Source organism: Xenopus laevis, chromosome 2S (assembly GCF_017654675.1).
Source record: "Xenopus laevis strain J_2021 chromosome 2S, Xenopus_laevis_v10.1, whole genome shotgun sequence".
In the NCBI taxonomy this organism is placed as follows: Eukaryota; Metazoa; Chordata; class Amphibia; order Anura; family Pipidae; genus Xenopus; species Xenopus laevis.
Genome location: NC_054374.1, coordinates 132157263 through 132301441, shown reverse-complemented (window position 1 = coordinate 132301441; position 144179 = coordinate 132157263). Strand labels below are relative to the sequence as shown.

The following is a 144179-nucleotide window of genomic DNA, read 5'->3' as shown; positions in this document are numbered from 1 at the left end:
TGAAATTTAGTTAATAGGAACAGTTTTTTTATTTTACCTTAACAAAACCAGCCAGGATAAAGCCGACACAGGATAGGAGTCCAATACACAATATGAGTCTATTATAGACGTGTCTGACTTTGGGTCTGTACAGCTTGATAAATTTATAGTTCAGGAGCTTTACAGCAACATCTGAAAATAAAAATACATTTTATTAGCTTATGGGTTAATTAGCAAACTATTTGACTTTTTTTTACACATTGTCTAATAATATATTAAATGTTGTTAGTGTCACTTACCTATAATGCTGGAAATTGTTCCTGTTATCCTACTAACAGCCATCTCTGGTAGTTTCTTTCCTAAGTCGCTATAAGATAAATAGAAATCATGTTATTAGTTGGTTTGCTGGCTGCTATCCAGCCCAAGTATATTCCATATAGATAAAGAACATAGAATTACCTTATAAATGGCACCAAGTGTATGTGTCCCTGAATCAGAGCTACAGTATAAGCCACTAGCAGGCCAATGGTAGTCCAAACCACCAAAATTATTGGTATTAAGGCTAATCCCGTTATGCAGTTTTTCTTCATATTCAAATTAATATTAAAAAGATAAAAATGATGAATAAATGATAAATAGAAGTAAATTGAAATAAAAACAGTGACAGAGAATTGAAGCCAAAGCTATCATTCGCCGCACTGTTTCAGATGTGATTCTGTTTGTCAGTACCTTGATTCTTGTCATTGTGATGTCACAGAGATACATCATGTGACTAATCTGAGTGGGTGATGTCATTACATTGTGATGTCACAAACGTATGTCATGTGACTGTGATCTGAGTGGGCAGCATCTTGACATTATGATGTCACTAGCTGAGAGCAGGCAATTACCAGCTACAAGCTGACTTTATAATCATAATATTATTATACACAATAATCATCATTTATTCTGATAATAAAATAATTACAGCATTGAAATCTGTAGTGGCGCCATAGATACCTTCCTACAGAATCCTGGGAGTGATGCATTATATTACAAAATGATAATTACAGGGCCTGTTGCAGTTCATGTGTATTTTGTTTTATCATTCGCTGTATCTTTTCTGCAGTTGGGTGGGATTAAATCCAACAATATGTTTCCTACAATATGACACATTTTGTGAGTTAACACGGAGCAAATGGATTCATTTTAAATTTGCAGTTGTATCTTTTTCTGCCATCTTGTTTTTTCGCACAACAAAATCTTGTATTGGGGATAATATCCCTTACCCATTGGTAACCCTTGATGTACCACCAACCTTTTGTGTGGGGGAACCCTTGAGGGAAACACACCAGGCAGAGAGTTGCAGTTCAAACACGTTCTCTTTATTTTCATGGCCTTCAGTTAAGCAGCAGCACTTTCACAGGGATCAATCTCCCAGCTTTGCACATATGATACTTTCAGTAACTGCACACGGCCTAGTGGCCAACCTAAACATCTGTATTAACCATTACTTAAGCATTTATATTAAACAATTAACATTTTACCCTATTACATCTCACCCTCCTGAAAACCAGACATGTCCTTGTGTCTGCCACTTAAACTATTGCTCTACATCTTCACAATCTTGCCACCTAAAACTTGCTGAGATTTTTCTTTTTGAAACCTTGAGATCAAATAAATGAATCGTAATATGGACAAAAATGCTGCACTTAATGACCTTATCCGTTACAATTACTCACATCTCCTTTCACTTAAAGGGGTGGTTCACCTTCAAGTTTATTTTTAGTATGTCATAGAATGGCCAGTTCTCACCAACTTTTTGATTATGAATTTTTTTTTAAATTATTTTTCTTCATCTTTGCTTTTTAACCCAAGTCTTTCAAAGTAACATCAGATAACTCCTTAATTTGTATGCTCCAAGTACATTCCAAAAAAAAAGGAAAAAGATTTAACCACCTACATATGTGGTGTGGATGAACCAGATAGAACAGATAAGACAAAAGGAATAGCAAACTGATACATTAAGGGGCATATTTATCAAGGGTTGAATTTTGAATTGAAAAAACTTAGAAATTCAAAAAGACCAACCGAAATGAATTTTTTGATTGAATAGGTCCGTATTCAGCCGAATTCGAATCGTACGAATCGAAGAAATAGCGCATTCGATCGAATTAGATATTTCAAAGTCCACCAATTGATCCAAATAGGTCAAAGGAGGTCCCCCATAGGCTAAAACAGCAATTCGGCAGGTTATAGATGGCGAATGGTCGAAGTTGAATTTTTAAAGTGAAGGTACATGATAAATTTCGATATTCTAATTTTTTAATTTTTTTCAAATTCAAATCGAATTTGGACTATTACCTAGTCGGAGTTAGGGATGCACCGAATCCACTATTTGGGATTCGGCCGAATCCCCGAATCCTTGGTGAAAGATTCGGCCGAATACCGAATTTGCATATGTAAATTAGGGGCAGGAAAGGAAAAAGTGGAAAAAATTCTTCTTTTGTGTTGAAAAGTCACGTGATTTGTCTACCCACCCCCTAATTTACATATGCAAATTAGGATTCGGTTCGCCACGCACAAGGATTCGGACCAATCCTGCTGAAAAAGGCAGAATCCCGAACCGAATCCTGGATTCGATGTATCCCTAGTCAAAGTACATAAAAAATAGCTTGAAATTTTAATATTTTTTTTATTCTAAAATTTTCCTCGACCCTTAATAAATCTGCCCCTAAATGGCAATAGTCTTAGGGCACCTTTGATCAAATATCGAGTCACTTCACTACTCTCCATTACCCACCCAGCTGTCTCCTCATGTATATTCAGTGTAAACATCTAAAATTCTTATCTTTTTTGTATTTGACATAGATTGTACTTTTTATTGCCCCCTACCTACAATTTATTTCCATGCAAATACTTAGGGGCATATTTATCAAGGGACGAATTTCGTATTGAAAAAACTTCAAAATTCGAATTCAAAAAGACCAACCGAAATTAAGTCGAAGGTTTTTTTTGGTTGAATAGGTCAGTTTTTGATCGAATAGGTCCATATTCGGCGGAATTCTAATCGTACGAACCGAAGGAATAGCGAATTTGATCGAATTTGTTTCAAAGTTTTTCCCAAAAAAAACTTTGATTTTTCAAAGTCCACCAATTGACTCCAAATAGGTTCTCGGAGGTAACCCATAGGCTAAAACAGCAATTCGGCAGGTTTTAGATGGCGAATGATCAACGTTGAATTTTTAAAGAGACAGTACATAATACATGTTGATATTCAAATTTTTTCATTTATTTCAAATTCAAATCGAATTTGGACTATTCCCTAGTCGAAGTACGGAAAAAAATATCTTGAAATTCGAATTTTTTTTCATTCGAAAACTCACCTCGACCTTTGATAAATCTGCCCCTTAGACTAACATTCTCTACTTGATGTTATAAAGTGATTAACTTTGGCCTATGGATTTTTGCACATGACAATCAAGGATTCCATAGTTTGTAATGAATTTTTACATTCATATTTTATAGTTTTTAAATAGATGTTTCATGGAATTATTTTATGCACTATTTATGTATTTTTACATAGTTCTATTTAGTAAATAGAATTGGTAGACTGAATAGCCACAGTTAGAAGACATGGTTTATTTAAATAAATGGAATTATTAAAAACTGAGCACCGCCCCTTTTTTATAGCGTAAGCGTACTCAGGTTGGAGTTAGGGCTGGTTGCTAGCAGTCCTTAGCAACACAGGGTTTTCTATCTTACTGTATTATTCCACTTTTCTCTCTATTTATGTTGCCTTCTTCTAATAAATCCATGTTATGGACAAGGTCATACAGTCTCAAGGTGAAAAGCGAGTTTGGAAAGTCGCTGGGGGGAAGGCTAAATCTCAGCTTGCCAGCGCTTGCATCATCAGCCCTATGACTCACGCTCAACTCGTGATTTCCAACAAAACACTTCCGCAACACGCCCTGTCACTGTAAACAGCTTAGTCCGCCTCTAGGCTTCTGGCTCACATTCCCCTGCGTTTCACGCCTCGTTATGTCTTTTCAACTACATGACTGATTGGTTCCAGAAACCAACAGAGGGCTGGCAATGGAAGTTCTTCCCAGAACGTCTTGCTGGAGGCGAATGAAGGAGAAGTGTCACGTGCATCAAGCTGGGGATCAGCAATTTGATTGGCTGTGCGGGGAAATATATAAAGCCGGCTCCTCTTTATCATCCTCAGTCGTTTTGCTGAAGACGCAGACGATGTTTAACATGAGCCCAAGGTCTGTTAGCGTGCAACCACAAACCAGCCCGCGCTGTCGCTTCATTCGCCAAAAGAGAACAGACCCTACGTGGAGAAAGGTGATTGTTATGTTGTTGTTGGGGTTTTGCCCATAGCTTTTGGCATCTCCTACAGGTCCCCGTAACCTGCAGCTGGGAAAGCCTTCAGTGACAGCGGCCTTTAGCTTCTGTCTAGTGGGTTAGTACTAGGCTGCTATGTGATTCTGAAGTGCTAGGAGTTTTGAAATGATTTTTCCTGTGGGTGGGGCAGGTAAATGAAAGGATGAAGTGTTTATAGTTGTGGTACCCAAAGCATCCCAGGCACCTCAGCCTCATCACTCAACAGAGGCAGGAGCAGCCAAATCATTCAAATGCAGCTCCCCCCCCCTTCCTCTTCTCCCTCCACTGGTGTCTGACAGGCACGCACATCCGCAGTTAGAGGCAAAGTTAAAGGAGACATTTTGTGAAAAAAAAAGTAGTGTTTCAGGCTGACTTTTTGAATATTTCTGCAAAAACCCTAATTATCCCTCCCTTCCACTTCCTGCTCCCTGAATTCACAGACTGTGCAGGGGAGCCGGCGGCTCTCAGCTCACTACACTGTAGGACAGGAACCAATCAGCAGCTAGCAGGACCTAATAGGGAACTGAAGCCTGTCTGTGCTTGTGTGGCTGCAGGGCTGTGATTGGTAGTCCCCCCTCCTATTGTGCTTCTGGCGGGGACCGTTAGGAGACACTCACCCCTCATTTGAAACACAGACAGGGACCAGAGAACATATAGAGAGTAAAAGCAACACCATATTTTAGTTTAATTATTTGCTGCCTTCTTCTGACATTTTAACTTTCAAATGGGGTCACTGACCCCATCTAAAATGCTCTGTAAGACTACAAATGTATTATGTTTTATTTACGATCTTTCTAGTCAAGCCCTTTCCTACTCATTATCCAGTCACTTATACAAAGCAATGCATGGTTGCTAGGGGAATTTGAACCCTAGCAACTACATTACTGAAATTGCAAACTGGGGAGCTGCTGAATAAAAATCTATATACCTTTAAAAACCACAAATATAAAATGTAAACAGCTGCTATATACCATATACCATATTTTAGTTTAATTATTTGCCTTCTTCTTCTTCTGACATTTTAACTTTCAAATGGGGTCACTGACCCCATCTAAAATGCTCTGTAAGACTACAAATGTATTATGTTTTATTTCCGATCTTTCTAGTCAAGCCCTTTCCTACTCATTATCCATTCACTTATACAAAGCATGCATGGTTGCTAGGGGAATTTGAACCCTAGCAACTACATTGCTGAAATTGCAAACTGGGGAGCTGCTGAATAAAAAAGCTATATACCTTTAAAAACCACAAATATAAAATGCAAACAGCTGCAATTTGTCTCAGAATATTACTCTCTACATTATGCTTAAAAGTTGATTGAGAGGTGAACAACCCCTTTAATCACAAATGCAGTGCATGCTCTGGGCATTGAAACCTTGCCACCCAGTTTTGCTGCTGCTGGTAGTAAAGAAGTAGCCACAACACAAAAACAGGACATCATGGGGGTAATCAAAAAAAAAAAACTGCCACATGTAGAATTGCACCCAAACAGAAAAAAACAATGTACTCCTGAATATCATCCACTTAGTTTTTTATCTTAAATCATTGTATAAAAGGCCCTTTTATTCAGCAGACACTCTCTAATTTCAGAATATCCTTGTTTGGTCCAAGGAAAAGGCAGGAGCCTACAGGCTCATCATTAATCCTTTCCCAAGGGTCGGTCTTTTAATTACATATTTTTTCTGGTGTCCCATTAGCAGGATCTAAACCAAATTGCACCTGCCCAAGTCATTTAGGGATAGAAACAGAGACAATCTAGGTGCAATTTTATACTGTTAAGGGTGTCTGGAGAAAAACTAAAATGCGTAATTGCTGAAAGTATCAAAAGCAAGAAATTCAGGCTGAAACTGACATTTAAATTTTGCTAATGGCAGAGTCTCTCACAGGAAACTGGTTGTGGTTACGAATGCCAGTTGGCATAAGGGAAGATGAATTCAGGATAGGGACCGTAATATTAGGATTGCAGGAGGAATTTATAAAGAGAATGGGAATATGGCAATTGCGTAGGTACAAAACTTGGCACTGTTTTGTCAGGCCTGCAATAGCTGACCTTTACTCATTTCTCTTACAGATGTGGTTCACCAGTCTGTTTATCATCAGGCATTTGTTTATATTTTTGGTTGATGAGAAGAACCGTTAAATGAATTTAAAGTGCCAATTTTTAGGGTTTCCAAAGGGGAAAGGTAAAAATTCTTGGGTCTGAGAGGAGCAATATGGAATAATGTTTAGTATCCTGATTACATTACTTTTGGGGTATACCTGATATCACAAATTAATTTGGGGGGGGAACAACTTGGGCAAAAATGTTATTTGTAGAATTGATTAGGCTAATTAGAAGGGACTTTCCCTGACATACATGTACATACCTACAACAATATTGATCTGGTCAGAAAGGAGATCCTGCTAAACCGACCATAGTTTGAAACCATTGGATAGATCCAGGCAGAAGTCGCTGCAGCTATAGTGGTATGAGCATTTGTGTTATTGGCAGAGGGATTTAGAAGTGGAAGGAAATTGCTTCCATAGGCAGGACCAAATTCATCCCAGTGACTTGTTATTTCACACAAATAAACAATGGCATGGAGGGAAGATCAATTTTATGTTGAACAATAAAATTAACTTCCAGTTGGGAGCAGGCAGAGCTTGTGACAAATAAGAATAGCTTATTAGTGATGAGCAAAATTTTATAGACTTAAATGGGTGAAGAAATTTGTTGCCGTTTTGCAAATTTTTTACAAAACTAGTCAAAATTCACCCATCATTACTTACTATCCCTTATGGGGAATGGGTATGGCTAATTATCCCTTACCCAGCCAAGCCTCTAGGGAGGTTATAACTGAAACTAATGCTGACATAGACCCAGCCAAGATCATAAAATGAGCCCTGCTGTTATACATTTATTTTAACTCTGCTTTTTTTCTGCACAAATGATCTTTTGATTGAAGTTTGTAACAATGTACAAGACCTAAAGAGGGGTATTCGGGCTTTTTGAAAACCAAATAATCACATTATCCTTTTTTTTTTTTTAATAGTGTTGGAAAAGAAAGAACATCTTTATACATCACCATACCTGAGGTAAGCTTTTTACATCTAAACTGAAGACTTTGGTAGACTGTTCTTATTGTGAGTATGTACAACCTAGTTGCTATGATAAAGGACTGATGGAATTCTGCCTGTTATCATAACCAACCCCATAAGTAGTGTTCCTATATTTCTAAACCACTGAATTATTGGATTTCTTCCATAAAATGTCACTTTAGTGTTTTGTTTTGTGGAACCCTATGCCATCCACACGTTTTTTCAATTCTTTTTTTGGGGGGGGGATCTAAAGATCCATGTGGACGAGCTATTGATCGAAGAAGTCGTCGTGTGGCATTGTCTGCATTTCTACATGTTTGACTTACTTTCCCTTTTACAGAAGTCTCGTGAGCAAGATTGCCATACAAAATGATGGCAGAATCTCTGCCGTTCTGTGGCCCCATGGGCACTTTGTCTGGATGGGAGCTGGAAGCTTGGTATGAAGATCTTCAAGATATCTTGTGGGCTGACACAAAGGAAGCTGGAAATTTGCTCCCTGTTGTTCCCGAAGAGCAGGTGGGGTTTTTTTTGATTGCTTCTTGTTTGGTGACTGGCTAACTAGCATTATAATCAGGATAAAATATCTGTGTGTTTGTTAAGCCAAGTTTTCCTCTGACTTGCTTCTCATCATTTTCTGTTCATTAAACACCCATAGATTCTTCCTAGATTGTTTAAAGGGTTTGTTCACCTTCCAAACACTTCCAATTCACCTTTCAATCTCTAAACTTTTTTCGGAAATCGTAAAAAATAAATGTTCACGTCTCTAGCGTTTGTCTGTCAGCTCAGTGATCCATAAGCAGATTCTGAATTGTTACAATTTGCTACATTTAGTTTATTTCTCAGCAGCATTTGTGGAGTATTAGCAACTATTGTATCAATTCTAAAAAGCTGCCTTTAAGGGTGAACTCCACAAAAACATAACTTAAGCTTTTTGAAAAGTAAACATAATTTTAAGCAACTTTGCAATATACATCAATTAAAAAATGTGCAGACTTTTTATGATGGTTTCTGTCCGTTCCCTGAGCCTAGCCCCCTGCACTTCTGCTGATCTGTCTGACTACTTTGCTGAGCTGGCTGACTACTGTTACTTTGTATCAACAGCCAGCTGTCCTCAGCCTGCATCCTCCAAACACCACAATTCCCTGCACACGTGATTTCAATAAGGAATGGAACATCACAGTGCAATGCATTGTGGGTTATGTAGTTCCTGGATGCTGTCTGTAAGCTGTGGAGAAGTTGTTACAATTTATAACATCCGTGTTTAGTCCCTCCTTCCCTGCCAGGATTTCAAATGATGCTGAAAGAGAAGAACTGTTAAACAGCTGGATTTCAGCATAGAAAATGTTATTTATTCATACTTTTTGAAGAAACTGGTAACTGTGATGGGTATATTAGGGGTTTCTGTGTTATGTGGGCCTCTTTATCAAATTTTAGTTTGAAAGCCGGAGTTCCCCTTTAATGAAACTCTGGATTCTGCAGGGACAAAGATAACAAATGTATCCACTAAATATATCCATTTAGAACAGTTAGAGTTGGTGACCCCCCCCCCCTTAAGCTGCTTTAGAAGGTGAAAAATGAAACTAAACTTTAATATTAGAAAACCGGTCACAAATGGAAAGTGATTGGGGGGGGAAAGCCTATTTCTGGTGAAAAATCAGAAACCAACTGAACTGAAAGCGTTAAAAGGGTTGTTGATCTTTAAACTTTGCCCTATAATTAGGCTTACTTTTGAACTGGTTGCTAGGGTCTGTCATTGGCTTTAAAGATTCATTCTGCCCTCAATAAATCTCTTGCCTGCCTATTGGGCTATCCCAATAGTGATATATGTTGGCAGAACATATGGGGCTAAGTATGTATAGGCTAAGAATCTTCCTATTGAGGACCTCTTTAGCCTCAACACTTGCTTTTGATAAGGGGATTCTAACACAGTAAAGCCAAGGTAAGTGTTCAAGGAACAGTAACACCAAAACATGAGTGTTTCAAAGGAACGACAATCAAATGTACTGTTGCCCTGCACTGGTAAAACCGGTGTGTTTGCTGTCCCCATGGCTACACAGCAGCTTGTTTATATAAACTAAAGTAGTCTTTCTGAAGCAAATACACCAGTTTTACCAGTGCAGCACAACCGTTTAAATTTTTTTTGGGGTCACTGTTCCTTTAAGGCTTAGAATCCAGCGGCAGCATATTGGCATGGCCACCATATTGTTCCAGGCACAATCTAGGAGCCGTTGCCCTTTAAAAGATATTTTTTCAAATGTTATTCCTTGAAAATCAACCTCTGTCCCTTGTTATTCTAATTGATGCTGAGGCAGACTATTGAAATGAAACATGTGGGGGGAAAAAAGCATACAAAGCATTGTGGGAAATCTTGACTAGAGGAATGCTATCTTGCTGCTTGTTGTTTCTGAATTAGAACTAGCAGTGCAGATCCGTTTTACTTCCAATTACATTTACAAGCAACTCTCAATTCATGTAATGTATATCGGGAAGCCGATTTTAATTTTTGGGTTTGTCGGCTTTAAAAGTCGAGAGAATAGTGGCCCTTTGCCCCCTCCCCCCCAAACACAGCAGTTTGGGCAGGTAGAGACTACTTAATTCTTCTGAACAGTGTAAACATCGGAATGTTTGTTCAGTATTTTCTTGTGTATTATAACTATTTTTAAACTTATATATATTTTTTTTTTTTTTAGGAGTTGCTGCAAATAGAATCTGTGGGCCATTCTCCTTACATCTGGTCTGCAGAGTCTCCTTTACTCATGGACATAAGCAATGAGGATACTGATGTACAACTGCTGCCTTCTACTATTTTGGAAGTAATAAACTCAGATCTAGAAGACAGATGTAACGTCTCTGGTTCCCCAAAGAGTGAGGATACACGGCAGTCAGAAGTGCCAGAGCTTGATTACTGCAGCAGCTCTTCAGTAAACACCCACACGGAGGATGAGGAACCTTGTGTCAGCCAGCGAGCGTCAAAAAGAAAGAGAAGCCGTCAATCACAAGGAGGAAAAGTACGTGTGAGAGAGAGGGAAGAGGAGAACGAAAAGAAAGTGGCCCATTTGTTATCCGAAAATGAACGACTTAAGTGGGAGATTGAACGCCTAAGTAAGGAAGTGGAACACACCAGGAAGGCTTTGATAGAGCGGATGGTGAACCTTAAAAAGGACTGATTTGTTGAGAAAAAAAAACCTGTTAAACTGCAGTCATGAGACTTTGCATTATGGAGCCACTTGCTCTGCTATTAGAGGAACTACTTGCAATGAGAACTGTTATTGTAGGAAGGTGAACTTTGTAGAACTGCTGTGGCTTTCAGCAAGTACTGTAAATACTGATGTGAGGAATCACAGGTTAGTCCTTTATCTCGTCTGAAACGTATTGCACTCTATATATAAAGCATAGCTAACCTGCACATTGTCTGTTTCCAAAACAATTTAGTAATCGACTGATATATTAATCCAGTATCTGAATAAAACCTAATTGCATGTATTTTGGTTTTTATATACATTTAATATCTGCTCCTTATTGACAATACTGATCTGCTTCTATTTGCAACCCTGCGGTCTCCAGTGCAGCTGCACATGTGCATACCTTTATGTCTCACAATATCTCTGGCTGTAAGGTTAGAATCGATGGTGACAATATTGTAGAGCTAAATTCACTACGTATGTGGGGGTTTTTTTTTTTTTCCCCCCTGCAAAGTAGCAACCGCTATATATGGCTACGGTCATTCTCTAACTTCCTTGTAGAGCACAACAATGCTAGACATGATTTCTGATCTAAAATTGATTGTTTGCTGCTGAATCATTAAATATTGTCCATTTTACCTTGAGCCAGTGTGTGCTCACATAGTGTAAATAAAACCGCTCTGCTCATGCATTAGCTGACATAAAGTGTGTGTATGGCCTTGATTTGGCTGTAAGTTGTGTAGAGACCCGCAACCAGATTGCAAAAATTGCAAAGTAACAAGCTGCTGAATAAACAGTTAAAGGAGAAGGAAAGGTCAATTTCATTCACTACCTCCCTCTATAGTACTCACATTGTTGTCCTAAATCGCTATAATTTCTCCTCACCAATGCGCATACAAAAGCAGAAAATGATGGTTTATCTTCTGCTCTGCTGTAGAACGCAGCAGCCATTTTACTAAAGGATTTTAGACAGTAATGCACATGCGCAAAAAAAAACAAAAAAAAAAAACTTACCCTGAGCGCCTCACATGTGACATAGCATTCATTAGCAATAGCAGCAAGAGAGCGCAATAACTGTTAGCATAGCTAAATTTGCATGCGCGTCACCTGGGGAGAAAGATTGCGCCTCTGAGACATGCGCATTAAACTTTTTGATCCCAACGCGCCTCAAGCAGCAGGGAGGAAGCTGCATTGAAAATTAGTGATGTCGCCAGAGTCTACTGCTAGATTCTCTGCAGAGCGATGTTCCTTCTTCTAGACACCACAGAGAAAGCATTAACTACACTTTGTAAGTTTGAGTGCTCCAGTCTTATGATAGAAATCTACTTAAGTTTAACCTTTCCTTCTCCTTTAACTCAAACCACAAATAATAAAAAATGAAAACCAATTGGAAATTTTCTGACTCCCTTGCTACGCCATACAAAACGTTAAAAGGAACTCTCTCGAAAAATGAAAGATTCCTCATTCTGAAGTAAGAAACGTATACAATACATTAAAAAATCTGTAATGTTTCTGAAATAATCAAGTTCATCTTCACTATTCCTCTCTCCGCATCTGTTTCTCTTCATTCTCTCTTCATGCAGGAGTTGGGTGTCAGATCAATATCTTAAAGGGGCAGGGGCTCCTTTCCTAGCAGATGAATTAGAGCTCACTCAAATAACTGATTCCAGTACAAACAAAATCTAATCTCTGCATGTAGAGAGGCATGATTTCTGTTGATTTTAAGAGAGTGAGCTCTAATTCATCTTCTAGGCAAAAGAAACCCCCTATAAGATATATTGGATCATTCATCTGACACCGAATTGCTGCATGAAGACAAAATGAGGGGAAACAGATGCTGAGAGAGGAACAGTGAAGATAAACGTGATTATATCCAAAACGGTACACTTTTTTTTTTTTTTTTTTTTTGATTGTATTTAGAAAGTTTCGTATTTCAGCGTACGGAAGCGTATATATTTTTGCGATAGTTCAACCCCATTAAAATGTGTGTGGGGGGGGGGGGGAAGTTGGGGGCGCAACGCAAGCATGCAAAAATTCCCGGGGGTGCCGAATATAGCCTGTGTGGTTATTGGTAGCTCATACGTGGACTGGATGCTCTGTTTGACAGTGCACATGGCTTTTATGCAACTAAAGCTTACTTTCAAGCCTGGATTTCAAAAATAAGCAGCCACTTTGTTCACCTTTTAGTTTAACTTTTTAATATTTTATACAATGGCTCAGTTGGTCATTTATTTTTTATAGTTTGAATTATATGCCTCCTTCATCTGACTCTTCCCAGCTTTCAAATGGGGGTCACTGACCCCTTCCAAAAACAAATGATCTGCAAGGTTACAAATGTATTTTCATTACTACTTTTAATGACCTCTTTCTATTCAGGCCATCACCTATTTATATTCCAGTCTCTTATTCATCCGAATACATGGTTGGTAGGGTAATTTCGACTCTAGCAACCAGACTGCTGAATAACTCAAAAAGCACAAAATAATACAATAAAAATGCATTGCAGAAAATAACTTGACATCATACTAAAAGTTAACTCAAAGCATGGCACTGCCCCCCAGTACAAAGGTTCTGGAGGGAGGTGTAGTACCGAATTTTGGATATTTCACAGTAAGCCCCATACACACAATGTGCTAATAGATATCTGCCTTTCCATCAATGGCAACTGTGAAGGTACAAGCCTGGACAACAGACATCCTGCCATAAAACAATCTTTGCAGCTACAGTAATGGCCATTTCAAAGAGATGCAAATAACTGGACACACTGCTGTGGCTGCAGGAGTTCCCAAGGGAATGACACTCTGCTGGATCAACAATGGGATACCTTGAGCATTGGATTTTGGGATTTTTTTTCACAATGCATCCTAACTTGATTTCACTCCCTTGTCTGTCTAAGAAGAGATGAACCATCTTCAAGAACAGCTAACATTGACCTGATTGGCTGGGACTGTCTTTTAGGGTGTGGCTGTCCTGGGAAAGGGTAGTATGCTTGTTTGCATGGTCTTCCTTATGTGTATATATATATATATATATATAAAGAGCATTGTAAATACTTTATTAGTTAGGCACTTTCTACTTCCTTCCATTGCATCTTTCCCTATTCCTTTCTTCCTCCCTCCATATAAGTGAGTTCCCTTTTTATTTTATACATTTTAATTCCTTTGTAAATAAATACCACATATTAAAAGATTAGACTGTTTCAAGTCATTAGCCTGGCACTCCAAAATAGAGCAGATCCAACAGGAGGTGATGCAATATTTGGCTGACAATCTACCACTTCCCCCAGAAACCTGTATACTGGGTCTAGTGGGGGACCTTGTGCCCCTGAATAAAACCAGAACACTTGTGCCTGTCACACTGTATTATGCAAAAACAACTGGTGATAATGAACTAGATGGGTACAAACAACCCCAACTGATGCCCAATGGGTTAATTACTAAAACTCTTCCCTCCATTAAACTCGCTAGAGGGCGTCTGGATAGATTTGAGAGAATATGGAGCCCGTGGCTGGATGTTAGAGATTCCTGATGTATGATACACATAACAATGGCTCAATTTGATGATGTGATTGGACAGGATGTCACATATAATATTATAGGAATATACGGTGCTATATAATACAATGTATTTATGGACCTCCCGGGTGGCTCCTCCTGTGAAGGCAACTGGAGACATCACATTTCTTTCCTTAATTTCTTCGCAGTTTGTGTTGGTTGTATATCTCCCTTTCCCTGTATTAAAATAAAGTCAACTCAAAAGTGAACAACCCCTTTAACCGCCTAATGTAATAAATATAAAACTCTGCCCAGGGTTGGGAATAATAACAACGGTGTATCTCCAGTTCTAATAACCTATAAGTCAAGTTTGCAGCCTGACAAGCACAGAAATTGAAAATGTAGAGACAGACGCTGAAATCACAAGGGGAAATGAAGAATGTGTAACAATACAAGGGATACACACGGTGATGGTAAAAGTACTGAGGGTTCAGATGTTTCCCTAGTTACACAACACACTGAGGTTCTGTGCCATCCTGTGCAATACATTACAGTGCTTGCTATAAAGCCAGCCAGATAAAACGTACGGCCATGGACAACTCAATAAAGAACACTAAGCAAAGAATGACCAAAATATTTAATTTAAAAGAGTGTTCCCTTGTTTCACTTTCTCCCTGATGTGATGTGTCTACACAAAGTATCACTGGCCCATCCATTGCTGACCAGCTCATAAAATACAAGATGCACAAACAAACAAACAAAAAGTCTATTTCTTTTTCTTGCCCTTCTGAGTGGGAGGATCCGGTGACTTGCCTTCTGCGAGCTCCAGTTCTTTCTTTAATGCTAAAAGCTTTTGCACCTCAGGGTCAATGACAGATTTTTCGGCTTTTTTCCCTTTTAGCTCCCGCACATGGTTACCCTAGAATTTAAGGGGGGAAAAATGCAAAGTAATCAAGCAGAGTTCCAAGCAGAAAGAAATGGGGGAGGGGGCAGGAAATACTGTGTATAACAACGTTCCTATGTCACAATACAATTTATACACACTGACGGGAAAGCAGAGTTGAAGTTGTACAGTTTGCTACAACCAATCATGTGCTGCCTGACCTGTTTTTCCAGCTCCTGCATCAGCTCCTTCACTCTTTCTGGCCCAGAGGCTTTAGGTGCTTGCTGCTCAGGAGCTTCCTGGGATGGAGACACTTTTGACTCTGTTTTTACCTGAAGACAAAAATGGAAACATAAGATCCCTTGAAGAAAATTGGTTATGCAAAGGTTTTTTCCATTGTATGGTTTATGGGCAGAAAAGTGAGGGCCAAGCTGCAGCTCCTGCAGGTCTGATCTTTTGGGCCACTGTCCAACCGAATGTTGCCATCCATGTCTATGGCCAGTCCTACAGAATCAGTCTGGATACCACAAAGGGTCAACCATTGCATTGCTACCTGTAGCTTTTCCTGGTCTGATGAAGAACAACCTACTATTCTATTTTAATCAAATATTTTAATTAAACTTATATATAGACCAGCACACCAATACTTTGTGGTTGACTTTTATTATATGCATTTGTGCTTCCCTATACAATAAAACTGAAGTGAACCACAAAGTATTGGTGTGCTGGTCTATATGAACAGTAAGTGTGCGATTTAAGACAATAAACAGTATATGGGACCCGTTTTCCAGACTGCTTGGGACCTGGGGTTTTCCGGGTAACGGATATTTCCGTAATTTGGATCTTCATACCTTAAGTTTTTTAGAAATTCATCTAAACATTAAATAAACCCAATAGTAGGGATGCACCGAATCCAGGAATCGATTCGGGATTCTGCCTTTTTCAGCAGGATTCGGCCGAATCCTTCTGCCCGGCTGAACCGAATCCTAATTTGCATATTCAAATTAGGGGTGGGGAGGGAAATCGCGTGACTTTTTTTACATATGCTAATTAGGGTTCGGATTCAGTTCGGTATTCGGCAGAATCTTTCACAAAGGATTAGGGGGTTCGGCCGAATCCAAAATAGCGGATTCGGTGCATCTCTACCGAATAGGCTGGTTTTGCTTCCAATAAGAATTAATTGTATCTTAATTTGGATCAATTACAATATACGGTTTTATTACTACAGAGAAAAAGCAAATAATCTTTCAAAATTTGGATTATTTGAATAAAATGGAGTCTATGGGAGACGGGCATTACGGGCTTTCTGTATAACAAATCCCATACCTGTATATTATATATATCTTCAGCCTAAATCCCAAGTTTGTGAAAAATATATATATCTTCAGCCTAGATCCCAAGTTTGTGTATAATTATATACAGTATATCTTTAGCCTAAATCCCAAGTTTGTGTATAATATATATATATCTTTAGCCTAAATCCCAAGTTTGTGTATAATATATATATATATATATCTTTAGCCTAAATCCCAAGTTTGTGTATAATATATATATATCTTTAGCCTAAATCCCAAGTTTGTGTATAATATACCGGTATATATATCTTTAGCCTAAATCCCAAGTTTGTGTATAATATATATATATCTTTAGCCTAAATCCCAAGTTTGTGTATAATATATATATATATCTTTAGCCTAAATCCCAAGTTTGTGTATAATATATATATATCTTTAGCCTAAATCCCAAGTTTGTGTATAATATATATATATATCTTTAGCCTAAATCCCAAGTTTGTGTATGATATATATCTTTAGCCTAAATCCCGAGCCAAAGCAGGACAAGGATGTATATTGTGGAGTGTGTGTTGATAGAGTGCCAGCTGGGGGTTGTATATGCAGAGATGAGGAAAATCAGACAGTTTAGCATTATTGTGTCCCTGTGTGCGCCTCCCGTATCAGTGACATCAGCAAGGCAATGCTATTTTTAGGAATGAGCGTTCTCTAAGGAAATGGCCTCATAACATCACAACTCTGCAGCAATCCTCGCTGAACATTGCCAACCGGGCTGTGACTGTGGAGCTTGTGCTTTATAGCGGCCTAATATTAACAGGCAGCAACCATAAACAACGCACTTAGGAGCAAATTTACTATTGGGGCGAAGTGACCTACATGTGTGAAAAATTAGTCATTTCAGTACTTCACCTATTTACTAGCAGTCACTGGCGTAAATTCACTAGCGAAGGAGATAGTCTCTAGCGGTACTTCGCTCCCTAACGCCAAGCGAATTTGCTCTCTTGACTTAACTACGCAAATTCACTAAGATGCAGATTTGCGCCAGACTTGCCTTCGCCACCTCAGACCAGGCGAAGTGCAATAGAGTAGATAGGACTTCCATAAAAAAAACGCTAGCGTCTTTTCCTTTTTCAGGGTTAGGCTGAAAAATAGCGTACATTTTTTTGGGGTAACAACATATGGCACATAAACGATACACTGGGCTCATGTGTAGGGCAATATAACAACTTTATTTTATTAAGGTTTCCTGGGCTTGTGTAATGTAATGTATTTGCTGCAACATATACGTCCATTCAACTTTAACTTGCCGCCATATGCAAATTAGGCAACGCTAGCCTAACTTCACTTCGTTTGGTGCAGTAACATTAGCGCAACTCCGCCAGTGTTCGACGCTCTGGACGCAACTTCTGATTTTAGTGAATTAGCATTGTCCTGTCGAATCTACGCCTGGCGAAGTGTTGCGCTGTGAGCGAAGCCGTCGCTGGCGAATTTTCGGAGGTTAGTGAATTTGCCCCTTAGAGCAGTTCAATAATACACATGGAATTCTTGGGTCTTTGTAACTTTGCATCCTAACAAAGGTCCCTTTTTTGCTAGTGTGTAAGAAAAGAAATTCCTCCCAAATGTCAGAACTGAAGAAATGGAAACAGAATTTGAATTTCAAAATCTAGTGATGCACAAAACAGGAAGCAGAAAAGGAGCCACACACATTTCCATTATCCATATAGAAAAAGCACAGCCAGGTAAGCAGAAAAGCAGCCTCATATTGCATGAGCCAAAAACAAAAGACAAGTCTAACTAAAGCTGGACATTCCCAGGCCTAAAACACAAAAGCTGCTGCACTTTATTAGGGCCCTGGTCGAATATATGGCTAAAATAAATAAATAAAGACATACAGTAAAACCGCCATTTTACATTTTTTCGGGGAGACCAGAAAAAGTGGTGTAAAACCCAGTAAAATATAAACAAGGGAAATGTGTTATGCGTTATATATTGGCGGGGCCACAAAAACAAAGAGTAAAATGAAGGAAAACTTAAAGGGGTTGTTCACCTTCCAAACACTTTTTTGAATTCAGTTGTTTTTAGGTTGTTCCCCAGAAATAAAGATTTTTTTTCATTTACTTTCCATTATTTATTTTTTTACTGTTTTTCCAAAATCTAAGTTTAAAGTTTAATGTCGGTGTCTCTGGTGTTTGAGTCTGGCAGCTCAATAATTCAGGGGCAGACTCTAAACTGTCACAAGTTTGCAACATTTCTCAGCAGCATCTGTGGAGTATCAGCAACTATTGTATCAAGTCTAACAGCTGCCTGTAATGAAACCCAGAGATTCTGCTCAGCAGGGACAAAGACAAGAAATGTTTTAACTAAATGTATCAATTTAGAACAATTTACAGGGTCAGCGACCCTCCCCCTCTCAGAGCTGCTTCAGATGGTGAAAAATGACACTTTACACTTCAATATTAGAAAAAGTCACATATAAAAATAGAAAGTCATTGGAAAAAGTCCTTATTTCGGGTGATCTATCTGAAAACAACTAGTTATTTGAAGGTGAACCACACCTTTAAAATAATGGGAAGTAAAATAGAGGCTTCACTTAAAATCTTAAAATCCACATCGGCACATGTGATCCCTGTAGGCCAATGGTATGATCCGACTGGATCAGCCTGATTTGGCCTTACATGTGGGTGTCCAAATTATGCAAACTCCCACTTGTTTGGTAAATGCCACTAAGTGGCTTTTAATTTCTATGGACAGTTTGAAGGGGATCTAAACCCTAAATGAGTCGGTATTAACGCCTAAGCACTTTTAACATTTACATTTATCGTCTGTTTAACGTGGTTTTCGTTAATGGTTACTGATATTTGCAGTTTTATACTGCTAGACAGGCTTGGCTCAATGCACTTCCTGGATTCAGTTAACCCTAGAGTTGCTGACTCCCAGTTGAATCAAAAGCCTGCTATTAGCAATCTAAGGGGCCTATTCACTAAAGGTCGAAAAAGTAAGTGTTATTTATAGCACACAGTGCTACGCAATATGTTGGCGCTATATAAATACATGTTAATAATAATAATGCCTTAACATTTTTATCACTTCTTATATTTTTAGAAATAACGATCGATTCACTTAATGTTTACTTGTCTAACTTAAGAAGTGATATTTTTAGGTTCATTTTAGTTTAATTGTGTGCGGTATTTGATAGCATGCGTTATTTTGTGCGTTATTTTATAGCATGCGTTATTTTGTTCGATATTTTAGGGCATTTGATATTGTCACACGTTATTAATACAATCTATAGCACCTAAGACATTTGGGATGCCACTGGCAGAGTAGAAGTCTCGATTTTACAGTATTCTAGTCATTCCTTTCCCCAATGACACAGAACGTAGTGGATTCTGTATCTGCCCAAGGGATCATGAAAATGGGTTAGTGGCTGTAGGTAAGTCTCCAGTTCCTCATAAAGGTCTTTAATTGTTGCCCTACAGCTCCTCACTACATCTTCCTATATTAATCCATCTGATGATGAATCGTTCCTTAACTAACGCACAAAACTGTGCATTAAGGAATATCGACCTTTAGTGAATCAGGCCCTAAATATGCTAGTATCTTAGAAACAGTCAGGGTAAAGATGTGGTGGCCAGCCCTACAGAAATCTACCCTAAGCTAGTGCACTACTTTCTAGTTTGTTAGAAAAAAAAATAACACACCCCACTTAGTAATACTGTGATTATTTATAAATAGGCATAATACTCAGTAGCCAAATAATAGAACATTTAAATATGGGTTCCCCAAAAGTTTTGCAGAGGACATGTTTTGTGTGCACTATTTTATCTGAATGGACAATTGACACAACCCGTGGATCAATTTTATGGGCCTTGTTAAAGAAATATGAAATAAATGTGATTTAATGTTTCATGCAAATAGAGAAATGTCGCATGCAGTTATCACATTACCTGTCGCTCGGTGCTGTCACCGTTTAGCTGACAAGAAAAGGGACAGACCAAGAGGAATAAAGAGAAGACTCGCAATTATGCAGCTGACATCCAATTCACTAAGTACACTGTTTTATTGCACCCCCCACCCAAGACATAGCCATAATAAGCCGGGGGCCATATTCTGAATTTGGCAGGTTCATGGGTGCTTACGGACTTGTATAGTATAGCTCATTTTTGGAAACACATTGGCAATGCAGCACATGTAAAATGTTTTTTTCCTAGAGAAATTTATATATGTGCCCCATAACCTCCCCAGGTTCCAATCAAATCCAAGACACCAATACTTCAAGGCAGCAGTTGTCTTTTTACTTACCAATAGCCTGTTCTCGGATAATACATTTACCATTTTTTCTCATATTATTTCATTAATATCAAATGAAACTAGCTGAATGACACAGCCTTCCTTTATTGGCTTTAAATCTTTCAGAAATCAATAATTTTTTTAGTTTGTAACAGATGACTCTCCTATACGTTATGTCCCTGATGTGCTCAAAGAAAATAAAATCACTTTCTACTCTCTTGTAATATGTATTTAATCTCCTTAGGCCCATCCTTAAAAGATCATATCATACCCAACAAGCAGGCCCAGAAGTACAGTATAGAGAGAATGGAAGGTTGCTTCCACAATTTCTATAAGCATGTCCATTTCTATAACATATGACTACACAAACGTGTCTTTCGTTGGGTTTAATAACTTACGTTACCCTAAGCCTTAAAGGGGTAGTTCACCTTTACATTAACTTTTAGTATGTAATAAAATGGATAATTCTAAGCAACTTGTCAACTGGCCTCCGATTTTTCTTTTTGCCAGTTTCTGAATTATTTGCCCTTTACTTCTGACTCTTTCCAGCTTTCAAAAGGGAGGGGAGGGCGTCACTGGCCCCATCTAAAAAAACAAATGCCCTGTAAGGCTACACATGTGTGGCTTTTGCTACTTTTATTACTTACTCAGGACCTCTTCTATTCAAATCAGTGCAGCGTTGCTATGGTAACCTGGACCCTAGCAACCAGATTGCTGAAATTGCAAACTTGAGAGCTGCTGAATAAAAAGCTAAATAACTCAAAACCCACCAATAATAATTGAAACCTTACTGCAAATTGGTTAAACTAAAATTAGTTTAAAGGTGAACAACCCCTTTAAATACTTTTAATCTTTCTTCTCTCTTTAGCTTACCTTGCACAATGCACTGGCGGATAGAAAGAAAGAAAAGAATGTTTCTGCTCTTCGCTCCTCTTGATTATAATTCAACCTGTCTCTATTTTGTGTATTTATAATAGTCAATAAATTAAAGAATTCTTAGGAAACCACGAGAGCCTTCCCTTGCAAACATTATTCTATTCTGCAGTATAGTGTGCATGCAAAACCACACTTCTCACCTGCCCTCCTCCAAAGCGTTTGCGCAAGGATTCTATCTGGTCGTTCTCCAACTTCTGGAACAGTGGACTCACCTAAGGAACGCCATATTGATGCATTAGAAAATGTTAACTTTGCTGGATCCAACCATCATCAGACATTAGTCTTAAACATAGACTAATGGTCAAATATTTTCCCTTATGGTAAAGAATGTGAGACACTGACTGATAGATATAGAGCAGAGAACGCCTGTCCCATAATCCTGAGACTAAAAATGACACCAATAATTTTATAGAATTGCTCACATTTCCAATTTGGTGGCCACTTTGCAGACAACAGCAGAAGTCGGTGGTTAACACTTTAGATTCTTGTGGCATTAGCAGCTGCTCCTGGATAACACTGCTGATTGTTGGCATGTATGGATGCAACATAATGGAGAGAAGAGCGGCCATGTTTACAGCCACTCCAGTCACTGTGCCTGCTCTCTTCCTGCAAAACCACAGAGAAATTAATTAAGGAAATCACACTGCAGAAATCTGGATATTTTAGAATAAATGAGACTTACACGTTTCTCATATCAGTTTGCTTCTGGAGTAAAAGCTCAAAGTCAGGATGGTAAGTAACATCAAGTTCAACCTTTTGACTCTATTTTAACCTGCCTAACTGCCAGTTGATCCAGAGGAAGGGAAAAAAAACCCATTTGAAGCCTCTCCAATTTGCCTCAGAGGGGGAAAAAATCCTTCCTGACTCCAAGATGGAGACCTCCAAGATGGAGACCAGACCATTTCCTGAATCAACTTGTACTATGAGCTATCTCCCATAACCCTGTATTCCCTTCACTTGCTAAAAAGCCATCCAACCCCTTCTTAAAGCTATCTAATGTATCAGCCTGTACAACTGATTCAGGGAGAGAATTCCACATCTTCACAGCTCTCACTGTAAAAAACCCCTTCTGAATATTTAGGTGGAATCTCTTTCTAATCAGAATGGGAGACTGCGTCAGCAGGAAGGACCTACTGGTAAATAAAGCATTAGAGACATTATTATAAGATCCCCTTATATATTTATACATAGTTATCATATCACGCCTAAAAGGTGATGTATGGTCAAAATTTTGAATCTCCCTTTGGCTTTGGGGAGTGTATATAAGGGTTTTTCAAATTGCAAATAATTTTTTTTTTTTTTGCGTTTTTTAAATTTCTTGAAGCGCGAAACCTTCACGGCCCGAGTCAGTCTCTTTTGGGCCGGCCTGCCTCTTCTGCTAGTCCCGCCCACCTACCGATGAAAAACGAGCAGGCAGTGACTGTGGGAGTGGCGGTGAGACACATTGAGCAAACAAGACTGCCTACATGTTTTTCATTGGTAGGCGGCCGGGACTAGCAGAAAAGGCAGACGGGCCAAGAAGAAGATAAGGCCAGGGGCCATGAAGGTTTTGCGTTCTGCTGAAGCATGAGTAGCTATGTGGGGGATATGATTGTGCTGCAAGAAACTAAAAAACTGCAAAAAAAAAAAAAAAAAAATTTATATTTGCAATTTGAAAAATCCTTATATACACTCCCCAAAGCCAAAGGGGATTCAAATTTTTGACCATACATCCCTTTTAAGCTCCTCTTCTCCAGCGTGAACATCCCCAATTTGGCCAGTCCTTCCTCATAGATGAGATTTTCCTTACCTTTTACCAACTTAGTTGCCCTTCTCTAGACCCTCTCTAATTCAATGATGTCTTGTTTGACCACGGGAGACCAAAACTTTACGGCATATTCTAGATGGGTGCTCTAAACAGTGGAAGAAAGTAGAACCTCTGGGAAAACTTACTGCTCTTGTTGGTTTCCTTTGATGCACTTCCATGGTTCGTTAACTTGGATGTACTGATTGCCATGACGTGAAATGTTCAGAATACATCGAAGAGCATCTCGGATGCTGAAAAGAAGAATTAACCGGGACTTATTAGAAGCAGAGTTGTAACTTTAATATACCATTTTGCTTTCTCTAGAAGCCCAGAGTAAAACTTTTTTTTAGTTAATTTACAGAAGCAAAAATGCATAAATTATATTGTTTGGTTTTTCCATCCTTGAATAACATACCGAACTTTCTCCAGAAGCAGGTTGTACTGCTGCAGTTCTGCTGCAACTTGGGCCAGAAGCCTCTTATCTTCTGAAAGCAGCTCCATTTCAGGAACACAGCCATTGAAAAATTTCTGCACAAACATACCAGCCCTGCATAAAGGAGCATGAACACAGATTTAATCCTGCTACCAACACACATTTATAAGCATCAACAAACTTAAAATGTATTTACAGCAAAGTCTTTCATCTAGGACCTTCAGAGCATAATCATTGCTTCCCACTCTGTCAGGTCTGTACATGTTGGGCTCTCCCTAGCACTGAGAAACTTGAATTGTCTCTTGGTATTTGTGGTGCTAAACATGTGGCTGATGACTACACTTGCTGGCTCTGTGTTATGGATATCAACGGACCAGACCCTGGCCTTCACTACAACTATAAAACACCACATTCTGCAACCTGTTCTACAACAATGATCAATTACTGACCAATTACTGCCCTGATCTTGGCCTGTTCTAACTACAAACCCAGTTTATTGGCTTTCCTACCACTCTTCCAACTTACAATAGATGATTTGACCCATAATTCTTAGAAATATGTATGAAATGATAATTAGTGCCAATATGCAATCTATTTCAGCTACAAATGTATGCATTACAAGAAATGTAATAGTTTTAGATCTCTTACTTTACTCACAAATCCTACCAGAAGCCTACCTGTTGACAAAATTGCCAAGGTTGTTGAGGAGCTCAGAGTTGTTTTTGAGCATGAGATCACTCCAGCTGAAAGCACTGTCTTGTCCTTCTGGTCTCACATAAAGTAGGTAGAATCTCCATATATCCGCAGGGATACCAGTGTCCTTTGCCATATCTCCAAATACCCCAACTCCTCGACTCTTGGAGAATTTACCATCCTCATAATTTAAATATTCTGTTCAGATAAAGGTACACATTTAGTGACAGGATGCATCATATTCTTTATTTACATGCTTTCATCATATACACTGTAGAATCATCCATGCAACACCTACACTTCACCTAGTCAAATACATGTTCCATCCAGGGCCGCCATCAGGGGGGCACAGGGGGTACAAGTGTACCGGGCCCGGGCCTGAAGGGGGGCCCGGAAGTGCTGCACTTTTCAAAAGAGCCGGGCCCCCCTTCCGAGTTACCTAATCAGAAGGAAGCAGTAAGTGTGGGAACACTAACTTGCAAGATTTATTCGCAGGCTGCCACTTTATGTCTGGCATTGTTCTGTGGGTGAGGTCTGCGCCCAAAGACAATTCTGTCACTTCACACACCCTGCAGCAACTCCTCAAAACTACACACTGCGCGCAACGTTCTCGCGCAAACTTCATCACGGAACGCTACAAGTGGTTTCCATAGTAACAAGATGCGGCCCTGGGACTGAACACGGCCTCCGGCAGCTGGAAGTGGAGCGTTGGCGTGGCTTGAATTCCAGCACCAGGGTTTGGTGAAGGCTGTTAGTTTGTGTGTCAGCCCTACATTGGTAGGATGTGGGGGCTGTCCCGCTGCCTGAGTGGTCCCCGGGGATGGCTGCTTCTTCCTGCTGGTGAGAGACACTCTGGGTCCTAAAGTTGTCAGGCAGATTTGTGTAAAGATGACAGCGATGTGCAGGGGCTATATGGGGTGTGCAGGGCTGCCAGGGGGTGCAAGGTGCAAAAAAAAAAACCTTTATGGGGGCCCCTGGCGCCAATTATTTTTTTTAACTTGTAGGGGGCCCCAAAAATTTTGTTGTGCGGGGCCCCGTAATTTCTAATGGCGGCCCTGGTTCCATCACAACTACTCAGTATCCATTTACAGCCAACAGCTCCTATAATAGGTCTTGGCAGGTTTCCTGAATATGCACAAACAAGCAACTTCAGGTGAGCACTCACCAAGGACCATTCAGCATCTCAAATGCAAAGTAACTCACAGATCTTTAGCATATTGCTCACTGCTAATGAGCACAGGTAGTCAAAATGCTACTGTGTTAATGTTATATCAATGAACAAACAAGATCAAGAAAATGCACATGATTTTCTTCTTCATAGGATGCTCTCTTGCCATAGCATCACCCATTCATAGTACAAGATTCATCAAAGATAAAAGTTTATAAGTAATTTTCCTTTCCAAAGATGGGGCAGGAAAACAATTCCCCCATAAGGCAGAGGCTATTAAAGTTATTTGACTCCCCTCACAATCATGTAATCTTACATACCCGAATTAATAATCTTTTTAATTTCTCCATGGCACCCCATGAACCCTTAATTGTTGGGTAAAGCATAAGGTTTTCCCAACCCTTACTATATGAAAATGTGGCCACCAGAAAAGGATCTCTCTTGTTTAAAGTTTCTGTTAATTTCCTTTTTAAATTAAAGCAAAAACAATGGTACCCTATGTCATAGGTCAATGGTCCTCGGGCTACTAAAGCCCAGCTTTAGTGATGCTGTTGCCTGTTGATTCAAATGTCCCAAACAAGGTATTAACTTACTTTCTGATCATTTCAATGAAGCAGAGACTCTCAGAGACACAAAGGAACAATGCAAATCTTCCACAAACCCTACCTGTAGCTACAAGGTGGTTGACCAATGTGTAGTTATCTTCTGCACCCAAAAGGCAGGAAGGGAAGACAACACTGTGGAAAGGAACATTGTCCTTTGCCATAAAATTATAAAGCTGGACCTAAAGGTAAAAAGACACACTCATTAGAAGTAACAGAGAATACGGAATATATATTAGATCTATACAAAGAGATTTGCCAAGGCTCAACTAAAAATGTAAAAACATGGAAGTTCGCATTAAAAAATAAAATCTCGCATTGGGCTGTAAAAGACTTGGGAAATACACGTGAGAATAAACATGCCAATCAAGTCAGAATCTGCCTTGCCCTGGTCCTTTGTACTAACCTGAAGACCATTCCTTTAAAGGAGAAGGAAAGGTTAAAACTAAGTAAGCTTTATCAGAAAGGTCTATATAAATACACTAGAAAACCATCAAAGTAACACTGATCTGAATACTCTGAATTACTGCATTTCTTTCCTTCTATTGTGTACACATGGGCTTCTGTATCAGGCTTCCTGTTTTCAGCATAAACCTAAAGGGCTAGGGCTTGAGCATGCTCAGTTTGTTCCTCCCCTCCCTCCTGTAATCTGAGCCCAGAGTTATGAGCCAGCAGGGAGAGACTCAGGCAGGAAGTGATGTCACACCAAGATAGGCAGCTGCTATCCTAAACAAACAGACAGCTTCTAGAGCGGTTTACTCGGGTATGGTAAAGCATTCTACAGAATAAATATAGTGTTATAGTTTGCACCATTGTGGCTAATCTATTAGCAATAAAATGTCTCTGTAGCTTTCCTTCTTCTTTAAGACTGTAGACATGAGCTAAACCATGTTTCCAATGCTTTTTACATTTATTTGTACTATTATTCATGTACAATATTATTAATTAATGTGCATGTTAATTGGCCCAAAGATCTACTCTAACCCATAATTACACAGATTGATTAAGTTACCTGTTGAGGACTCTTCCACCACTTTTCCCACTGATCTGTATAGTTGGCTGTAATAGAAATATAGCCAATGGGAGCATCAAACCAGACATAGAACACCTGTAATAATATAGAGGCATATTTAAGTGAAACAATGTTCATGTATAAATCCATAAGTGTGTATCAAGAGTCTGTGTCACCTTGTCTCTGAAACCATCCAGTGGCACAGGTGTGCCCCATTTCAGATCTCGTGTGATACAACGAGGCTTCAGTCCATCACGTATCCATGAGCGAGTTATGAAACGGGCATTTGATGTCCAGTCACCGGTAGAGAAGGACTGTTCCAACCATTGTTCCAAACGTTTCTCCAGCTACAAGAAATAACCAAGGTCTAGATATAAACACATTTTATTATACTAAGATTCATGAATAAATCTCTGCAGTGCTCCAAAAATAGTCATACTTGCATGCTCAGCTCATATGTTCCAGCCATACATCTGCTCTCACTATTGCACAGTTCCACTAAGGACATAATTCATGAACGGGGCATGTTTCTATGCCAGGATCAGAATAAAACCCACTACAGCTAGTATAGCCTTCAATTACGTACAGTGTCTTACTGACACCATGCAGCAACATATTTGAAATGGTGAGTTTGCTATGCAGTGTATGCTCTTTGGTACCTTGATTAATGCAGGAGCCAGGTAGTATTCTTTTAATCCACTCCTCATTATTAAAACAAGAAGCTGTAGGTCCTAACTGCACATCACGTTAAAAAGAAGAATAAAATGAAGTAGAAATACTGGCAGATGCTATATTGGTTTGCTAAATTTTTAACATTATGGTAACAAATAGGAAAAGTAATGTGATGCTTATGAGTAATAGTCTTTTTTGGTGAAACCTAAAGTCACATGATTTACCTCAACCTAACATTTCTCTTGCAGAAAAAACTTAGACTAGGAGTCCTGGACCCATAGTAGAGGAAAATGGGTTTTAAGTATAAAGTAGGCAGTCCTATTGTGACACAATTTGCAAGTGGTCTTTTTTTATTTTTTAGTGTTGTTCAGCAGCCCTCCAGTATGGAATTTTAGCAGCTGGGTGCTATGGTACCAGTTAATCTACCAACCAGACTGTTAATGGAGACACTGGAGGATGAATATGAGAGGGTCTAAATCGTTACTAGAAAAAAAGGAAAAACAGAAATAAAAATGTAGCCTCACTGAAGAATTAGCTGATGTGGTCAGTGACCCCCCCCATTCGGAAGCTGGAAAGAGTCAGAAGAGGAAGGCGAATAATTAAAAAATGAAGACTGACAGGTTTTGGGTTAGGGTCTATAACCTTATCTTCTCGGTTTTACACTTGAATTTGCCGAAGGCCCCCCAGGTAGCCTTGCTTGGGGTACCTCCTAAAGGGGACCCCAAAGATTAAACTGAAACTACTAAACCACATATTCTTGGCTGCCAGACAATCTACTGCCAAAGCTTGGAAATCTCCTGCTATTAATTTTTCTCAGTTTAAGAATAAAATAGACTGGATTTACATGAATGAAAGGCTAACTGGTCTAGCTTCCGAGAATTCCCAAAGGACCTTGAAAATTTGGCAACCATGGGTATTATATAGATTTAGTGGGTCCCTCCCACCTATCCCGCTGTAGACGTAACACCTAAGGTCCCTCCTCTATCCCTCAACATGTAGAGATGTCTTACTGAGTCAATTACCAGATGTGACACCCACTGTTAGTACCTCACGTATGTTTGACCACTCTTTATTCTTTGTTTTTTTTTATTTTCATTTTATTTGTATTGTTATTTCCCTGCTTAGTTTAACACTTTATTCTGAATTTTTGAATTACTGTTTATGTAAACAATACTAATCTGTCTAACAGCATTTTTGTTCTGGGGACTACTTATGTGTCGGTTGTTACGTGATTAACATTTACAGTCTCCTTGGGTACGTACTTGGTGTCAGTTCCCCTAGCTCCTACTGTACCTTGACACTTACTTTGGCAAGCTATGGGGTACCCCTGGCTCTCACAGAACACTAGTTTGAATGATAGTTCTATTGGCACTATGGAACTACTTTTTTTTACAACTGGGACACCCCCAGTCTTGTGATATTGTTCTACTTGTTACCTATATTGACCTCATAGCTGTGATATGTCTTTTTTGAGCTATGTACACTATAACGTTTCTATGCTTGTTTACATTCTGCTGTATGACAAAATTCCATAAATAAAAATATTTAAAAAAAAAAAAATGAAGACTGACTAAAGGTTACTAAGCATAGGACATTGTTTAGCATACTAATAGTTAACTAAAAAGTAAACTATCCCTTTAGCATAGGGCCATGTACCAATTAGTGATTAATAGCAGCACTGTTAGTTACTTGGATACTATGACCAGATTGTTTGCAGCACAAAACGTACCTGACTAATATGTCCTCTCATAATCGTTATATATAATAAACTCTTTTATTATTATTTATAGAACATGAATTGACTCACCTTTGGCAAGTCCAAGAAGAGATGCTTGGAGGATTTAATGACAGGGGACTGCTTACAAATTTTGCACTGTGGTTTCTGTAAATTGAAGCACAGAACATTACATTTAGCATGTAGTCCTGCCTCTGACTCCATCTGCACAGCATCACAGCTGATTGCAAGAAGCAAATCAAGCAAACTAATTTCACATACACTTGTTCACTCATTATACAGTATTAAGTCACTTAACCAGCAGACAATTACTATGAAATAGATTTCAGCCTCATCAATCAGTGGCTGGCAAGAGAAGCTAGAATTCCTTTCTCATGATAATAAATTGTTCCTAAAGTGCAAAGCAGATGCTAGCACTGTCCATGTTTGGGACACGGATTGAGGAAGAGGAACAGGAAAAAAAATTGTGAGTTCCTCCAAAAATGTTCAAGCAGCAAGTAAAAAAAAAATACAAAAAGTTTATTAGAACATGGCCTGACGCATTTCGTGCCTGTTGGGGCACTTACTCATAGGCTGTAAGTAAGTGCCCCAACAGGCACGAAATGCGTCAGGCCATGTCCTAATGAAGTTTTTGTATTTTTTTTTTTTTACTTGCTGCTTGATCATTTTGTTTCTTTTCCCATGTGCATGCACCCTTGGACTGGGGTGAACTGTGAGTATGTCCTCCTATTTCATACTCTATATTTTGAAATTGCATTGACTTCAGCAGTGCTTTTATAGGCTGGATGCACCATCTTTTTTTGTTGAGGAAGAGGAAACCCGGTGAGGCAGTTATTCATGCCATTGTGTGAGGTACAGCTGCCATAGCAGATGAGTGCACAGTTAAAAAATTAACCCAGAAAAGAAATAGAATGAAGCCATTTTTACCCGTTTGACAGATGACAATGCAATACGAGGCAGGACCAAGCAAGAGGAAGAAGATTTCTTTGATGTGCCTAGTAATGCATATAAATGTCCAAACACTAGGTTTTGTAATTCATAAAAATGTGTACTTCACATTTCTACAGTAGCTTTTTACGAGACTTGTTTACGAGCCCACAAATGGGAGACATGTATAGAAAATTGAACATAAAGATTTCTAAACAGCCTGCTATTTATATCAAGATTAGATTAGATCAGATTGCTTAGAATACCTTTAACTCTACAGCATTTATGAGCTTCCCACATTTGTCACATTGGTCCCCTCTCGCCTCTTCGTAGTTACAGAAAGGACATATTCCTTCCACAAAGCGATCAGCCAAGAACCTCTGGCATTTCTCACAGCGAAGCTGTTCCACTGTGTCTGTCAGTAAAAATTCCCTCTCGAAAAGTCGATGAAAGATATCTTGGGAAATACTAAAGAACAATATAATGATTCGTTATTGGCATTATAATATTTAGGAATTTGTGGAACGCCCAGGATCCCCAGGCTTAAAACTTTGGTTGACAAAAGCAGAATGTTTAGAGATCCCTGCTGTATGGAACAACAACACTGAGGGTAAAGATGCTTGCGGATTTCAAATATAAATTACATAGATGGCTGTACAAGCTATTGCATAATGTGTTAGCAGATATAAAGAAAGACAACAAGAAGAATGATTGATCACATACGTGGTTTGGTGTTGAGTTGTTGTCCGTCCAAAATAGTCAAAAGAGATGTTAAACCACTGATATATCGCAGTGTGGATAGCATTGTACTTGTCACAGATCTGTTGGGGTGTCAACCCTTCCTCCATAGCTTTGGTTTCTGTTGCTGTGCCATATTCATCCGTTCCACATATGTAGAGTGTGTTCCAGTTCCGCAGCCTGCAGTACCTGGAAAGGCAAATATGAATTTAAGTGTCTGACAGGTGTGAGAAAGGGGGTCTTTTATGTTTGCCTGAGAATATAATTAGGTCATTCTTTTAGTATTTGTGAAAATAAAATACAAAGTGGGAGCACAGTACAGTTGCTAAGAACACTCCATGCTACGGTGTTGTATACATAATGGCCTTTAGACAGAACGAATCAGAGATAGTTAAGACTCCACTGGTGCTTAGGAGCTGTCTGGTGTAGGGGTATTTGCATTACTAGGAAGGATGGGTTGGCTGGATGTCATGACAAGGTAACGGAGGTGCCCATCAAAAGGATCATGAAGCATGATATTACCTCGGACACTAACTATATATATCTTTATGCTAGATTTGTTCTTCATAATACAGCTGCCCCTTTAGTTGGATGACTACCATTTTCTGTGCCATTAAGTCCATACACAATTTCAGCACAACAATACTTATGATGTGCAACATAGCACTTGTGAGGGTGTAACAATTGCAGCAGGTGCAAGGACAGTAATTACAGACAGCGTTTTAAAAATGGAGACACTCATGGGACTTAAGTGGCATCAAAAGTGTTTCCATGGTAGCTTTCAGCCATGTAAAGTGGTTGCACTAATGGTAAACAAAACAAAAATATATAGGCAGACACAGAAGGCCCCTTATACAATACAAGTACGGTACTGCTATACCATTAAAGGGTAACCATTGAGAAAATTAAAATTGAATACAAATGTCAACTTTTGAGTGTCATTGCCATCTTGAGTGTTCATTTTTTGTGATAGTTCCTTAAATTTCTCAGGAATTGTAATATATAGCACACCCTGTACCAAAAAAGGAGTTAGAATTTGTGTTTTTTCCTTTCCCATTACTTTCTTATATCCACTTTAGATGTCCTAGAAATGCCATAACTATTGTTGTTACTGCTACTGAAAAATGCCTTACCCTTTAAACAAAACAGGGATTGTTTGTCCATATATTGCAATATATTTAAGCTGGCCAACTACGTCAAAGTCATCCCATATCTGGCCAGTCCTATGCTCAATTTTCATCTGATTCATTAAGAATTCTATTGCTTCATTATACATTTTACAAAGGGACTAGGTTTTACCTGCAACTTACTAGCTGCTTTCAAAGTAAACCTCCATACTTGGCTGCCCTTTTATTAGACACCAGTGGGATCACCTGATTATAGTTGGAGAGGGTGGGAGCTACAACATGGAGCTGGTCACTGCTCTTGTAGAACTATAACAAACAAGGGAAAGTTGTGCTCACCACTAGTTTTTAAAAATCATTAGGCGGGGGTGCAATGAGGGTGTGACCACAAAATACATATAGACAAATACAAGATTCCTCTGCACTCAACCCATTATCAATATATTTAAGACAGAGACATTTTGTGCATACTGCTACTGAAAAATGCCTTACCCTTTAAACAAAACAGGGATTGTTTGTCCATATATTGCAATATATTTAAGCTGGCCAACTACGTCAAAGTCATCCCATATCTGGCCAGTCCTACGCTTAATTTTCATCTGATTCATTAAGAATTCTATTGCTTCATTATACATTTTACAAAGGGACTAGGTTTTACCTGCAACTTACTAGCTGCTTTCAAAGTAAACCTCCATACTTGGCTGCCCTTTTATTAGACACCAGTGGGATCACCTGATTATAGTTGGAGAGGGTGGGAGCTACAACATGGAGCTGGTCACTGCTCTTGTAGAACTATAACAAACAAGGGAAAGTTGTGCTCACCACTAGTTTTTAAAAATCATTAGGCGGGGGTGCAATGAGGGTGTGACCACAAAATACATATAGACAAATACAAGATTCCTCTGCACTCAACCCATTATCAATATATTTAAGACAGAGACATTTTGTGCATACTGCCCTTTGTAAAATGTATAATGAAGCAATAGAATTCTTAATGAATCAGATGAAAATTAAGCGTAGGACTGGCCAGATATGGGATGACTTTGACGTAGTTGGCCAGCTTAAATATATTGCAATATATGGACAAACAATCCCTGTTTTGTTTAAAGGGTAAGGCATTTTTCAGTAGCAGTATGCACAAAATGTCTCTGTCTTAAATATATTGATAATGGGTTGAGTGCAGAGGAATCTTGTATTTGTCTATAACTATTGTTGTTAGCTTGTGTAATGCAGCTGTTTGGGGCCAAGATTTCCTTTGTCTTGGGAGAAGTCCATATCATCTCAGATGACCAGAACGGATCAGATTTAATGCCAAACATACTAAAGAATGTAATAGCACAAAACAACCCTTAGAGAGACTTATGTTTGAAAACCTTTTATATGTTTGAAAACCTTTTATATCATTTTTTCAGTATCAAATGCAATATCATCAATTTAGGAATACATACCACCCAATGTACAAAAAGTTGAAAAGAAAGCTCAGCAACACTTGGTGTTTGAGAAAACGTTCTTTCACAGCAGTGTCTTTTATCACAGATTTTATTTCATTACATTTTCCACCAGGAATCACAGAGTTAAACCAGCTAATGATTTAACCCCAGATGCAGATAAAATAGAGGCTACTGGTCTATTTACAGGACTCAAATATTATTTTTAAAAAAAACCTGCACCAATGAAAACAACCAGCATTTTATAATGCTTCTGCAGGACACCAAGAAACATAGTTTAAGGCTAGACTTAGCCTGCATAATAGACAGAGGCTATGCCCTGTTCATGATACCATCTTCTACTATACACTATGATAAAGTCGTTGCCCCTTCCCAGATGAGATAAAACTGTGGGGCATGATATGGTCACCCAGGAATGTCCCTCCACCTTCACCTCCAAGATAGATTTCAGAAGTACCAGTTTACAAGCACAGATGATAAAATGCTGTCTATAGGTCTTGGCATAGGATACTCCAAACAGAACTTGAAACCCAAACTGATGTAGCCAAAAGGAAAAAAAGGTCTTCTTTGTTCAACTTACCTAGCAAAAACATCTGCGCTGAGCACAGAACCAATGATATTTCCAAGGTGCGGAACGTTATTGACATAGGGCAAAGCACTGGTGATGAGAACGTTTTTTTCTCCTTCCACTGGCAGGCTGTAACATGACATGGAAGAAAGAACTATATTTAGTCTTCTACTTTGGATTATATATTTTGTCTATCCACTGGCACTTTGGGAGATGTACTTCTATCAACACATGTTTCCCTCCTATACAGAACTGTTGAGTATGAGGGCATTCTATAGAACTACATGGGTGCTTAGACATACTTACATTGGGTGTGGTCTCTGCTTTGGCTTTGAAGCACCAGTGAGACCTTTAGCCCAAGCTTCAGCAGCAGCTTGTATATCCTCCTCAGACAGAGACGGCATGTCCTCTCCCTGAAAAGGTGGGAAATATTTGAAATGGTCGGCTAAACATCTGCTCAGAAATCTACTCTACCACACATTTCATTATATGTAGAAATTCACTTTTTGACATAAAGGGGCAGATTTATCGAATCAAATTTAAAATTAGAATTTAAAATTTTCTATTTTTTTTATGGTCAAATCTATCAAATTCAAAATAAAAAATTAGTATTACGAGATTTATCATACTCTGGCCATTTAAGAACTCAAATTCAACTATTCACCACCTAAAACCTGGCGAATTGCTGTTTAAGTCAATAGGAGAGGTCGAGGGATTCATTTGGAGTTGTTTGCAGCCTTCCTGACACTGTGCCTCTGGGTTCATACAATCAGGTCACTGCAGTAAGTAAACAATTTATACATTTGCTTTAGTTTCCCTACAAAGCTTATTTACATTATTAAAAATATTATGTGACAAAAAATGAATCATTCTTCTGTACACCTGACCCAACAAGGCAAAATAGTTTTACTGAACTTTTATATAAAGAGGAACTAGGCTCAAGGTAAAAAGGCAATACTTTACCTCTTGCTCCTTACAAACGGACTTGCCAGGTGGGGTTATGGGTGCAGGCTGCTTCTGGAGGAAAGGCTTGAAGACTGAGCTCCCCTTATCTTTCAACAGCGATGACGCAGCTTTTTGGCACTGTTCTAGCTGACTTACATTTTGAAACCAGCGCTTAAGTGATGCCATCTCTTCTACACATAAAAAATACAGATTTAGTTAAATATGATTGCGTATGATTGAGGACTGGTTCATGAATGGGCTCCAAACTTGCATATGTACATAAAAATATGGCTATACGATCATTGCTGGCAGGTTAACAATAAGAACATTTTTAACAATAGGGAAAGTGCTTTATTCTACTTCAAATTAAAATGCATGGTTTCTATTGATTTTTAGTAAATGTTTAATGCAATTTAACAGCATTAAACACACACACAATTATTTTAAATAATAGGAATTGTGTTGTCTATTTCCTTCTGCCATTCTGGATTAACAGTACTCCCCATTAGCAGATAAAGTCTAGCACAGCAGAAAGTCATGTAGCTTTGGAAGATATAGACAAAGGTAATTAAAAAACATTGAGGAACATGCCTATTTTTAGACAAATGTTACCTGGAAGATTAGATGCATCCACAATTAGAGGATAGATAGAGCCCCACACAACAATATCCACAACAGTGAGTGCATCCTAAAGGAAGAGAAGTTTAAAATAAAGCACAGATATGGCTTGTGAAAAAACACATGGCTACACAGGGTTGAACCAGGAATAAACCCAAAGAACAGCAGATGTAAGCTAATGACAAATTTGCGTACTCACCATTAAATCTTTTCTCCTCTCCATATCAGAGAAAAAGATATTGGGTAAATCAGCAATCCTTATCAACAACCTTAATTGTTTATTGTTCCCCAGACATTACGATTGTAAGCTCTTGCTCTAATCCCCCTTAATGTGTCGTAAGCCCATATGTTATATCATAGGATATTAAGAGCTACATAATATGATAAATCTATATAAATAAATGGTGATGACGGTGGGGAAAGCTCTTATCTTAAAGCTGGATGAAAACTAAAGGCTTGTAGGTTCGCTGTTGTCTTTTATCTTCAATGAAGAAGTCAGACCTTCTGAAGTCAAACTTTCCTTCAGTGCAGCCTTAGGCCTGACACATGGCGTATAGGGGGGTTGAACCTCTGAAGAAACCCTCCATCCATCATGCTCCTTTATGACATTACCTGTGCAAAACCTGTATCACCTTACTTGGCAAGATATTGGCTGAGGATCCCAAGATTTTTTTTTTGCCATGTTTAATGATGGTGTTCCTCCAGAAACCACTTGGTTACTAAATAGGTTCTTAATAAAAGCAACAATTTTACCACATATAAACAGCACAATAACAAAACCCGACTTCTGGGTTAGTATGTTAAAAATGGTCATTATAGTGCTTGTGTCCTTTTAGACTAACCTCATTGCAGCTCTGAGCAGCACATATTTCTAGAAGACACAGAAGGGTCAGAGGTTTTAAATTTAGGTTCTAGAATCTGGATCAGGGTTGTCAAAACAAACTGGAGATTTTCAAAATTGCACTTGACAGCAGTAGTTTTAAGCCTGTGCAGTTGTACTGTTCTGCTTGTTCTCCCAAAGAAACCTAGTCTATAATTCCAGTGTGTTTGTAATACAGGTATGTGATCCGTTATCCAGAAACCCATTATCCTGAAAGCTCCGATTTACAGAAAGGCCGTCTGCCATAGACTTCATTTTATCGAAATAATTAAAATTAATTTCCTTTGTCCTCTGAAATAATAAAACAGTACCTTGTACTTCATCCAAACTAAGATATAATTTATCCTTATTGGAAGCAGGACCAGCCTATTAGGTTTATTTAATGTTTACATGGATTTCTAGTAGACTTAGGGGCCGATTCACTAAGCTCGAGTGAAGGATTCGAATGAAAAAAATTCGAATTTCGAAGTATTTTTTGGGTACTTCGACCATCGAATTGTTTAAATTCGTTCGAATACGAACGAAATCGAACGAAAAATCGTTCGACTATTCGACCATTCGATAGTCGAAGTACTTTCCCTTTAAAAAAAACTTCGACCCCCTACTTCGGCAGATAAAACCTACCGAAGTCAATGTTAGCCTATGGGGAAGGTCCCCATAGGCTTGCTAAACTTTTTTTGATCGAAGGATTTTCCTTCGATCGTTGGATTAAAATCCTTCGAATCCTTCGAATCGTTTAATCGATCGAACGAACGTTTAGCGCTAAATCCTTCGACTTCGAATATTCGAGGGTCGAATTTCGAAGTATTTTTAACTTCGAAATTCGACCCTTAGTGAATCTGCTCCCAAAAGTATGAATATCACTATGTTAAATAAATGGACAGAGACCAGAGAAAAATGTAATTTAAAAATGAAATCATGAAGAATAATACTCACCTTGATAAGGTATGGACTGGATTTTCCTGCAAGGCTTTGATCCAAATGCTTAAGGGATGCACTAATGGTTGCCATGACATCTTCCTTTTTTTTCCCCTGAACAACATGTGCATATAACGCAGCAGAGAGTGCTGGCTAAAGTAAATAAAAGTAATATGTTTATTATGTTCCATATAAATGCCAGAAATGCAGCAACTATTACTTAATTCACTGGAAGTGGCACTACTGTATTAGATGCAAATCAAAAATCATGTTCCTGGTCAGACATCCTACCTGAAGCTCGGCTGCTTCCCATTCCAACCATTGATTGCTTAGATCGCACATATCATGACCAGATGACAAGTAGAAGTACCTAAAGGGTGAGGGGGAAAATCACTTTTTATGTAAGAAACACTCCATTTATAATATTATATTAACCTAAAACAAAACAAAAATCTCTGTCTGATAAATCTTTCCAATTAAACACAGTTAATTGCTTTAAAGGAGATGGAAAGGTAAAATCACTGGGATTTGCTAAAATGTTAAGCTCCCCTAGTCCCCTCAGCTATTTTATCCGCTTACCTGTTACCCAGGGCTGGTTCTCCTCCCCCACAGGCTGGAGGTAATGCTTGCACATATGAATGGGATACACTACAGTCAACACATTGTCATGTTCAGTACACAGGGGTAGTTTGGTTAAGATGGCCAATCCGCCTACACATAGCCAGCTTTACAAAAATGCTACCGTTAAGGGCAGAGACACATGGTCAGATTCGGGGAGATTAGTTGCCAGGCGACAAATCCCCTCTTGTTCGGGGCGACTAATCTCCCCAAACTGCCTTCCCGCCGGCTAGAATGTAAATCGCCGGTGGGATGGCACTAGGAGCGCTTCATTTCCGAAGTCGCCCGAAGTTGCCTCATGAGGAAACTTCGGGCAACTTTGGAAAACGAAGCGCTCAGAGTTCCATCCCGCCGCTGATTTACACTCTAGCCGGCGGGAAGGCAGGGGAAGATCGGGGAGATTTGAAAAAGAGGAGATTTGTTCTTGGACGACTAATCTTCCCGAATCTGACCGTGTGTCTCTGCCCTAAGAGCAGTGGCCGACAGGGAGATATGCCCATAAAAAAATCAACGTCTGCAAGCAACAAATATCCAGAAAATGCCTCTCCATTGAAAACAACTAATCACAGGCGACAAATCTCCTCGTCGGTCACTGCCCTTAGATACAAATATGTAGAGTTACATGAAAGCAACAAGCCAAAGAGCAACCAAATCAGGAAATCTAGAGTTAGACTGGATGTTGTATGTGACACCATATATCTAGCTAAAAAGCCTGGTACAACAACCTGTGGGAACTCGCAACCCTGAACATTATCTTCTAGTGTCCCATGCTACTTTGTGTGCCTTTGATGACTACCTTGTTTTGTGTAAAATACTGTAATGCACTTTCAGCTGCACACATCACATGTAAGAGTGTATTTTGATAACATATAAACCGTCCCTTACCTGCAGATTGCATTAGATAAGAAGAGATAATTTCCATTTTCCAAGTCCAGCACTGGTAGTCTTGGTTGTGACATAAAAGGAACAATCTTTTCTGAGGAGACAGAGGCAAAAATATGAAGCAAAACATTAATAACAGCCCAAGTTTTTACTCTGTCCTTAGAAAAGGCCCTATAACGGATAAATCCATTAAAGCTGGCCATACACGCATGATACTGCCTGCCAACTCACTCTTGATGGAGTCGGTGGCTTATTAGACTTTGTTTGGGGCCAAAGCAAATACAGTCCCAATCAATATCTGGTAAAAGCTTTGCTAGATGTTGATTGGGTTGCCTGGATAATTTAGTCAACATGTTATCCAGTTGTCCAATTATATTGTAAATGACTGATCAGCTACTTACTATTATTAACTACAATAAATCCATCAACAAATTGTATAGGTGTTCTGCCTGCACCAAAAATGAGAACATATGGGATTATTCTATGATCTGGGACTGCTATACAGAGATCGCTACGCAGGTTGACCTGTCAGCTACTCAGAAACTCAGCACCATTAGAATATGATGCCCCTTTCATTTTAAATGTGTTACTAGGCCCATAAAATGAATTTCTTAGCAGCCCTGTTGGAATATCCTGCCTTCCTTAGTAAAGCTACTATAAAACACAGCAGAAGTTGCATCCAGTTGAAAAACAAGTTGCAATGGGTACTAAGAGAATTTGTTTCCTTCTTTCTCAAGAGAAACAATCACTCATTTTTCTCATACGCGTATATAAATGATTACAAAAAAAAGGGATAATAAAGAGAAGGGAAAAACAACCTTGTTGGGCAACACATGAACATGTAACATAAACAAGCGCCAACCTGGTTGCTTGGAGAGCCCATTATGCAGAATGGCAGATTATACCACACCCCTAACGGACAGTTGGCCATTTGCCACTAATCACAAGTAATAATAGCATAATCTTCCTGGGTGTCTTTCTGGTTACCCCACTCAATACAATATTGCACAAGTATTGGAACATGTAGGAATCAGGTGCTTTCATGCACAAGTAATTATTTAAACACAGAGTTTGCCAGGGGCTTATTTGTCCCAGGATCTATGTCAGTTACCCTGCCCCAGGCTACCTTGCAGTCATAAATGATCAGAACAGCAGCAATACTAACACGAATGAGCAACCACCACTGTTTTTGTGTTCCTGTCATGCAATAATGATCAGTTTTGCACTTGATTGAACTAGACCTCCTCTGAGCATATAGCTGTGGCAAGCATAAGCCATGGGGAAGAAAAGCAGGATTCAGCAAATGTTAGAAAAAAAGCAGTTTGGCAGAGACATTTACATTACAGGACCTTAGTTCTCCTTTAGTTAGCAGAAGCAGCTTTGCATATACAGAAACTCGTGTGGCCACTGGAAATTTTTTAAAAAATGTCGAGCAATCCTAGTGACAATGAAACCATTCCATAAAACAGTTGCAAAACTTTTCAAGTGTGGGTTTCCCTGTCTTAAATGAGAAGTCATATGTAAGGGTGTCTGTTTATACTACTACTTCTTGTGTAAATTTCTTCTGAATTCTTTAGACCATTTCAAAGGTGGGACCAACAAACTGAACTGGTACAGCAGAGACTTAAATATTTACTTAATCATAAAAATACGTTCCCAGTGCTCGAGTCCTGCTGGACGATTAGGTGAGGCGATGCATGCCAACGTTTGGGTGGCACTATACTTAGCTACACACAGCAGGGAACGGTGAAGTAGAGCTCCCTTGCTTTATCATTTTTTACCTGCAGAGCCCTGGCCAGGAGTGATATTTTATTGATAAAAGTATGTTTTTTAGTACTGTATAAAACTGCAAAGCAAAGGCTTTAAAAGGGGAGCTCTGAGAAAGCATTGACCCTCTATAAAAAGTGTTTATGCCACTAAGTTCTATGTGCAGGAAATTCACATTATAAAAGATGTGTTTATTTTTTCCAGATAATCTTAAGGGTCAGGGCACACTTGATAAGGTATGGCACACACAGGCAGATTCAAGGAGATTAGTCGCCCGGCGACAAATCTCCTCTTCTTTGGGGCGACTAATCTCCCCGAAATACCTCCCCTGTCTTCCTGCCGGCTAAAATGTAAATCGCAGGGGGATGGCACTCGGCGCGATTAATTTCCCGAAGTCGCCTGAAGTTTCCTGCCTCAGTGGAAACCAAGAGAGCTGCAAAGCAGGAAGTAGTGTTCTGGCTATTATGTTACACATCCAGTCACTCCAGCCTTCATACATTTTTGGCTAACTAACCATATAAGAAACCTTTTTATTTTGCACAGCCTATTTATTTACCCAGTTTGTATTTTCATACTGAACAACCCCTGTTGCCCCTTAAATCCACTTCTACCAGTTCAAATCTCCTGTCTTCAAGTAGTGCTGAGGGTCATTTATAAACACTGGGCAAATTTGCCCATGGGCAGTAACCCCTGGCAACCAATCAAATTGCTGCATTCATTGTTCTACTTGCAGCTGGCTTTAAAAAGCTTATCACTGATTGGTTGCTATAGGTAACTGCCCATGGGCACATTTGCCCTGTGTTGATAAATGAGCCCCACTTGTGCTGGTAGCAGTCCATGGGTGTTTCTGTGACACTGGACCCACAACACAAAGTCAGCCAGACAGATAATCACTAGCAGTAGAGAATAATAGTCTGTACTAGCAGCACTACCAGCTGCCCTGTCACCAAGATCCAGAGCATCCCCTAAAATCTCTCCTATGATTAACATGTGTATTAATGACACCTACCGTCCCCCTCTTACCTTCCTGCTGTAGCCTGTCGATCTGTACATGTTGAGCCCAGAGAGCGGCGGCAGCCAGAACCTTCACCCCCTGAGGGTTCCCCTCACCCACAAACAACTTCATGGTCAGCGATCAGACACTTCCCTAGCGGCAAACAGTTCAACAGGCACAGCTGATGCAACTCACATGAAAACCGGCCACACGTGTGTCGCAACGTGCATTGGGAACTAGAGTCCCGCACGACGTTCTACCATCGTTGAAGTCGGAGCACTAACCCTGTGCCGGACTACAACATCCAGTGTGCAGCGCGAGGAGGAGGCTCTTCCGTGTGCGGAATCGGGATGTAGCTATGCAATTTCCTGTTGGAAATCCTGTCAGTTGCTCTGTGGCGCTGACTGGTGCATTGAAACGTTAATAAATTGGAATCATGTTTATTCTTTACAGCACCCATATATATTACTTAGTGCTTAGCAGTGTTTAGACATTAGTCTCTGTTCTCTACCCCGTGAAGCTTACAATCTAATTTTACACAGACTTTACCACAGGTTTATAATAAATAGTCACATTAACTAAATTTTTTCATCAGCCAGTTCACTTGAGGGTATGTTTATGTGGTGTGCGTAGCCACAGAAATGTCACCCAGGCCATACCTCCCAACTGTCCCTTTTTCGGAGGGACAGTCCCTATTTTGACAGCTCAACTTGAGGTCCCTCATTTGTACTGGAAAGTCCCTCTTTTCTATGCACTGAACAGCCAGAAAAAGAAACAAAGTTTCTCACTTAATTGGCTTTTAGCAGAGAGCCCAGAACACCTAACAGGTGCAAATAAGATACTTTGTAACAACTTTGAGACACAAAAACACAGTTTAGATAAGGAGAAATATTTTCAAAATTTCATAACCTGCCAAATATTTTTCCAATACGCTTTTGAAACCATTTCAGTTTGTAAAGTGGTGAGATAACAATTTTATGCACATTCTATTTAAAGTTAAAGGGAAACTTTTTTCACTAAAATAATTATCTGTAACTAGATTACTAAAACAAGGTTTTGTAACTGTAATTACAAATTATCAAATTATTTTTTCAGCATTCACCTTAGTGCCCTCTATGCTTCTCTCAGTAGCCCACCTTGGAACTTCAAGGGGGGTTATTTACTAAACTCCGAATGCAAAAATCACAAAAAATTTGTGATTTTTTTTTTAAAAAAAAAAATCAGACTTTTAAAAAAATCACAAATTTTTCGGAATTTATTAAACCCAGAGGATGGAAAAGTCAGAATCTGAAAATATGGCATCTCAGACCTGTCGAGGTTGCATATAAGTCAATGGGAGAAGTCCCAATGATTTTTTTATGTGTGCTGGGTTTTTGGCAATACCCCGAAGTTTTCGGGTAAAATTCAGAGTTTTCGGGTGAAAAACTAATCAAAGATCCGAAAAATTGTGGAAAACGGATTTTTCATGATTTTTTCGGATTCTGTTCCCTCAAACAAAATTTTCGGGAATGTGTATTAATAAATAAGCCCAAAAAAACGGTGCGGATTTGGTCTGAGTTTTTTTTCAGAAAATATTGAGATAAATTCTGACTTTTATAAATAACCCCCCAAGAGTCAGTTTCTGCAGGACAGGGGTTGCCTTTTAGACTACTTCTCACCTATTGTACTTGACTTTCCCCCACCATCATTTCAAACAGTTAATCCTTATGATTTAAAGTGCAAGTGCTGCTGTCTTAAACGCGCTCCTGCTCTTGCCCCCATTGGCACTGGTGACAGTTAGGGGGTTATTTATTAAAGTCCGAATGCCAAAAACTAAAAAAAAATTAGTTTTTTAAAATAAAATACAATATTTTTGTGAAAAAAACCCAAAAATATTTCGAGATCTATTATACCCAAAGGATGGAAAAAATCAGAATCTGAAAACATGGCATCTCAGACCTATCGAGTTTGTATAAAAGTCAATGGGAGAGGTCCCTATCCTATTTGGAAGTTTCTGTGGTCTGCGCTGGAATTTGCCATAAAATCCTAAAAATTGAGTGATTTGGGAAAAAACTCTGAAAAAAATCATACGATTCAGATTTCAGCAACTACAATTTATTTTTATAAATCCTGAATGGTGACCACATATAGCACATGTCAAAAATTACCCATAAAATAAAATGGTGGGCAAAATTATGCTAATCCAATCATTTGGCTTGCTTTTTTCTGGAGAAGTTGGAGGGATATTGAAATTGTTGTCAATGTAGGTGCTATAGCAGTAAGATGTTAAGCCAAGTGAGGGAAGTTCCTCATCCTCGTGACCTGTAGGCATGACCTGTAATGAGCTAATTTAACTTGAATTATTTTTATGATTTTAGTGATTAACAAAATGTAATTATTTACAGGAGCTATAGGGGGCACTAAAGTGAAACATGCCTGAAAATATTTAATTAGAGGGAAGTGTTTTTTTATTATAGGCACCCTTTAAAAAAGATGGAATGTGAGGCAATAACCCATAGTAGCTAGGAAAAAAAACTGGGTAGGCTAGAGATTTTTGTCTTTTTCTTTAGAGCACAAGGCATATTGTATTTACAGATGACAAACTGGCCCCTGCTTTTATATTATTGTTTGCCCAAGGAGACACAAACTGGTACCTATTCTCATATGGATTCATATTTGTTTAAACATTGTTTAAATAAGAAATCCATTTGCAAATGCAGTTTTTGTGCTTTGAGTAGCATTTTAATCATAAGCTAGTAAGTTTAATAGTTGTATCTTACTGCATCAGCAGAATCTGTGGCAGCCCACATAAGGGCAGAGTTGCAGCTAGCTAGCCCTGAACAATGGGAAATTTTTATGTTCGCTGTTAACAAGATTGAGGTGAAACCAGCAAGCAGACTCATCTCCTGTGTAACCTGATTTGACCTAATTATTGTTCAAACAATCCAAAGTGCTTATTTGTAATATGTGACTACTTTTACTTTCTAAGCTCCATAGCCAGAAAGCAACCCATGTGGAGTGCCATAATGAGGGCTAAGCAAAAGGGTGGATTTGGGGAACACCAGTCAGTAAGGCCCCTCCTCGCTTAGCTGGTGACATAGTGAATGGTATTTAGAAAAAATATTTGAACTGTAGAGGGGGCTAATGTATTCAAAATATCTCTTATACCTATAGAAGTAAAGGGGACCCGTCGCCCAAACCAAATTATTCCAAATCCTATTTTATCATGTTAGTCAAGCAAAATGAACTTTAATTACACTGTATACATTATTTGAATATTGTTTCCATCAGTCTTGGAACTCATAATTATAGCAAGCAGGCAGGAGCCATTTTGTGGACATTGTTATTAAGACAAGCCTTGTATCATCTCAGAATCTTGTTTCTGCACCAGGGGACAGGGACCCAATGTCCATCCCCATGCACTGGTTACACAATTAAATCGTTAAGAGTGCTGGGGGAATGCAGGGAGAGCAGTGACATCTAGGAAGTGCTGAATGGAAAGTGAAAGTAATTGTCTGCCCCGCCTCTATGCCACTGGCATAGAGGAGGGGCAGACAATATTTGATTGACAGCTGATATTTTTAAATGAGTTTACAACAGCTATGAATGCTTTAATAAAGAAAAGAAATTGGATTTCATATTTAATTTAAAAAGGAATTTTATTATACAGATTTTTATGTCTGGGTGACGGGTCCACTTAAGGGGCGGCATTTGACAGATTTCCATCAACAGTGATTTTCATTTTCCTAAAATAGAAGGAAAAATGGATGATGCAAAATACAGGTAATATAATGCAAAATAACATGTTTCAGTATGTTGAAACTGCACCATGGAAATAAGTTCATCTATAAGCTAGACAATTATTCCAAACACAATGTCAAAGTAGCTTTGGAGTGGCTGGGATAAAAAGGCAAGTGTCCTGCATTGACCTAGTCAAACCCCTTCAATTCAGCAGAGAATCTGTGTCAGTATTTAATAAGTGTCATCATGAAGAAAATCTGTTTGGAAGAATGGGGCAAATCACTACCCAGAAGTATGCAAAGCTGTAACCTGTTTACCCTGAAAGCTGAAGACTGAAAGCTGTTATTAGTATAGTATTTGTAATTCTGTTAAATAAGAGAACTGGTCAAGGTGCTGTATATTTGGCATCTCTGTTTGTTTGTTTTTTGGCAGATGGCAGCGTTAGGCTCAAAATGACAAATAGAAACCCTGGTAAACCCTTTGGATATAATATTTCATTTCTAAACGTGTCCTCTTTTGGAAGTGTACATCTTGCTTAAAATGATATATTGACCTACATTCTTGATTACATCCTCATTGGTCCTCATTTCATTTGTTTGCTGATTGATATCTAAGCAGGAGAGAGGAACTTATAATTGCTTTTAGATATTTTACTGCTTTGGAAAGGATGGAGCTCATTATTATTTGTCCAGAAGTGATATTTGTCTGGCTGTAAACTTTATTCAGGATTGCTCGAGATAGCTCAAAGGAAACTGAAAATAAAGTGATTCCTCCTCCAAAGCATGAGTGATTTGTAGAAAATGTGTTCTGCAGAAGGGAAAAATGAGTAAACTTTATGGCAAACCTTCACTGCAAAGTTTTGTTGTTTGTTTCTGTAATGACTGGACAAAATTAGTTAAAAATATACTAATTTTATATAAAGCATGATAATTATAATCACCAACCTGCCCAATACATAATCTTGCACCCAATTTGCAAAGCCGAGACATCCTATAGATATAATTGATCATATTTTTCCAGCTACAGCTAGATTTTGGTTTAATGGTATCATAAAAGATACTTCACTTCTTAGTAAACATCTGAGCTCTATCTGCTGAACCGATTGTGATACAATATTCTGAAAAATACAGTAAATAACTTTATCTTTGGATGAAATTAAACTTTTATAAAAGCTGTTTCAGACAATCGCAAGCTTTAAGTGCTGAGCAAATTTTTTTTTATCTTTGATTAGTAGGCCCTAAAGTGTATATTTTCTTTACGACTAAAGGAACGTTGTGCTTTCCTAAAATGTAAAACAAGCAAATATATGTTGGTAGATTATTTAATTAACCTATAAGTAGGTTTGTAGTCCCATGGGTCAGCTTGTGCAATTTAAAATTCTAATATATCTGAACAAAAGTTGGCACATATGACTGATCACATTGGAGCAGAAATGTTCAGAATAATGCATTGTATACTTTTCTTGGCACAGTGTTATGCCATTGCTTGTCCTACTGTATATCAACCAGGTCAGGAGAAAAATAGCTATTTCCACATAAAGGTGTGGATATGACAGACGTGTTTCCCGACAGGATACCTGTGGATTGTTCCTCCAGTCCGGGAATTGGGGACTTTTCATCCAAGGTCTAACTGCTTGCGGGTGTTCCGCAGGTACCTGACTCAGTGCAGGTCTCAGTCATCGATTGCTTAACGAATCTTCGTGCTGGTTTCATACCGGGTAATTCATTTATTAAGAAATAATACTTTTAATTTAATTAGCACGTGTAACCAGAGTTTTTTCTTATGTAAAGGCACCACAGTCCCCATGGGGAAATAAGGCTGCATGCTGGCTTTGCACTAAATGTGGTTTAGTAATGAATGTGGTTTAGTAATGACCCTACCCATCTACCGACCTGAGAACTGCAAAACCGGAAGTGTAGTCACCATCGCTCTGGAGGAAGATCAACAAGGTCAGGGGAAAAGAATACATACCATACAGACCATACTTAACACGGGTTCTCTGGCAGGTTGCATGCGGACTGCCTACATGGTCAGGGAATTGGGAACTTTCCACCCAAAAAAACAGTGCTGGGCTTGAGTGTATAGACGTGCCAGAGAGCCATGTGGGGACAGACCTACAGCAGCTATGATAACAAGATTGATACTATTCAAAGTTGCATAGAATGGGATACTAGAAACCATTATCCAGAAAGTTCAGAATTACAGAACTCCTGTAGAGTCAATTTTAAGCAAATCGTTTTAATTTTTAAAAATGATTTCCTTTTTTCCTTGTAATAATAAAACAGTACATTGTACCATCTAAGTAAGTGGCATGAATACATATTGAAATCATATTGGGCTTATTTATAATTATTTTTAGCAGCTTAAAAGTATTGTGATCCAAATTATGCTCTGGGCATGGGGATTATATGGAAAAATACCCAGGTCCAGAGCATTTGAGTAGAAGGACAGAGGACTGTAGATGGGGAAGACGTTTTTCTTTAAATATTAAACTAATAGTAAATCATTAATACATAAAAACAGCTATACTCACCAACAGTCCACTATAATGTATATCATTCATCAAAATAATTCTCCTTGATTCTTAAACCAGTGCCAATCAATTCTACAATATTTGTGTTTTTTTGGTGGCTATTATAATAATAAATAATCATGGTGGGCCTCAGTGTTAGACAGATAGGTGACAGTGAATGACCTGTTCTACAGAGGACAGCGCATATGATATCTATGACAAGCTGTAAAGGGCCCAATTAAAGTAAGCTGAGAATGTGGTTGAAGCTGAAAGCACAAACAACCAAAGACACAGCAACATTAACTGACAGGAAGTGGTGATGATTGTCACTATAAGGAGCCCTATCGGGTTCATACAGAGTGGGTGCTTTCCTTTCAGTGCCTGGCGATGAGAGCTACAGTACAGCAAGAACGACGGAGAGACACTTAACAAATGTTTCCTCTGTTGTTGTAGGTAACTGGAATCAGCTATGAAGGGCATCTGTGGTGGGAAGGTTTAATGTTTCCACACTGCTCGATTGTTCTTGGTAAGTGACAAGCCTATTGTAAATCTCTAATAAAAAGCAAGACAAAGGGGTAAGTCACCAACAGCTACACAGGGCATTGCTTTGCTTGTGGTACATCAGTATTTGGTACATCTTATAATTCTGTTCTACATTAATTTGTGTTATCATGTGATCGTTGTAACCACTAAAATGAACAATACTCTTGAGTTCTCTACTACTGTGTACGCTATCACTACAGCATCCAGGGCCCAGTAAACTATTAGACACACAACTGGGTTCTTGCTTTGCAAACTGTTACATATTGCTGTATTTTAGATTTCTTCACAGAGCAATTGTTAACGGCTTTGTGTTGTCTGCCAGCAAACTCTTTATGACTGCCAATCTTCTTTTTGTTATTTTTATGATATGTCGATAATACAATCTTTATTTCTTTACAATTAACTTCCTCTAAACATTTATAACATTTTTACTATGTGGACACCCATATTGTCATAACTGACAAGTTTAGAAGTCAGTGGGGAAATGTAATAAAATTCGCAAAGAGAACACATTTGCAAATAAAAATTAGCATGTTGCGATGCAATATTCTTTATTAGGCTTTTATTGCATTGTGAATCTCAATTGCGAACCATAGTACCTGCTTGATGGTGGCATAAACTTTTGGAGCAAACGTAATAACTTTTTCATTAAGAAGTTTTATTAAATACACTGCACACTATTGCAGACTATAAAAATTCACAATTTCTATCCTACTGTCATGTGAAAGGCAAAGGCAATAAAGTGCACTTTGCGAATATTTATTTGCATTGCGAATGAATGGCGAAGGCCAACAATAATTAATTCCCCCAAATGTCCTTAAATTAAATGGTGCATTTATTTATATTAGACTATGGTTTACATATATATATATTGTGAGATTAAGGGTAGCCGGGAACCATAGCCATGGCACAGTTTAAGCACTAAAATGGAGTCTGACGCCAAAAGGCAGCCAAATTCAATGCAGCTTGGCTGCCTTTTATTATGAACAAAACAAACAGTTTCAGCACACTTGTTTGTACATGGGATTAGCAGTCCCACTTTAACACCCACATTGATGCATACAGAAACAAAATATATCCAGCATTTACAGCCTTAGAAGTAATAAATCCCAGAGTCCTCTGTCAGCATATAGTCTTTTAGGAGGGGTTTGTTTACTCTCTCCAGTCACTTGATGCTCACAATTATTGCATTATTGTGTTCACAATTATTGTGAACCTGCACAAGAAGGTCTGCAGGGGCCTCACACCCTGCTCAAGATGGTCTCTAGGGGACCTCACACACTCCATCTGCACAAGAAGGTCTGCAGGGGCCTCACACCCTCCTCTATCACAAGATGGTCTCTAGGGGACCTCACACATTCCTCCTGCACAAAGAGGTCTCCAGGGGGCCTCACACCCTCCTCAGGCACAGAGAGATTGAATATCTCTTTCCTAAATCATTTACATATGCACGTAAAAGGATTTAATTGCCTAGAATCCTTTTTTTATTAGAAGGGATATGTTACAGATATCTTTTCAAACAATTTATTTTCCATGCTGAAGCGCCTTCTGTCCTTCCCTTTGCCATCAAAGAAAATTGATACATAGTGGTGGGACCAAGTACAATAGGGATCATATATTTAGGTAGTGCAAAAAAGTGCACATTGGCTTTTTTACCACAATGCAGCTATCAGGCACAAAAATACCATAGGTTGAAATACTGTAATTGCACCTACTAGCTGTCTAACAGCTGGAGTCATATAAAAATATTGGAATTAACCACCCAAGTAAGATTGCTGCCTGACCAGCAGCAACTGTGCTCCCCACAAAGACGATATGACAAATACAAAAGTGACATTTAACATTTATTTATCAGTGAATAAGAAACTGAAAATAAATTGTCAGGTTTAGTGAAGATAGTGAAGATAAACTTGATTATTTCAGAAATATTTAATTGATTATATTTAGAGAGCTTCTTATTTCAGTATGCTGAAGCTAATATAACATTTTCATTTTGAAGATAGTTCCCCTTTTAATGACATCACTAACCACTATAAGGATATTGTTTACAGGATATTATTAGCTACGTAGTTCACTATAAATCATATCAATCATATTAAATAAATAAATGCAGTACTGATAAAACAAAATTAATTTCTCCCAAATTCATTTGAATGCCCCCCCAACATAATTTCAATAGTACTGACCATTAGCACCCTTTTAACACTGCTCACCAAAAGTACATTCTATCGTGTTCCTGTTGAGCCATAAAACTTGTAAAAAATATTTTTTTTTAAAAAAAACACATTTTTTTTAGATTGTTTGCTTTTTATGTTTTGAAGCTCCCAGGGCTCAGGCTTGTAAATTGAACTGCTACCTGGTTGTTAGGAATTAAAACTAGCCTAGCAACCAAGAAATAGTTAGGAAGTCAGAATGAAATATAGTTGTTATGATTAATGATAATTATTATTACAGTTACTTCAACTAATATTGCAAGCCTGAGCAAATCCGTCTGCTTGCTGAGACATGGTTCCACAAAGTGTCAACAGTATTTATTCTTCCTCAGGTTGTTAGGTTGCCTGAGATGTTCTCTGAATCTTGGAAGCTGGATGGCCGCAACTGGAAAAGATCTTCCTTGCAAAAGAAACCTGTCGTTCTTAGAATTCAAAATAGCTACGTGTTCAAGGCCCCTGGTGGCAGCACCATCAGCTTGAACGAAGGGGAAATTCTTGTAGTGCTGAAAAAGTCTGATAAAGATTGGTGGCAAGTTAGAAAAATTGAGGATAGTGAAAAAAACAAGCCTTTTCATGCACCCTCCTCATATATCAGCCAACTGATCTTGGAGAAGAGCAAAGAACATAGAAGCAAAGACAAGGAAGGTAAATATGTATATCGTTAATGTGCACATTTTACATCAATGCAGTAGCTAGGCCCATACACTTCTCTTTCCTAATTTTTGTCTTTGCTTAAAACAATTGCCCTACATATTTTCAACAGTTTACAAATGTGTAGAGTGATACATGAATTACCCCTCATGTCCTCTCTTCCCTTAAGGGGGAATGTAAGTTGCCAATGTTTTTTTTTAACTGCGCCTTTGCCAATGATTAGCACTGCTCTCAATGTAAAATGAGTCGCTGGCGAATAATACATTGCGCATTTTCGCTAAGCAAAGGTTTAGCATTAACACCTGCCCTGGAGTTTAGTTAACCATTTTGTCACTGAAAAAGACTTTGCGTTTGTGAAAATTAATCACATACGATGTGAATGTTCTCAAAAGCCATTTGTTCGGAAACTTTGGGATGAAGTCGTCGAGGTCTTTAATCAGGACACAAACATGGTTGCTAATGTTCACAAGCATCTGTGTGCAGGTTTTTTTGCGATAGCGAAACATATTGCATTCCCCCTTAGCCTCTATACTTTATATTGCACACCACACATTTGATCACTAAGTCAAGTAGTGACAACCAAAACCCCACTGTGTGTCACTTAGGGGCAGATTTATCAAGGGTCGAGGTGAATTTTCGAATTCAAAAAATTTGAATTTTGAGCTATTTTTTGTGTACTTCGACTAGGGAATACTATGAATCAATAAAACGAAAGATCCGACCGCTCCAGCTCCCCGATACTCCCCTCGTCCAGGTGCTCAGTCGACAGTGTCCCCACTGTAAGTATAACAAAAACTCTGCAGACAGACGGCACTTCTGGATAGATTTATTGGGAAAAGGCTGCTGTATACCGCCTAACGCGTTTCGGGATTGTATCCCTTAATCATAGGCCTATGATTAAGGGATACAATCCTGGAACGCAATCCTACAGCAGCCTTTTCCCAATAAATCTATCCAGAAGTGCCACCTGTCTGCGGAGTTTTTGTTCGACTGTTTTTTTGATGCACGCCGCCATACAAGTCTATGGGCATCATTTTTACGGCGAAACAAGGTGAAAAAATTGCCCATCCCTAGCTATTAATTAGATTCATACGATTCAAATTCGGCTGATTATGGACCTATTCGATCGAAAATGGACCGATTCGGCCAAAAAAACCCTTTTTTTTCCTTTTTGAATTCGAATTTCGAAATTTTTCAAATTTGAAATTCAACCCTGGATAAATATGCCCCTTAGAGTAGTCCACTTGTAGGGAATACTGAAATGTTCACAGTACCAAAGATTATAAATTCATAAATAATTTCATATCGATTTTAGCAACCCTTTCACAATGCTATTTTTGCTTACTATCAGGTTGATTATTTTGCTAAGATGTGCAATAAATATTCTGTACCGTGTTAGCCAGTAAAAATGTTACAGGGCAACCCTTTTGAAATAAAAAATTAACAAAAGTGGTATAAAGGTGAAATATTTATTGGCTAACTGATATAATCATAGCAAGCTTTCAGAAAATCTGATTTTCACGAATTTTTCCGACTTTTTCATCCTCCGATTTTCTTTTTTTTTCACCCGAAAACTCATGAAACTTCGGGGTATTGTCCGAAACCCAGCGCACCTCAAAAAATCATTGGGACTTCTCCCATTGACTTATATGCAACCACGACAGGTCTGAGATGCTGGATTTTCAGATAAAGACGTTTCCATCCACTGGGTTTAATAAATTCCAAAGAATTCGTTATTTTTTAAAAGTCTGATTTTATATAAAAAAAATCAAGAATTTTTCGTGATTTTTGCATTCGGAGTTTAGTAAATAAGGAAAAAATCCAATATTGCAAAAATGGTGAGTGGTAAGGTACACTTACCAATACTAACAGGGTGCTCAAGCCCCGACCTTCAGCTTGGGGAGGTAGTATCAGACATGTAAAATTCAGTGGTAAGCTGTCACAGAATCTGAATGAGAGACTGAATGAAAAGGTAACAACTACACGTTGCTTTCTGCGTCCATTTCCGACAGCTGTGTCTCATCGGATGTAATGTAGAATCTTGATGCCTGCGTCACCATCCGACTTGTTGAATGAACGAAAAACGCTTGTGGAGTTCTATCCTAAAATTCGCACTTTAGTGAATGTGCGGAGTAACGATTGTTCATCTGAGCGAAAATTCGCCTTGCGATAGGGCGCGAAACTGTTCTAGTGACGGTTTCTTTCGCTAGCGAATTGTCATCTGCGCCTGTTAGTAAATTTGCGATGTCCCTGCGGATGAGATTTCTGGTGAATTTTCACTAGCGACGGCCACTTTGCCCTTTAGTAAATCTGCCCCATGGACTTCTTATAGTAAAGTAAAGTGTTTACTGACATCCGAACATAGGTCTGAAGTAATTATTAGTTGTACAGATATGGGATTCCTTATCCCAAAAGCTCCAAATTATGGAAAGGCCATCTCCCATGGACTCCATTCTATCCAAATATTCCAAATTTTAAAAAATGATTTCCTTTTTATGTATAATAAAAAGAAAATCGTTATATCAACAGAACCTTGTAATTGATTCCAGGACTAGTCCCTGGATCAACTTGTACTATGAGCTATCTCCCATAACCCTGTATTCCTTCACTTGCTAAAAAGCCATCCAACCCCTTCTTAAAGCTATCTAATGTATCAGCCTGTACAACTGATTCAGGGAGAGAATTCCACATTTTCACAGCTCTCACTGTAAAAAACCCCTTCCGAATATTTAGGCAGGACCTCTTTTCTTCTAATCTGAATGGGTGACTTCATGTCAGCTGGAAAGACCTACTGGTAAATAAAGCATTAGAGAGATTATTATATGATCCCCTTATATATTTATACATAGTTATCATATCACCCATATTCAGAGTAATTCCTGTATAATTTTCACATGCAGAAGTCTCACTTTCTGATATCAATAAGTATACTTATTAGTAATACAGAGCTGGTCAAACGTGAAATAAAATTGGAATGATGTTCAGCAAATGTGTGTTGTGCATGAGATCCTGACTTATATAATACCATGAACGTTTGTTGTCATAAAGCTTGTTTTCTATAAAAGTACGGTTAGCTTAAATGGATACTGTCATGGAAAAAAATTTTTTTTTCAAAATGAATCCGTTAATAGTGCTGCTCCAGCAGAATTCTGCACTGAAATCCATTTTTCAAAAGAGCAAACAGATTTTTTCATATTCAATTTTGAAATCTGACATGGGGCTAGACATATCGTAAATTTCCCAGCTGCCCCAAGTCATGTGACTTGTGCTCTGATAAACTTCAATCACTCTTTACTGCTGTACTGCAAGTTTGAGTGATATCACCTCCTCCCTCTCCCCCCGGCAGCCAAACAAAAGAACAATGGGAAAGTAACCAGATAACAGCTCCCTAACACAAGATAACAGCTGCCTGGTAGATCTAAGAACAACACTCAGTAGTAAAAACCCATGTCTCACTGATACACATTCAGTTACATTGAGAAGGAAAAACAGCAGCCTGCCAGAAAGCATTTCTCTCCTAAAGTGCAGGCACAAATCACATGACCAGGGGCAGCTGGGAAATTGACAAAATGTCTAGCCCCATGTCAGATTTCAAAATTGAATATAAAAAAATCTGTTTGCTCTTTTGAGAAATGGATTTCAGTGCAGAATTCTGCTGGAGCAGCACTATTAACTGATTCATTTTGAGAAAAAAAATGTTTTTCCCATGACAGTATCCCTTTACCTGGCATAAAACATGTTCACTGGGTTTCACAAAAATTACTCAGCTATTTATTCTGAAATTATTGATTTCAAATGGATAGCATGTATTGGAATGTTAAAATGGGTCATTTATTATGAGCAGGGCGCATAAGATAGCTAAAGGCCTCTGGGCTGCAAACCAGAGCTCAGAGACCTGCGTTTACCCCGATGAATATAACACCTTCTGTGTTTGGCATTGCTGTATTCATGAGGGTGGGCAGGAGAGCTTGCACTCTGCATCTGCATTTTTTATGTGGCACAAGGTACAGAGTGCAGCCAAGCTTCAGCTCTTTGAATAAACACTAAAGGACACTATTATCCAGGATCTACAGTACATAAATGACCGATACATTTTTTTATTACTCATTGTAGACTAAGCAAATCCTTCATTTGTTTATTATTTGATGTTTCATATATTTTAACTAAAGAGCGGTGGTTCTGACATTCAACAAATACGTTTTCTTTAAAACTTCACAGGCAAACGTTTTACCAGATCACAAGAGAACTTGCTGTTTTTCAGTTCTGTTCCTTCTACAATGGATGACCAGTCTTACCTTAAGTTTCACTCAGGCGAGTCTTTTGTAGCAGCGAATCCTACATCTACCAAGCATAAGAAATCTGCCAGCTTCTCCCTTAGTTCCTCTTGGCATGGTCACTTTCCTAAAAGTGAGAAGGAGAAATCCCCAGTTTACAAAAGTGTATCTGAGAAGGTGAGTTTCAGTATTAAAAGAAAAATTCACTGTAATTTGACAGTTACTGGTTTTATGTTGGATTCTATCCCTAGATTTTCATATTGTATTCTATCCCCTCCATTTTTATGTTGTATTCTATCCCCTCCATGTTGGCATGATGATATATCCCCCTCTCCCCTTACCACTCTTCAGCCTTCATCAGCTTGTCAGATAAACTGACTTATTTCTAATGCCACTAACAATGCCTATATAATGTTCATGGATGTTGTATATAGGTCACTCATATTGATTCACAAGTTCTTTCAATTTACTATAAGTAAATACAACTTCTAAGCAAAATATTACTGTTAAAAAAAACATATTTCCATAAATCTGTAATCAATGGGCTCTGTACTGAGTGTTATGTAAAGGCTCAAATTATTAAAGAATGCAATCCAGTACTAAGAAATGAAGCTATACCTGTATGAGACCTGTTATCTAGAATGCTCGGGACCTGGGGTTTCCTGGATAATGGATCTTTTCGTGATTTGGATCTTTGTACCTTAAGTCTACTAGAAAATCATGTAAACATCAAATAAACCCAATAGCCTGGTTTTGTTTTCAATAAAGATTAATAATATCTTAGTTTGGATCAAGTACAAGCTACTGTCTTGATATTACAGAGAAATATCAATAAATAAAATTCTGGATTATTTAGATAAAATGAAGTCTATGGGAGACAAATTTCACTAGAAATGGAATTGCAGCAAATTCTGCATTTGACCATCTGCAAATATTATCATGAAACCATGGCAAAATGTCACTGTGAATTTTTTCGCCATGACAAAATACCTATTGACCCCTGATGTATTTTGCACAGAAGTCATAACAAAAAAACAGGACATTTGTTCATCACTACTTTGTACTGAGTAACACTGGTAAAGTTGTTTTTGAAGGCAGACAGGCATAAGAGGATCCAAATTCTAAAACAGATCTTTTGTTAGAAGAAAAAAGTTTTTGATTGACCTGCCTGTTAGCTGTTGTTCATATACAATATGCTGAAAGCAGTGATAGGTTAATAGGGGCATTTTGACGGCTGCTCTTTTTTTTGCGTGCTCGCTTACATTATGCCTATATTAAGGGCATTATTCTTTATATGAATTTCGAAGTACAAAAAACTTCTAAATTCGACCATCGAATTAAAAAACTTCGAATTCGAATATCGAATTCTGAGATTTTTCAGCAAATTTGGCAATCCTCTGGTCGAATTAAATCCTTCTACTCGAACGATTCGAAGGATTTCAGCGATCGATCAAAGGATTTTTATTCGATGTGTAAAGACTTAGAAAATGGTTGTAGAAGGTCCCCATAGGTTTAATTTGGCAATGTATTGAAGTCTAAGTTTTTTTTAAAGAAACAGTACTTCGATTATCGAATGGTTGAATATTCGAACGATTTTTACTTCGAATTGAAGTCGAAGTAAATTCGAAGTCGTAGTATCCTATTCGATGGTTGAAGTATCCAAAAAATTACTTTGAATTTCGAATTTTCTAACTTCGAAAATTCCCTCGAATTCACCCAATTATTGTACAGCTAAATGCGAAAGTGTGAAATATGTTGGGTCTTTATAAATACACGTTACTAATAAAGTGTTAATAATACACCAGTAGAGTCAGACTGTAAATGATTGTTTGCAGCAGGGAAAAGGGTTGGGAAAATACCCAATAAATATATAATTTTCTATAGAATAGTTAATAAAAATGATAAAGACTATTTGCAAGCAGTGTTTATTAGTCATTTTAATAAAGTATGGCTGATATAATGACAGTTCCCTTTTTGGGTTTCTTAAAAAATAACGAGTAGGTGTCTCCTTAACCCACTTCTGACCAGAGTGGTATTGATGGTGGTGGTGGCACGGCTTGTTCTGCGTTTAGCTCAGAATGTCTAATTATCTTTTAATTCACTCAGTTTTCTAAATTATTCCTTAACAAAGTTAATGTGCTTTATGATTCATCATAGTAAACATGGTCTGAGGTGGTACGAAGGCAAGTCTGGTGCAAGAGGTAATGTTCAGTAAAATCCGCATCTTAGTGAATTTGCATAGTTACGTCCATTCGCCAGGGTGCAAATTCGCCTGCTGTTAGGGAGCGAAGTACCGCTAGAGTCTATCTCCTTCGCTAGCGAAGTTACGTCAGCGACCGTTAGTAAATCGGCGAAGTTCCAAAATTCACCAGCGTTAGTCACTTCACCCTTTAGTAAATTTGCCCCTTAGTGTTTTGCCTGCAAATACTCTGTTTTTTGCAGGCAAACAGCCTGCAAAACAGCCTCTAGACGCCTCCTATAGCCTTTGATGAGTGTCTGGATTCTGGATGGCGGTATTTTTGACCTTTCGTCCATACAAAATCTCTCCAGTTCAGTTAAATTTGATGGCTGCCGAGCATGAACAGCCTGCTTCAAATAATCCCATAGATTTCCGATGATATTCAAGTAGGGGGACTGTGATGGCCATTCCAGAATATTGTACTTCTCCCTCTGCATCAATGCCTTTGAAGATTTCCAAGTGTGTTTAGGGTCATTATCTTGTTGGAATATCCAACTCCTGCGTAACTTCAACTTTGTGACTGATGCTTGAACATTATCCTGAAGAATTTGTTGATATTGGGTTGAATTCATACGACTCTAAACCATGATACTGAACAATCTTTGTTTTCAGATCTTTTGAGAGTTGCTTTGAGGATCCCATGCTGTCACTATTCAGAGGAGAGTCAAACAGAAGCACAACTTGCAATTGACCACCTTAAATGCCTTTCTCATGATTGGGCACACCTACCTATGAAGTTCAAGGCTTAACAAGCTTTTCCAATCAATTTGGTGTTGCCAGTAATCAGTATTGAGCAGTTGCATTCATATTAGCAAAAGTACAATGGTACCCAAATTTTTGCACAGCCAGTTTTTCACATTTGATTTAATTCCATACAACTGAACACTGCTTCACTAAAAATCTTTGTTCAGAAAACACCCCAGTACTCAGATGTTCCTGGGAAATTAAAGACATACCACTGTTATCTTTTTCATTGAAAGTTGCGTAAATTATTATGCAGGGTAAAACGTCACCTGATGCCTGAAAAGTGGTTTGCTTTACATTCTGCTTATAAGCAATTATGTGCCGTTTACTCAACTTGGCATAACCATTTCTATCTGTGACCAACATACAGTATTTATTAAACGCAGGGTACACGTAGCTTTACGCACATTTACCAGAACTATGCTTATAGAGGCCCATTTATAAAAGGTCGAATTTCGAATTCATGTAAATTTTTTCAATTCGAATATACTCACAATTGAATATCTAATATTCGATCAAATGGTTCTGACACGAAAATTTTAATCGTATTAGATTCGTATTCGATTCAACAAATCGAGTTTTTCTGCCAAAAAAAAATCGAATGTCAGGAAGGCTAGTAACATCTCCAAATGGCTCAACGAAACTCTGCCATTGACATGTACATAAACTCGGCAGGTTTTAGGTAGCGAATATTCTAATTAGGACTGTTTCCTGAGTCGAGATATGATACATCTCACATTCAAATTTACATTTGAATAGAGGGAATAAAATTCAAATGTGTGAATTTTAAAATTCGAATTTACTATTCGACTCATGATAAATCTGCCCCATAGTATAAAATAAATACAAAGTACAGTAGGATGTGACTTTAAAAACATTTTCTTGCAAAAGATTACAAGGCCGGGTTCCTCTTTTTAGTGTGGAAACAGGATATAGAAAAGCAGTGATAGGCAAGTGGTAGAAAGGGGATTGTGTGGAGGATACGCTGCTGAAAGGCAGAATGGAGTTTGTAGCGTCCTAATCCTGAGGAGGATTGTACTGTTTGATTGGAGTTCTCAGGTAAAGTCTTTTAACCTTGCATGTAGTGGTGTGTCCAGTATTTCTTAAAAAAAGGGAAGCATTGAAATATTCTAATATATCTAGGCATAGAATTCCTCAATACTGTATGAAAACTGTATTTCTTTACTATCTCTGAGCATACCCATTCTCTGCTGTTTTCGTAGCGTACATACTCCAGAGGCTCCTATTTTGTTGATGGTGGTTCTTTGGGTTCTGGATTACACCCTTGGGCATTATGCTTATGGAGGATGCTGGAATATCTAGCTAGAAATAGATATAGATATCTCTATATAGATTTCTAAAGCCCTTTCTATACAGAACCACATTTATTTCATGTGTATTAAAAATGAGGACTGCAGTTAAATGATAACAAGAAGCTGGCATCTGTATTTCTTTTGTTTGCAAACATATGCATGGTTATACAGTTACGTATGTGCCAGAATTGTGTTTATTGTCATTGTTTTATTTAATTTCTCTGGATTCAGTAAATTGCCATGATCATTTCACTAATAACTTCTCACTGCCCAAACTGTGATTCATATCAACTCATGTAAATTGTCATAAGAGATTGATACTGTGATAAGTACAAGATTGCAATGTATGGGATTATAGTAAAATAAATATAATGTTGGAGCTAACAGTGTAGCATATAGACTGTGTCCCTTGGTATTAAGTGCACAAACTGTAATTTGAATTGCCACCCCACAATAGTAGTTGCTTGTTCCTATGCCATGTATAAACAACATTGGACATGTTTAAGTGTGTGTAATATACACATCCTGCTTCCTATCTAATATTGCTTATTAATTATGCAAAGGTGAGCTTAGCAAACCCAATGCAGGACAATCCAGTGTATTGTAACCTAGAGGAGATGAAGATGGGGAAAGGTATCCCTCCCAGCCCCATCCATCCCCCTGTCCACATGATTGACAACTGGGAGTGCCACTTTGACCCGCTCTCAGGCAGAAACTTCTACATCAATATAGAAACCAAAGAAAAAACATGGAAGCCCCCAAGGAAAACAAGAGACAGGACCCCTGGACGGGTATGTACTATCTGTTCTATGCTGGGACTTATCATCTTGTGATTAAAGGCACACTAACATCAAAAAATTTAAGTTATTTAAAATAATCAAAATATAGTGTCCTGTTGCCCTGTACTGGTAAATTGGTGTGTTTGCTTCAGAAACTTTACAATATTTTACATGAACAAGCTGCTGTGTAGCCATGGGCTCAGTCATTCAAAGCTGAAAAAGGAGAAAAGGCACATGATACACAGCAGATAACAGATAAGCTTTATAATGTATACAATGGGATTCTTCAGAACTTATCTGTTATCTAACGTGTATCATGTGCTTCAATGGTTGCCGCCATGGCTATGCAGCTGCTTGTTTATATAAACTATAGTTACGTTTTTGAACAAACCCACCTGTTTTACCAGTGCAGGGCAACAGTACAGTATTGTGATTCATTTAAAATACCTTGGTGTTACTGTTCCTTTAATTAAGTTATGTATATGTATAAAGCTATGGGAAATGTAAAAAAAAAGATATGGAAATGTAATAAAATTCACAAAGAAAACAAATTTGCGAATAAAAATGTGCATGTCAGGGGGGTAACTACAGAGGAAGCAGACCCTGCAGGGGGGGCCAGGAGGTATAGGGGGCCCCATGAGACCCTAATTAATGAGCAATTTCAACATTTATTGGTAAAAAAGGACAACCTCTGGATATGTTGGGGGCTCTAAAATGAATATGCTGTGGGGAACATTAACATTTAGTTACGTCACTGGTCACAATGTAATATTCATTACACTGTTATTACATTGCAAATCTTCATTGCGCAAACCTTTAACACCTGCCATTGCGGTAACATATAGCTTTTGCAGACCCGGAAACTGTTAAGCAACCAGTTCTGACAGTGGAAGAGAGATTGTACATTTTATAGTTTAATTATGTGTCGTTTTCAAGAAGAGACTAAAGAAAATATTCACTTTATAGATAAACCACACACACCATATGTGAAAATATTCAGCTTTGCTAGGTGTATGTGGTTAGTGGTGTGCAGCTACATGTCCAGTAATAGAAGTGTCTGAAGAAGGTAGTCACATATACCCAAATCCGTACTAGTAGTCATGTTTGCAAAATGAATTTACCGGATCGTTAGAAACATTGCCTAGATCAGTGATCCCCAACCAGTAGCTTGTGAGCAACATGTTGCTCTCCAACCCCTTGGATGTTGCTCTCAGTGGCCTCAAAGCAGGTGCTTATTTTTGAATTCCAGGCTTGGCAAGTTTTAGATGTATAAAAACCAGATGTGCTGCCAAATAGAGCCTCAATGTAGTTTGACAATCCACATAGGGACTACTAAATGACAAAATCACAGTCCTTATTTGGGACCACAGGAATATTTTTTATGCTTGTGTTGCTCCCCAACTCCTTTTACTTCTGAATGTTGCTCACAGTTTCTAAAGGCTGGGGATCCCTTGCCTAGATCGTCACAAACTATTCAGTGCTGCAGCAACTTCTGTGTTTTTATTCTATATGCCAGCTAAGCAGAAATTCTTTTCCACTACCTACATGGTAGTTATTTTTATATAAAAGATAGTAAAGGAAGCCTCATTTAAAATGCATTAAAAATCCATAGGATTAGAGCCCACAACAGAAATATTCATGCCTGGATTTGTGGCAAGGTTATAAAACCCCGGGCCTAGGGTGGCAAGATTTTAGTGGCGGCATGCAACCCAGAGCATTCCAATTTTGTCAGAAGCACTGGGCACACTCGGCTGTTTAAATTGCCTGTGCACCTTATCCCCAGTGCTCTGGAGGAAGCACACGTGCAAGTGGCTGCTAAGAGAGGGGACATGCTCGCGAGGTCGGTCATGCTCATAGGATGGGGGACAGGTGGGACACCCTCTGGTCTAGGGATTGGCCCAAATAGAAATCCAGGTCTGCAAATATTCACCCACTATCAATTCATTCCTGTGGAATTTTTAGAAGTGGGAATTTTACTGTGACAAGCTCCAATCTTTTTGAGAAGTCTGCCACTTATCTTACTTCTTTTGGGTTGCCCCTTTACAACTACAAATACCCTGCTGCATATATATATATACATATATAGTAACTGATGTGTTAGCTGGGCCTGGACATGTATTTGAAAGTTAGGTGCACTTGTTTAATTTTCTAGTTATCCATTGACTTTATCTATCTATTAGTCTGTTTGTCTGTCTCTTTCTCCCTCTCTCTCTCTCTGTCTGTCTATAGCAGTGATCCCCAACCAGTAGCTCGTGAGCAACATGTTGCTCTCCAAACCCTTGGATGTTGCTCTCAGTGTCCACAAAGCAGGTGCTTATTTTTGAATTCCAGGCTTGGAAGCAAGTTTTAATTGCATAAAAATGAAGTATAGTGCCAAGTAGAGAGTCCTCTAGGCTGCCAGTTCACCTACGGGCTACCAAATAGCCAATCATAGCCCTTATTTGGCACCCAAAGGGACTTTTTTAATGCTTGTGTTGCTCCCCAACTCTTTTTACATCTAAATGTGGCTCACGGGTAAAAAAGGTTGGGCACCCCTGGTCTATAGTATATACGGTTTTATGTTATTAAAAATATATGCAGCACAGTTGTTAAAGGTACATAAACTCAACCCTAATGAGAGTAAATATAAGTAACTTTCCAAGAGACAATAGATTAATTGAAAAATTATGCAGTTTTAAAGCAAATGTAATTGTAGCTGAAAGCAGTTTCCACTCTCAAAACAATACAGTAAAAGTCAGTTCTTCTCAAAGTCTTGTAAAAACTGGATTCTCTCACATTGTTTCTGGAATCAGAATCAGTAGTGCAGGCTTCAGTGTTCATAATCAATGATTATAATAAACGATTATAACGAGAAAGTAATTCAAGTGCAAATTCATCCGCCCATATTTATTTTTTTTTAAAAAAAAAGCATTTTGAATACTATGGAAACTTTAATGCACATTTAGCAATCATTTTCAACCATGTGTGCATATAATCAATCATAATGGACAAAATAGTCATTTGGCAAATCAGGATTTCCTGAACAAATTAGCCCCCCCCAGTTAAAAGACATAAAAGTTGAATTTTTCCCGCTGCCTGACTTACACACATTTAACTCCCTTCTTTTTCTCTTATATACTATATTAGGTTTCACTTTTTGTTTAGTGAACAGAAAATCAAGGGGCAGATTTATCAAGGGTCAAAGTGAATTCAAGGGAATTTACGAAGTGAAAAAATTCGAAATTCGAAGAAATGTTTCGGATACTTCGACCATCGAATAGGCTACTACGACTTCGAATTTCGATTCAAAGTAAAAATACTTTGATTATTCGACCATTCAATAGTCGAAGTACTGTCTCTTTAAAAAACTTTGACTTCAATACTTTGCCAAATTAAACCTGCCGAAGTGCTATGTTAGCCTATGGTGACCTTCTAGAGCATTTTTCTACCTTTTTTGAAGTCGAAGAAAAATCATTTGATCGATGGATGAATGATTTTACTTTGACTGTAAATGGCCAAATTCGATGTAAAAAAACTTCGACTTCGATATTCAAAGTCGAAGTATGCCAATTCGATGGTCGAATTTCGAAGCTTTTTCAACTTCGAAATTTGACCCTTGATAAATCTGCCCATTGTATTCATTCTAAAAGTTTTTCCTTTCTGACAAATTTTGTTCTTCTTATTCACCCTTGCTCATGTCCCTTTTGCTATCACATTGTGTTCTATGTACAGTTGCAGATTCTATCTCTCTCGCTCTTATTTTCTGTTAGCTATTATCTTTTGGAACTAATGGACTCAATTACACTTTAACTTGGGTGATGGTGAGAACTATATATTGGGTTGTTGTGCAGCCAGTTTGTTTATAATATGGATATGCATTTGGATATGCATTTGTAAATTTTGATTTGGATATGTCCTTTATTGCACATGCAAATTGTGTGTACAGTTTTGCCATATTCAATAGGTACCCGGGTACTTAATAACATAAATGTTGCCTAGTTTTGCATTGAGACCTGACCTATTATAGAGTTCATTATGGGGCAGTTTTATTAAGGGTTGAAATGAAAATTTGAATTCAAATGTTCTAATTTTTTTATGGTCAAAACTGTAAAATTTGACTGGGGAATTATCAAAATCGATTTGTTTTTTAAAAAAATCCGAATTCTATTTCTTGAGATTTATCATACTCTGGTCCTTTAAGAATTTGAATTAGACTATTCACCACCTAAAACCTGTATAAGTCAATGGGAGAGGTCCAGTGACCAATTTGGAGATGTTTGTAGCCTTCCTGACATCAATCAACATCGAATTTTGAGTAAAATCTAATTCATCTAATTCGACCCTTGAGAAATGTGCCTCTATGTGTATGGTGTGTGGCACATTTTAATGTATGTGGTTGTTTTTACAAATTTTTTTCAACTCGCTTACAATAAAGGCATTTTGATATACAGTGGGGAAAATAAGTATTGAACATGTCAACGTTATTCTCAATAAATATATTTCTAATGGGACTATTGACTTGAAATGTTGGTATTGAGATGTTGGTAATAACCCAAGTAATACACACATACAAATAACTCAACACAAATAAATCCATAAGTTAAGTTATGTGTAGTAAAGTAGACACAGGGAACAAGCTTACTGAAATGTATTTAATACTAGTTGCATGCATTGTTCAGGTGTGATTTTGGCTCATTATTCTACACAAATGATCTTCTATCGTTGACGTGTTCAATACTATGTTTCCCTGCTGTATATTTTCAGTACCTTGCCCAGGTGTAGCTCCTTATACTGTATATAGGGGCTTGTTTCTCTTTTCTTCTTCTTGTTTAGGACATGAGGCAATGGGTATCTTTGACTGCAAAACCTCAGCTTTTCAAATCTTCTAGAAATTAATTTATCAAATGGTGAACCCTAACTTTCACCCACTGATAAATACACTTTTTTAAAAATCCCATACGAATGAATAGAAAGTAGGTGAGTGAGGTAAACTCTAATCTTACATTTTGATAAATCTGCCCCTTATTTTCAATATCAAGTGAATATGGCACATTGTAGCCCTTGTATTTCAACAAGTAGTTTCTTACAGTGGTAGAAAACATTATTATACTTGCAGTTTATTACATTGTAGGTTTGTGCTGATGTCAGTTATATTACCATCGGGATCATTTTGTTACTGTCTGGAAAGTGTTGATAAATGGAAAAAATCTGTAAACTGTTGGGAATCTTTTGATTTTCAATCTATCGCTACCTCTTAGCCTTTTACAAAATTGATGCTCAGAAACAGGTCCTGTAGTTGGAGGCCGAGACATACAGAAGACATAAGCTTTCAATGTTTTATAAAATTCAGGGACTATTTATTCATTTTAAAGATTATATAAATTGCTGGTTTTGTTGTCAACATACAAATCTTGCCACTTAAAGCCTGCCAAAGTGCATCACCCCCAGAAGTGTTAGAATTTGTGGAGATTAACTGCATTTGAACTGTTACATGTTTTATCTTTTTTTGTACAGGCTGATACACCTACTAAAGATGTGGAATCATCTGGGGATTATGAGAATTATCAAATCCCTAAAATACAGTTGATGCAAATGAAGGGGGAGCAGGTAAAATATCTTTTTTAAAGAACCTATATCAGCCAGGACCATAAGTATTCTGAATTGTCAATAACAATTATCACCTCCTGACATAAGTTGTGTATCTTTATCTTTAATGTAAAGTCAGTGCTACGCAATATGTTGGCGCTATATAAATACATGTTAATAATAAAAGTCTGTGTGCCACTTAACATGCATTTTTAGGGTCATGCAGCTTATTCTTTTACATTTGCTTTGAAAGGAGTAGGTTTGTTTATGCATTGTATCCACATTACGCGCCAAGTCAAGGCCCCTCATTTAACACGAGTCCTACACTGCCTATTAACATACTAATGGGGCGGAATGTAAAAGCAAAAAGTTATGCCTTTTCGAGAAAAATTTTCCCATGGATGAATTAAATATAGCTTTTGCGAACCAGGAAATTGTTTAGCGAACCTCTTCTGCATCATTGTGTTGTGTATGGCCAGTGTTCAGTTTAACCCATACTGTGGAGTTGACCAGCTGCTGGAAACGACAAAAAGCCATTATTTGTACACAAAAAGAAAGAGAAAGAATACCAGCATACAGTTTGCCTTTAACAATAATTATCCCTTTAGATCCACAAACCAGTTGTAGTTTGACAATTGCACGCCATAAGGGAGTCAATTATGTAGTGGTGGGTAAGCAGCAGCCTTCCACATGTTGAAATACAATTCCTAGCAGCATTCTGCTTTGTTGTAATTCACCAATAGTTGGAGAAATCCGTGCATGAACAAATACCTTATGCTTAATCCACAGAGCTAAAGAGATTCTAACATATGATCAGTGACATAGCTCAGACCTACTAGATATATAGCCATTGCCCTTATAGAGTCATCTCATCTAGAACAGAGCCAATTCATGGAATGAACTAGGAATTGAAGACTGTAGAGTTTGGCTCCCCACTCAATAATAATTGGCTATAACATTACCCTATAACCTATAACATAATAGGGGGAGTGATTCCATGGGGCACAAGTGCTAAGGGCCAAAAAAGCCTAAGGGGCTATGTAATATGTTCTGAAAGTTACCGACCACCGTCCTTTTTTACTGATGAAAGACCTCAACGACTTCAATGTAATATTCGATAGTGACTGGTTTTACATTGCGAGCAGTGCTAAATATTCACAAAGGCATGATTTTACTGTATATAATTGTTTTTAAATTACATTCCCCCTTATGTGTCTTCCCAACTCCGTCCCTCACTAATACAATACTGAGTTATGCAGTCAGCACTGTATATATCAGGGTTTTAATGGAGGGGTTGTTTATACAGAGCTGATTATGTCTTGATCACCATTTTCAACTTATTACAGGGGAATTAGTAAGTGTGAAAGCAAAGCAATTCTCCTTTAATATGTTATAAGTAAAACAGTAAGAAAATATCAAGATGATTTTTAGACCTACATCAAGTAGTGAACAATCCTAAAATAAAGTATCTATCATTAACTTTTTATTTAACTTCTAGTAACTATAAACCCTCAAAACAAAATAGTATGAAGTATGAAGCACTTTTTCAATTTAGATTCTTTCTTTTTTTTAATTTTCAATAATATTTTAGTCAGGATGTAAATTCCCCAGGAAAAACAAGTCAATCAAACTATCAAAAGATTAAACAAAAAAAAAGTTGTTCAGTCTGCATAAAATCCATATTTGCTCCATGTTATTAAATAGTCCTTTGTTATTGGCAAAACTATTTCCCCCCATCTGATGGTACATATAATACTCCAAAAAGATATTTTATGATATATGGTACAAAACATGATTCACTGCTGAATGGCAAAACTCCTTTCTTTGTGTGGGTGTATAAAGAAATTTCCTTTGATATAAGTATTACACTTGTTCTTGTGACCACAATAAAGGCACACTAAAGAGGTGTTGCAGCATACAGAATATATCTTAAGTGTTGCAAAACTGATGGGATATATTTACTGTTTTTAGCTGCACCAAGGCAATCTAGAATGCAACTCTATATCATTATATTTGTTGAAATCACCTCTTTTGTCTTTGATTTGATATAATATTTTCTTTATTACTTTGGGCCTTGTGGGATTGTTGTTGTTTTGAAGTACTGACTGTTTTTGATCTTACTGGTGAATTAACCTACAGTCTTGAGTACGTGGAGAAGCTCTACTTGCTGACACAAAATTGATGATAGAGGTAGAACTCCTATAGAGTTTTACCACCAACTATTTAACCTCAAAAAGAAAACTATAGATTTTTTATATTGATTTTCTTACCACCATCATAAATGGATCCAAAGGGGCAAATTTACTAAAGCGCGAAGTGGCTAACGTTAGCGCAAATTCGCCAGCGTGATGTCATTTCGTTACTTCGTCGATTTACTAACGGGTGCTGGTGTAAATTCGCTAGCGAAGTGGACCTACTCTAGCGCTACTTCGCACCCTTACGCCAGGCGAAGTTGCGCTATGGCGAAGGGACGTAACTTCGCTAATTCACTAACTTGCGGATTTTCATGAACGTTAACTCTTGCGCCAGACTTGCCTTCGCCAACTGAGACCAGGCGAAGTGCAATAGAGTAGATAGGGCTTGCTTTTCCTTTTTTAAGGGTGATAGGCTGAAAAAGACCGTAATTTTTTTTGGGGGTACCCTCCTTCCCCCCCTTCATTTCCTAACATATGGCACCTAAACTATACAGTGGGCACATGTATAGGCTAAAATAACAACTCTATTTTATTTTATGAAGCTTTCCCAGCTTTTATAGTGTAATGTATTTGCTGCTACACATACGTCCATTGTACTTTAACTTGGCACCGTATGCAAATTAGGCATCGCTAGCATAACTTCGCTTTGCTTGACGCATTAACGCTAGCGCAACTTCGCTATCTTTCACCTCCCTGAGCGCAACTTCGCATTTTAGTGAATTTGCGTAGTGCTGGTGAAAACTACGCCTGGCAAAGTGCGGAGGAGTGTGGCGAAGCTATCGCCGGCGCAACTTCGGATCTTAGTGAATTTGCCCCATAGGGTTTTCTGCATATAAAAAATCTCCACTCTGTGTAGAAACCACTCACTTCCTGAGTAAGTGGTGTAAAAGTCTTTGGATCTTAACTGAAGGGTGGGGAAAGAACTGACTAATTTTAGGACTGTAATCAATATGAATGGGTCCGACCACATCTTTATTCTGTCACAGGATAAAGCTCTTAAAGGGGTTGTTCACCTTTGAGTTTAATTTTTAGTATGATACAAAGAGTGATATTCTGAGACAATTTGCAATTGGCTTTCATTTTCTATTATTTGTGGTTTTTGAATTATTATCTTTTTATTCAACAACTTTCCAGTTTGCAGTTTCAGCAATCTGGTTGCTAGGGTGCAAATTACCCCAGCAACCTTGCATTGATTTGAATAAAAGACTGAACTAGGAATAGGAGAGGCATGAATAGAAAGATGAGTAATAAAATGTAGCAAATGTAGCCTTACAGAGCATTTGTTTTTAGATAGGGACCTCATTTGAAAGCTGGAAAGAGTCAGACGAAGAAGGCAAATAAGTAACTATAAAAAATAAATCATGACGAGCAATTGAAAAGCTGCTAGGAATGGGTGAATTTGCAACATTTTAAAAGTTAACCAAAAGGTAAACCACCCCTTTTATTGGCACAGAAGACTTTAAGAAAAATCTAAGACGCACAGGTAGGGATTCATGGTTTTTAAAGAGGGAAAATTGGTCACTGTAGACTTTTTGCAGAGACAAAGGGTTTATGGGTGGCTTCATGGACTTTGTGAAACTATGTTGCCCTACAGTTTTAGGTACTGGACCTCTAGACAATCCAGGGTCCTGACCACTATTGACAGCTATAGTAGCTATTGTATAGCTGTGGAAGCTGTAATAAAAGCCAATGCTACAGGACTGATAATGAATGAATTCTAATTTAGAATACACTGGTTTGTATACTGTTATGTTAGAAGGATCTGATATAATTAGTTGTGTAACTCGTTATTATGTCAGTGCTTAACCGTAAATAACTGACAGCAGCCCAGAGCATGTGAATGAGGAAATACTGGGGGCATATTCGGAGGCACAGATCTTCATTGCTAAAGGGCTGTGGTGGCCTAAGACTGGTAAAGAAGTCCAAAACATAAAAGTGTTGCATTTCTAGCCTACTATTTTTGCTAAGGTTTTTTTTAAGGCTCCCTCAAAAGAGAACAATTGCATTAAGCATGTAAAACTCCTTGAGGATATAAGTCCCTCCAGACTGTAAACTGGTCGTTCACATTTGGTCCACAATCTGGGCCTTATAGCTATCAAGGTTTTCTGGAGATATAAAGTGACATATGAGGTCACTGGGTTACTCATGTATTAAACATGGTCATACCACAGCAGTAATGCCAACTTTACTTGCGCAATGTTTAAGGTGTTGTAATCTTCTGGAGCAAATATGAAAACTTTTTCAGTAAGAAGTTTTATTACAAACACAACGCACTGGCACAAACTATAAAATACCTTCTTTCACGGTCAGAAGTAGTCACTAAACAGTTTCCGGGTTCCTTAAAGCTATATTAAATTTGCGCAAAGGAAAATTTGTTTGCATAACTTTTCACATTGCGAATATTTTTTCTGTTACCGACTTTTATTACATTCCCCCAAAAGAGTTGTGACTTTAATGCTCTGGACAACTGAACTTGAAAATCACTTATTCACAGATGTAAATGTTGATTGTATTTTACTCAAATGTTATGGAGGATTCAGTATTGGGTGGAATTCATTATTTGTGCATCTACCCCTTGTGTGTATGATTGTCATCCCCGTTTCTGAAGTTCAAAGTTCTTGACCCAAATACCAGAGCACTATGGGGTGCAAAATCTTACCCCTTTCTGGGTAACAAAGAACTGCATCTGTGGTGCAAAATGCAGGGCAGGGTGAAAGCCTGCAAAAAATACTAGCTTTAAAGGTTCTAACATTAATAATGGGAATGTACAGTACATGCATTTCAGTGGCTGCATTTTTGTCTGTTGTGTATCATTAATGGGCACACAGTAATTAAGTTACCTGTCAAAGGATTTTATTTTCTTTAGTTCTATTTCCTCTAAGCTTTGTTTAGATTGACTTCTTCTGTTTGTTTTAAATAAGAAATACCGGTTTTACAACAAGTCAGTTGTGTAATGCTATTTAACCATAATTCATAGCGTATCACCATACTGTATTACATTAGGAGTGCACAAATATCAGGCTATTAATACCGTTGGTACAAGCGGCTCATTCATTGTTTTGTTTATGCATAGTGTACAAAAGAAGGGTACTCTTCTCTTTGACTACCCTCTTCATCTTACAAGCATAAAGCAGGTGGAAACTCAGTTATCTGCTCCATCTTCAAAGGTAGTTGTGCAGGAAGGAAGCTGCTGTGAGCCAGAAACAAAAGTAACTGGAAACACCCCAAATGCCTGTAGATATAATATCTACTTAGCCTGCACCCCTTACAAATGCATTTATCCTTTTTAGAAAGTGTCATTTCCCTTTTTGGACCCAGGTATGAGAATAATGAGGCCCTGTAAAAGTAATTCCTTTTGGGACCCCTGCGGCAAACAGTATTCAATTTTAGGGAACATCGGTGCCACTGAAACTAGGAACCCATTAAATCAATATTTAATGGATGTGTATAGATATCTGTGTATTACATAGCTGGCATTTTTGATTGGATAGATTACTTACAGTTGCAGTGTGTTTTCTTGACGCAGCACTGATAACAGCCATGGAGAAAATGTTATAATAGATTTCCTTTTCCATTTGTCTGCCAAACGCATTGATTGTTTGATATGATAGGCAATAGCTTAAAGCATACCTCCCAACATTTTGGAAATAGAAATCTGGACAAAAAGATTTACCACACCTATTTTTGTGGCCACCCCCCCCAATTACCTTGCTCATTTTACAAAATTTGGCATTTTATGAAAGTTATTTCTGTGGTTTTCATGTTTTATTACACTTTTGCTAATGAAGCGAAAGTTACAGTTTCCCCAAGAGACCTGCTTATCTTAAATTGTTACAATTGCTTATCTTAAATTGTTACAAAAGTATCCATGTGCACCCGTTGAGTGTTCTAGGCTCTCTGCCAAAAGCCAATTAAGTTTTGGAAACTTTGTATCTTTTTCTGGCTGTCCAGTGCAGGAGATCAAAAGAAAGTCGGGACATTTCAGTAACAATCCGGGACTGCGGGTTGAGCTGTCAAAATCGGAAGGTATGCTTAAAGTGCCTGCAATGTAGAATTTGATGGCACTTTCAATGATTCACTTGACTGGCAGCTAAAGTTGCTTCTGAAGCACATTCTCCTGTTGCACAACCCCATATGGAACCAGTAGAGGGAACTGTGTGATTGTGCCTGCGAACCAATCATCCCAGAAGTGGACATGTGACAACAGTTGCAGTTGCCTACATTACATTTCCTAACAGCTTCCAGGGCTGTACCCTAAACATTGGTGCCCTCTTGCCAGTGCCAGGGGTCCTCTTGTAGTCATCTACATAACATACACTACACACGTTTTACCAATTTTGTATTTTGGCACATACTGTATACATTTATACTCAGACAGCTTTAGCTGCAGACACTTACTAAAAAACATTTGTTTGCATAATAAAAGAAAATGTTCGTTAAAAAGCAGCTGATTTACAACCCCTCATTTGAAAAATTGAATGTTATGCTGTATGTGTATTTATTTGTCTATATGGATAGATATTGATGGTTTTGTTCAAGTCAGGAAGATATCTATCTATCTATCTATCTATCTATATTTCTATTGCATTTCTCTAAAGTTTGGCCATTAAAGGGTCACTTAGTTATGCAAGGAGCTAGATTCCATTTCCTGGGTCAAAGCATGACCCATAATTATGCCAAATTAAGCCACTAGGTGGAACCTAGACAAGGTCAGGTCTAGTCAGTGGTTGGCCAACTCACTCTCATAGATTACTCTAGGGGGTATATTTATCAAAGAGTGAAGTTAGATATCACCACAGTCCACTAGTGTGGAATTCCGTCACTTTCCATTCATTTGTATAGGATTTTTAAAAGAGTAGTTATCAATGGGTGAAAGTTCACCCTTTGATGAATATGCCTGAAAAAAATCCTATAGAAATGAATGGAGAGTGGCGTAATTATACACTAGAGGACTGTGGTGATCTCTAACTTCACTCTTTGATAAATATAACCCTAGGAGTGATATATAGTTTGGCTAATTTATCCAAGCAGCTGAGGCTCCACAGAGGAGTGTTGAGGGGGATTATGATCCCGGGTACTAATTGCCCAGAAGTAGGGACCATTTATTGTGCATTTTATACAGTTAAAGTTGCACAACACTGTTGCAAGTGCTCATCCTATGAGGATTAAGGGTCTCATCTGGAGCTATCAGTTTGAGTAATGGTGCAGTTCTATTTTACTATTACCGTACAGCTATATTTTTCTAAACTCACATTTGAGCAGCATACACAAGTAATATATGGGGGTTGGTTCACTTCAAATGCACCTGCAGGCAATCAGCTTCTCACAATACATGACAGATAATGGGCCAGATTCAATTCATTTAGAAAAAGGTTTTCATCACGGGAAAAGTCATGGACAAGATTCAATTTGAGATGCAATTCAATTCAGAAAAACGGGTTATCACGTGAAAACTCTGTGGGAAAAGTCTATGGAAAAAAATTGGAACTGAATTTGGAGAAAAGTTTTCTCTCCTCTAATTAAGTCTGGTTCATGGGTTTTCATGTGATAAACCATTAGATAACTTTTTCTCACTGAACTGAACCTGGCCCTGTGTTAGACCATCCATATTTGGACTGACAATTTCTGACAACACCTTTATTTGTATTAAAAAAAACCCCACATATATAGCGGATATTTGAACACTATGGCAGCTGGTAACCGCAAAAAAGATAATGTTAGAATTCCAACCATGATTTTTGCCCTGCAAAGCCTTTGGCCCCCTAAATCCAAGCAGATTGTTCTTTTCTTTATTGCCTGTTATTTCAGTTCTCTGACACCTTTGCATTTTCTTTCTTCCTTCCTCATTCTACACTGAGCAGTTACAGCCCTCGCCCCCTCCTCTTAGTTCATTGCAGAGCCTGTACTTTAGTTACCGCACAACTTCCTTGTTGCTCAGCTAGAGAATGGATCAAGTAGAATATCCACCGGGACCCCAGCAGGGACACAAAGATGGCAGCCTCCTGTTCTTTCTCTGTTCAGAACCTGGATTTGTAAGTCTGCCCATAGCAACCTCTTGCTGCACTGCTCGTTATCAAGGATGTGGTAGGGGTTTTATATGTAGTCTTACCACAGATCTACGTTCAGGAGGTCATAATGATCACAGAGATATAGACTTACTCTGCAATGCATGTAATTGCTCAGGCTCAGTCTGAATTAGTGCATCAAATCTATATTTTTAAGAGGGTTATTGCCCCCAATGTATGTTAGCATATAGCATGGAGATGGTTACAGTTGTCTTTTTTGGATTCTGTGAGTATTAGTGCATGTAAGTGGTGATGGCAAAATCCCATGAATGTAAATATGCTTTAGCACAGATTTACAGACACATATTTCAACTATTTCCTAATTTTTTGTTGTTATATATTTATGAAATGCAGTTGGTACTGGTTCAAATATCTGGTTGCTCCTCTGTCTTAAAGGGGTGGTTCACCTTTAAGTTAACTTTTAGGGGCCGATTCACTAACTTCGAGTGAAGGATTCAAAGTAAAAAAACTTAGAATTTTTGGGCTACTTCGACCATCGAATGGGCAACTTCGACCTTCGACTACGACTACGACTACGACTTTGAATCGAAGGATTCGTAGCAAAAATCGTTCGACTATTCGACCATTCGATAGTCGAAGTACTGTCTCTTTAAAAAAAACTTCGACCCCCTAGTTCGGCATCTAAAAGCTACCGAAGTCAATGTTAGCCTATGGGGAAGGTCCCCATAGGCTTGCCTAACTTTTTTTGATCGAAGGATATTCCTTCGATCGTTGGATTTAAATCCTTCGAATCATTCGATTCGAAGGATTTAATCGTTCGATCGAAGGAATTATCGTTAGATCGAACTATCTGCGCTAAATCCTTCGACTTCGATATTCGAAGTCGAAGGATTTCAATTCCTAGTCGAATATCGAGGGTTAATTAACCCTCGATATTCAACCCTTAGTGAATCAGCCCCTCAGTATGTTATAGAATGGCCAATTCTAAGCAACTTTTTAATTGGTCTTCATTATTTTTTTTTAATTATTTATCTAAAAACAAATGCTCTGTAAGGCTACGCATTTATTGTTATGGCTACTTTTTATTACTCTTCTTTCTATTCGGGCCTTTCCTATTCATATTCCAGTCTCTTCTGTGAATCCATGCATGGTTGCTAGGGTAATTAGGACCCTAACAACCAGATTGGTGAAATTGCTGGAGCTGCTGAATAAAAAACGATATAACTCGAAAAACCACAAATAATACAAAATGAAAACCAATTGCAAATTGTCTCAGAATATCACCATACTAAAAGGTAATTTGAAGGTGAATATGATTTTTGGATCTTCACCTTTACTTAATACAGTGGTATGTTTATAACTAATATTGCACCCTTTCATTTCTACATGTACACATTTGCTAATTTACATGTACACATATTGTAATTTCCAGTGGACTGTGTATATATTGGCTAAAGTGTTTGACAGTCTGTTGCCATGACTGATGCAACCCTGAACCCTGGAATTAATGACAGGTCCTTGCTGACAGTTGCTGGTCATAATTACAGGGTTCCCTTGTAGCAGTGTTTGCATGTTTGCCTTTTTATGCCCGTAAATTCTTGTCATAGGTTCCCAAGCTTATACAACTCTGTGATTTCCTTGTTCAGGGTTCTGACTATTTTTGAGTTCAGAATCCACGGAGCTCATTTTAAATAAACTCTATCTTGTCACCTCAAGTGGTCTCTGGTTCTTGTTCCACAACACTATCCTGGGTATTTGGCTGTTGTTTATTATACATTTATAATATATGGTTTTGGAATTCCTTGGTGACCACCTCTAATATCCTTATATTTTACAATAGGGGTAAATTAGTCTCTATATAATTTACAACTTTGGGCCCTGTAAAAGTAGCCAGAAGTGCTTAGGAACCAGAACCATTTTCCAAAAAAAAAAAATGAATGGCCGCAGATTTTTTCAACTGTCATATGAACCTTTCACTATAATTTTCCAAACTGAGAATATTATCAGATTCCAATTCTTACAAGCTCATGTCATTTTGTCACGTAATGTGCGACATTTTAGTTTGCAGACACTCTCCTGTAGGTTTACTAACACTGCACATTTCTTCCTGAGCAGAAATAAAAAATGTCTGATCCAAAAGTAACTTTCTTTGGTAAACTGTACTGGTGTTTATCTGCACTGACTGTAATGACTGCTTTACTGACTTGATTTAAATGTACGCAGACCTCATACCTCAAAGATAAAAGCCTAATATAGGTGCTTCTTCCTTAATGATTTATACCGAATGGGAGATTGGCACTAGGAATTCCTAAACCAAGGGTAAGGGTGAAACACATACAGTAAGGAAAAGATTATCCTTTAATGGGGCAAACATTGGGGAACACTGACAGTTCTAGAGTAGAACCCAGAGTGAAACTGGTACCTTCAATGAGGGTATCTTTTTGCCACATTCAGAAAAATATTGCCTGAAGAGTTTTTTCGCCACATTAATTCACCTTTAAGAGAGCTTAAACTGTTATAAAATGGTCCATTGTAAGCAACTTTGAAAAGACCAGTAACATCAAAAAATTTTATTTAACAATTCGTTAGAATACATTGAAAAAAAAACCCACTAAGGCAAATTAAACTTTAAAATCGCAAAGTCTTTATTAAGTTTCCGAATCTGCACTTGCGCTCCTTTTCAGAAAACGCGACACAGCGGCGATCCATCATACGGCGGTTGATTTCTCCTCCCTGGCTATCTCCTATAAGGAAGGCAGGGAGGAGAAATCGAGTGCCGCACGATGGATTGCCCAATCGCTTTCTGAAGAGGAGCACAAGCGGAGTTTCGGTAAGTCATTTCTTAATAAAGACTTTGTGATTTTTTTTAAAAAAATGGTGATGTTACTGGTCCTTTAAGTTTTTATATTTTTACAGTTTTTGTTCTCCCATTGGAGTGTAATGGGTGTAATTTTCATGGTGAAACTTGGCGAAAAATGATCATTACTATTAACATCTTCAAATAGTTCAAGGGACCTCTGCCATTGAATTCTACATAAACTTGGCTGGTTTTAGGTGGCGAATATTCAAATTTGAATTTTTGAAGGATCTGACTGTAATTAATCTCACATTCTAATTTAAATTCGATTTGGTGGTTTAATGTTAGAAATTGTGAGTTTTGACTAAAAATTATTTAAAAATTCGAATTTACCATTCGTACCTGTGTAAATCTGCCCCTAAATGTTAAAATGAAGGTGAACTATCCCTTTACAGACAGAAATGTCCCTGGGATTTCCCAATCTTATTTGTAAAAAAAAATAAAAGTAGAATAAACTATACTTCATACTGCACTTTTAAAGGTAAGCTCAGTAGGATGGTAAAAAAAAGGCTTACATTATTCTTTTTATGGTCTTCCTGCTTTTCTGTCTTATCACCTGGTAGCTCTGTCATGTCACACAAATTACTGACAGCTCACAATATACAAAAGTTCAATAAAAGTCTGTTTATAGGTATATCATTAAAGAAATAGACAATACAATAACAGAGTTTTCTTATCAAAGATAGTAATAAGCAACTGACACTAAAGTTTTATGGTAGCACAGTGCATAATGCAAGTTCAGTAGTAGAATGAGAAATACATCTGAACACATCATACAGAAAAACTTTTTTAAATGGAACTTGCAGAGGGAAGGTGGTTAACTAATAAATAAAAAACCCCTCTCAGCCTGCATAATAATTGACTCCACTTTTAACAAAAAAGATCACAGTGGTATGTTTTCATTTCCCTACTGAGTACTGAGGTGTTTTCTGAACAAAGATTTTTAGTGAAGCAGTATTCAGTTGTATGGAATTAAATCAAATGTGAAAAACTGGCTGTGCAAAAATGTGGGTACCCTTGTAATTTTGCTAATTTGAATGCATGTAACTGCTCAATACTGATTACTGGCAACATCAAATTGGTTGAATTAGCTTGTTAAGCCTTGAACTTCATAGGCAGGTGTGTTCAATCATGAGAAAAGGTATTTAAGGTGACCAATTGCAAGTTGTGCTTCTGTTTGACTCTCCTCTGAAGAGTGACAGCATGGGATCCTCAAAGCAACTCTCAAAAGATCTGAAAACAAAGATTGTTCAGTATCATGGCTTAGGGGAAGGCTACAAAAAGCTATCTCAGTGGTTTAAACTGTCAGTTTCAACTGTAAGGAATCAGGAAATGGAAGGCCACAGGCACAGTTGCTGTAAAACCCAGGTCTGGCAGGCCAAGAAAAATACAGGAGCGGCATATGCGGAGGATTGTGAGAATGGTTACAGACAACCCAAAGATCACCTCCAAAGACCTACAAGAACATCTTGCTGCAGATGGTGTATCTGTACAACGTTCTACAATTCAGCAAAATTTGCAAAATCTGTATGGCAGGGTCAGGGCCGCCATTAGAAATCACGGGGCCCCGTACAACAAAATTTTTGGGGCCCCCTGGGCCCCGCCCACACTGACGACCAAGCTCCGCCCCATATCCCGCCCACATCGCAGTTAAAAGACCACACAGACATCAGCGCTAAAAAAGTAACCCCCCCCCCCACACAAGTTGTAAAAAGCTATTGATGGTCAGGGCCCCCTTATAAAAAAAAATTGGGGCCCCAACAAAAAAAAATGTAAAAAAAACTAAAAAATAAACAAACATTGGTGGCAGGGGCCCCCTTCTAAGTTAAAAACAAATTGGGGCCCCAAAAAAAAATTTGAAAAAAAATTAATTTTTTTTTGAAAAAAAAAAAAAACATTGGCGGCAGGGGCCCCCTTATAAGTTAAAAACAAATTGGGGCCCCAAAAAAAAATTTGAAAAAAAATTAATTTTTTTTTGAAAAAAAAAAAAAACATTGGCGGCAGGGGCCCCCTTATAAGTTAAAAACAAATTGGGGCCCCAAAAAAAATTTAAAAAAAAAATAATTTTTTTTGAAAAAAAAAAAAAAACTGGTGGCAGGGGCCCCCTTACAAGTTAAAAAAATTTGGGGCCACCAAAAAGAAAATAAATTTTTTTTTTAAAAAAAAAAACCCAAAAAAAACAATGGTGGCAAGGGGCCCCTTACGAGTTAAAAAAAAAATTGGGGCCCCAAAAACAAAAGTTTTAAAAAAAAGATTGGTGGCAGGGGCCTATAGAATATTAAAATAATACATTGGTGGCCAGGGGATTAAAAAAAAAAAAAACACAAACTGTACTTCAGTACTTCAACTTCGCCTCCTTTCGTGACTTCGGGTCTTTTCACCGCTTCAGGACTTCGGCTTCGGCTGTTTTCGTGACTTCGGGTCTTTGCGCTGCTTCAGGACTTCGGCTTCGGCTGTTTTCGTGACTTCGGGTCTTTTCGGCGCTTCGTGACTTCGGGACTTCGGCTTTTTCCGTGACTTCGGGTCTTTTCGTCGCATCGGCTTCGGCTTTTCGGCACTTCCGCATTCGGCACTGAAGAGGCAAGACGTACGGCTCGGGCGCTCGTAAGGGGGGCCCGGATCTTCAAAAAAATGCAGCGCTGCCGGGCCCCCCTTCATGCCCGGGCCCGGTACGCTTGTCCCCCCTGTCCCCCCCTGATGGCGGCCCTGGGCAGGGTGATGAGAAAGAAGCCCTTTCTGCAATCACGTCACAAACAGAGTCGCTTATTGTATACAAAAGCTCATTTAGACAAGCCACAGTCATTTTGGAACAAAGTGCTTTGTACTGATGAGACAAAAATTTTGTAATTTGGTCATAACAAAAAGCACTTTGCATGAAGGAAAAAAAACACCGAAACCCAAGAAAAACACCTGCTACCGACTGTCAAATTTGGTGGAGGTTCCATCATGCTGTGGGCTGTGTGGCTAGTTCAGGGACTGGGGCCCTAGTTAAAATCGAGGGTCAGATTAATACAACCCAATATCAACAAATTCTTCAGGATAATGTTCAAGCATCAGTCACAAAGTTGAAGTTATGCAGGGGTTGGATATTTCAACAAGACAATGACCCTAAACACATTTGGAAATCTACAAAGACATTTATGCAGAGAGAGAAGTACAATATTCTGGAATGGCCATCACAGTCCCCCGACTTGAATATCATGGAAAATCTATGGGATTATTTGAAGCAGGCTGTCCATGCTCAACAGCCATCAAATTTAACTGAACTGGAGAGATTTTGTAAGGACGAATGATCAAAAATACCGCCATCCAGAATCCAGACACTAATCAAAGGCTATAGGAGACGTCTAGAGGCTGTTATATTGCAAAAGGCTCAACTAAGTATGTAATATCTCTGTTGAGGTGCCCAAATGTATGCACTTTTAAATAAATTTTGTTATGATGCATATTGCATATTTTCTGTTAATCCAATAAACTTTATCTCACTGCTGAAATACTACTGTTTCCATAAGGCGTGTTTTATATTAAAAGGAAGTTGCTACTTTGAAAGCTCAGCCAATGATAAACAAAACTCCAAAGAATTAAAAGGGGTTCCTAAACTTTTTCATATTACTGTATGCGTCCACAGCTTGTGTTTTACTGTTTAATACAAACTTGTGAGCCTGGCTGGGTTTCAGTTGTTAGATTTGATTCTGGATTCCTGGTGTAACTATCATATAAAGCCCTAATGCAAGAGGGCTTCCTTGCTAGATATAATGGATAGTGCTGTTGTCCTTATTTCCATGAATAGTAGATAAAGATAGATAGTAGATAAAGATATGGCCCAACTAATTTTACTTTTGCGTCTGTCTCTGAGCTTGGAGTCATGGTAACTTATTTTGTAGTGTCAGTTACCCTTAAAGCTTTGTATTTATGTTAAAAGGATTCTGGAATGCATCTTTTTAGAAGATGTATTATTATACTCTACTGTAGGCGTACAATATTTTCATAAACATATATAAGCGGTCAGGCCCCACTGGGTCCCATATATCCTTATATAGGTATGGGACCTGTTATCGAGAATGCTCAGGACCTGGGGTTTTCTGGATAATGGCTGTATCTTAAGTCTACTAGAAAATCATGTAAACATTAAGCAGCAGATTTACTAAGGTTCGAATAATAAATTTGAATTTTCAAATTTTTTTGGAAAAAAAACATTCTAATTTAAAAACAATTTATAATTTAAACCGCCAACTCAAATTTTAATTCGAATGTGAGATATATCACATATCAACCCTGGAAACAGTTTTAATTCGATACCTCACCACCTAAAACCTGCCGAATTCATGTAGAAGTCAATGGGAAAGGTCAGTTGAACCATTTAAAGATGCTGGCCTTCCTGACTGATTCGAATTCGATTCTGATTTTGGTTCGTTCTTATTAGATCGAATGTTAAATGATCGAGTTTTTTCCTTAAATAACCTCCCATTCCAGTTGTGAGTACATTCTCATTTATTCAAGTTAAAAAATTCACATAACTTCAAAATTTGACCTTTGATAAATAACCCCCAAAAAAAAACAAATAGGCTGATTTTGCTTAACTAATTAATTATATCTCAGTTTGGATCAAGGTACTATTTTGTTATTACAGAGAAAAAGGAAATAATTTTAAAAAATTTGAATTATTTTATTATAATCTAGCCTATGGGAGATGGCCTTTCCGTATTTCTGAGCTGTCTGGATAACGGATTCCATACCTGTATCCATATATCCTTGGCCCCCCAGCCTGCCAAAGCTATAGATGTATGAGGGTTTTTTATGTTAGATTATCTTATTTAGTGGGTTATTTTCTAAACTCCGATTTAGGGGCAACATAAAAGTTTGTCCCTATTCTGGCTTTATTATAAGCTACACCTTTAGTTGTTGGTTCTTTGTACTATGTGTAGTAAAGGAAGCAGTAAAACACACAACTCCACCAAACAGCAGTATGTAATTAAAAATGCTGTATCAGAAATATTGAAACATAATTCTCCCCGTGATTTTTTGTTTTTAGATCAGTGACCTCCCCTTGGAGCAGAACAGCATGAGCCCAATAAGCAGCTCACCGTCTTTTAACAACCTCCACAGCATAAGTAATGATGGACAAATGGACAGGGAGGAGCCTCTGCTACCAAAACTCACCTACACCAAGTCTATGATCCTCTCTGATTCAAGAGCTGCAAGGGTAAAAGAGCATTATTGTATAAGTATTGACAGATGAAGTGTGAGATTTTAGCCTGCAATGAATATATTACAAAAAACAACCCTATCAAGCGTGTGTCCTCAAATGAGAGCTGGTGAGCATTAGCAACAATTTGTTAGCAAAAGTTGTGGCAGTTGTTAAGCAAGAGCTGGAAGACTGCATTTACCCGCGGTTCGGGCAGGTTCGGGCCAACCTCGCATCCCCCCTTTCCGGGTCGCCGGAGGGTGCTGGTTGAGCTCTTCTGACTGCTCTGCCCACCTGCGACCTTACAAATGGCTGTTTCCGACTTCTGTTTTTTTTTATAGACGTGCGCCTGCTCACACAGCCCTTTTTGTGACGTCATGGGCAGGCCGGGTCGGTGCGGGTCTATAAACACAGAAGTTGGGCTCAGGCAGGCGCGGGTGGAGGGAGGGCGGGTTTCGGGCGGGTGTGGGTCAGGAAAAACCTGAACCACACATCATTACTTCCTACCTGTTGCATTTGGGAACAACTAGGAACAGGCAATTATCTGGCAATTTAGCTACAAAGCTTTTCTGAAGAAAGGTTTTGGTGGCAAGACAGTGATCAATGTCACAACATGCTTTCAATTATAATAACTCATCACTGTTCCCTCTAAGTGTGTGCTTTGTGCGTGCACACACAAATTTTGAGGCCAGCGTACACAACAAATTGTGAACTTTGTGTGAAAACACAAAGGGAACATTGCTTGCATGCCACCCAGATGTATCCCTAAGGTGCTTGAAAGTTCTCTCACTCATAGCTGGTGCTAGGTGGGGGGGGCGTGTGCGCCAGAAAAGCCTGGCACGGGGACCATGCGGCCATGGGGCGCCACTACCCTAAATCCGGCCTGAACACACTTTGATGGATAAATTGCTGGTACAAACAGTACCATGTTGGTACTAGCAGCCAATCGTGTGATAGTCTTTACATGGCATGATTGCTCTTTATGGTTGTAAAGAAGATTATTTTGCATTATCTTTTATTACATATTCGATATTCCAAAATAACCCATATATTTTACCTTTAAATTCAAGACTACAATATACTTAAACACCTTCTAGGAGCTGCCAAAGCTTTAAACATCTAAACATTATTGCCTTTTTATGGGAGAGCATCCTTCATGTCTTGTAAAACAGGAATTATTTTTGTTGAAAGACTAGTGTAATATCCAACACACAGTTCAGAACTTGCACGACCACATTCCAAGAAGTAATCAAGATGGACTGAAACTTGTTCTGTACACAAATGTTGGTTCTACTCGTTAATAGGTATTTGTTATGAATACATTGTTAGATGTTTCTGTTATTTTTTCTGCTTCTGTATATGTATTTGCATTGCACTGTGATTTGCTCTTCTGTTCACATTGACTATGGCTAAAAGTTTTCTCACCATATAAATGTAATTTCCTCTGCAGTCAAACCACAGGAGGAACCTCTCACAAACTAATGTTGACAATTATAGTCATACAACGTCAGAACTGCAAAGGGTCCCAGTGGTGACTGTCCTGGATGTTCCCCATGTAAGCCTAATTATATAGATATAAAAGTACCCTAGAATAGTTTAACTGCACATACTGCCGAGGACATTCTAGGTGCTGTAAATGAACCTAAAAGCTACAAGCTAATAACACTGCAGCACACAGTGTTGTTCATGCTATGTATAGTGATGGGCGAATTTGTCCCAAAATTCATGAAAACTGCAAAAAATTCACAAAATGTGAATTTTGATGCTGGCATGAATTCGCTGGTGCCAAAATCGATGCACGCCTATTTTGTCCAATTTTATTGAAGTCATTGGGCATGCGATAAATTGTCTATGGAGTCAAAATAGTCACCGGTGTCAAAAATAATTTCGCACATCAGGAAATCATCATTCATGCATTAACTCAGCAGGTCTGAGTTGGAGTATATTTTTATTTGGACTTTTAACAACATCAGAGTTTTATAAATCTTGAAAAATTTTGTTTTTTGCCTTTAAAAGTCTGATCAGAAAAAAATCAAACTTTAATAAATAACCCCCTGATTGTAAGTAGTCATTTATTTTCCCTTAGACCAACAAAAAAGTATTGGGTCATGTAAAAAAAAAAGTTTTCAAAATGTTTTCAATTTTGTAGTTACATTTTTTCTTGTATTGATAAATAAGGGGAAATTACCCATGCGGATTTGGTTGGAGTATATTTCCTAAAATATTGAGATAATTTCAGATTTTGATAAATAACCCCCAAATTGTCAAAGTTCTTTTGCCATATACCAAACCGCTATAGGGCTGAAATATCTGCAGTTCAGCTCAGAGTGTATATTTCAATACATTATGGCACCAACTCCCAAAAACCAGATAACCTTAATCAAAAACTCTCTCTTTTTGTGTTTATATAATGAGCAGATAGGACTCACAGGAAAATAAACAGATGGTCTTAAAAAAGATACAATTTTCAATAAATTAAAAGTTCAGAAATATTTTCTGTTTTTTTCAGATCTGATTTATTGATCTTATAGGTCTTTATAGAACAAGATTATAGCTATAGAATTCTTTGCGATCATATAGCTATATCTTTATTTTTCAGGAGGTGGAAAAGGCAAGCCAGTTAAACAAGACAAAGATTGCTGAAGGTGGAAGGAAGCTGAAGTAAGTATTTGACATTACTAACAACATTATTTATCTAATTTCCAAACTAAAACAGGCAGCAAGTGAGAGGCAATGTTATGGGATCTCTTATATAAAATGATTGGGACCTGGTGTTTCCTAGAAAAAGGATCTCCCTATAATATGGAACACCATGCCTTAAATCACTTAGACTGGTTAACTTTTAGTATGTTTTAGACAGAAGTAATAGAAATATGTGTTTTATGTTTTTTGATATCTTATTTCTGAATTATTTTCAGGGTCAGGTTTTAAAGTAGGAATAGAAGAACAAAGTGGTTTTAGAAGTGTAAGATAAATGATAATCAAGAAAACAGGCAAAATCCAACAACAGCAAAAAAATATCTTGGGGCAAGCCAGTTACTGGTTTGTAGGGGCTGCGACTCTGTTTAGGAACAAAAATAGACAAGTTCTTGTATCTGATTACATTTTTTTTCCTCCAAGAAAAAACTGGACTACATCTTGGGTAGTTTTGACAGGAAACAGCCTTATGTTTTACAAGGATCCAAAAGTGCTGGTACCTTCTGGTTGGGTAAGGACTGTAATACTTGCACTATTATTGTGAGATCAATGCTAAGATTTTCTTTCCTTGAATGATGGCTTATTTTGAAGAATTTAGTGCATATATTTTACACTGTGTGCTAAACTGCCTACAGAGATTGCAGTCATGAGTAACATTCAGGGACACCTTTACAAAAATTAAAATTGATGACCTTAAAGAATCCCTACAAGTTCATATTTTGTCATAGTTATTAAAAACATTACTGGAAAGTAGATGCCGGAATGTGTTCAACTGATTTGAGCAGTCAAACTCCATTATTCTATGTGGGGTGTTAGAGCACAGCATCAGCACTGATCTTTAACACCAGTCCAGATGGTTAATTCCCGATGCAAATTAAGGGGAGGTATAAATGATTCTGATAAACTTTTTTCAACTTTAAACATTGCAGCAGGCAAAAGGCCATCTGAACTAATTGGTATTTTGCTTTTTAAATTGAAATTACTGCTTGATAAATACCCACAGATCATAAATCTATCCCTTGCTGTTTCAAAAAGTACAAAGATTAGTAGTAATTGCTAAACCTAAAATGTTATAAATTTTCTCAGTAGCATCAGTTGCCATTGAGCATGATCCCTGACTTTAAAGGGGTGGTTCACCTTTAAGGTAACTTTTATTATGTTGTAGAACGACCAATTCTAAGCAACTCTTCAATTGTTTTTCATTATTTATTTTTATAGTTTTATAGTTATTTGCCTTTTTCTTCTGACTCTTTGCAGCTTTCAAATGGGCGTCGCTGACCCCTTCTAAAAAGCAAATTCTCTGTAACGCTACAAATGTTTAGTTATTGTTACTTTTTATAACAGATCCTTCTATTCAGGCCTCTCCTATTCATATTCTTGTCTCTTATTCAAATCAATGCATGGTTGCTAGGGTAATTTGGACCCTAGTTACCAGTTTGGTTCAGATGCAAATTGAAGAGCTGCTGAATAAAAAGCTAAATAACTCAAAAACCTTCAATAATAAAAAATTAAAACCAATTGCAAATTGCGAATTTTATTATCATTTTAGGATAGTGGTCATTATTTTTGGTGTACTATTTAAAAATAAATGATGAAAGTAAACTGCTCCTTTAAGCTCCAATCCTTTAAATTCAGTTAATTCAATTCAATTGTGTTAAACTATATTATTTATATGTTATATTTCACAAATATGTTTTTTTTCATTTGGTTTTAGAAACCATCCAATAGCAAGCCTGAAAGCAGCGTGGACCTCAGAGGTGCAACAACTGACTGGACTCAGGAGATGTCAAGCAAGAAAAATGTAATCCATGTAAGTCAAGATAAACTACTGAATTATTAAATATTGAACATATATCATAGTGTATGGATAGTATCAGAATAGCTATGGGCTCATAGCATAAAACAGCCAGGGTATGCTGAATAAATTAAACTCTTTCTATGGCTTACTGTGCAACAAGATATATAAATATGGTATGGGATCCGTTATCCCAAAACCCATTATCTAGAAAGATCTGTATTATGGAAAGGCCGTCTCCTATAGACTTCGTTAGACTCAATTCAAATTTCAGAAGATATTTCATTTTTCTCTGTAATAATAAAACAGTAACTTGTACTTGATCCAAACTAAGATATAATTAATCCTTCTTGGGCTCAAAACTTTTCTGTTGGGTTTATTTATTGTTTACATGATTTTCTAGGTGACTTAGGGTGGCCATAGACGCAAAGATCCGCTCGTTTGGCGACATCGCCGAACGAGTGGATTTTTCCCCGATATGCCATTAACGAGCATGGCTATACTGGGGGTAATCTGAATGTACGGCCGTACGATCCGATTACGATGCGCAATGGGCTCCGGTGGGATGGGTCGGGTCAAAATCAAACCTGTGCGATCGACCACATGACCGATCTCTGACGGACGAAAGATGTCGGCACTTACCACACACGATCTGAAAATCGTACAAATCCTCGATTCGTACGATAGGATCTGTGCGTCTATGGCCACCTTTACGGTATGAAGCTCCCAAGTAAGATCCATTTTCTGGAAAACCCCAGTTCCAGAGCATTCCGGGTAATATGTCCCATACCTGTATGACTTGAAATACCCAAAGACATTGTTAACATATAAAAAAACGATATACCTGTATTAGAAATACATACATATTATATTTTATTATACGCATGAAATTTGGAAATCCCCATGCCTTCAGAATGCTATAGTAAGTCTTTAAAGTACTGTTTGCTATAAAGTATTTAAAGTAACCACCAATGTGAAAAAGAACAATAACTCTATACTACTGAAAACCTTTCAGTTATAAATATATTGGTAACAGAGAAACATCTAGTGAGTCTTTAACTGATAAATCAAAACCTGACATAAACATACGAAGGCGAGGTTAAGTGATTAGAAAGGAAACAAACACAGTGTATGTATATTAAACAAGCTTGAAATAATTATATAAAGGATTCCTTCAACATGGATTCTAGCTCACTGTAACTTTATTCTGAGCTCAAAAAATGTAAGAGGTGGCAACTGTACTGATTCTTTTATCTTTTATCTGCACACTGTACAGCTTCGCATGGTGACAGGGAATGAGTACCTTCTGCAGTCTGACAAAGAACTCTTAATCCAGGAGTGGTATGATGCCCTACAAAGAGTCATTGAGAGGCTGGTAGGTGACTTCTTTAAAGAACACATTTTTCAGTACAGTATAATTGTTAAATGTATGCGCTAGGTTGATCTATCTTAACAAGCCTACTGCCCGCCACGATGTACTTCCTCTTCCTCCGGTGCTGTGGGTTCCTAAGGCGCGAGCGGTGCACCTCTGCTTCCTTTATAGGCGCATTCGTGCTGGCGTGGTTACGTCAGCACGCAATGGCGCGAACTTCAAAGGGTATAAAAGGCGCATTTGGGCTGTAGATCATTGCCCATTATAGGTTTCTTCTTGCAAATTCCTGGGTGCGCTACCTGTCTGTTATCTGATTACCTGTTGTGACGCCTGACATCCTGACTTCTGTAATCCTGACCCTGCCTGGTAACTGACTCTTCTGTATCCATATCCCTTCTGATCTCCGGGTTTGACCCTTGCCTGTCTGACTCCGCTTGTACTCTGCCTGCCCCAATCCGGCCTGATTCTGCCTACGCCTTGTACTGTAACCTTTTGCCCAAAATACTTTGCTTTACCATCATGCCCCTTTGCTTGTCCAGAACCCTTAGCTTGGCACCTCTCTTATTAAGACCTGGTGGCATCCGATTAGCCGAGGTGAAAGGTGGCTGTTAAAGACAGAAGCAATAACCGTGAACAGGGTGCTTAGCATTGGTTCTGGATTTAGGGTGCCGACCGTGACAAAAACTCGGCGTAACTTGTTGGCACTATATGAATAAATGATGATGATGAAAACAAGCAATGAATTATTTTTAAATAAAATATATATTTTTTCACTAACGAACTTGTCTATTATTAAATCAAATCAGGACAGAGAAAACCCACTGGATGACATCATTTTAAGAAGAGCAGGCAGTGTGGAGGTCCTGGATGGGAGTGGTGGGGAGGAAGAAAGTCCACTAAAAACCAACCGGAAATTCACCTGTATGTATTAGAATGTTGGCTGAAGGCTACTTTTTATGGACAAGCCAATATTTTTCAGTATGATAAAATATTTGCCAAAAACAAAACAGACAAACACGGCTCAATATATAGAAACAGACTGAGTGAAGGCAACACAGCCTAGTGATCTGTTTTATGTGTCCTATTCCTAGTATCTTGGGTGAGTTCGAATCCAGCAGGCTTAGACAAAAAGAAAGTGAAAACAAGGCTAAAGCAACTGTTGGTAAGGAGACCTCCACTGCAGACTCTTCAGGAAAAAGGCCTTATTAAAGGTAATAACCATTTGCTTTTGAATCTGGCCTGCATGCTAAGGATCAAAAGCTAATTAAACAGTAATATTCCTTGTTGTCCCCTTAAAGTCAACGGATTAAATGTAAGAGAGGTGTAAAGCAGGAGTTGGGTTTTGGCTTTTATATTAGACACCTATGGGCAAATTCACTAAGATTCGTAGTTGCGCCAGGCGTAACTTCGCCGCACTTCGCCACACTTCGCCAGGCGTAGTTTCTCCAGCGCTTCGCAAATTCACTAAAATCCGAAGTTGCGCTCAGGGGTAGCGTAAGGTTGCGAAGTTGCGCTAGCGTTGATTCGCTAAGTAAAGCGAAGTTACGCTAGCGAAGGCTAATTTGCATACGGCGCGAAATTCAAATTTCAATGGAGGAATACGTATCAGCACTACAAATGGCTAGAAAACCTTCAAATCATCAAATAAAAATTTTATTTTGCCCTACACATGTGCCCACTGTCTAGGTAAGTTGCCATGAGTCAGGAAATGTAGGGGGGAAGGAGGGGAGCCCCAAAAATTTTTTCGATCTTTTTCAGCCTATCACCCATAATGTAGAAAACACTTTTTTTGAAACAATCCCTATCTACTCTATTGCGCTTCGTCTGAGGTGGCGAAGGAAGTCTAGCGTAAAAGGTAGCGTTCAGTACACTGCGCGCGTTAGTGAATTTGCGTAGTTACGTCGCTAGCGAAACTTCGCCAGGCGTAAGGGTGCGAAGTAACACTAGCGAAACTACGCCAGCGTTCGTTAGTGAATTTGCGCAGTAACGAAAATGACAAATGCTAGCGAAGTAACGCTAGCGAAGTAACGCTAGCGTTCGGCGCTTCGGCGCTTAGTGAATTTGCCCCCATGTCACTCCAGCCTTCGGTAATATTTTTGGCTATCTAACTATACAGGGTATTAGAAATATTTTTTTATTTTGCACTGCCTATCTATTTACCCAATTTTTATTTATACACTGAACTGTTCCTTTACCAGAGCAATTCACCCTGTTCTGTCCATCCTGTCCATGTACCTAGAAGTGTGAGGCTCCACCTATGGACACAGTCAGCTGCTCTTGCGCTGTGTTTACCTTTTACCTGATGGCTGCTCATAGGAGCAGATTCCAAGGAAATGGAATCTCTTATCTGAAAAGCTTTGAATTATAGGGATGCTGTCTCCCATTCTGAACAAATTATTCAAATGTTTCTGAGGATTTCCTTTTTCTCTATAGTAAAACATTGTAGTTTGTAATTAAAGGTAACTAAGCTGCATGAATCCAAATTGGTGGCAAAACAAGGCTCTAAGTATGGAGATCCAAATCATGGCAAGCCCCCTTATCCAGAAAACCTCAGGTCATAAAATAGAAGCTGCAGAATTCCAACCTTTTTCATTTTTAGACTCTTACTATAGCATAGAGAAGGCTTGTTGATAATGGACCAGTTTCAAATCTATCATGTTATTTATCATGTAAAAACTTACATTCTTAGATTCAATTCAGCATGAGAAGTGTTTATCACGTGAAAACTCATGCACAAGGTTTGATTTGAGATGCAAATTAATTCAGAAAAACTTTTCTCATGATTTATCACGTGGAAACTAATCAATTAATGGAAAAAATCTTTTCTCCTAATTCAGCTCCAGTTTTTTCCCATAGACTTTTTATGTGATAAATCATGAAATAAGTTTTTCTGAATTGAATTGCATCTCACATTGAATCTTGTCCTTGACTTTTCATGTGATAAAATGCAAAAAGGAAAGGTTATGTGAGTACTCCATGGCTAAATACTAAAATACAATGAAAGTGCTACTGATCTGGCCAAATTAACTACAGACATAGAGAAAAAGAATAGAGATTGATCAATGCACATTCCCTGGTCCACTGTCACATAAGTAATCTATGCAGATGCATGTATTTACAAAGACAGGAGTTTTTTAATTACAAAATTATGATCATAAAATTGATAAGACACCATACCACGTCAAGGTAAAACCCATATTGCAGTGCCTAACTATTTACTTATGGTCATAATAAAATAAAATGCTAAAGCCTCCCAGCATAAAAGCATTAGGGATTAGTCCTCCCCCACCATTAGCTTTCAAAGGAGACAGATAACCTAGCATTGGTACCGCTTGTGGCTTTTAAGGGTCAGGACACATGCTCAGATTCGGGGAGATTAGTCGCCTGGCGACAAAAAATCTCCTCTTCTTTGGGGCGACTAATCTCCCCAAACTACCTCCCGCCGGCTAGAATGTAAATTGCCGGTAGGGTGGCACTCGGAGCACTTCGTTTTCCGAAGTCGCCAGAAGTTTCCTCATGAGGCAACTTCGGGTGACTTCGGAAAATGAACCGCTCTGAGTGCCATCCCGACGGCAATTTACATTCTAGCTGGTGGGAGGCAGTTCGGGGGGAGATTAGTCGCCAGGCGACTAATCTCCCTGAATCTGAGCATGTGACTCTTAGGGGCAAATTCACTAAGATGCGAAGTTACACCAGGCGCAACTTTGCCGCACTTCACCACACTTCGCTAGGCGTAGTTTCGCCAGCACTCCGCAAATTCACTAAAATCCGAAGTTACGAACAGGGGTAGCGTAAGGTTGCGAAGTTGCGCTAGCGTTGATTCGCTATGTAAAGCTAAGTTACACTTGCGAAGGCTAATTTGCATACGGTGCCAAATTCAAATTTCAATGGAGGAATACGTATCAGCACTACAAATGCCAAGAAAACCTTCAATTCATCAAATAAAAATTTTATTTTGCCCTACACATGTGCCCACTGTCTAGGTAAGTTGCCATGAGTCAGGAAATGTAGGGGGGAAGGAGGGGAGCCCCAAAAATTTTTTCGATCTTGTTCAGCCTATCACCCATAATGTAGAAAACACGCCAGCGTTTTTTGGGACTTAGAAAAAATTTTGACTTTTTTTGAAACAATCCCTATCTATTCTATTGCGCTTCGCCAGGTCTGAGGTGGCGAAGGAAGTCTAGCATAAAAGGTAGCGTTCAGTACACTGCGCAAGTTAGTGAATTTGCGTAGTTACGTCGCTAGCGAAAATTCGCCTGGCGTAAGGGTGCGGAGTAACACTAGCGAAACTACACCAGCGTTCTTTAGTGAATTTGCGCAGTAACGAAAATGCCAAACTCTAGCGAATTAACGCTAGCGTACGGCGCTTCGGCGCTTAGTGAATTTGCCCCTTAGAGAGAAAGACTCTCCTGTTTCTCACTGAAGTGACTATTTGGGCCAGATTCAATCCAAAGAGAAAAAAAAGTGTATCACGTGAAAACTCATGGAAATGAGGAAATTAATTACAATTCAGAAAAAAACATGTGTCTCATAGTTTATCACATGAAAACTCTATTGAAGTCTATGGGAAAAAACTGGAGTTGAATTTGGAGAAATGTTTTTTCTCCTCGAATTGAACCTTGTCCATGAAATTTCATCTGATAAACCATGAATTGAATCTGGCCTTTTGTGATTCACTCAATTGAATCTGTCCCAAACCGTGAAATTAATTTTTTTTTTGATTTTTTTATTGTATTGCATCTGGCTCTATGGGAAAATCTAGCAATGAAGTAGAAGATACATTTTCTCATCAAATTTAATTTGGCCCAATGTTTAGAAACTTTGCTAATCAAGATGGCAACATATAAAATGCCATAACTTTACACTGTTGGATAATATTTTTTCTGTTCCACAGATCAGGTTTTTGGATGCCGTCTGGATGCTCTTTGTCACAGAGAGAACAGTACAATTCCAAAGTTTGTGTCTATGTGCATCGATGCTGTAAATGAGCGAGGTATAAATACATTATTTGTGTATTATTGCCATTGATTTAGTAAAAATATATTTGATCCACTCCACAGTTGTTTCCATATAAATACACTTTATTTTTACTGCTCTTATTGTATAAACAACTTCCTGTGTTCAAGGTACTACAGGTAGGGGATCAGTTATCTGGAAATCCGCTATGTAGAAAGACTGCATTTTATCTAAATAATTTTATTTAAAAAAAACTTTTTAAAAATGATTTCCTTTTTCTCAGTAATAATAAAACTTTACCTTTTACTTGATCCAAACTAAGATATAATTAATCCTTATTGGAAGCAAAACCAGCCTAATGAATTTATTTAAAGTTAAGTAGACTTAAGGTATGAAGATCCACATTACAGAAAGATACATTATCCGGAAAGCCCCAGCTCCAGAGCATTCTGCATAACAGGTCTCATAACTGTACTGAGCATTGCTTTGTTTTGATCAAAGCAAGTGTCCATCAGCCAAGATTTTGAATGATTTGGTCCACTGAAAGTTTATAATAATAGTTTTGAACTTGTAAGGGGGGTTAAGGGTTAATGCCCCGCCGTCAAAATGGATATCCACACGATGGTAAAATCACGAACATGAAGAATTTTTATTGGTAATGCTTTCCAGTATCCATCAACTTTGTACAGTCCATACACAGTCCCATGGGTTTCACTTACTCCCTTCCTTGCAGAGCAATCACTTCCTTTTACGAACCCCTCACACGAAATCACTTGAGATACAGGAACACCCCTTTCCAAGGCGACTTACCAACTTCCTACTTCAGTCGGGCTGACACCACAGCAGTGCACCGCTGACCTTTTAGGATAGGAATTTTCCACCTTCTGGTCCTACCAGTCCGGCATACGTCCTATGCCCCTCTGGCCTACTCCAGATAGGATTTTTCTTGCGCCCCTCCTTCAGGATGTTCGTGTTCCCCCTAACACTCCAGCCCTCACTGGCAAAGCCTTGGCTCCTAAGCCACTTACTCCTGGGGTCTTGGCTACCCATTCTAGTGGTCCACTCACTATCTATAGTACCTAGTACTTTTACAGTAGCCCTGTCACTATCTACTTTTCTTCAGAAGCATCCACTGAACACCCATTACTGTGTTTCACTCCTTTAAATACTATCCCTAATTAACCATCCCCTTAACATTCACTGTATATGTGCTTTTAACATTTCCCTATCATGTACTGTCCTCACTGCAGTGCATGTGCCTTTCCTTAATTCACCACATGAAATCTTTAACATTCACCTGCACCCTGTGGTGATTTCTACACATTACAGTCTCAACATTATAAAACTTCCAATCACTTCAACATTTAACACTTTCAATCATTTCAACAATACTTTACAACAAACTTACCAAAATGACCATTAAAAGTTGTTTTTAACTTTTTATATTTGAAAATATTTTGATATACAGGTATAGGATCCCTTATCCGGAAACCCGATATCCAGAAAGCTCCGAATTATGGAATAGCTGTCTCCCATAGACTCCATTTTATCCAAATAATCCAAATTTTTAAAAATGATTTCCATTTTCTCTGTAATAATAAAACAGTCGGTTGTACTTGATACCAACTAAGATATAATTAATCCTTATTGGAAGCAAAACCAGCCTATTGGGTTTATTTAATGTTTAAATGAATTTCTAGTAGACTTAAGGCATGCAGACCCAAATTATGGAAAGATCCGTTATCCGGAAAACCCCAGGTCCTGAGCATTCTGGATAACAGGTCCCATACTCGTCATAGTATATGTATTGCCCTTTTGCATTTCCTGGCTTTGATGAAGACAATTCAGGCCTTGACCACAACCTTTTTATTACATTCCTTAGCTTTAAAGCCAGGTCTGGATCTGCTTAAACTTGGCATGCTCGATGTTCATGAATGCTTACAGGAAAAGAGGGATGCACCGAATCCAGGATTCGGTTCAATTTTGTTCTCCTAATAGAATGACACAGCCATCTGATTACCCTTCTCTAGAAGGGAAGTTTGTGTAGCCTTATTGCTATTATTGCAGTTGGATCAATTGAGCAGACCGGGCCATCTCTAGTCATCATTACAGTACAGGAATATAGGACAAGCAAAAAACTGTTGTCCTTTGTAATGTTTAATACTAAGAAATAGTTATCAGCTAGTCAGCATAATGTATAATACCTGTCACTAAATCGGTGAATTCTAAATGATACTACTTTTTCCGTCCACAGGTCTGGAGGCTGATGGAATATATAGAGTCAATGGTAACTTGGCGACTATACAGAAACTGAGATTCATTGTTGACAGAGGTAAGGCAGAGATTCCCAGATTCTAGTTCATTAGAACATGTATTAACTTCAGTGTGTAATGTTAGAATACCATATAGATCCAGTAAAGATTTTTTGCTGACCTGTAGCAAATCAAACTGTTTCAACAAAACAGTAATTCATTAGTGCTTTGTAACAGGATAAAATTAAAATATGATTTATATAGGTTTTTATGGCCAGAGTTATGCAAATCCACTTTCAAATATATATAATTTCCTTACACTCTAATATCCTTGAAAATACTTGTAGGCCCCCAACAACCAATTAGGTATAAAACCTTTTGCAAAATCCTTGGAATGCACAGTACAGTCTATTTCAGGATGCACTTGTGTTAAACACTTAGGGGCACATTTACTTAGCTCGAGTGAAGGATTAAAATAAAAAATACTTAGAATTTCAATGTATTATTTTTGGCTACTTCGACCATCGAATTGGCTACTTCGACCTTCGACTACGACTAAAAATCGTTCGGCTATTCGACCATTCGATAGTCGAAGTACTGTCTCTTTAAAAAAAACTTCGACCCCCTACTTCGCCACCTAAAACCTACCGAATCTCAATGTTAGCCTATGGGGAAGGTCCCCTAACAAATTTGTGATCGAAAGAAAATCGTTCGATCGATGGATTAAAATCCTTCGAATCATTCGATTCGAAGGATTTAATCGTTCGATCGAAAGAATATCGCTAAAACCGTTGACTTCGATATTCAAAGTAGAAGGATTTAACTTCGACAGTCGAATATCGAGAGTTAATTAACCCTCGATATTCGACCCTAAGTAAATGTGCCGCTTAGTGTTATATTGTGTTCACTAATTTAACTGTTTGGTTAAAAATGTCTTCCCCTAACAAAGGCTGTTGCTGATAAGAGCAGAAATCTGCCTTAATCTTTCCTTTGTAATTGATCAGTAGCCCCACCTGTTCTCTTGCAGAAAGGGCAGTAACAACGGATGGACGGTATCTATTCCCGGAACAGTTGTCTCAAGGTAGCCACATAGCTTTTGCATTGTGGCTGTGTCTGTTAGTTGGAATGTCCCCAATAACCATTGCTTTTGCCTTGCTTTCCCTAACTAAATGCATTATTGTCTGTTACAGTATGCCTGAGAATTCTGTATAACTACAAAGCTTTGCACCAAAACATATTGCATCGCTGTGCATATTCTGCTTTCATTAAGCTTGGACTAACATCCTTTAGTTCTTAAGGAATTATACTGGAATTAGTATTAGGTTTAGTATTTAGCTGGCAATACATATAAAAATCTGCTCATTGGTCAAAATGCAGGGCCAAATTGGGCAAACCTGATCATGCTGTGGGCCTAAGGGTCTATCAGACAAGCACATCAATGTCACATCAAGGCACAGATGCAGTTCTCATCTGATGGGATTTTTCAAACCTGCCTGTATGTACTTTTATACCATCTGATCTCTTATTAACAAGCACACACATCAATATACTGACTATATTGGGCCAGATTCAATTCAGTGAGAAAAAGTTATCTTATGGTTTATTACATGAAAGCCAAGGAATGAGATTCAATTAGAGGAGAAAAATACTTTTCTCCTAATTCAGATGCATTTTTTTTCTTGTAGGAACCTATTTAACTGAGTTTGTCTAGCATTTAAAATACAGATTGGAAATTCCCAATACATCTGAAAAGACATTACATTCTGTATAAGTCTTTGGGAAAAGAGCTTTGGGGTTGTATCTGCTGTGATATACTGTATACGTTCTTATTATAACTCCGACCTATATCACATAAGTTGGCTGATAGCACCAACCGCTGTTACACTGAGAAGTATGTGGTCATCAAATGCTTTCATGTTGTTTGTCCTGGTATTGCATTCACCAAGCATCTGAAAAGGTTGCTATTCTCTCTTCAGGGAAGCAAACAATATAATTAGAAGTTTATGTTCTGAAATTGAGTGCAGTCATATAACTCCCTATTAGTAGACCCTGCAACTGCCAAGGCCCACAAAGCATCCCTCATCCCTGCCTGCACTAATGCTTACTGATCCATTGTCAGGAGACAAACACGCGGCTCCAAACACGGAGAAGTCCGGACCAAGAAGGAAGCTCTAGGGTTAAGTTCACGGTATCCAAAGGGATCAGGAACAAGCGTAGTCAGGATTCAGGCCATAGTTCAAGAGGCAGGCAGCAAAGAATCGTGGGTCAAGGGAATAGTCAATAGTCCAGGAATCAATATAATAATAACTCTGAACATTCAGGAACCCCTTTTATTTAGAGTTTTGTAGCCAGACATGGCGTGATGACGTCACGTGTCTGTGTGCCAGTGTCAGTGCGCTGGTGCCGCTATCCATGTGGTGGCTATGGGTGCCGCCATCTTGGACGCTGCGCTGAAGATGACAGGAGCGACATCGGGCGCTCCTGACATCCATTAACTCATAGGAGTGGGAGGGAGTAGGTCAATGTAATATGACAGCTTTTAACAGCTTTTTTTTAAGTGGGGGGGGGGGGGTTTGGTTACACAACAAAATGAGTCATGAAAAAAACCCCTCCAAATTTTGTGTAGTACATTGATTTTTTTACTCTGTATTAGGAATGCACTGAATGTAGGATTTCGTTTGTGATATAACTTCCTTCAAATCACACAACTTTTCTTCACACAAACAAGGTTTCTGTGCACTGGGCATGTGGTTCTTTTTACCCCTTTCTTGCCGCAATTTGCATATGCAAATTAGTTTCTGGATTAAGTTTAAGATATGGCTGAATACTATTTGAAAGATTTCGGATTCAACCAAATCCCAAAATAGTGGATCAAGTGCATCCCTACTCTGTAAAGAGTGTTTCCTCATGGGCTTTCCATATTTTGTAGATAGAACAATATCACAGAGAACAATATCAGTTCTTGCTGCTGCCTAATGAAATCATGAATGCGTATGCCCTATACTTGTAGGTATCTAGAAATCTTTCCACATCCCATTCTGTTCTGTGACCTTTTAATTTCTGGTTTATTTAGAGGAGAAGTTGGACCTCAGTAGCAGTGATTGGGAAGATGTTCATGTGATCACAGGGGCTTTGAAAATGTTCTTCCGAGAGCTTCCCGAACCCCTCATTCCATTTGGCATGTTTGAGCAGTTTGTAGAAGCAGTTCGTAAGTAGGCACTCCGCTTGCTATCACTTATTACAATAATAAATATACAGTATATACCATATTCATTTGTTATGCATCAAGGTAAGATAATCTGTCTATTTCTATAGCAGGCCCTGGCTTCTTTCCACAAGTTTATGTGAGATATTTCTAAAGGGGGTTTATCCTACTCAGTTGTTTGGAAGGACATCGCAATTTTAGCTCACTTTGCTTTTAATTTTTCCTGAATAATGCAATTGCAATCACATTTAGATTAGCAATCAGCCAAAATGATTGGGGACCCACACGCATATATAAAAATAGAATGTGGACTATGTTATAGTTGTTATAATAAAGTTTCAAGTATTTAATGATATTAAATATCCTCAGTACAAAATAAAATAAAATGTTATTTCTATCAGCAACTTAAGACTCTACGCAAGCATCGCTCTTTTGTCTCCAGATATTATACTTGAGGCTTTGTAGGGGAGGGATAACATTTTTAGTTTTAACTGGGGACATTGCACAGTTTTCTTACACTTATCCAGTAATTTGATATCCAGGAAGCTCAGAATTAAGATTGTATCAAATACAGGCAACTTATTGATAAATGTGTGATTATATAGACTGATCACTTTTTCATCTTTGTCTTGTCAACCAACCTTAACAAACTGAAATAGCAAAAATGCACTAAATGGCTCTATTTACACTTGTATGAAAAACATCTAGCAATTTTTTAAAATAGGGGCGCAGAAGAATATATAATAAGAGTATGCTTTTAAACTGTCATTCATTGCTTCATCCATTGAGCATTAGTAATACTTTAAAAAATTGATATGAATAAATACAAACATTGTTTGGTCTGAAAGTATCAAGACCTGTGTAAATGTCAGCCAGGGGCTAATACACAATTATATTCTGCATTGTTTACATAGATAATGCTACTCAATGTGTCTTATATTCTAGATCATGAACAGCAGAGAGAGTGTTGACCCCCTCACCCCAAATATCTGTCATAAGGCCTGGGCCTTGCTGTGCTTTATGAAGGAATACCTTTTGAAACATTTTCTAAAAAAAAACACAGGGTTATTTTGCAATGTATATTGTTTTATTGATTCATAACCAGTCACTATACTAACAGTAATGCAGTAAACCCTACAGAGCTAAAAATTTTACATTCTTTGTACAGAAATTCCAGATCTTGATGAAAGGATAGAAACTATTACAGCGCTAGTGAGTGTCTTGCCAGAGCCTAACCATGACACATTGAAGCACATACTATCTCATCTAAAAAGGTAAGAATGAAATACCCCTATCCCTCACTTGTAAATGATTCTTTACCCAGTGGCCAGGCTCTCTACCCTTACTAAAGGGGTTATTTATTAAAAATCAGGAATTTTCAATACTTGTTAAGCAAAAAAAAAAACCACAAAAAAATGTAAAATTTCAGCATCTAAATGCTTGCAAGGTCATATCCTACCCAAAATGTAATTTATTTATTCAATTCGATATTTTCCCAATTTATTGTAACTTGTAAACTCACAAAAAAATAGTAACATTTTATTCATGCGAGTATTTTTTTTTAAAATAAGGTAACCTTCATGTTTTTTAGATTGTGAGTTCATGTGAAGTAGAAGAAAAACCTCTAAAATTACACAAATCCTAATTTTGATAACTAGAAGTATGGACACTAGTAATGAGTGAAATTTTTTGGCAAGCTTCGCCACAAGAATGAAGCCCACAGACTCTGATGGGTGAAAAAAATTGTGGTGCATCAAAAATGTGTTGTGCATTTTGTGGTGCATCAAAAAAAATTGTCGCCCATTGACTTTCAATGCATTTTAGCAAATTTTCACAGTTTCGCTAATTTTTGGTGAATTGAAACAGGTCAGATTCGCCCGTCACTAATGAACACAAATGGCAATCATCTACAGCAAAATTAACATTTTATCATAATTATTATTAATAACAACACATATACTGTATAAATGTTGCTGGTCATTTGGAATGTTGTATGGTGTTTTTTCCATGCACCTGGGTATGGGATAGAAGCAGTGTGCCATCCTCCTGATTGGTTCAATAAATGTATTTTTTGTTCATCACTAAAGAGCCTGGCAGCTCATTAATTTATCCAGGTACAGATGATTCTGAACTGTTACAATATGCTATAATATTTCCTCAGCAGCATCTGAGCTTCTTCAGAAAGACATAACATAAAACTTTAAACTTCAATATTATAAAACCGGTCAGAAATAGAAAACTCTTTATTTCTGGTGAATAATCTGAAAGCAACTGAACTGAAAAAAGTGTTGGAAGATGAACAACCCCAGTTGCAACTGGCAGCATTGTTGCAACAGGGAACTATTTGCAAGGAGTTTGTGTGTGAATGATGTATATTGTCTATAATCTCTGTGAGATATAGTGGCACTGTGTAAAGAATAATAACTTGTTTCTGTAAAGGACCAGCCTGTACCAGGGGGTTACAATTTGCGTCTCCATAACTAATATTAATGCTAATTAAGATATGGAGTATGCACACTTTAAGGCACAATGGGGGTTATGTAATAAAAGGCACTAAGTTTGCCCATGGGCAGTAATAGCAGCCAATCAGCAGGTAGCATTTACATGTTTAGAAACAAACATCTTATTGGTCGCTATGGGTTACTGCTCCTGGGCAAACTTAGTGCCTTTTTTTACATTTGAGGGAATGAGTTTTATTATAAGCCACATGTGTAACTGGTATGAAATCAAGGTTTTTCAGGGGAAAGCTCTCCATTTATTACTAACCAGTCGGCACTAATTCAGCTGCTTAAACAGTGTTACCAAATGCCATACACAAGTAACTGCTTTTCCCTTAAAGACTGATGCAATGTTTTGTCTATTTTGACTCTAGGTGGCAGCAAAAGTAAAGAACCCTAAAAAAAATCCTAAAAGCTGTAGCATTATTTGTCTACTTCTGTGTATAAATGTTTACTAGGGGTAGTCATGGACATTTATGGACCCAAATTGTTTAATCAAAAGAATGTTGGTATTATGTATATTAGAGGCCACTATATCCCTGGACCCACCACAGTCTGGTTTTTCTATTGTTGTACCACTTGCTTAATTCCATCTATAATGCAGTTCCCATTCACAACAAAGGCAATCACCCAGCAGCTATTTCCCTGTTGGTTCTCTGCCGTTTTCCATGACAACTTGTCAGCGCTGTATTTCACTGGCATATTTTTATGACATTTTACATTTTTGTTTAGGAATTTTTGGACACAGATTGTATTGTTAAAGGTTGTAATGGACTTTTGGGGGATTTCTCATTTATATTTTAAAAAAGGGGAAATTTTGAAAGTTGCAGCATTTTATTCATGGCCCATGTAATGACTTAATTACCTGTAATGACATATGTAATTAAATTATAAAACAAAATATATGAGGGTTTTGAAATCTGATGAGCTAGCTTCCAGTTCAAAAAAATTCTGAAAGAGGACATTCTACCAAATTAAAGTTACGGTATGTATGTGTGCATATTGGTCCTAAGGGGCACAATTTTAGCTCCCATACTTGATTTCTTGCTATAGGGCAAATGAGCCCTATAATGTTTAGGGTATTATCAGGATTATACCTTGGGATACTTGCTTCCCCCCAATGGTCCTGTCCCCCTATGCAGTACATTAAGCATATTTTTAAATGCCTGGGGGCTGAAATGGTGAGTTTCTGGACCAGTGTTGCACTGGGTGTAAGGGGCCCTCTGGGGCTGCCACCTCAAGGGCCCCCCACCCCAGTTGCTCTCTTCCTGAAGTCAAACCTGACACCAACCTGCCCTCTTGTTCTCCCATCCACCCACTGGCACACCTTTACCTTCTCCTTTCCCCAGTGGGGTGGCGAGGGAGGATCCACAGTTCCTGGGTGCAGGCCTGGGTGAGTGGACCCACTATATTTTTTCCCGGTGTACCACTGTGCCAGTCTGACTCTGTTCAGGATATGTGGGGAAGTGATGTTCCTGTGGTTTTTGCTATCTTACTGGGTAATACACAACAAAATATTGCACTCCTGTTAAGTATTTTATGAGAATGCATTTTTGGTGCCTCTCATCTACAAGCCAAGCCACATTTTCCTGTCCCAAGAAAAAAAAATACCAGATATCAGACCTGCTAGCGTTAAAGAGGCCACAGATGGCGGACCACTCAAAGACTGACTAGACTGAGAGAGACAGACAGATGAGTTAGTGGGTATAGTTTTTGTTAGATTACAATGTTTTGTCACTGCTCACTTGCACTGAGGCTTGTATCTTTTGGTTTGCAGCTCTAATTTTGCAGCAATAGAACTAATTTGCAGTGTCATTTCTTGTAATAAGTGCAGAAAGCATTGTGCTGTGTATACAGGAAATTGGTACTTCTTGGTGATGAAATGCAAGTGACTTCTAATCACACACACACTTCCTGAGCAACAACTAGCACAGAACCCATTAATAAAGAGGTCATGAATAATACAAATGTGCTATGGAATATGCTTGGTTGCAGAATGCAACAGCTAATGCTATCGTTTAGCAATGACTATAGCATTTACTATGGATACCTGAAAATAATAAAAAGTTTCTAAAATTTTTATTTTTCCTCAGTATCTCATGTGTGTTTATATAGAAACTGAATATGTTCAACTGATACCTCCAGACCTCCTTTACCAAACAATCCTATGTTGCTGATTTTTATGCCCATGAACCAGTTATAAGCCTTTTGACATGAATCAAAGCCAGTTCAGCCTATATATTGCTAGTAGGGATGCACCGAATCCAGGATTAGTTCGGGATTCGGCCTTTTCAGCAGGATTCAGATCCGGTCGAATCCTTCTGCCCAGCCAAATCCGAATCCTAATTTGCATATGCAAATTGGCGGCAGGGAGGGAAATCGCTTGACTTTTTGTAACAAAACAAAGTAGTAAAAAATGTTTTCCCCTTCCCACCCCTAATTTGCATATGCAAATTAGGATTCGATATTCGGCCAAATCTTTCGCGAAGAATTCAGGGGTTCGGCTGAATCAAAAATCGTGGATTATGTGCATCCCTAGTTACTAGCCATTTCAAACAATCTTTGATTGGTCCCTCCAATATGTCCAGTCTAAAGATAAGTTGATAAAGTTGGGGTACCTTTTTTACTTTTTCTTAAGTATGATGTAGACCAGGCATGTCCAAAGTGCGGCCCGGGGGCCAATTGTGGCCCTTTATCAAAATTACACTCGCTCTCAGCCTCCATCATGAAATTAATAATAATGTGGCCCACCAGCATAGTTCGATCAGGAATCATGTAGATGTAGCAGTAATATTTGGGCACATTAGTGAAATGATTTGCCACTTGGTCTATACTGCTGCCAGTGTGCTGAAGGTGTTAGTAATAGACACGTACTGGCATGTAGTGACGCACCGCTCTCGCATACTTCGTTACTTTACTGTACTGGCAAGTCAATACTTCTATTGCACCTTCAGCGCTAAAGAAGTATGCGAGAGAGGCACATCACTCCGTGCCAGTACGTGTCTATTGCTAACACCTTCAGCACACAGGCAGCAGTATAGACGATCATTTCACTAATGTGCCCAAATATTACCACTACGGCTATGCGATTCCTTGTTTAAATGAGTTAAATGATGTTAATGGTTCAAAGAATGTCCGGCTAAATGGTCGGCCCCCACACATTTTCACTTCACCAAATCTGGCCCTCGTGATGTAGTCAGTGGTATTCTAAAACAATTGGGAATTGGTTTTCATCTATTGTTTTGGATATTTCAAATCTCTTGAATAGTTAGGGTGTAAATATCGTGGAGGAACAATTATTAGCACAGGTGGATCTTTTAGCATCAGACATCACTTTAATTAGGGGTAATTCTGAGCAGTAAGGACACTTCTGCTTAAATATTTCTTCAAATACGTAACCTTTTGTCTACCGCAGCCTTTTACTCTTAATCACAAAATCTTTTACTTCCAGTCATTCCCATGCCGATATTCTGGATTAATTAGATTATTTCAGATATTTAGTTCATTTATGAGCAGATTTTTACTGCCTGTGACTGGATAGATACACACTTCAAAACTTACATTTATGCCTTTTTATCTGCTGGTACCAAACAAAATCACACTGTTGGAGTCGATATACATAATAAAAAAACTTGCTTAGAGAATGACTCAACCGGATAGAGATATTGCTAAATAAACAAGCCTCGAATAAAGCCGCCTACACTGGCCCCACAGGGATTCTAGAAATGAGAAAGCACTTGCCAAAAGCACAGGTGATATTAATTTAGAACTCTGGGCTGGTTTCCCCCAAGCTGCCAAGTAACTTCTATGCACTCATGTGTTTCCACAGTGCAGTTGTGTGTCACATCAGAAAAGGAGAGGCCTTCTTTCTAAAAGATTATCTTTTGTTTGCATTGAAATAGCCAGAAAGTCTAAAGAAATAAAAACATAATGTAAGAGAATCAAACAAAAACAGACAGCAGACTATTATTTCTGGTGTAACGTTTAAAATACAGTGAAATACAATTGTGGGATCCAAAGCACGGAACCTGGGGTATTCTGACCAAGGGTCTTTCTTTCTTTCTTGTAAAAAAAACATTGAAAATTGGGTTGTTTTGTCATCAGTATTGATGTATGTTAGCCTCGTTATCATCAAGTACAAGCAAGTATTTTAGTATTACAGGGGAAATACAAATTGATCAAAGTGAATATTACCTGGTTGTTTAAAAGGACATTCTGACCAATGGTATTTCTATATTTTATGGCTTTCTGGATAACAGGTTTTGTGGACAATGCCATATTTATGACAATAAGGCAGAGATTTTTAAGTTAACCCACCCCCCACTGAGGTTCAACATTTCTTTACTCCTAAATCTCATTTTCACCTCCAAGCTTGGCTTTCAGGAGTATTTAGCGCAAGAGTATTTAGGTAAGCTTTCAAGTGAATACACTGCACCTGGAATAAACCAAGACACAACTAGTCTTCAGACTCAGTGTCGGACTGGCCCACAGGGATACCAGGAAAACTCCCGGTGGGCCCAGGTGTCAGTGGGCCCTCCTGCTTCAAAACAATTGGCATATTTCATGGCCATTCCCTATTTCTATGAGAACAAAACGGCTAAATAGATGGAATAATAGATTATAGTATATAAAGAAAAGAGACTAGCAGAATAGAGGTTGAGTGAGGAGAGGAATTATAATAGTACTGAGAGTGGGCCCTGGTCTAAGGTCTTTTTGTAGGCCCCTGGTTTAAGGTTTTTGGGTGGGCCCCTGGTGTCCCAGTCCGACACTGTTCAGACTTCACTCCTTTCATGTTTTGAAGTCATTGTAACCTTGCAAGCTAAATAGGCTCTGATCAGATATTAAACCACAGAAGGGAGCATAGAAATGTTTCAGAACCACTGATCATTGGACTGAAAAATGTATATTTGACATACAATTTATTTCAAGCAAATAACATTCACCTGAAATAGACCAAGACCTTTTGCAAGGCTGAATATGTAGGAATTGTGTCAGCAAATCAAGTAAAAAACATAGAATACAAATTCTGTCTTGGTGGTAATTGGTTGGTGTGGGTGAATATATGGACTATTAGAATAATTTACAAACTCCATTTAAGTTTTACATGTTTTTAAAGCAAAACATTTACATATGTCTTGGCGGTGTCGGCCCAACGTGACTTTAAACTAAAATCCATGCAAGGCAACTCCCAGTTAGTAATGCTGAGTAGGAGATTTGGAGAGCACTTTTCTCTGAATCTGCTGAGAATTACCCACCTCTGTTTAGCAGGACAAAGCTGCAGCTGTATCATACATTTTTTGCCTGGGCAAAGCCATTACAGAGAAATAACAAATTATTACATTCTCAACTAACAGCTGAACTAGGCATTCACTGCATAACTTATATACAAAACTTATAAAATCCCCTTAAATTAGTAAAAGGGCAGAAATTATTTACACAGGAATAAAATAAAATCCAAACTAAGCAACTACTTATAATTATCTCTTTAACTCACAAGCACTAAATTATTATTATCCTCCGTTGTTTATATAGTCCATAACATATTAGGTTGCCTATTTCATTTTATACTTCTCCCTTGTATGTAGTGGGTTGGATGAGTAGGAATTTGCAGTACAGTACTTGGTCAACACAGTGGGTCTTGCACCTTATAAACATGGCTGTGACTTACTCTTGGAATGCATGACTGACCTATAATCATTTCACAAATCTTGAGAAACTGGAGGATCTTTTAAACAGTATAAATTTCACATATTTTTTGATAAATTAAACCGATTTACATTATCTACCAGTCTGATATTAATGGTATCATAGAACCATTTATATTAGATAAGAGAACATTTTTTAGTGAGAAAGAACTATAAAAAAGCAAGCCTTCAACTCAGATAAGGGACGAAGTGATACTGAGAACTGTAGATAGAACATCAATGATAGAGTGTCCCTGAGCATTTATATAATCTACAAACTATTTCAGCAGATGAGGTTAATTTATCAGCCAACTAGTTACGCTCCTATTACTCTGATTAATATTTTGTGTTGAGTCATTTTTTTAGTCCTCTTCCTGCCTCCCCCCATGGCAGTCTCATTTCTTTCGGGTGAGGAGCAACTGCAGCAGAGTCTTTCTAAGAGATAGATTGGCCGGCATGATTCAGGGTCTGTGGGAAATGAAGAGTTTGGCTTCCTATGAGAGATTCTTGAATGATTGGATATAAATCAGCATGCATAATAATTCGAATTTTTTTAAAGTTAAGTGTGCAATGCTAAATGGCCAGTAAACGTTACTAACTTATACTATAGGTAACAGTTTTCTAGATACTCATTTTATTAATTCATGTGTGTAGATTTTGAACAAGATGGTTGCGTGAGAACTGAGGGAATACTAAAAGGGGCATGGGACCTACTGAGGGTGGGCTCAGGAGTATGACTGACTTGCAGTTTTATGTATAAATAATATATACCTTGTCTAAAATATATGGATATATATATACTAAAAAATGCCTTACCCTTTAAACAAAACAGGGGTTGTTTGTCCATATATTGCAATATATTTAAGCTGGCCAACTACGTCAAAGTCATCCCATATCTGGCCAGTCCTATGCTCAATTTTCATCTGATTCATTAAGAATTCAATTGCTTAATTATACATTTTACAAAGGGACTAAGTTTTACCTGCAACTTACTAGCTGCTTTCAAAGTAAAACTCCCAAACTTGGCTGCCCTTTTATTAGACACCAGTGGGATCACCTGACTATAGCTGGGAAGGGCCAGATATGGGATGACTTTGACGTAGTTGGCCAGCTTAAATATATTGCAATATATGGACAAACAATCTCTGTTTTGTTTAAAGGGTAAGGCATTTTTCAGTATCAGTATGCACAAAATGTCTCTGTCTTAAATATATTGATAATGGGTTGAGTGCAGAGGACTCTTGTATTAGTCTATATGTATTTTGTGGTCACAACCTCATTGCACCCCCGCAATGTGTATACATATATATAGCAGATTATCCCCTCCAGTTTTTGGAAGCTCTAAAAATTTTGTTGTGTGGCCCTGTCTAAAACTATCACTATCAAGTTTTTTCTGAAAAACAATTTATTTTATTTTTCGACTGGTAGCACTTCCCAACTAAATCCTTTATTTGCCTGTGTTTATTTTCAGAGTAATGGAGCATTCTGAAACAAACCGTATGACCACTCAGAACATTGGGATTGTTTTCGGACCAACATTGATGCGACCAGAAAAGGAACTGTTTTCCAACATTGCAGCAAATATGGTATATCAGAACCAAGCAGTAGAGCACTTTCTCACTTACTACGAGGAGATCTTTTCAGATGGTCCTGAGGAGTAGGGAAAGAACTCTGACATTTAGTTTGTGCAGTTTTCAGGACTAAAATCTGTAGTTGAAGATTCATTCAAACTTTGGAACGTAACAATAATCTGCCACTGAATCAGCAGATGAATGCAAGCATCGGAGATGGCTTTCGTCTAAACAACATAAGATGACTTAGAGGTTGGAATTCAACATTTTGAAATATACAGCGTTGTGTATACATGGAATCAGGGGCGGGGGCATCCTAGGCAACCCAGCCAGCCACCTCACCCCCCGTGCACACTCGCGCACACATAGTGACAACACAGGGGAGCAAGCGGAGATGAGGAGAGCCAAGAAATCCCAGACTAGAAGTAGGAAGAAGGCTTTCCAAGAGGTACCTGCCCAGTGCCCCCCAGCCATTGCTCCCTAGGCTGGTGCCTCTTTTGCCTACCCCTAGTTCTGGCCCTGCATGGATTACATTAGAAATAAAATGTCCTTAAATCACCAGGGTTGCAGAAAAAACAATCAGGAAAAACTGTGTGATGGTTATTGTCCATTGACAAGTTCTCCTTATGCAAGAACCACCAGAAAAAAGTTTTACCTCAAGATGAGAGGATATCCAAGATAATTAAACATAGGAAGATTCTGGTTTTGAATGTGTTTACATTATTGACTTCTATAGTCACTTCATATAGACATTCTATGCAGCAAGTAAAAAACATTCTACTGTATGAAAAAGAAAAAGATACAAATACATACCAAGTAAGGGTCTTTTCTGTGCTTCAGTCATAGTCAGGCAGTAGTGACATGGTTTTTGAGGCAAGTTGAGTATAATACAAACGAATAAGTTATATTGATTATTGTAAGGTTCACTGGGGGGGTTATTTACTAAACTCCGAATGCAAAAATCCCAAAAAATGTTAGATTTTTTTTTTTTATAAAATCAGACTTTTAAAAGATCTTTTTTAAAAAATTTCGGAATTTATTAAAAAGTCCGAATTCAGACCTGTCAAGATTGCATAAAAGTCAATGGGAGAAACCCCAAAGATTTTATGATGTGCGCTGGGTTTCCTGCAATTCACCAAAGTTGTCGGGCAAAAAAGCACAAGAAATCTGAGTTTTTGGGTGAAAAATCCAAAAAAATCGGATTTCCCACAAAGCAAATTTTCTGGAAAATGGTTTAATAAATAAGCGTCAAAAACCCAGGCGGAATTGATCGGAGTTTGTAGCAGAAAATGTTGAGATAAAATCGGACTTGTTGGGTTTGAATGCTTCTGTTACACCATTCCCTCAAATTGCTGAAATTAATGAAACAGAATCAATTATCATTTTACGGATGTTCCATAGTTAAGGGATGATATGACAACTATAACTGCCAAAGAATGCTTCATTCAGGATTGAGAAAGAATAATGGTATTACCAACAGGCCTGCAGTATGTGCTGAATATTCATGGGGCATTGGGCAGCAACACAAGTGGTTATTGATTCTCACAAGGGCAGCAGTAGATAGAGGAAATGGCACCAATATTGGATTCATTTGTAGAATGTTTTGAACTGTGTTTGGTCCTTCTGTAACCATTTATATAGTAGGTAATATACCACCTCTGTAGTGTCACCAAGTTCTAGGACTAAAAACACAAGTCTGTGGTGCTGCTGCTTGTAGTCAGGAAAGTTACTGTTATGGAAAACATAAATAAAATACTATTTAAACCCATCACCCATTGTAATCATGGTGCTGTTTATATCTAAATTTTCTAAAATGGAAGCTCATTTTTCAGGCATTGCATTATTTAAACAAGTGTGCATCACGATAAAATTTAGCATCGGCACATTCAAAAACAATATTGCAATATTCACTTTAAAGACTCAACTGAGAACATTAGTGGCAGCCAGAACACTCAGCTCCAGCTCTTTCTATTGCCATCTTACTCATGAATAGTCTAGACCATATGCTTGTCATCTTTGAATCACTGGTATATGAGTGAAATGACTACATCACCTGTCACAGGAGCAACTAGTCAACATCAAGGGTTCCCAAGTATTTCAGTTCTATTATTTTCCACCTCCAAGTCTGAGTCCAAAATACATTAAAAGATAATGTATAACACGCTTCTACAGTTACAGTTCTTGAGATCTTGAGAAACTTAAGGGTCAGGATTAATTAAAAAAAGCCCGTATATTGGATAATACCAGTGGGTCATTTTTGATCATATGTCAACCCTTGTTCCAAATGCCTAAATAAATATCTTGTAGCTAGGTCCATTAGGTAGGTGAACTGCCAGGTGGTGGAATCTGGAGATTTACAGTAATTCCTTTCTTCTTGTCACTTGTGATATACAGTACTAAACATTGTAAACAGCAGATGTTTAAACTAAAGCAATACAGAATGTGAAGTTAAAGATGTGAATCTGTATATTTTTACTATATTTTCAATAAACATTTTAAAAATAGTGTTTGACTTTCCTTTAATATTATGTACCGTTTTATCCCACAAAAGCTCTGTATGGCTTACACCAACAGAACATGGATTACACTCTATGCTCCTTACATAGTTACATAGTTACATAGTTACAAAAAAGACAAAGTCCATCAAGTTCAACCCCTCCAAATGAAAACCCAGCATCCATACACACACCCCTCCATACCTTCACATAAATTCTATATACCCATATCTATACTAACTATAGAGTTTAGTATCACAATAGCCTTTGATATTATGTCTGTCCAAGAAATCATCCAAGCCATTCTTAAAGGCATTAACTGAATCAGCATCACAACATCACCCGGCAGTGCATTCCACAACCTCACTGTCCTGACTGTGAAGAACCCCCTACGTTGCTTCAAATGAAAGTTCTTTTCTTCTAGTCTGAAGGGGTGGCCTCTGGTACGGTGATCCACTTGTGTGGGTGTCAGTGTTTAAAAAACACTATAGTAGATTTAGCTTTAGGCAGAAGGAAGTCCCACACAGAAATATATGTGATACAGATGCCTCATTCATTGACACCTTCATTAGGAATTGCCTCTGCCATCAGTCTAAAAGCTAAGTTCACTCTAAAAAATTTTTGATACAATTATTGAGGTACTTACCCTGCTCCCATTACACTTTTATCTATATAAACAAGACTGTCATGTGCAACCAAACACTGAGGGGCAGATTTATCAAGGGTCAAAGTGAATTCTAGGGAATTTTTCTAAGTAAAAAAATTCGAAATTCAAAGTAATTTTTGGATACTTCGACCATCGAATAGGATACTACGACTTCGATTTGAAGTAAAATCGCTCGAATATTCGACCATTCGATAATCGAAGTACTGTCTCTTTAAAAAAATTTAGACTTCAATACTTCACCAAATTAAACCTGCCGAAGTGCTATGTTAGCCTATGTGGACCTTCTAGAGCAGTTTTCTAAGTTTTTTGAAGTTGAAGAAAAATCGTTCGATCGATGGATGAAATCCTTCGAATTGTTCGATTCGAAGGATTTCATCATTCGATCAAACGATTTTACTTCGATCGCAAAATGGTCAAATTCGGTGAAAAAAACTTCGACTTCGATATTCGAAGTCGAAGTAAAGCCATTCGATGCCCGAATTTCGAAGTATTTATCACTTCGAAATTCTACTCTTGATAAATCTGCCCCTGAATCTTGCCCTAACATAGATTATGGCCTATTTACAGGGCCTAGTACTTAACGTTTAAATCCACTGAATCCTTGGGCACATGTCCTGCACTCTTCCTCGGGAGAAATACTCAATAAATGGAAGATTTATTCATTATACACATTCAGTGAGTCACCTGATCCTGACATCCCTAACCATCCCACTCTGCAGGATAACACTCACTAAGCAGTAACTAACCTAGAGGGCAAAAAACACATCATTGTAAATTGTTGTTATGCAGAGTGGTGGGATGTCCCACTGAGATACACAGCATGCCAAACCTGGGCAACCAGACCTATCAGATTCTGGTAGGTTCATGGCTATGTTTGTTTCAAAAGAATTCAGGGCCAGATTTACATAGCGGGCGCCCGCTGTTGTTCGTCGTCCTCATCCCATCCTTTTATTCACTCAAATTTTCATCATTGGGACCGGAGCAATAGGGATTGGCACATGGGAAATGTAAAAAAATATTGTAACTCCTGCACATCTCCAGTGTTTCTGAACCAATGTGGGTGTGGTTGGGCAGCATGCCTCCCCCTAAAAATTTGCTGCCCTAGGCCTGGGCCTTGGTGACCTCTCCACAAATCTGGGCCTGACAGAATTAGCTTCCGACACACACAGTACTGCTAAAGCTGCACCAACTTGGTTTGTTTCTCTGTAGTATCTTGGAATCTTGGAACCACATCAAGTTCCTTCTTCAGTCTCTTTAAGAATACACAGGCAAAACAATCGTATAACACTTTATTCACTATTCAACATGTGTAACAACTTATTGCATAAACACACAAAAAGCTATTTTTGAGAGCATTTAAGTAGAAAATGTATTAGTGCTAAACTGATACAAACCAACTTATCATAAGTAGGGAAATTTACATCCCTTCGTTATGCAGTTAGTTCATTCTGAATAAAGGTTTAGAATAAATACAATTTCAAAGAACATTTTGAACTGAAATTTGCATAGGCAGTACTGGTATTGGGGTTATTATAACAGATAATGTCAGATCAAATAATTAATATATTAAAAATAGGACTATATCCACAGCAAAAACTCAGCACCCACAGGACTTGCTTAAAAAATGAAAAGATCACTTTTATTGTGCAAAATCAACATTTTAGTCACCTAGTCAGACTCTTATCAAGATTGACTGAAACATTAATCTTTCTCAATATTAAGGAACCCAGGCAGTTGGTGGATTTTTTTATGTGTGCCCTCCATTACTATGGTATATCTATATCTATATCTATATATCTATATCTATATATATATATATCTATATATATATATCTATATATATATATATATATCTATATCTATATATATATATATATATATATATATATATATATATACCAATTATTGTACAAAAAACCGCACACTCAGGTCTTCTCAAAGGTGAAAAAAAAGAACATATTTATTACGACGTTTCGGCTTCTGTACTGAAGCCTTTCTCAAGTGGAGGCTTCAGTACAGAAGCCGAAACGTCGTAATAAATATGTTCTTTTTTTTCACCTTTGAGAAGACCTGAGTGTGCGGTTTTTTGTACAATAATTGGTTTACATAATTTTTGAATACCTCACCTAGGCAGCTGTTTTTGCGTACAGGAGTGCTCCAGTTTTGCGAATATATATATATATATATATATATATATATATATATATATATATATATAGAGAGTGTAAATTATTACATATCCCATACTCAATGTTCTCTCTAAGCTCACAAATTTTGAGGCCACTGCACAAATTGGGATGCGCACAAAGAATTTTGCATGAAAACACAAAATTTTGCATTTATTCTGACCTGTGCACACAGTTTTTAAAAATGTGTATACAAGTTTATAATGTACGCACAAAAGATTTTTTTTTTTTGCAGAGAAGGAATTAGAAGGAACGTTGCCCATACTGTTAAATACAAGTAATTTAGTAGTTACTAAGGAATTCTATAGCCATTTTAATGTATGAGACCTGAGCAGCTTCAGCTCATGCATATAATGAAATATATCCAATATATCCAATTATAAATATATTTCCCGAAACATTGCACATTTTGTATGTGTTTTTGGGCTAAATAAATAATTTTTTTGCATAATTACAACCAACTTGGTGTGCTGCTGGTAATTTGCCTTGAGAGAGAAGGAAATGACACATAGGGGCAGATTTATCAAGGGTCGAATTTAGAAGTACAAAAAACTTCGAAATTCGACAATCGAATTAAAAAACTTCGAATTCGAATATCGAATTCGAAGTTTTTTCAGCTAATTGGGCAATCCTGCGGTCGAATAGAAATCGTTCGGTAGAACGATTTAAGCGTGCGATCGAACGATTTTTATTCAATGTGTACAGACTTAGAAAAATGTTGTAGAAGATCCCCATAGGCTAACATAGCACTTCGGCAGGTTTAATTTGGCGAAGTATTGAAGTCAAAGTTTCTTTAAAGAGACAGTACTTCGATCATCGAATGGTCGAATATTCGAACGATTTATACTTTAAATCAAAGTCAAAGTAAATTCGAAGTCGTAGTATCCTATTCGATGTCGAAGTATCCAAAAAATTACTTTGAATTTAGAATTTTTTACTTCGAAAATTACCTCGAATTCACTTCGACCCTTGCTAAATCTGCCCCATACAGTATGCATAATGGAAAGGGGGAGATATTGGACATAAGAGAATGGTAAATGGAAGACTGGGGAAAGAAAAAATAAGGAAATGAGTAAATGGCACAGGGGAATGGAAGACCAAGATAACAAAAGGAGGCAGAGAGAGGCAAAATGGAGAAGTAAAAATATGCTTTATTAAAAAAAAAAAAAAACCAATCATAGAAAAGGAATAGGAAAAGAAAATTTGGAATGACCAGAGACATCAGAGGTTGAAAGCTAAATAAGATGCTAAAATGATTTTATACATAATTATTTTGCAAGCAGAAGGTACAATAAGGATGTCAATACTAGAGATGTCGCGAACTGTTCGCCGGCGAACTTGTTCGCGCGAACATCGGGTGTTCGCGCTCGCCGGAAGTTCGCGAACGTCGCGCGACGTTCGCCATTTTGGGTTCGCCATTGTTGGCGCTTTTTTTTGCCCTCTCACCCCAGACCAGCAGGTACATGGCAGCCAATCAGGAAGCTCTCCCCTGGACCACTCCCCTTCCCTATAAAAACCGAAGCCCTGCAGCGTTTTTTCACTCTGCCTGTGTGTGCTGAAGAGATAGTGTAGGGAGAGAGCTGCTGCCTGTTAGTGATTTCAGGGACAGTTGAAAGTTTGCTGGCTAGTAATCGTTTTGATACTGCTCTGTTATTGGAGGGACAGAAGTCTGCAGGGGTTTGAGGGACATTTAAGCTTAGGTAGCTTTGCTGGCTAGTAATCTACCTTCTACTGCAGTGCTCTGTATGTAGCTGCAGTGGGCAGCTGTCCTGCTTCTGATCTCATCTGCTGACTGCTGCAATAACAGTAGTCCTTGTAAGGACTGCTTTTATTTATTTTTTTGTTGTTTTACTACTACTACTACTACTACTATAAGAGCCCAGTGCTATTAGTCTAGCAGTGTTGGGGAGTGGGACTGGTGTGCTAATCTGCTGCTCCTAGTAGTTCAGCAGCACCAACTTTAATTTTTTTTTTTTAATATTCATTTTTTTTTATTTTACTACCGCTGTAGTAGTGTATAAGTTGACCTTTTAGGCATTATTTGCCCTGTAGGCATTATTTGCACACTGTTTTCTTCAACCCGCCATCTAGCTGTGTGACCTTGTTCACATTCTGTCTAAATATCCATAATATTACCGTCTCCAGAAAAAACACCGGAGTGACTTTTTTCAAGCAGCCATAATATATTTTACGTAATCCGTATCCACCGCTGTAGTAGTGTATACGTTGACCTTGTAGGCATTGTTTGCCCAGTTTTTTTGGCCGCAGCCACTGAAGCACAGAGGCCAGAAAAAATATGCCATATAAATGCTGAAAATAGTAATTTTTTGCCATACGTTGACTCAACGTATATGGCAAAAAATGACTATTTTCAGCATTTATATGGCATATTTTTTCTGGCAACTGTGCTTCAGTGGCTGCGACCAAAAAAATGCATATTTTCTGCATTTATATGGCATAATTTTTCTGGCCTCTGTGCTTCAGTGGCTGCAACCAAAAAAATTTATATTTTCAGCATTTATATGGCATAATTTTTCTGGCAACTGTGCTTCAGTGGCTGCGACCAAAAAAATGCATATTTTCTGCATTTATATGGCATAATTTTTCTGGCCTCTGTGCTTCAGTGGCTGCAACCAAAAAAATTTATATTTTCAGCATTTATATGGCATAATTTTTCTGGCAACTGTGCTTCAGTGGCTGCGTCCAAAAAAACTGGGCAAACAATGTCTACAAGGTCAACGTATGGCGAAAAATGACTATTTTCAGCATTTATATGGCATATTTTTTCTGGCAACTGTGCTTCAGTGGCTGCGTCCAAAAAAACTGGGCAAACAATGCCTACAAGGTCAACGTATGGCAGTTGTTTAAAGAGAACAGTAGATTACTAGCCAGCAAAGCTACCTAAGCTAAAATGTCCCTCAAATCCCTGCAGACTTCTGTCCCTCCAATACAGAGCAGTATCAAGCAGATTACTAGCCAGCAAGCTTACTATCATCTGTCCCTGAAATCACTAACAGCTCTCCCCCTACACTATCTCTTCCAAGCACACACAGGCAGATTTTTCAGATACATTTTTGCCCTTGATCCCCCTCTGGCATGCCACTGTCCAGGTCGTTGCACCCTTTAAACAACTTTAAAATCATTTTTCTGGCCAGAAATGTCTTTTCTAGATGTTAAAGTTCGCCTTCCCATTGAAGTCTATGGGGTTCGCGAACCGTTCGCGAACCGCTCGCATTTTTGCGCAAGTTCGCGAATATGTTCGCGAACTTTTTTTCCGACGTTCGCTACATCCCTAGTCAATACCTAGGCCTGACATTGTAGTCCTCTCTGAAACTGCATTGTGTTACAGTAACCCACTGTCTTGTTGTACTGAATTCAGCTTTGGCCACTGTAACTATAAAAGCATATATTTGTATTATTAAACAAATTCATCCTGGGAATGCTACGGAGTGTTTAGTATGCAGCATATTTGAAAGAGAAATTGGACAGTTTGTACTGAAGGAATGAGGCCTTGTGCACGTGTTGTATAGTGTCTAGTCACAAAGAGATTAAATAAAGAACTTTATTAGATTCTTCTTTTGCCCCACACCAATACTTATAGAAGGGGGGCTGCTTTCATATTCTGGGCTGTATTAGCATATATCACAAAGAGAGAGCTGATATTATCAAAACAAGTGCTCACTTTTGGCTTTTACAATATGCAAGGTGTCTTAAAACCATTTACACATTTATTTTTAACCCCACAGTGTGACTTTATGTTTAAACATTTAGCCCAGCTTTATTAATATTGCATCCATTTCACTCATTTCTTTCAATTATATTATTAGAAAAAAGTTATTTAAAAAAAATAAATTTCTGGATAATTGTATTTATAAAATACACCCTTCTGTAACCTGAAGATGTTTAATTCAGATTGGGGATATATGAAATTATTAGAGCATAATAGAGCATACTAACAATTCTTTGCATAGTTTTATGATATACTGTATCATGTTACAGGCACACAGCACGGGGGAGATGAATGTGTAACTACCAGACACTTTTAACTGATTCCCCCCATTTATCTGATCCATATTGCTATGAACCCCTAGACAAATAATACGTAAGGTATAGAAATTTTCTATATTATCATAGAGCTTGTTACCAATTCTGCCTAGTAGTATATATATGTTTTTAGTATTTTTTTCTCAAATTTTCACCATGGGACAGATTCACTCGTCATTATTCACAATGTATAATTGGATGTATGAAGAACCAGAAACTTTGTTCATCATAGAGTGCTTGTTCTCTCTGGCTTATTGTACAAGTGCCTCGCTGGCCAACGAATGACTAAAATTTAGAATTGAATAGCACCAGCTTCACTGATCACCCATCTCTTGATCTTGTGTTCCGTGCTTATGACAGTAGGAGTACCGATGGTTCATGTGTTGAGAAAAGGATCCAGAGTGGGAGAACCTTTTTCCGCACTTTTCACAATGGTAGGGCTTCTCTCCGGAATGCAGACGGACATGTTCAATAAGGTGGTGTTTGTGCTTAAATGCCTTCCTGCAGACTTCACATTTATAAGGCCTGCTCCCTGAGTTAGAGATAAAGATTATGTTAGCCTTGGCTGCTCCTAAATAGATTATTTATCTTTTATAGTTGTGATTGGGAGGAAGTTAAGTAAACTCCTGCCTGCATGAACTGGAATCTAAAGCTGGCCATAGATGTTGAGATTTTTAAAAGATCAGATCCTGATCGTGAGACCACGATCTTCTCAGAACGATCGTACGAATTTACCATCAACTAAAAAGACCATTTTACCAGGAAAACAAAGGGGAGCTGCCTGCTTGGCCCTGCAAACATAGATAGATTGCACTGGGACCGACAAAGATTTTTTGACCTGGCCGATCAATTTCCCGACAGATGTCGGTCGAAAAATCATAAGATGTACGATCGTTGGAATCCCACTAACCACACGATAATAATAAGGATTGGTCGGGCTTCCCTAAAATCGGTCGTTCGGCAAGAAGAATCATCGCGTCTATGGGGAGCTTAAGGGTAGGACTCCACAAGCGTTTTTGGAGCAATGCATCAAAAATAAGGTAAGTATTAGAATTGTCGCATGGTGTTACAGCGTTGATCCGACGCGACACGACTGTCGGATGCAGACGCAGCGTTTTCTCGCAGCGCATCGGATTGCGTCAAAAACTCTCATGGAGTCCTACCCTATAAGTCTTTGCATTTCTGACATGCAATGAAGTTATTTTCTCTTTGTCTATTTTGTGTTTCGTATGTGAGTCCATTCAATAAGCTTCCTGGATATTTTTTTTGCTGCCATGTACCATTAAAACAATTTTACTATAGTTAGTACACTCCAGCCAGAGCAAATTCGTCAATACCTTGTATGTCTGTGATTGATAGACATTAAAAAAGGAGAAATACAGACTGGGAAATGGAATATTGGCTAATGGTGAGATGACTGCTGCAATATTTTAAATGTCACTGAGAGCTATATCTGTCTGTCCGTGATTATTCACTGAACTGCTGTTTCCAACTGCTTGTTGTACCATTGAAAAAAAACGAAGAAAATGTGCAATTAACATATTATGTAAAATTTTTAGAAATGCAATTTGTTTTCAAAATTTTATATTTGTGCCTTTTAAGGCAGAAAGGCCCCATTATATTTTTTTAACACGCTTATGTAAGCATCTTAACGATGTGTAATTTCGGGACAGGAGGGGGCATGCCTTTATAAATGCCAAATGTAGGCAGCATTGCATTCATGGGGGTGGCTGTAGGGAATTTTTTATACAGCATTTTTTGGCACCAATCTAAATGCCTCCTAATGTCATTGTCTCTGAGTCTTCTACTGCAGGTTCACTTGCCTCCTAATATCAAGTCCCATATTAAATTGTCACCATAAACTGAATATAATTATACTTTTGCAATATTTCTACATTGCGTCGCCCGACTATTATTTCGTCTTACACATTTGACTCAGAGCAATTAAAAATGTTCTTCTATCTGATGTATTTTTCCATTCTGCTGTCACAATTTATACTTAACCAAAACTCCCAATGATACGCAGGGTTGGGCAGCATGTGTCCCTACAGAAGCAGTTAAGCTGTATTCAAATGCAACCCCATATAAATGTAGTTATAATACTTTTCAGAGCCAAAACCAATTGCTCAATCTACAAAGTGTCTGTCTAGTTAAGAATTGCCCTGCAATATTAGGAGATGTACCGTATAACCAGATCATACCAGACTTTGTAAAGGTTGGCCTTAGGTAGGACAGAGAGGGCGTTTTTTGGCAGCCAACACCTTGGTGCTAAAACATAGATAAAAGTACAAAGGACATACTCCATGGTGTACTAATTATAATATATTTTCTGGATATACATGAAGCATGTCCAACTTGCTCCCCTCCAACTTATTTTGAACTGAAACAAGAACAGCTAGAGGGTGGCAAGTCAGACATCTTTGAATGATATAATCCAACCCTCTTATAGGGCCTCGGCTTTCCTGCATTGCCCCTTATTCTCTCAACTTTGACCCAACCTAGAAAGAATTATGTGATATATTAAAATATATCAAAGATCCCATCATCATAATTTTGTAGGTTGGAGGGAGTATCTATTCTCTTTATTTCATCAGTCAAGATATAACGTGCTTACCTGTATGTTCATATTTATGCCGTAAGAGGGAACTACCTTTCTGAAACATTTTATGACATTGATCACAAGCATATAGTCCATTTTCTGCCTTCTGAAGCTTGTTCCTTATGGGTCCGGTCTGACCATTTCCAGGGGCTTCTTTAAAAATGTTTTCCTTTTGGGTGAAACAGTGAGTTAAAAATGGCAGTTAGAATGATGTATTGTATATGAGTTGGGGGACTAGATTTAAGCAGCGCTGGTGGAACGATGGAGAGAATGGAACTACAGCTCCAAGTCCGTATGTAAAAACTGGCACTTTTCCACCTGAATTGCATCTGTAGTTATGGAGTGCTAGTTAGTGTAAGTGGAGATAATAAATTGTGCAACTACTATAACTAAAACAAATCTGAATCCTGCAAAAAAAACGAGTTTTTGGTTGAATCCTGAATGGATTCCAGGATTCACTGCAATGGCATAACTTTGGACAGCACTTATCCCGCAAGTGAGGGGCTCAGGATAATGGGATGCCTGATATAGACAAGTGGGGGGGGGGCACTGTGTATCTTGGTTCACCTGTGGTGAAATCATGGGGCCCAAAAAAAATTTTCTGGGAGCTCTGTGGCTATAAATAGGTCGCTGTTGTGTTTTTTTGCAATGACTGTATAGACCCTCACCACAGAATTCATTAAGGCCATTTTCTGGCAAGCTTAAAAGATATGCTAATTAAACTCAATGAAAAAACACAGTAAGCTACTTTTTCATAAAGTCCCTTTGAACATTTTGTAGTATAAAAAATATTATATTGAAACAAGTCTACTCACCATAGAGCCTTGGACCCCAACTGAAAGTGGTTTAAAAAATTCCTTATATCCGTCAAGCTTATGTAAAAATGGGTAAAGTTGTAGCCCTTTAAAAGCATGATTGGTCTGAAAAACAGGGTTGTTGTTGTCCATGAAATTCTGTAACACACTAGTTGGTTGTCCATCATATGCAAACACAGAGACAGAAGATGAGTTACTGTAATTGTTCCTTTTAAAACCATTATTTATGGGCAGTGTCCTGTTTAACTTTGGCAAAGATAAGTCCAGTGGTTCCATTTGTGGTTCATTATGGAAACTGTTAGAAGGCATGGGAATAATATTCATGAGAGATGGGAGAATATGGATTGCAGAGTCATGAAATTCTGGTTGGCAAAAATCTGAAGTCTCAAATTCAATCTCAGAGGTTGAAGGTGGTTGACACTCACTGGTGTTAGTGTCTTTTTGGTCTGTAGCACATTTGGAATTTTCTATCTCTGTTTTATGGCACCTTTCATCTACAGTCTGAGTGCTGGTAAGAGAACTATTGGCTGTTTGAAGTAAATCGTCACATTTAAATTCCGTATGACATAAATTAGCTAAAACTTGACTGCGCCGACTAAGGAAAAATGATTTTGGAATATACTGATCATGTTGGGGGTTACTGGTTATTAGTGAAGGCTTTGGCAAAGCTAGAGGAAAATGAACACCAAAGTGTCCCACATCAGCTCCTGGCCAACCATAAGCCCTGGTTGGTAATTGTTGTAAATTGCTCCAATGTGCATTGCCAAGGTGCCAATTTTCAGTAGCTTGTTCCAAATGTGTCCTTCTTGGCGTCATTCTCATATCAACTGATCCACAGAAACTATTTAAGTCATAATCTAGCCATGTTACTGGCATCTTTGCAAGAGGTCCAACAACTGGATCATAAATTAACCAGTTTCTATGGCCCATGTTGGCTGGGTGGCACGGTTTTCCCTCTTCATTTTGTTTTTTACATCTAGCAGTCCTTTCCTCTGATGTGCAAGGTGGAATAGAAGGCATTGTAGGGCTTGTCTGGTCACTAGAACAGCATTTTCTGTTGTTAAGGTGAGAGCTGTATGATCCAGAATGTGAGAATCTTCGTTTGCATCTTGAGCACTGATATGGCTTCTCACCTACAGAAAGGAAAAAATCATTTAGGAACGATAACACAACAAATGCCCTGTGTATATTTGCAGCTATTTAAAGCAACTACATCTACCAAACATATTGCACTGCAAGCAACAGAGCTCTAGGGATTTGTTTCACTATTCAGTAAGGATCAGAAAGTGTCACTAAAACAATCGTGTTACATTTTGTGTTTGTTTAATTTTTTTCCCATTTTAGGGATTCTGACAATGTTAAGACTTGTTAGAAACTGTAAATGAATATGAGAAGAATCCCAAAAGAACCTGTGTAGTCTATAGACCAATATTATGGAGAAATTATTGTTAGTTATTAAAAAGTTAGGTACAAAACTGGACCTACAGAGTCATCAATCCACTGGCAACCAAAAGTGAGAAATGATATGGAAAACATTAACCTCTACATAGAGAACTATTGTTTTTAGGCTAGTCTTCTTACAGCACTGTGTATAATTTATAGTCCTTTATTAGACTAGATATACTTTAGGTCAGCCAGATTAAATATGTTTACAGCCACAACCTTCCAAGAGGATAACTGAATTTACCTTTTGACTAAACTTGTGTTCAAGGGTTTGTGGGTCAGTACATAACCTCTTGAGATTATTTGGTGGCTGTATCCAGGAAAAAGTGCTAGAAGTTAGCTCTAATGTAATGAATTCATGTGTACTCCACTGGATATTTGGTAGGTAAATGAGGACCTCATTCCTGCCCTAAGTCCCCTGCACAGAAGCGGTGGATGGAAACATTGGGGCAAATTTACTAAAGGGCGAATTTTCTCCTGCGAAGGCTTCGCCACACTTCGTGCCATTTTGCCAGGGGCATATTCGCTACTATTCACTACGCTAATTCATTAAAAGTCGAAGTTGCGTCTCTCAGCCGAATGCTGGCAAAGTTTTTCCAGCATTAATTTGTCAGCCATTTCATAGTTAACTTTCGCTATGTTAATTTCTGCCTAGTGAAACTTTGTAAGAACACTTACACTTAGGTCAATTTGAATAGGTTGAATTCATATAGGTCGTATATATGATTTTATTAGAGATGTTGGTGCAAATGCTTGAAGCTGGCGAAGGAAACTCTGGCGAAAGAGGTAACGTTCTGTAAAATTTGCACTTTAGTGAATTTGCAGAGTAACAATCGTTCACCTGAGCGAAATGAGTCTGGCAAAATGGCACAAAACGACTCTAGCAACAGACTCTTTTGCCATCAAATTGTCCTCTACGCCTGTTAGTAAATTGGCGATGTCCCTACGGATGGGATTTTTACATGAATTTTCGCTACCGACAGCCACTTTGCCCTTTATTAAATCTGCCCCACAGAAAAGAAAGGAAAGTAGATATGCATTCTTGGTTGTTTTAATCCCTATGTCAGTAAAGTATAATGATAAAATCCAAAATGGGCAATTTCTAATAAATGATAAAAAACAATAATAAAAAAACAACAACATAAAAACAGAAAAATTTAGAAAAAAAAATATTTGAACAGGGTTTCATGTCATATACTTTTCATTGTGTGTTTTGACAAGGTGGTGCTTGGACAACTTCAAGAAAGTCTACTAATCTGTAAAGTCTGGGTGCCTGTGTGATAGCCCATAAGTGATACATCGGCTATACAGCGGGTAAACCTGAGCTTTAAATGCACGTCAGGCACAACTTTTTAGCTTGGGTCAGGCAGGCTTTCAGAACTTTGCCAAAAACGATGAATTGATCTCTGGAGGGGTGGGGGAGATATATTGTTTAGTTCTATAGGCAGGTGGACTTCGAAATCTAAGGAACCAGGGTGTTTCCTTAGATACACCTAATATTTTTATCCTGCACACTCCCTGACTTCCCTGCCTCATTTGAGTGGAAGGTGCTTTCCCTCCTACAATTATTAGTCTTAAGGTGTGATAGTTCAAATTACAGAAAACAACAATGTTGCAGACATTAAGGATAAAATATCCCATACCTGTATATTACTTCTATGCTGCACACTTGACTGCTAGGATGCATGGGGCTTGTTTGAGCCAAATTTCCATCTAAGTTGCATCTTATTCTAAAGGTCCTAGCCAGATCTGGGCCAAGTGTACAAGAATGTCTTTAATTACCAGAAATGAGACATATACCCATCCCCCAATGTATGCAAATACATTCTTATTGTTTATATCACTGTTTATTTATAACTGACTTGCAGCCAATTGGGTGAACAACACAGCCAATTCCCTTGTAGCAGGATGTGTGCTTGGTTTCCGGGCTGCATGGAGAATGCTCTTTATGTGGCAAACTACTTTAGTGCTTAAGGCCAAACCACTGACCACAAGGACTCGTGAAATATCATCTTTGGGCCAGCTGCTTTCATGGCATCCCAATACAAGATTTGTCTAATAGTCAATATAAATCTAATGCTTACAGATAGTGAGAAGAGTTATGCACAGTGTTATGCGGATCTTCATGAATGAGCTACAAAAAAAATAAATGTAAAAAACAAATGTTGCAAAAGTCTTGGAGGTGTATTTATTAGAAGTGGGATTTTAATGGTTTTAGAGGTTTTTGAAACAACTCACAAATTCTAAAAAACATGATTGCCATTGAATTAAAAGTCCTGATTCTAAAAAGTATGAATGAAAAATGTAATGAAAAATAAGCACCGAACGATTAAGAAAAAGCAAAAACCCCAAATAATTTTTGGGTTGCCATTCCCTTTAAATATAGACAAAATTCCATATGTACTTTTACTATGTGACTATAATACAAATGCCTCTTGTATTCTGTAGGTTGTACTGAATCTAATGTTATAAATGCATAAAGTTCTCAGATAGGGATCTCTACTGATGGGAATTGACAGCTCTGCTTCAGAGTGGTTAATAAAACGCCAGACAGTCCAGCTAACCCCAATTGCATTATATGTCAGGTGTAGTTAATATTCTATTGTCCACCTGGTACGCCCGTCGGCATTTGGAGTCCTTTTTAACTTTAATTTTTAAAAAAACTATCTTTAGTCTATTGGGTTGACGGAATAGAAGGGGTGGGGAAGATATCAACTTCAACCTGTGCTCGGTTACCTTTCTCTTCTCTGCTACTAAGAGCCCGTGGATTTGTGTTTTTTTAGGCTTATACAGCTCTTTTTCAGAATAGGATTTAGAATTAAAAATCGAGACCACAGTGGATAGAAATCAATCAGGCAGTAGATTTGGGACAACTCCACCTTCTCCAATTTTCTATTTCTTGCTTAAACCTTTTAACCTGAGCATTGTGTGTTTTTTAAAAAAAATGTATCCTATTAATTGTGGTCCTCTTTATATTAAATACCTTATTTATTATTAATTATTTCAGCACTGTTAAGCACTTTATAATTAATGAATTCATTTTTAAGTGGGTATGAATTCATGGTAATTGCCAGTCACTTGCACTTTAATGCAACTTAATCAAGGTTTAATTTAAGTAAATTATAACTAAGCACTTTATACTCTCAATTGGTAAGTGATTACTATATGGTAATCACAAAACATTTAATAGGTAGTTAAAACAATCGAAAGACTGCTGAACAAGTGGGAAGCAAGTGGGGTACTTTTTCTTCTTCCAGAATCAATTGTCCACCTGGTAGTTAACAGCCAGCATGCCCAGTGAGTTAAACTGGCAGAGACCTAAAAGGCGTATGTCGTTTTGCAAAAATCAGGTTGCAGGGTTCATATTTCTGGCCTATGTGAAATAAAAATCCATTTAAAAAATTTTTTTGAGGCTAGATATGAAGGGAAGGTCACTGGACTGAAACGTCAAATGTTATAAGACTGAAACGTCAAATGTATAAAATGGCATTTTATACAAATGTTTTGTGTCATTGGATTTGAATAATGCATACAGCATGTTCAAATACTCTTAAGGAATCTATCTAAACAGGCTATGATCCAAATATGTGGGATGTTCCGTGTTCCACCCTGTGCTTGGTCTTTTCCAATGACCAGCCTATTTTATAGGAGAATGCACCCATTGGCAGCAGATCACACCCACTGACCCACTGCTCTTTAAAGGCACTGTGAACCCACATATACAGTCTCAGGACTCCTAAAGATTTATGTTTTAAGATTTTAGTATGAAATCTGGGGACAATATAGAAAATGGTAGTGCACAAAACACACTGTGCTGGGAAGGACAGATCACACCCACAAAATCACTTCCCATTTTCTCCCGATATACATTAATTTTTTTATTCATAAAATTGCATTTTTATCTTCCCCATGGTTGGTACACATGGTTAAGAAATGTAATTGTGGAAAGGGATTTAAGCATATCTGCTGGCCTGTCTTCCCTGCTTCTATATAATAATTAATCAGAGACACTGTTACTGCATCAACAACAAATAAAGTCTTCTGCTCTGAAGACTGTAACAAACATAGGGATTACTGAATAATTATTACCAAATCTTACTACTAAAAACTAAAAATCCCAAGACCTGGGCTGGCATTAGAGGTCAAGCAGCACCAGGCATAATAGAAAGGCTTGGCTCCTTGGAGGAAAAAACATAAAAAGAGTTCAGGAAAATCCAACATCAGCAGGCGCTGGAAGTTGAAACCAACACAGTCCTGATGCACACAGCACATTATGATTACTCTACTATTTTTTACCCGAGACACGAAACAGACGTTTTATATGCAAGTCTTGCTCCAGTTCAGTAAGACTAGAGGCTAGTGGTACTAGTTTAGTAGAAATTAATGCAAATATACACATCTCTGTACACTTTCCTGTCCCCTGTACCTTTTTCTTCTTCAACGTCTCTCTTCCTCTTTTTACTTTTTATCACCTTTCTGCTTTTATGTTTTTTTCTTCACACACAGTACTGGTACATTAATATGTGCATAGTGTTAATTATATGCAGCGCAAACCATTTTATCTACTTTTGCTGGGAAGTTGCAGAGAAGGTAACACTCTCTCAATCATGACACAACCACCCTCGAGCCTATTCAATAGTCGCAGGGCAGTTTTCACACGTTGAGAGCTCATATTAGCAGAGATATCTTACGAATTAAGTTCCCTACAGCTTGCCAGCAAAGTTGATGAGATAATTAGTGCAGCATTTAATAAATAAATCTAATAAATAAAACACATTTTGTAACTGGCACTTGGTGGGCTCTAAGCCCCGGTGGTGGTAGAGGAGGAAGGAAGGCGACAAAACCCTCATATTGAAAGGGGACAGGCTTTTTCCACAACTGGGCAATAAGTTAAACACTACTTCTGTTCTACAATCCCTACTCCCTCACCACAATATCCTCCCAATTATTGTTCAGTCTTAACAGAATGCAACCAAAAGACCCCTCCTTGTTCTACAATTTCCATGCTGAGATGAAAATTTCACCAGCAGGCACTGCAAAAAGGAACTGTTTAAGCTTAATGATGGATTTAAAAGCAGCCTCGTGAAATAATGGGTTTTTCATTAAATCCGAATTTAGAACAGGGTGTGTTCACCAATATACAGGGACATTTGCAAGAGCATGACATTCCCTTGAAATTGGGCTATCCCCAGTAAATGGGAATGGTTGGGATCCTTACCTTGAGAGTATTATTTTTTATTTATATATATATTAATGTATAATGTGCATCACTTTAGTGTAACTTACTGTGGAACAGATTAACGTACTGGCCAATCCCTGGCTATTCAGGTGACTTTACTTCAATCTATTATGGGAGCTGGAATGGCCACTTAATGTTGAATTTTCTTCTCAGCTTTTAATTTAAGATGTGTTTTTTTGGTTGCTGGATGCAGAATTGATTCTTTTCCTTTTCCTAACTGTTCTGCACACACATCCTTCAGTCTACTTACCACTATGTATTCGAACGTGTTCTTTTAAATGATGTTTAAACTTAAAAGCCTTTCCACATTCAACACATTTAAATTTTCTCATCTCTGCATCTTTCTTGGTAGGTGTCTAAAACAGAAAGAGAACAGACAAAGATTTGTTTTTCACTAGTACAAAAATCAATTTATTTAAAATCCCTACTAAGCTAGAGCCTTAAAACACAAGATAAATACTAGCAGTAATAGTACTAATAGTACTGTCTCTTTGACTTCCATCATTCGCCATCTAAAACCTGCCGAATTGCTGTTTTAGCCTATGGAGGACCTCCTAGAACCCATTTGGAGTCAAGTGGTGGACTTTGAAAACTCAAAGGTTTTTTTTGGAAAAACTTTGAATCAAATTCGATCGAATGCGCTGTTACTTCAATGTGTACATTTTGAATTTGACCGAAAACGGACCCATTCACCCAAAAAAAACCTTTAATTTTTTTGATAAATTTTGATTGGTCTTTTTTAATTTGAATTTCTGAGTTATGGGAGTTCAAAAAAACTCCCATTACTTCAAATTCGACCCTTGATAAATCTGCCCCTAAATGTTGCCATCTGGAGGATTTTTTTTATCTCACTTGTATTACAATCTAGTAAAATAAGGTTACCAGATCACTTGAAAATTCAGGGCCACATCTATTGATTGCATGGTCCCATTCAATTCCAATCAATGGAGCTCTTGTATCTGGATTTTTTTCAACACTACCCTGAATTTTCAAGTGATCTGGGAACCTTATAGTAAAAGGATGGACACATCAGTACTTGCTGGAAGCCCCCTAGTGCTATGGATAGCAGGGGTTGTAGCATACAACATCTAGAGCTTAAACATGTCCCATATTTAGTACATTGAACTATGAAAAAATAGTCCCACCTGCACTCAAGTCTATTTTAAATGAATTTCACTCATCTTATGGCAGAAGCTGGCGATGTTAGGCTGCTGAAATCATCAATTTTTACCAGAGGCAGATCTTTTTCCATTCTTCTCCCTTAGACTCAGAGGCTGTGTGTGATAGCTCTAAGGGCAAAGTCAATGTACTTTTTGTTGTCTGCACTAATTCTCCTCTTCCAAAATGGAGAAAACATCAGAAAATACCTTCACATTGTTGTCAGTGTTAATCACTGGTGGTGATATTTGAATTGTTTAAGCCCAGACAATGCAGGAAAGACAATTTCTAGATTTACACGGCACCAATGTCAGTGAAGGTTCTCATTCATCCAGGTCATGGCACTGTATATATAGTTAAATGAACTATATACTTATAGGGGAATGTAAGAAAAGTCGCAAAATAACAATTAGCACAAATAAGAATAAAAAGTCTCATATCGCAATGTTATACTCTGCCTTAAACTGTTATTACATTTTAATTGCTCATTGCCCACTTTTAAGAAGTGCTTGAAGGTGTCGTAACTTTTTCAGTAAGATGTTTTATTACATTCACTGCGCACTGGCGATAACTATAAAATTCGCAAACCTTCTTCAACTGTCGGAAGTGGTCACTAAACAGTTTCCAGGTTTGCAAAAGCTTTATTAAATTCGCACAAAGGCAAATTTGTTTGAACAGAGGCATAACTTTTCGCATTGCGAATATTTTTTCCATTACCGACTTTTATTACATTTTCCCGTAAGAATGTTAATAGACAGTGTAGAGCTTGTGGTACTAACACCTCATTTTTTGTGATAATTCTTTTGAAATACAAACCCTGCACTGGCAATTTTTCTTTCACTTATAGGGGCAAATTTACTAAAGCACGAAGTGGCTAACGCTAGCGCAAATTCGCCAGCGTGACGTCATTTCGTTACTTCGCCGATTTACTAACGGGCGCTGGCGTAAATTCGATAGCGAAGTGGACCTACTCTAGCGCTACTTCGCACCCTTATGCCAGGCAAAATTGCGCTATGGCGAAGGGACGTAACTACGCTAATACACTAACTTGCGGATTTTCATAAACGTTAACTCTTGTGCCAGACTTGCCTTCGCATTGAGACCAGGCAAAGTGCAATAGAGTAGATAGGGCATGCTTCAAAAAAAGTTTACATTTTTTCTAAGTCCCAAAAAATGCTGGCGTCTTTTTCTTTTTTAAGGGTGATACGCTGAAAAAGATTGTACATTTTTTTGGGGGTACCCTCCCCCCCCACATATGAAGCTTTCCCAGGCTTGTGTAGTGTAATGTATTTGGTGCTACATATACGTCCATTGTACTTTAACTTGGCGCCGTATGCAAATTAGGCATCGCTAGCGTAACTTCGCTTTGCTTGACAAATTGATGCTAGTGCAACTTCGCTACTGTTTGCCTCCCTGAGCGCAACTTCGCATTTTAGTGAATTTGCGTAGCGCTGGCGAAACTACGCCTGGCGAAGTGCGGCGGAGTGTGGCGAAGCTGTCGCCGGCACAACTTCGGATCTTAGTGAATTTGCCCTATAGGGAGAAGTCCAACAGTATGGAGTCATTACCTGAAGGATGTCTTCATTTAGCTCAGGGCTAAGGGAGAATGGGAGGTCCCTCTGTACATGGTGATGAATGCTGGAAGATGAGCAACCCTTGCAATTACTCTCACAAACTTCACTGGGATTCAAGGCCACTCCTTAAAATAAAATAATAAGACGGGAAGATATGTGCAATAAATTAAAAATGACACAATGTGTGGTTATAGTTACACGTAAGTTATGAAAATGTAAGTGCCAGTTAAAACGATGCAAGTCTCAATCCATTTGGAATTGGTTTATTAGCCTGCTAATTTCAGCCAATCAGAGATGCCAATGACTAACATAAGTCCAGGCTGCCAAATGAATTTAGTTAAACAGCTCATGGGCTAAATATACAACTTCATCCATTTTATGTTGGCTGGGCTGAGGTAGGCATCTAAGGTATTATTTATGCACTATACATGAGCATTTTGTGCACTAATTTGCCTTCTGCCGTTTCTAATCCTATTTTCCCATTTGCCATTAAACAACAAAACACTGAGCTGTTGCAGTCACATCCAGAATTTATCTTCACTTCAGTGCATTGGCAGGGGCAACATTTTGATTATTCCTCTTTGTATATGCTTCACACTCCTTATTTTTCATTAATTTAAAACCTATTAATGTAGAAAATGTGCATTTCAATTGTTTTTGTATTCTGCTTCTTTCAAATGTGTATGGAAACTAGAAACAGGTTCATTTGGAGACTGGATTTGTATCGTTTTTATTTGTAATGTTTGTCTTTCTATGTAAGCCTTCTGCTATTAATTTAATTATTCATTGCCTAGTCTGTTATTCACACCATTGCCCGGTTGCTACGAAACATAGCACTCTAGCAACCAGCTAGAGCTTCATAACTAAATGTTAAATTATTTTAAATCTTTAAGGGTAGAACTACATGAGCGCTTTTACCTGTGATAGCAGCCGTTCTGACGTGCTGAGATAAATCACAGGCGCCTTGTCGGATGCGCCAAATCTAAGGTAAGTAATAGGAATTTTGGACGTTGTTGAAGTCGCAACATGCAGCATTCGCATCCGACAGTCGTGTCTGATGGTGACAACGTCCAACATTCCTATTAATTACCTTAGATTTGGTGCATCCGACATGACGCCTGCGATTCATCTCAGTGAGTCGGAACGGACGGTAACGCACTTGAAGTTCTACCCTAAAGAGCTAAAAAAAACAAGAGTAAGTTGAATGCATGCAATTTCAGTTTGTGCACAGGATTTTATTGTCTGTTTTTCGAGAGCTGCTATCAGAAATGGCTGGGCTCCACAGGACATTCCACAATCTAATCTCACCAAACCTTCACAGAGCCAAATGTACTCAATGTGTTTATAAAAATATTGCATACTGGCCTGGCTGAATTTCAGTGGATAATGGTTGTTTGCCTGAGGGCTTTAATACATTTGTTTTACAATATTATATTGCAAAGTCCACAAGTCTAAAAAAAAGACGTTGGTTTTTCAGACTTATAACCAACATTTCTTCCCATAGCCTTTGATGGAAATTTCTATAAAAGCCAATGTGAACCATCATTTGGGGGGGACGGGTGTTGGAGAAACCTCCCCTGTGTCAGTATCTTAATTCCTTAATCTGAGAACAGACCTCTGTGAGTAATCGTTTTCTATATTATAACTGCAAGTCTACTGATAAAATCATCTTGCTTAACCTGTATTTGCATTTTGTAATCACTATTAATTCTCCATTTATCTAGTCATAGCAATCATCACACAGTCTCCTTTGACATAATGTTGAAGAGTCAGCTGCATAAATAAATTACTAAAACCCCACAGGGTCAAGGAAAAGGGCATCTCTGTCGCACACTAAATGAGACATGTCTTTAAAATGTTAAATAAGATATGCAGATATTTCTGTACAGGAAAGATGTAACAAAGTAAGACCATTATGGTTTACCTTTACCAGAAAGGTTAGCCAAGAGATGGATAAGAAAAAAAACCATGCATCTGAAAGCAAGTACAAGGGGGGCAATCAAGCAAACAAACAAACAGCCATGCAAGCAAAGATGTAAAAAATTATAAGGGTATTGTAGAAAAGTGTAAAACTAATCTTGTTTTTTTTTTTTTATTCTAAATATATACAGTATAGTAATATTATTGGAGACCTGCAAATTGGTTTAAAGAAACAGAGAGAAGGCAGGCAATTTAAATGGCTTTTTTATTCAGTTTACACCACTGTGAAACCAATTAATGAAGGTAGAGGTGACTGGTTGGTTCAAGTGGAAATTTAAAAGATGATAGAACATACTGTATGAATGCAAACAAAAGCCTTCAATATAGTGGCACAGTTATCGAATATACTGTATATTTGGGGGGGCTGGAAAAACTTGATAATAGTATCATGTAAACGGGAGACCTAAAAATCTATTAGTGAACCAACAGGGTAATGTATTAAAGTTGCAAAGAGAAAAACAATTCGTACCAATAAGACTAAAAATCCACATCTCGCAATGTAATATTGTTCCTTAAACTGTTATTGCATTGCAAATTTTAATTGCACATTGCGAATTTTAATTGCGCACTCTTAAGAAGTGCTTGAAGGTGTTGTAATCTTTTGGAGCAAACATAACGTCTTTTTCAGTAAGAAGATTTATTTCATTGACTGTGCATTGGCGCAAACTTTAAAATTCGCAAACCTTCTTCCACTGTTGGAAGTGGTCACTAAACAGTTTCCCGGGTTCACAAAAGCTATATTAAATTCGCACAAAGAAAAATTTGTTTGCGTAAAGGCATAACTTTTTGCATTGCGAATAGTTTTTCCGTTACCGACTTTTATTACATTTCCCCGCAAATCTGGTAAAACACCTAGTTGGGGTGCTTGGCCCTACTTAATTTAGTAGCTCCATATGATTGGCTTGATATTTCTTAATGGGAAAGCTATAAAGATATTAGTTTAGTAACAATTATCACACATTACAAATATAACCATGCACAAAGAGTAAGATATTGTGTACACAAGCACCCATAGAGACCAGTTTGTGGCAGGAATAATTTCTGATGTGGACATTATCCTAAAAAACAAAGGTGCAAGGGATAAACACTTAAATACTAGCGTAGTCATACTGTAGATATGGTGCAGGTTTGGTACCTGTTATCCAAAATGCTTGGGACCTGGGGTTTTCAAGATAACGTATCTTTCCGTAATTTGGATCTTCATACATTGAGGAGGTTATTTACTAAAACATTACATTTTCTCATTATTTTATTAAAACAAATTCCACCAAATTCCAATTCACAATTGAATCTTATTTATCAATAAAATAACTTGAAAAATTCAGTGCAGGAAAAGACTTGATAAAATTGTTGGTACAATTTCCCACAATTCGTACACATTTTTTAAAATTTTATGCCAAAAACTGTGAATTTTTCAGATTATCACCTGAAAAACACAAATTATTACTGTACGAAACCCAGATCATGATATCTTCCAGTTGTAAAAGGGACATCAGCCATTGAATTCTACATGACCTTGACAGGTTTGAAATGGAGTATTTTCGGATTCGGACTTTTAGCAACCTCGGGGTATAATAAATTTGAGTTGTTTTTTCTTCCCACAAAAAAAATTGTGCTTTTCCCTTTAAAACCCCAACCATAAAATTTGGGTTTTAGTAAATAACCCCCTAAAGTCTACTAGAAAATCATGGAAACATTAAGGGGCAGATGTATGAAGGGTCGAATATCGAGAGTTAATTAACCCTCGATATTCGACTAGGAACTAAAATCCTTCGACTTCGAATATCGAAGTCGAAGGATTTAGCGCAAATCCTACGATCGAAGGAATATCCTTCGATCAAAAAAACTTAGGCAAGCCTATGGGGACCTTCCCCATAGGCTAACATTGACTTCGGTAGCTTTTAGCTGCCGAAGTAGGGGGTCGAAGTTTTTTTTAAAGAGGCAGTACTTCGACTATCGAATGGTCGAATAGTCGAACGATTTTTAGTTCGAATCCTTCGATTCGTAGTCGTAGTCGAACGTCGAAGTAGCCCATTCGATGGTCGAAGTAGCCCAAAAAACACTTCGAAATTCGAAGTTTTTTTACTTCGAATCCTTCACTCGAGCTTCATGAATCGGTCCCCACATAAACCCAATAAAATGGCTTTGCTTCTGAAAAGAATGAATTATTGTTCACCTTCCAACACTTTTCCAGTTCAGTTGGTTCACCAGAAATAAAGACCTTTTCCAATTACCGTTTTTCTAATATTGAAGTTTAAAGGTTAATTTTTCGCCTTCTTATGTCTTTCTGAAGCAGCTTGGGGGAGGGGGGTCACCGACTCTTTACTGTTCTAAATTGATACATTTGGGGGCATATTTATCAAGGGTCGAAGTTCAAATTTGGAAAACTTTGAAATTCGAATTCAAAAAGACCAACCGAAATCATATCAATCGAAGTAATAGTGCATTCAATCGAATTCGAATCAAAGTTTTTCTCGAAAAAAACTTTGATTTTTAAAGTCCACCAATTGACTCCAAATGGGTTCTAGGAGGTTCCCCCATAGGCTAAAACAGCAATTCGGCAGGTTTTAGATGGCGAATGGTCGACGTTGAATTTTTAAAGAGACAGTTTTTTTCAAATTCAAATCAAATTAGGACTATTCCCTAGTCAAGGTACACAAAAATAGCTCGAAATTTTAATTTTTTTCATTCGAAAATTCACCTCGACCTTTGATAAATCTGCCTGGCACACCAGGGGCCCACCCAAAAGCCTTAGATTAGGGGCCCACCCAAAAGCCTTAGATTAGGGGCCCATCAAAAAACCTTAGACCAGTGGCCCACTCTCAGTACTATTACATATTATAATCTATTATTCCATCTATTTAGCCTTTTTGTTCTCATAGAAATAGGGAATGGCCAAATGTTTAGCAGCATGAGGGCCCTCTGACACCTGGGCCCACCGGGAGTATACCTGGTCACCCGGTGGACCAGTCCAACACTGATATAATAGCTGCTAATATTCCACAGAGGCACCTGGGAAATGTATCAATTAAATGTAGCAAATTGTAACAATTGCTACAATTACATGTAACAGTTCAGAATTGCATGTGGATCACTGAGCTGCTGGGCTGAAACACCAGGGACAGGAAAAATAAACTTTAGAGTTAAATTTGGGGAAAAAATTCAAAAATGGAATGAAATTGAAAAAAGTCTTTATTTTGGGTGAACAATCTGAAAACAACTGAACTGAAAAAAAAAGTGTTTGGAAAGTAAACAACCTGAGTTTAAACCTGTCAGCCCTGTACCATTTACAGAAGTTCATAACGCCAACTCCAACAACTATCTAATGGCAGGACTACACGAGCGATTTCGCAGCGATCCGAAGCGCTGCTCAAAATCGCAGGCGTCACGTTGGATGCGACGGAAACAAGGTAAGTAATGGCAGTGTCGGATCGTGTTGCATTGTTGATGCGACGCGAAACGACTGTCGGATGCAGACGCAGCGTGCAGCGTCTGCATCCGATAGTCGTGTCGCGTCGCATCAACAATGCAACACGATGTGACAATTGAATTACTTACCTTGTTTCCATTGCATCCGACGTGATGCCTGCATTTTTGCGCAGCGCGTCGGATCGGTGTGAAATCGCCTGTGTAGTCCTGCCCTAAGGGATTCTATCATTATTTCCCTAATTTTTGAGGACACCTAATAGTTGCCAAGATGTAAAAAGACACAGCCTCTCTTTCTCTTTTTAGGTCAGGATTTCAACTAGGATTAATGGCTGCTTCCTAAAATTGTGACTTCAACGATCGCAGGGTAATGTAATGAAAAGACTGCTCAGTCGGCTTTATCAGGTTTACAACATTTATATGACTTGCTTTTTAGTCTAAATGTTTTTAATTGATGTTATTTAAAACATTTTTATAGACACTTTCTTTAAAGAGTGACATGGGTATATTACATTTGTTGTTGTGTTAACCATAGAGCAAAAACATGACTATGCAGCTTATTGGCATCTCATAAACTAAACCATAGTGATAACTTACTGTCTGAAGGCTCCTCTGATTCACTGGTCCTGATGGGAGTTCCTTGATGAACTGTTGATAATGTCAAGGACAGACGTCTTCCAGCAATAAATTCTCTTCCCTCCATATCTGAGTTAGTTATGGTCTCCATTCCCGCTAGACATTGGTCATCATTATCATTATTATCATCATCTGACGGGAGTTTCAACAAATGTACATATTAGTGTTTATACATTATATGCTTCCAATCTTTGCATAATATGAACATTTAGGGATCCCATTATTTTGAACAGGGTGTGTTCAAAAACAGTAAAATGATGAGCCTATCCTAGCACCCACTCTCTGTACTGCCATCAACATCACAGAGTAAGCAAATACATTTATTACTGAGATGCAATGGGGGAATCTCTACCTGATCATCGGTGTTAGTGAAACCAACTTTTAATCGTGGTTTTAGGTTGCCCTTTACTTTTTTGTTTTCTGTTTATTTTTTGGATGTGTTGGTGATAAAGCTTTATAATAAAACAAGTCATGTGAACTGTAACTGTGCATTAATGTTATTTATTTAATGACAGTTCTATATATTGAGATTGATATTATACAAACATTGTCTGACAAGTTAGATAGTGAATGAGTAATATTTTATTTCAGCACGTTGGGGTAACTAGTTATTATCAATACATTTTATTTATGTATCTGTAATATGTTTTCTCATATTTTGGTCCCTGGTATGCAAATGGATTCCACCATTGAAATGATATCATCTTAACTTTTTTAAAGCAGTCTATGACATTGTACCACCAAATCATCATTCCGATCAGCAGTTGTCAGCACCTCTGAGTACATAATGTCTGGTGGCAACAGGATCTTCATAACAGATTCATGCAGAATCTCAGGCCATTTATTTGAGGTGCCAAGTGCAATTAATTCATTAAAAAAGGATTGCACTTTTAGTAAATTTTAGTAAATGAATAACAACTTTTGATTAAATTATTACCTGGTTCTAGGGGTTACTGACCTTCAATATTGTAGAAACCAATATTCAGAGACAGGTTTGCAATTAGACCTAATTTGTTTCATGGTTAGCTTAAGCCTCTGACCTTGCAACAACATGCAGCGGCACAGATCAAGTGAAACCCAGAAACATATCATCTACAGCTCCACCACGGTCATAACAGTACTTTCACATGAACATAACTCCAGCCAAATGTAGAATCTAAGGCCTAGTGCCCTCAAAAGTACATTACCTGCCATTCTATTTATGCTTCTAAAAGTGGCACCATCAGCCTTCTTTCATTTTTTGTCTCAACAAAGTTCATATTTGTTTATGAACTGTCCAAAAGGCAATACCAGAAAAACTACTTGCATTTTATTTGGTGCCAATCATTTTACTAAAGATCAGAGTTTAAAAAACGGATGTTTTAGGGCTGGTTCACTTCCTGGTGTTCCTGGCTCTCCCTGGTTTAGCATCAAAGTTTATTCCTGGTTTCTGCAGACACTGACCATACAAAGCAGGCAGACTGGAAGCAACAGAGTGGTTTTGTATAGAAATAGACAAGTGCAAAGTGCTAAAATGGTTGCAAAATTGAACAATCATTTACATGATCCAGAAAAGTAGATGCACATGAGTTTTGCACAAGCTCACACACTGATGCAAGAGAACCCTGGAACTATCATCAGCCTTGACCAAATAGTAATTCGAGAATTGCAACAACTATTTTGAGCAAAGTTAATTGCACGCTAAGGTGATTTCTGATGCCACAATTGTACTCTTCAGCACATCCCTAGTATTAATAGTATAGTTGTCTCTCCTCCTAAAGGTCACACTGCAAAGACCAGGATATTCACGAAATGTAAACAAAGCCACAACTGCAGAACAATAATCTCCTTTGCATAGTTCTGCCGTCTTGTGGCTTCATCCACATTTTGTGATTTCTGATGCATTGGAATCAACAGCTTTTGGCCTCAATAGCAGGTTGGGGGAAATGTAAAACTTGCACTTAATTTACCAAAATTACATTAGAGCATCACATGCATGTTGTGGTGGATACCCCCAATTACACTTTCTTTCTTCCTTTGTGTCAGAATTTTGCACATTGCACTGCCTTCGTAAAGAAGCCCGTTAGGCTCATATATCAGTCCAGCAGAGTGCATCACTGTACATTTTTAAGTACAGTACCTGTAAATAAATAGGTGCATTAAAGGACAAGTCAACCTTAAAATACAAATTTGCCTAATAAAAGAAAGCATGATTCTAAGCAACATTACAATATACATTTATTCAAAATTGTCAGTGCTTTTAACGTTATTTGCTATCGAAAGCAGCATTTTCTCAACTCCTGTTTGTTACTTTTAAAGGAAGACTAAAGCTTAACAAAAAGAAGTAGGATATAAATGCTGCACTTTATGTTTTGGATTTCTGTACCAGCCCAAGGCAACCACAACCCTTTAGCAGTAAAGATCTATGATTCCAGATATGCCCCAGTAGCTCCCCATCTTCTTTTCTGCTGATTCACTGCACATGCTCTGTGCTGCTGTCACTTACTGAGCTTAGGGACCAGCAATATACAGTACACATAGAATAGAAATGTCACAATATAAGGCTGATTAGTAATTAATACAGATAATTACTACATGGCAGCACATAAACCAGTGCAATTAGCATCAGCATTTAATCATCAGAATTTGCTTAGAATTGTTTTCTTTTATTATTTATTTTATATAATTTCTTGGGTTGACATTCCATTTAAATAAAGAGTTTTTAGTTGTGGTATATAACTATACATATATATACAGACACACACATATATATACTGTATGTAAAAAGCTGTGTTTTTTTGTTTTGTACAAACAAGAAGGTCAGTAAGTCCAGTTGTGAAGCAGTGCTAACCACAATTAGACACATTAGACACATGGAATACTGGAGCGAGGGTATTCACATTAGGTGTTAAGATAAGTGACAATATAAGTGAGCTTAAATAGAGAATGGTGTTAGGACACTGAATAGATAATCATGTTCTGGGTAAAGAGATATTAACTCCTTTATTGCTGACTCTTTTGTGATGCCAGAAAACATGTTATGTCGCAAATCGAATTGAAACTCAGAGCTATAGATAACATGGTGCTGGTGCCTTACTTTCTACAATGGGAGGCACTAAAATGATAAACGCACATATTAACTTACAAGGCTAGAAACACTAATGGTGAAATCATCATTAATGGAAAAAAAATACATGCAATGCTGAAACATTATTGATTTGTGAGAACAATTTTACATTTTATTGTTTACCATTAATTCCATATACATAGCTTTTGCAAACATGAAAGTATTTAGGGATTGTGAACCAGGGCACGTTGTATGTAATAAAACTGCTATTAACAAAGTTATTTTTTTATACAAAATGCACCACCTCTGAGCAAGGCTTAAACATGTGCAATAAAAATTGGCACGCTGTCAAATGAAGACTTGCATTGTGACATGCAAATTTTTGTTCTGTTATAAGCAATTTCTTTTCCCGTTTACGACTTTTATTACATTTTCCCCCTAAGGATTTTATTTTATACTGTAATTATAACCACAAATGTCTTTTCTTGGCAGAAAAACCAGAGCTCTAATTCACGCATCACCACATCTCTTGATTAGAGGTCCCCCAACCAGACTGACTTACTATAAACATCAAATATAGCTTTTTTGCCATTAAATACTATAATTACGGGCCATTGATCATGTATACACAGCCCCCCATGGAATCACAGGTGGTCACAATAATTTGGTTAAGATCCCTGTCTGCATGTTAAATGGCATGTGTAACTGGTACCATGTCTGTAAGGCACACATTGAAGAAAATGACAATTGAGGCACTGGGTCACAATATGTCCATTAAGAAAATAAATATGTAAATGAAATTCACTTGCTTCAGGAAGATTTATGGCCATTTATAGATATCCTGTGTCAGAGTGGAACTTTCAAGAATAGCTTGTACTTTCGTCATTTCAATGCGGTCTAGGGTATTTGGAAATGTCTTCCATTTTGACATGAAATTAGAGATTCTAAGCGTTATTCAATTTATAGGCAATAGCTTCCATTATACATAGATCTTGTAATTCCATTGTGGCATATTTTAACGTAGGAGGGTAGACTAGGATCCAGTTCCTTAGTAATACTCTTCTACCTGCAGCTAGTAATACATTTAAGACTTTTAAGTGATGAGACTTAGTCAACTGAATCAGGAAATTGGGAGAAGAAACCACATTTGAAGTGACAGGTAAGATGGCAAGTTGTGGATTTAAGTGGTTGAAGAGTTAAAATAACCCTCAATGTCTTTCCAAAATGAATTTATGAAGGGGCAAAACCACAAGTTGTGAACCAAGTTTGGTTTATGGAAAGAACATTTGGGTCATATAGTAAGTAAATTGTTGTTCTTGGGTTAGTTTAATCCTTTATAGGCAAGATGGACTGAATTCTGGTCTCTCCATTAATTTGTCAAAATAATTGATAGAGGATACTCAGAAATGCCAGTATTTAAATATGAGGACAATTTTAATGCTGTTACTTTCACTGGATGTGGGATAAGAATAGGGTTTAATCAAAGTTTATTTTGGGTTAATGTTATTTATCAACTGTGCAGATAGAAACTTGTTAAGTTCAGACGTGAGGGTGGGATTTCGCAAATATTTTCACCACGTGTAAAAATGGAATCTTGCCTGGCAAACAAGTTTGCTCATCTCTATTTATAACCCTTTCATACACTGATAGTTAGATAGTTCCCTTGGTCTATATGTCATAAGTGTGTGCCACCCAGTTAATCTGATTTTGTTTCTTAGCCCTCGTATTCTTTTATACTATCCCCTTTTCATTGCAATAATTGTAACTACACTTTCAACTGCAGAAACCCTTCTGTGCAGCAGTTTGGTTTCTGTTCTTTGTATCAGTAACATTATAAAAGGCATAAACATACCGTGTTAGTGAATGAACAAGTCCTTGCAGAGCATGCCTGCTATCATTTAGCATCATTTCACAGATATTAATGAGGTGCTGGATGTGACACTTTCCACACATATTCATGTGGCTTTGTTTCTTCATCACAACCAACCTTTTGCAATTGTATTCCTCACAATGGACACAGAGGTGAGCATGCTATATCTACAGTAAGTGAGGTTTTCAAAAGAGTGGAGGTTCCTAATGATATCCGGCCACATGTTCTCAAGGTTTATTTCAGTGACGGGTGTGAAAACAATTCGGCATCTTAAAAATGGCAATTATGTGTTAAGAATTATTGAGGGGCATAGAATAAGTAAGGGCTGCTGCACTATATTCTTACTCAGCAGAATTCAACTTTAATAACCTAGAAATGATCAGAAGTCTTTGATCTCTAATGCAGAGACTATTAGACAGATAATGCTGTATATTTCTGAAAGAATTTAAGATAAACAAACAATATCTTTTATTTTTGCTTTGGCTTTGTCTAATGGAAAATGAATAACTGATTCCACTCATTGTTTGCCAATGTGGTTCAACTAATTCAATCTTTTTATTAAATAAAAGTGCTGTTCAGGATGGTATTAGAGCTTTTTTAAACCACAATGACACTTAGGGGGTGATATACTAAACTCCGAATATCCGAAAATCCCCGAAATCTGAAAAATTCGTGATTTTTTGTGTTATAATAGGCTTTTAAAAAAATCACGAATTTTTCGGAATTTATTAAACCCCCGAGGGCTAAAAAGCCTGAATATAAAAACACGGCATCTCAAACCTGTCGAGGTTGCAAAAAAGTCAATGGGAACAGTCCCATTGATTTTTGGTTATGTTGGGGGTTTCGGGCAATTTCACAATGTTTTCGGAGCTTTTGAGTGAAAACTCTTTCGGGGAAAATTCATGAAAAAATCGGACCTTGATAAATAACTACCCTTATTTTATCTAAAACTACGAATGCAATGAAAATTGTTAAAAGATCCAATTATTAAAAGCATGAGCGGAAAAAAAATCCTTACAATGAGTTAAAAATGCGAAGCTTCAAAAACCTCCAAAAATTGGAGGTTCTTGGACATTCAGTGCAGCTCCCACTGACGTGGCCAGCTTTTACTTGCCAAATTTTTGTAATTACGTTTTTTGTGGTTTTTACACTTGATAAATCTTGAATTTTTAGATTTTTAAAAATTGAAATTTGAATTTTAGTAAATAGGCAGAGGAATATTTTTTTCCATTTAGAGAGAAAGTGGAATGGCAGGCTGGTTTTCATCTACTCAATATACTTTGCTTTAAGAGGACCCTCAGCAAAACAGGAGCATTTATAACTAAACCTCTACCTATTCTAAGCTGTTTGTGTGATACCAGCAAATCATAGGCACTGTGCATTATTTTATTGCAAATTTCCAACATAGACATGTATGTGCACTGTCATTTTGTTTACATCTTCTTAGGTTCTCCACCTTTCTCCAACTGTACAACTTTTGCTGCAGCTGTTGTTGAAGTAAATTGTTACCGTTGGGTACTTGTGCCTAAAGATGCTCCTTGACCTTGTGCATTTTGGCACATTGTATCCCACCAGTGTTTATGGAAGAAGAAGAAGTGTGGTACTCCTATTGCCTGGGGCACTCCTGCCATGATACAAGGTGAGAAGCTTGCCTCAGATATGGCTCCCCATCGACCCACTCTGATGCTGAAAAGGTAAGTGTGTGGGGGTAAGATGGGTGAGAAGGTAAGTGTTGAGAGAGTGGTATTGGAAAGGCTGCCTTTGCCCCACCAATTGATGCAGGGGAACCCTTATTGTTGGAGTAGCCACAGCATCAATAGAAGCAGCATACTTGCATTCGAAGAATCAGGCACAGGTGTCATTTTTTATGGAGAGTGCCAGAAATGATGCCATCCTAACACCAAAGATTTTCAGTGCAATTGTTTCAGATTCTTGTCATCCCACATACAGAAATACATGTGCTTTAATGCAATGGCTGCAATCAGCTGCATCACTATGTCACGGCCACCATCAATCTGACATTGTGGGGAAACAGCAGCTTTGTGGATTGAAAAACACAATGGCTTGTGCCGAAATTGCACTTAGCGCACTGCACTCGGGAATGATCCCTAACAGAGAGGCATGT

The 144179-nt window shown here is 38.0% G+C and overlaps 4 protein-coding genes across 9 annotated transcripts; 2 read left to right on the top strand and 2 right to left on the bottom strand.

Moving 5' to 3' along the window:
- The first annotated feature begins 4001 nt into the window (after nucleotides 1-4001).
- ddit3.S (DNA damage inducible transcript 3 S homeolog) lies at nucleotides 4002-11251 on the top strand. The gene is made up of 4 exons (XM_018250079.2): nucleotides 4002-4308; nucleotides 7380-7422; nucleotides 7766-7941; nucleotides 10116-11251. Exons 3-4 carry the CDS (start codon nucleotides 7795-7797, stop codon nucleotides 10590-10592), a joined length of 624 nt encoding a protein of 207 aa, XP_018105568.1. The 5' UTR covers nucleotides 4002-4308; nucleotides 7380-7422; nucleotides 7766-7794; the 3' UTR covers nucleotides 10593-11251.
- Nucleotides 11252-14723: 3472 nt separating this feature from the next.
- Nucleotides 14724-42363, bottom strand: mars1.S (methionyl-tRNA synthetase 1 S homeolog). Of its 2 annotated transcripts, XM_041582979.1 has the most exons (22): nucleotides 42060-42363; nucleotides 39273-39363; nucleotides 38061-38139; nucleotides 37788-37922; nucleotides 35966-36041; nucleotides 35372-35544; nucleotides 34715-34821; nucleotides 34421-34537; nucleotides 31254-31457; nucleotides 30797-30998; nucleotides 29676-29750; nucleotides 27373-27543; nucleotides 27197-27292; nucleotides 26249-26366; nucleotides 24399-24612; nucleotides 23704-23835; nucleotides 23435-23539; nucleotides 21925-22108; nucleotides 21643-21714; nucleotides 20224-20250; nucleotides 15206-15316; nucleotides 14724-15020 (listed from the first exon to the last, which is right to left on the bottom strand). In XM_041582979.1, exons 1-22 carry the CDS (start codon nucleotides 42160-42162, stop codon nucleotides 14868-14870), a joined length of 2745 nt encoding a protein of 914 aa, XP_041438913.1. In that variant the 5' UTR covers nucleotides 42163-42363; the 3' UTR covers nucleotides 14724-14867.
- Nucleotides 42364-48434: 6071 nt separating this feature from the next.
- arhgap9.S (Rho GTPase activating protein 9 S homeolog) lies at nucleotides 48435-111380 on the top strand. Of its 5 annotated transcripts, XM_018250078.2 has the most exons (19): nucleotides 48435-48788; nucleotides 51351-51663; nucleotides 55888-56120; nucleotides 60803-61030; nucleotides 66512-66604; nucleotides 82694-82864; nucleotides 84297-84401; nucleotides 85446-85507; nucleotides 85967-86054; nucleotides 87258-87353; nucleotides 88615-88713; nucleotides 89517-89631; nucleotides 89802-89921; nucleotides 93605-93703; nucleotides 95921-95998; nucleotides 96946-96999; nucleotides 98992-99126; nucleotides 100292-100397; nucleotides 108777-111380. In XM_018250078.2, exons 2-19 carry the CDS (start codon nucleotides 51369-51371, stop codon nucleotides 108964-108966), a joined length of 2367 nt encoding a protein of 788 aa, XP_018105567.1. In that variant the 5' UTR covers nucleotides 48435-48788; nucleotides 51351-51368; the 3' UTR covers nucleotides 108967-111380. The 5 variants fall into 5 exon arrangements, with proteins under 5 accessions (XP_018105567.1, XP_041440353.1, XP_041440354.1 ...); XM_041584419.1 differs by lacking the exon at nucleotides 96946-96999; XM_041584420.1 differs by lacking the exon at nucleotides 60803-61030 and having other exon boundaries at nucleotides 48443-48788.
- A 6431-nt stretch (nucleotides 111381-117811) lies between these two features.
- On the bottom strand, nucleotides 117812-137260 carry LOC121400686 (zinc finger E-box-binding homeobox 1-like). The gene is made up of 6 exons (XM_041584418.1): nucleotides 137100-137260; nucleotides 131091-131221; nucleotides 128615-128720; nucleotides 121683-122815; nucleotides 120883-121036; nucleotides 117812-118800 (listed from the first exon to the last, which is right to left on the bottom strand). The coding sequence occupies exons 1-6, from the start codon at nucleotides 137227-137229 to the stop codon at nucleotides 118583-118585; spliced, it is 1872 nt and encodes a 623-aa protein (XP_041440352.1). The 5' UTR covers nucleotides 137230-137260; the 3' UTR covers nucleotides 117812-118582.
- Nucleotides 137261-144179: the final 6919 nt, after the last annotated feature.

What these genes read in the sequence shown, in the direction of transcription:
- mars1.S (XM_041582979.1), bottom strand. Translation starts at nt 42,162, where the DNA reads ATGAAGTTGTTTGTGGGTGAGGGGAACCCTCAGGGGGTGAAGGTTCTG. An exon ending in CCGTTTGTAAGGAGCAAGAG is followed by an intron (nt 34,822 to 35,371) that starts GTAAAGTATTGC and finishes CCACCTTTTCAG; the next exon opens with GGAGAGGACATGCCGTCTCT. An exon ending in CTGCTTCTGGAGAAAGTTCG is followed by an intron (nt 23,540 to 23,703) that starts GTATGTTATTCA and finishes TCTTCTTTTCAG; the next exon opens with CATCCGAGATGCTCTTCGAT.
- arhgap9.S (XM_018250078.2), top strand. Translation starts at nt 51,369, where the DNA reads ATGTTCTCTGAATCTTGGAAGCTGGATGGCCGCAACTGGAAAAGATCT. An exon ending in GAGACAGGACCCCTGGACGG is followed by an intron (nt 61,031 to 66,511) that starts GTATGTACTATC and finishes TTTTTTGTACAG; the next exon opens with GCTGATACACCTACTAAAGA. An exon ending in GCAAGAAAAATGTAATCCAT is followed by an intron (nt 87,354 to 88,614) that starts GTAAGTCAAGAT and finishes CACACTGTACAG; the next exon opens with CTTCGCATGGTGACAGGGAA.
- LOC121400686 (XM_041584418.1), bottom strand. Translation starts at nt 137,229, where the DNA reads ATGGAGACCATAACTAACTCAGATATGGAGGGAAGAGAATTTATTGCT. An exon ending in ATCAGAGGAGCCTTCAGACA is followed by an intron (nt 131,222 to 137,099) that starts GTAAGTTATCAC and finishes TTTTATTTTAAG; the next exon opens with GAGTGGCCTTGAATCCCAGT. An exon ending in GCATAAATATGAACATACAG is followed by an intron (nt 118,801 to 120,882) that starts GTAAGCACGTTA and finishes TCTCTAACTCAG; the next exon opens with GGAGCAGGCCTTATAAATGT.
- ddit3.S (XM_018250079.2), top strand. Translation starts at nt 7,795, where the DNA reads ATGATGGCAGAATCTCTGCCGTTCTGTGGCCCCATGGGCACTTTGTCT. An exon ending in CTGTTGTTCCCGAAGAGCAG is followed by an intron (nt 7,942 to 10,115) that starts GTGGGGTTTTTT and finishes TTTTTTTTTTAG; the next exon opens with GAGTTGCTGCAAATAGAATC.